Source organism: Phymastichus coffea, unplaced genomic scaffold, assembly GCF_024137745.1.
Source record: "Phymastichus coffea isolate CEN01 unplaced genomic scaffold, Cenicafe_Pcof_1.1 PCOF00090, whole genome shotgun sequence".
Lineage (NCBI taxonomy): Eukaryota > Metazoa > Arthropoda > Insecta > Hymenoptera > Eulophidae > Phymastichus > Phymastichus coffea.
Window position 1 is genome coordinate 903,045 of NW_026706901.1, and position 135,280 is coordinate 1,038,324.

Below are 135,280 nucleotides of genomic sequence, written 5' to 3' on the forward strand. Positions count from 1 at the left end.
CGGAATGTAATCGAAACTCGAGCCTGGGCTCTTTGCTGGTTTCCAGCCGTACCGTTGTAAAGTTTGACTTGTTCGAGAAGCCGCCTTTCCGCGCCTACGCAGACGCGGTCTGTCGTGCAAGTGCATTCTTGCCACGGGCAGACGTTGCTCGGCAGCAGGCACGAGCGAGTTTGGCGCGATGTGGCCGGCGATCGGCGCTTCGGCGTCCGGTGGGTTTACGTAGCGAGAGCGCCGTTGTTGTTCACGAGAATATCGCCGAGCCGCGGATTCTCGCTCGAAGCGGCCAAACGGCGGTCGGCGCGGACGAACTGCTGACGAATGCCTTCTACGCAGCGCTGCAACGCCGATCCGAGCAATGGCCGCTCTGCGTTATCTAATGTTGTTCGCGCGGCGCGCCGACCACACGAGCGACGATAATTATCTCGTTTCTCGCATCGTTCGTGCGCCTTCCTCCGAACGAGGATAACAGCCGAGTCTGCTCGCCGTTAATTTCTTATTATTCGCGCGGCTGCCAAACTTGGCTAGAGAGGCGGCGTATTTATCGAGCAGCGGGCCGCCAAAGAAAAACGATCAATGAGATGCGCGCGGAGCCCAACGAGGAGCACGTAGCTCGGGAGGCATTTGCGGAGCCGCGAGATGCTGGCGGCGGCGGCGCGGCGGCGTTGCAGGCGGCGCAGACGGAGCGAATAACAAAATCGTTAGCACACGCTTGGGGACTGGTTAAGAGGCAGCTGCTGAATTTCGTAAGGAGCCGACGAGCGATTATCGCGCTCGGAGCAAAGCACGCGCGCATCCTGTCCGCGCGGGCACGCGCCGAGCGAGCCTAACGCCTTATCTACATAAGCTGGCCACGTACGAAAATAGCTGTCGCTTCCACTGTCTAAAAATAAAGTCCGCATCCGGTGTTGCCTATGCGTCGCGCCGGCGGCGGCGGCGGCGGCGGCGGCGGCGGCGGCAGCCTCTCGCCGCCGATCAATTAGCATTCGAACGCTTTCTCTCTTGACTGGCACGACAGTTCGCTCGCTTCAGCGCAATCGGGCCGGCCTTTATCGATACGCCTGTGTGCACCGTCGAGGCGTTTCCGCAGCAACTGACTGACGCGCGTACGCGTCTGGTTAGTCCTCCGTGTGCGTACACTCGTGCCTCTGTCGACCGCCACGGTGCTATCGCCTCGGGTAAAACCCCGAGACAGTGTCCTACGCGTACACGCCTACGAGTCACCTCTCCACTTTTCAATCGTTCAAAGGCCCAGCCTCTTCCCCCCCTCTCTCTCTCTCTCTTTTCCTAATCGATCGATCGGACAGCAAATGCGCTCCTCTTTTGCGCGGCTTTTTTTCGTCATCTTGCCTCCGCAGCTCAAAAATAGGCTGCCTTACGCAAGCGCGGGCTTCTTTCCCGAGCGATAATGCGCGCGCAATCTTGCGACATCAATCGATAAAAAGAGGAGATACGCGGCTATCAATCAGTATCATTCGCACTTTAAAAATAAACCTCGCGTACAGTCATTGCCACTTTTCTTACGATTACAGACAGCTGCCGGCGCCGTAAACAATGGCTCCATGGCAGTTTTCGTTCTTGAATGCATGCACCCACGACACTATGGAAAACTAAAATGCGTAGTTAGCCCACGGGAGCGAAGGGGGCTTTCGCGGCCGATGGGGCTAACGGGTTTCAGCCAAGTGCGCTTTATGTACGTTCAAGCTGCTCTCAACACCAATCCCGATGCTGGTTTACTCCAAGATCAACGTATAATTACTTATTGACGAATATTGGACGGAAATTGAGATATTGCCATTTGAGTTGAATGGTCCTGTCGATCGCCTGCCTTAAAAAGTGTTGGAATTGGCTGCGAGTCGACGGATAAACTTTTGGTGGAATTATCGATAACCAATTATCCGTTGACTTTGGCGTTGAGCAGCTGGAAATGCATAAAATAGACTTAGCCAAAGGTAGGTTACGTGGCAAAGCAAATTTCATTAGCGGATAGAGCATAGAAGAAGCGAGGCGAGCAGGGTGGAGAACGGACTCGAAGCGCGGGGCGATCGCATGAATGAAGCGGCAGCGTGTCGAGCCTTTTATCGCTGTGTACGCGACGAGAGAGCGCGCAAACAGAACGAGGCGAACGAGAGAAATGTTCGATATCTATTTTCCGGAAAGAGCACCGCGCTATCTCGGCAGGCAGGTATGCAGTCATCTGTTGACCCAAGGACTAAATACGCGCTTTATCGGTTTTTCGGAATGTCGCTTTGCGCCGACGACTCCGGACTTTTTTTACCACGCTGCATGGCAAACATTACGCGGTCAACTTGCTTCTTCTCTCTCTCTCTCTCTCTCTGATACGCGAGCTCCGCGCTTTTTTGTTATCTTCCGTGTTTCCTCTCCCGTCGCTGCATTCCCATTCATTCCCATTCGCTTATTTTGGGAGATCCGCAGCTCGCCCGGTCAACTTGCGTATTGCCATTTGTTTCACGCCATCATTGTTGCTTCTTATTATTTGCGCGAACAATTTGGACTTGCCTTTTCCTGAATTGTCTGCTCTGAAATAGCGTCATAACTAATGTTCGTAAAAATCAACCGGAATAGGTTTAAAAAATAATGCGATTAGACAGCTGGTACTCGCAACTTTCTCCAAATTCAGGATCGGCGGGTGGTCGTCGTCGCAGCGGAGCCGATGGCGTTTGGCCCGTCTTTGGGGATATGTCTAAACGACAATAATAAACAAGGAGAGACGGCGCGCCGCGGCGCCCGTCAAAGCTTTTCGGAGTGGGCCGTTAATGCGCCGCTCGACTTTCCCTTCTAAATATAGAGGCTGGCGCTAATTGCGAGATAGCGTCGACGCGTGAGAGCGAGAGCGAGAGCGCTCGGCGAATATGAGGCGAATTCCATTGGCCAATGAGAGCGTTCGCATTCCTCGGCGCGCCGCCGCCGCCGCCGCCGCGCTCCCGTTTGCCGCAGCCTCGTGTCGGCCCGGCGCACGACTCTCGCAGCCGCGTCGCCTTAATTGCCCGATGCAGCCAACGCGGCCTTCTTCTTCGATTCGCGTTTCATCGCCGAGCTCCGCAGCCGCGTCAGTCGCGGACGGCCGAGCGACCGGATCGACGGACGCTGGGGGAAAGTACCGCGGCGGCGGCGGCAGCAGCAGCCTCACGCACGCGCGCGCTCGTGCGCGCGGCCCTCGTTCGCCTCGGTCCAATTAATTGGCGCGCCCTGCCGCCAGTTGTCACGCTCGGAGCGCAACGTTTCTGCCGTCCGGAGTGCTCGCGCGGCCGCGTTAATTGGCGAGCGCTCTGCGTTCTTTTCGGCAAAGCGCGGCGCGACCACTGGATGTTATCCGGCTACAGGCACGAAAAGAACGCAGGAGCGATCTCAGTCGAGCGCGGGAAAAGCCGCTTATCGGCCGGCGAGATTTCTGCAATTCCAGAAACGGCCGCTGGCGCGAGTCCATTCGTCATGCAACCGCATTCTCGGCGAGCAATTTACGCGCTAGCCGGCCCGGCTCGAGACCGCGAGGACTCGGAGCGAGCTTTTTCGCGTTTGCGAGCGTTCGTTGCCCGGCAGGCTTCTGTTTCCAAAGCGCGGCGCGCTGCTCTCGCGGCAGCGTTGAAAAACTTGAGAAGGCGCACGCAAATAGAACGGGCTGAACTCGAAATAAGCCGAGTGGCAACCGAAGCGTTGATAAGTCGACAACTGGAGGCGGAAAACAACGGCGCCAAGATAGCGCAAGTCGAACGCTGTCGGGGCGCCGTGGGATGACGTCAGCTGGCTATTATTATTAGTGGTGCAATTGCGCACGCGAGCGCGGAATGTCGGTCGCCGAGTTATGAAACTGCAGGAATCCGTTCGCCGCGCCGCTCGGCTTCTTTGCGCCGCCTGTCGACGGCGGCGCCAACGACGTGCCCATCTCCGCGCCTCGGGCCCGAGCGCGCGGTGCACACTTTCTCCCGTGCGCAGCTCCGAGCCAATTATGCATCGCTGCTCCCGGCCGAATCGCCGGTTCCATTGTAATCCGTCGTAATCGTCGTGCTCCGGAATCCCGAGGCCGCGCGCATCGACGGCATGACTCGCCGACGAGCCCTCCAACGATCCTGGCGCGGAGACTCGATCGACGAGTCATCGGAAAAACTCTTCCGCGCCAATCTTCGTTAGCCGTTAACCCAAATTGGATCCAAGCGTTTGCCGGCCGGCTGCATTGATATTTGTACGCAACATACGTGTGCCCGCTATATTCATAACGAGCGAGAGTGCAAACGGAGCAGCGTACATAGAGCTTGGGAAAAGCATTGCCGAGCAAATATTTGTCGCAAGGCAGAAGTGAGTAATCGACGAGGAATTTGGACGGTTGTGTGCGCGCGCGCGTGTGTTTAGCGAGCTATAAAATTGCTTTATTTACGTAGAATAGCAGCATAGACGAGGCAGTAGTCGTTGGGAGAGTAGTGGGGCTATAATAGGAACGAGGTGCAGCATAAAAAAGCGTCTAGCGAAGTAGGTTAAGTTACGTTAGAAAATTCGTCCTTGCCAACGTTCTTACGTGCAGCGTAGAAGGTGTGCGCGCTCGGCAGAGAGAGAGAGAGAGAGAGAGAGAGAGAGAGAGAGAGAGAGCGTATGGCGTTGCACCAGTGGAAAGGACGCAATTGCACGGCATAGCAAAGAGTGGCAGTGAGCGCGCTCTCTCGCCTCGCGGCACTATTCGCAGCAACGTCAACAACAATCGGAGCGCGAGCTTATCGATAAACAGACATGTCGGCTGGGTAAGAAACCAACAGTCACGTGAGCCAGGCACGCGCACTCGAGCACCGCGCTGTGCGCTTTCTCGAGCTCGAGTGACGCAATCGGGGCCATTCTTGTTTTCTCGTCTCCGCTCGGCGAAATAAAGAAAGGAAAGCGCTCGGCAGAGAAAGGACTTTGGCAAGAAACTGGGGAAAATCCCCGAGCTGTCGGTGCTACGTGCGCGTGCTCTCGCGCGGCCCCTCTCTTCCGAGCACCCACCACCCGTAGTCGTGCACGACGTATCGCACGTACCGGCGAACAACGGGCCGACCTTCGTCGGGACCAACCGCCAACACGAGCCAGCTTTGGCGCGGGGCGAGCGGGGCGCATCGCGTGCGGCCTCCGAGGGACCAGGGAGAGGGGGCGGTAAACGGGCAGCCTAGCGAAGGCCGGAAGCCGCAAAGCTGAATGAACAAGAACGAACGAGGCTGCAACCGAGCAAAGAGGAAAGAGGACGACGAGAGAGTTTATCCGCGTCCCGCGAACTGCCGCCGATCGGCGCAAACACGAAGCGAGTAGCCTACTACGGGGGGCATATCCGTTAGGCCGCGGCGGCGCAGGCGAGGCTGCAGGAATGCAGCTCCGGCCTCGAGCATCGCACTTTTGCCGCCACTCGAATGCCGCTCCGCGAGAGAGCTTGCATTCCGGCGCCACGCTACCGAGCAGCGCATCGTCGTCCTGCAATTATCGTAGCGGCGTTCTCCCCCCGCCCTCTGCCTCTCTCTCTCTCCCTCTAATCGGCTCGGCTTCGCTGCATCCAGGAGAGCGGCAAACGTTACCGTTTGGGCACTGCGCCAGGGCTCCTTTGTGCGCGCGCGCCGGCTCGCGTCTTTCTCGACGAGGCGGCGGCCTTGCGCCCTGCCGTACTCTTACTATGGGCGCTAGTCGCCGACTCTTCCCGCGAGTGTTTTCCAAGCACGGCTCTCGGGGTGAGCCGGGAATCCCGTTGCAAAGTGGCGTGCCATCGTCGGCTGCGAGGGCGGACCAGCGACCGAGAGAGAGAGATCGGGCCGGCTGGTCGGCAGTGCTGGAGCGTTTCTCGAGCGCACGGCCGACCAATTTGGAACAGCCTTTTACCGAGGCAGCGCCGGCGCGTTCGCACGCGAGCGCAAACGGCAGCTTCCACTGGCTGCTGTTGCCCTGCCTGCCCATCGAGTGTGCGAGCCATTATCGCCCGCGCGAACGTGCATTCGCTACGCTACGCCCGATCGGTCGGCCATGCCGCGGCGAACCCCGAGGGGAGGAACATCGAGTGCTCGTCGACTCGGTTGCGTTGCCTTTCGGCGCGCAACAATGCGGCTCGTTACGTAACGCCTCGAGACAGCGTAGGCAGGCTGCGCGAGAAACGTCGCACCGGAAAAAAAGCAAAGGCTGTTGCAAGCGCGCGAGCGTCTCGCGTGGAGGTGCGCGGCCTTTTCGAGTCAATCGATGAATAACCGGCAATCAGTCGGCCGTTTCGTTCGTAGGTGATCACGCGACAAGATCAATTACACTGTACTTCTCTTCACTTCGAGCTCGATAAAGGTGGCAACCATCGTTGATCACGAGGCGTTACAACAGAGCTGCTAATACGTACGGCTGGCTTTCAAATTTTCCTGCAACAACAAAGTCGTTTGGGCGATAGCCGACGATAGATGACGACGACGACGACGACGACGACGACGACGACGACGACGACGAGGGCGCTGCGCTCTTCTCCGAATCACCGCTTTATTTTTTTGGCATGGCACACTACTCGCTGATTGGCTGCGCAAATCTTCTCTCGTCTTTTGCATTTTTGAACGCCAGCGTTATGCCCACTGTACTTCTCGTTTGCGTTTCATTTCAAAGTTTGCTGCCCGTGCACACTTGCACGGATATTTAAAAATCTGGGAATTCGCTGCTTCTATACTTAGCGAGGAGGCATTCCCAGGTAAACGGCAAGTTTTTCCAATCGTAAAATTGAACATTTGGACAAGCCGGGGCATTTCTCTCAGTGGGAAACGTCAATTTTCCGGGAAAGTTGCAGCTGCAAATGGAGTTAGCGGAGAAATAACACAAGGCACGTGCGACGCACATTTCATCTTGCGATTCTCGGTACAGGTGCGTATCCTTGGCGGGAGAACGTATTTTTCCGAAATGTCGAAATGCCGTCGAAAGCAGTTTCGGAGAGAGCGCCTGCGCTCTTGGACTCCTCGTTTGTTCCAAGTGGAGCAGTGTCTCGAAATGGAAGGTGATTTTCCACCCCGTCGCGGACAAGCGACGTTCGGCTGGTCGTCGAGCGAGAGCCGGCCTTGAGCGAGGCCGGAGAAAAGCGGAAGCGGCGGACGCAAGCGTGGGGGGGGGGGGGGGCAAAAGAGCTAGGCGCGGACCGTTAGGCGCGGCGGGAGAATTTCGGCGGAGGATGCTTAGCGGGCCAGGAGGAAGAGTGCAGCTCGGCTTGTCGGGAGGACGGCGAGAAGGAAGGACGAGGAAAGAGGTGGAGTGGGACGAGAGGAGCCGCGGCGAGGTCGCCGACCGGGCCGATTTCCGCTCTCCTTTCGTTTGGCGCACCTGCGACCCGGTGGCCCGGCGGCCCGGGTGCCTCGCGCTCCGCTCGTCGTGCCTGCGTCGCCGCTCTCGCTCGTACATCCGGCCCGTCGACTCAAGGCTGCTGCCCCCAGTCCTTCGGTCGAGCGAACTTGGACCGAATCGCAGGCGGATGCAGCCGATGCAGTCGGTGCAGTCGATGCAGTCGGACCTTCCTGCTTGTTCCTTGGCCTATCCGAGTGCATCGCGAACGTCGTAAATTAACGGCTTCCGACCGACGAACAATAAACCATCGGAAACTTACTTGCCAGTCATTCGCGAAAGGCAGTTGCCTTTTCACGGTCGATCGTCCATCCTTCTTCTTGCAGCGTTTCATAATTTTTGTTTGGTATTGGTGCTGCCTAGTGTCCGAAATGTCAGGAATGACTAAGCTATTGAATGGCCTGCGCAATCTAGTGCACCTCGACGCGTTGCCTTGGTGGTGTGAAATAACGCAGACGTGCGAGCAAGTTTCACGTGGAAAGCCGTACTCTCGACCAACCAACTTATATTCCGAGTATGTTCGCGGCAAGCTAACACTTCCATGCTGAAACGAGTGTCGTACGCGACGTTGAGTTTCTACTAAAGTTTCCGAGAGACAGACAATATTAAAGTACCGTGCATGGCGCAAAAGTGTGCCACGCGTTTCACGAGTAAATTGTTTTTCGAATGATCAACGAGGCTATAGAACTGACTTGACGTCACCGAGTGGAGAAACGTCCGAGGAATTGTTTTGTTCTTCGGCAATAACAACATTAAGCTGCAATAGGGAGTGAAGCTTGACGCAGGCAAGAATTCAGTTGTACGATGGAATGCCAATACAAAATCAACGCACGAATGCCATTTACAAATATAATAGGTACGCAATCATTTCAAAGTGTAATTCAATGAAGTTGAACGAAAAGAGGCGAAATCGAACGATTGATATTGAGCAACGCCGGTAGACACTGCGCATTATTTGGTTCATTGAAGCCAGTGACGTCAAGCCGACGCCGTGCAGAACGCGCGCGACTGTTACGAAATCGGTGGCGTGGAGCTGGTCGCCAAGCGAAGCTCGCGGCTGCTGCGATTCTCAACCGGCGGATTAGAGACGCCAGTGCTCGGCGATCAGTCGTCCGGCTCAACGGATGCGATCAGCTGACGACGGCGCTCGCGGAGACAGTCCGCAAGAGAAGCCGGCGATCGGCAGCGCTCGGAAGGGCCGCGGAGTACGAGGAACGAGAGCGGTCGCGGGGCGTCGAGCGCCGGTGGACGAGCGCTCGGCAGGGCGCGCCGACGCCGCGGCGGGTGGGGGGGGGGGGGGCGCCGGGGCCCGCGCGCCAAGCGCCAACTGCGAAACGCGACGCGCCGCGCGGAGACAATGGAGCAGGCGGCGCGTCGCGCATGCGTGCCCCCGGGAATGCGGCCCCCTAACGGCACGTCCGTTAGTCGCGACGTCTGCTAGGCGCGCGGGAGACCGGCCCGGATTCCATTGTGCACTTGCCGCCGCTGCTCGCGGCTCTGGCGACCGCGCCGAGCGCCGCTCGCTGCTCGCCTGCGCGCCGCAGTATCCGTGTCAGTGGCCTCTGTTTTCGCTCGGCGCAGCAACATTCCCGGCATCGCGCCGCGGCCAGCACCGCGCTCCACCGCGTTTTCCTTTCTCACTTGCATTTGGCAAGCGCCGCCTGTCGCGATCGCTCTCGCACTTGCAAAACGTTCGTAACCTCGATCGTGCAATGCAAATCCGGTGATGCCCGGACACTCGGAATCGACGCGCATCGCTCGCGCGTCTTCTTCGTTCTCGGCTCGGGCATCGCGTTGGAACTTCATTCGTGTTTTTGCCTACCATGACAAAGTAACGCAGAGCGGCGACTTGGTTGCGATCGCGAGCTCGTCACGGGTCAGCTAGGCGTGCAAGAAGTGCAATTTATCGTCAGCGTACGATGAGTCAATTAGCGCGCGCGACGTCGACGATTTGGCGGACTCGGGACTTTGCTCGGTCCGGCGACCGACTGGGAGGACCGCGGAAACCGAAGGGCGAGGCCGAGGCGTACTTTGCGCGATCGGTCGCACGCAAGCACGATACGTACAAGGAAAGTAAAGGTGTCTGTAGGCGAGAGAGAGAGAGAGAGAGAGAGAGAGAGAGAGAGAGAGAGAGAGAGAAAGAGCGCGGGGCAGGCAAGGCCCAGAAGGAGAATAAGCGGGAGAGTGCAAAAGAAGGATAGTGCGGAGGACATCGAACTGAAATGGCCTCTGAGAGCGCATTCCAGTATTCCACTCTCGCTAGCCTGCGCTCGGCGAATCGCCTCATCTTTCTCGCGAGCTGCAGCATCCTCTCTCTCTCTTTCTCTCTCTCTCTCTCTCTCGCTCGCTCGTCCTTTTATTTCGCTCGCGCGCATTCCTGCGAGTGCACGGCTCGAGGCTGGCTCGAGGCTGCGTTTCGCGCGCTTTGCTTCAGATGACGCTCGCACGCGGCCAAAACTCAGCTGACGTCCGCAGCCTTTACTCGTTGGCCGGCGGGCAAGTGCGCGAAAGCTCGCAGCTTGCCGATCTCGAGCGAACGCATCCGAAAGTCCGAAAGGAGCTGGGACGGCGCGGTCGATATCGCTCGCTCGCTCGCTTGCAGAGGGGCTTCCGAGCACGCCGCGTCAATAAATAAAACGGCAGCTGGCTTGCCTAATTGCCCGGCGTTGAGTATTAGTTTTCTTGTTACGCGCAAGCAAGGCGACTAGAGGCGCTCCCGCCTGACAAATCGTTGCTCGCTCGTCGCCGGGATGATCGATCGAGGCCCCGCTCTACGCGTGTCGCCCCGGTGCCCACACCGTGCGCGTACGTCGCTGCTGCCGCCACGGCAGTTTGACCTACAAACCAATATCCGACGTGTCGCGCTTACGCAACGAGTCGGCGAAGCTTCGTTGCGTCCTCGGGCCGGGCTGGTTCGGCAGTCACTGGCGTCTCGGGAGCCGAGCTTGCGCGCGCTCGCGCCTGAAAAACGGCGCCAATAGCCGGTCGGCCGGTCGGTCGGTCGCTCGCGGGCTCGCGGCGGCGGCAGCTCTCGGTCCACGGCGGCCGGCTATGCACCGACGCATTCCTCTCTCACGCTGGGACGCCGAGAGCGGCCCACACGCAGAGGCTCCCCTTGCTCCCCTCCGCGCTCGCTCTTCACTTCCGATTCCCGCTCGCCGTCCCCCCGCCCCGGTGCCTGGGCGCTCGCGCTCCGGCCAGCAGGCGTCTTATCGCGCGCGGTTTCGCCGCCGCGACACCCTGCGCCCAACCGTTTCCGGCGGCGATCCGGCGCTCGCGAGAGTGCCCCCGGCAGTCGCCGGCTGCCAAGGGCTCGCCTCGAGTTCAAAGAACTTGGGTCCCCTGTGCTCTCTGCTCTCTGGGCGAGGCTCGCAGCCCCTGCGCGCACTTGCTCGCTCCGATCCAGTTTTCGAGCTACATACCCATCCGCAGCGAGGCGAGTGCGCAGCAACGAAGCCTCGCCTCCTTCCACTAATTCGATCTGCTGCGTCAGCCAATTTCCTTTGCAAATCCTGACAGCCCGTTCGGCCGTCGTGTTTGCGTTGAGCAGCGTTCTCGGTTGTACTCTGCTACGGCTGCTATTATCTCTTTCGCATCAGCCGCGCCATGTATTTATATGGATCGTTTGACTTTCGCATTTATTTTCGTAGCGTCTCGCGTAACGAGTCGATTTGTAGTAAATAAAGAAACCGGAAAATGAATTTTGGATTTTCGTGCAGGCAAATCTGGCGCGAGCTCAAATCGGAGTGGAGTGTACGCGGAACGAAGCGGCCTTTTATGGACACGGGAAAAGAGGGGAGATCGCTCGTCGGTTTGGTCGCGCGATGGACGATCCTGCGCCTATATCGATCGAAAGCCAATACGGCAGCAATGCAGTTGTTTTGGCGAGAAGACTGGAGGCGACCGGGAGACAGAGCACCGCGGCGGGCTCTCACTCTCGCTCGGCGCCGCGCGGACCGACGGACGCACGAGCGCGCGGCAGCAGGATGCTAAACAAGGCTGGCGCGAGCTAGCGACCTTCTAAGGCCGCGGCGGCGGCGGCGGCGGCGGCGGCGGCGGCGGCGGCGGCGGCGGCGCACTGCTAGGTGAAAGAGCGGACCTCGCGGCCACGTGGGGGAAAGGCGCGCGAGCCGAGGCTCCGCGCGGAGTCGCTCTCGTGGACGCGCCCATTGCCGGCGCAGCAGTGACTCTCCTGCCGAAAGCGACGCGCGCCCGGCATGCCGATACCAGTTGCATAACTCGTGTTCGCGCACTTGCGCCAGAGCCTATTTAAAGCCTCCTCGCTGCGTGGATAGCTGCCAAGATCGTCGCGCACACGTGCCACCGCGGCCAATAACAATCGACTCCGACTCATCGGCTCGCTCGGCACTCGCCTCCGCGCGAGGTGCGTTGTTTTGCCAAGCCCGAGGCCCGCCGCGATCTCATGTTTTGCCGGCTGACGCGGCCGACCGGGAGAAAACACATTTTTTTCTTGTATTTCTCGCTCGGAAACAAAAGAGAAAACGAAACAAGCCGAAAAAAAGGCCAACGCGCGCGCCGATTATGCCGGTGTTTACGTCGCTGCGGCGCGCTTTCAAAGGGACCTTGCAAAATTCGTTCCGCGTGGCCCGCACGAGGCCAGGCTATTTTTAACGGGAACGAAGAAAAAACGACTCTCGGCGCGATTGTCGCGTTCGACTGCTCGCGCATGTCGTAACGGTTTCAAAGGTTCGCAGGTAGACAAATCTGCGCCGTTGCGCAACGCGCGCGATGCATCATCGCTCGTCGATGCCGTTTCGTTGATGATCGTTCGCTGGCCGCGCGCGGGTGGCTTCGAACTAGCCTCGAGCGGCGCTCGATTTGAAAACAATTGGCCGCGGGCGTTGCTTCTCGTCCTAGCGTGCATTAGCCGAGGCGCACGTGCGACATTGGCAGTTCAGCGAATTGCCAAAGGCTCGACGACGCCTCGCTCCGTTGCCGCGCGATTTCGACAGACGTCCAGCAAAGTCTCGTTGACCGTTGACCCGCGCGCATTCGACACCGGCCCGCCCCCTCCCCCCGATCTTCCTGCCGTTCTCGCCGTTCTCGCCGTTCTTGCCGTTCTTGCGCGAATCAAACCAGTCACGCGTGTCTTTTTTTTCGATTGCACATCTTAATCTGCAAAATTACTTGACTAACAAACGGAGCCGAGTACGCGTGCGCAAACAGCTGAAATTGCTCGAGACGCAGTACGTAGTTATACATCGTACGTTGTGTTTCTCGATAAAAAACAAAGAATCATTGTGCTAAACGACGATGCGGATGCCAAACGATCGCGGCAAGTGCGCGCGTGTTGTACGGGCAAAGGAAACGAGGAAAAAAAGCGAACACGTGGCGAGAACGAGGCTCGAATCTGACGAATTGGTGGAGGCAAATATGAGCGAACAATAAAACGCTAAAATACGTCAACGGCCGGTGCGAACCAGAGAGAAAAGAGAGCTCGTCCCGATTTCGAGGGTCCGCGCCTACCTTTAATTATTGCACCGCCTCAAATTATACACGACAAGAGAGAGCGAGAGAGAGAGCCGAACGTCGCTCGCTGCAAATTCTTATTTATCAAGCGTAATAACGGCCCCGAAAGCCTCGAGCCAAGCGCAACCCTGCAATAATAAACGATTGAGTAATTGAATGAGGGAAAAAAGAAAGATGAGAGAAGAAAATGCCCGCGACGTTATACCTCCAGTCTCTTGCTCGTATAAACTTTGCTTTTTATGTCTGCTAATTACTCGGCAATTCGATTGTCACCCTCTTATATATAGCAACGTAAATAACGTTCAAGCGCGCGAATAATCGTCTTATCTGCCGGCTTGCTCGCGTCATACGCGGCTTTTCGACGCAGTGGCATACTTCGGGAAACCGATGAGCAATCGTTAGTTCGGCGAATCGTGACTGCTGTTAATTGTACGCTTGGAGGTGCTCGCGAGTTGACGCAGAGCAGATGTATCGCGGCGCGAAGTCGGCGCGTACGAGCCACAACTCGTTATGGCGAGGCACGTCGCGACGACACCGTTCCGCATAAGGAGGAGGAAAGAGCCGATCCGCCAGCTCCTTTTACGAGCGATAACCGCGAGCAGCGCACGCGAGCCGGCCCGAAAGTTGGCACTGCCCGCGCGCCCACGGGCACTTCGCTCGCGAGGCCAGTTTTCGCCCGCGCGAGTCGCGGCTTTGGAGCGATCGGCAATTGTGCGTCAACCAACAATAGGCTGACGTCGAGCCGAGATAAGCTATGAAAAGTAGGTAGCGTCACGAGCGAGCGGGTGGATGCATCGGTAATAATGGATGCACCAGTCGTCACGGCTGCCGATGGCTGCGTCACGTTTTCGACAATGAAATCGCGAAGGCGTCGTCGCCGTGCGGCTTGGCCTAGACTTTAGCGGCGCACGCGATGCTTATAGGCCGAGCTTAAAGCTGCGCGCACGGTTTCGCGGCCGTGCAGTTCGCTTTGCGCAAAGTCACGGTCGCGAACGCCGCGCTCTTCCCGCCACCTTCGTACGGTCGGTCTTTCTCCTTCTGCGCGCCAATCGGATCGCCACGATTGACCAACATTCCGTTCGAGCATGAATGACGCCTGCCGGAACGCGCAGCAGCGCCACTGATTCAACGCACGCTTGCGCCTCCTCCAGGTACCGTCGACTGCGCCTCTTTTTAGCGGCTGCCGAAACTAGAATACTTACGGTGAGTCGTTCACTTTTAGCCATACGATTCTTTCGTCGACCTTTATGCGATCGCCTTCTTTTCCGATGACGCTCGGGCACACTTCCGATCAGCCTATATCGAGACTATCTCGAATCCGTGACCGGCACTTTCGCGAAAACCAGCCACGTTGTCTGCGGCAAACGTTAATTATGTCTCGCGTACTCTGGTCTACGTGTAGAATCGTTGCTTGAAACTGCTTCGGTGCTCTGTGAATGGACGAGAGCGAAGTAACGTCAGCGGTTTGGATTGGTACTCAAAAATAAAGCGATAGGTATATCAGTTGCGTTGTGCACTGATCGATGTGCGGACGCGATAGTGGCTTTATTTTCGTGGATCAGCGTCGGGACGATGCGGCAAGAGAAGATTCCGCGCAAAACAAGGCGATAACAAGGCGCAAATAAAAATTTTCTTCGGCTCATTTGCGAATACGAACGCAATCGTTGTGCTGTGAAAATGCAACTTAACTGCACGCCTGCAGCATTCGTGCTAATTGCAAATGCATCCGAGAAGACGAGGCCGCGATCGGGTCTGCTCCCGTTCTCGGTGTGTAAGCACCAACTGCTGCCGCCACATCGTTGCATCGGGCTGCGTGACGGGGAGGCAGGCTATCCCGAGAGATATCCGTCTTCGTTTTTCTATTGTACTACGTGGATGGAAATTCACCGGACAGCTGTGCCCCTTTATCAGCCGACGCACTCGCGCCTATATGCACAGTTGAGCCTTCTCTCGCCTTCCCTCGCGTAAGCTTCTCCTCCTCACCGTTTCTTATCAACGCTCTTCTCTTCTACTATACACACCCCGCCGACGTGCCGTTGCTCTTTCATTTGTACGGAGCTGCAATACGCCCTAACTGCTTTAACTTTTAATCAACGATGGCTTATTTTAATGCTCGCGCAAGTACCTTTCAAATATGAGTTGCATCCAATATGGGGGTCTACATTATAATTATCGATATCGCTTAGAAACTTTGTTACTAATTACTGCAATTACTATGGCAATGCGACGCTAACGTATAAACATTGATGTTGAAAAATCTAAGAAAACTCGACGTTTTAACTTTGGCAATAAATGACTGATCTGATTTTGTGAAAAGTAATGGCGTTGTTTATTCATAGAAGATGAATCGAATGGTGTACTGTATACGTTAAATTGGCTTTAACGATAAATATTAGGCAAAGGGACATTCGAAGAGCTGTAAAATTCGGTCGACCGAGCATAAAACCACTGCCGCAAATGATTTTGAATTATGGGCTCGTCCGTTGCAGCATAGTCCCATATCGGTTCTACTTGCAGCTTATTTGACCAAGTATCACGGTGTCTAGATGTACGCCCAAAGTCTAAGCGAATTGTTGAATTTTCGCAAAGCTGTATTGAATGAAGTATTTATGAACTTGAACGCAAACATGGCCTATGCAAAGAGCAGTAGAAGGTGACTTGTTCGTTGAATGTTTCTACTTGGACAAGTTTTGGTATCCTCTTGTTTGACATCTGCAGTGGAACAAACGAAAATGTCGAAACGAGGAAAGTCAATTGAGCAATAAGTTTGTTTGACGAATATGTTTTTTCGCAGGTCCCTAATTTTTTCCTCGTGTTTGCCCAATAATTTATGCTTTCAATGAATGTATTTATAGCCTATACGTAGTGCAACGAGGGACTTTGGATAACGGGTGGCGCGTAGTATCGTATAGACACGAGCTATAGCAACGCGTATACAAGAGTGTTGTGAATAATAAAATGGTGTTTTACGAAGCTCTGCGCGTTCTAGTTAGCGTCCGTTCAAGCTGAAGAGGCAGAGAAGATCCGAGCGACGATCCGGAGTGCGATGACGAGCGGTCTTGTTGGCGGTGCGCGTACAGGTACGTTCGGGCGTTCGGGAGGAGCGAGAAGGGAATCGGAACGACACGCGCCAACTTAGATAAGAATAAAGGTGAACCGGGACCGAATCGCATTGTGAAATTGGCGCGAGTGCGACTCCGCGGTGCCATCGCCGGCTTCTCTGCCTGTCGCGCCTCTTTATCTTAGTGCTCGCGTTTGTTGCGTTTAACAAGGTCAATCAATTCTCCGCGCTTCGTCAATCCGCTCGGCGAAGTACTTACGTGGCGTGTTTCTTCTCCTTCGCGAACTTTCGATGTTCGCGAAGTGAGGCAGCCAGCCACTTCGGCCAAACAAACACTCGGGCAGAATATTTGTGTATAGGCGTGTAACGTACGAACCGCAGTCTCCTTTTCTCCTGCGAAGATATATGCGTACATATATCTGCTGCGAAACATGCTTATCACACGTGTGCTTTCATAAGTCGGATTGTTCAGCTGTATATACAGCAGTCAAATAATAAAGTTGCTTTGATTGATTCGCATAATTTGTACCACGCGCGCCAGCCTCTCTCGAACAGAATGTTTTTTTTTAATGACGCCAAGTGCTTATTTTCAAACGCGCAGTCGCGTTCGCAAATCATGCTTCTATAGCGTATTCATTATTTTAATTAGCCGCTCAATCCTGAACGGCCGCGATAACTTGCATGAAACTCAACAGAGAGTACGCGAACAAAGCAACGGTAAGCGTCAGCGATAACTAATTGACCTAAATAGAAAGCGCTAGTCGGCCAAGATAATTCGTTTGCCGATCAAACAAAACGCTAGGATTCCTGCGAAAAATTCGATTGCCTTTTGGACGCAATCAAGTTCGAGCGTAATGAGACAGACCTCTGATCCTCGCGAATCACTCGGTCAATATTTGTTTGTTTGTTTGTTTGTCGTGTTTTTCGTGTTTTTCGTGTTTTTCGTTCGTCGCCGGTGCAAAGCCCAAATTACCCGGATAACGAGTCGCCTCTAAAATTGAGCATCGCCAGTGAATCGGGCGAACGAAAAGAAAGAAAAATAGAAGCCCGTCAATTGTCGTCGAAGCGCGGCCACGCAAAAGTCAAGTCATGAGCGCGTCGAAAGTAAAGCGTGTCATAAGGTCAATTGTTTTGACAAAACAAACCAGGTGCACTTATCTTTCGCTCGGCGAGCTATTTGGAGAGATAGCAATAAGCAAAAGCGCGGCTCGAAAAAATACCAACTGGCGCTGCAATGAGTCTGTACGAGGAAAGTGCCCAATTTTTTCTCTCTCTCTCTCTCTCTCTCTCCCATTATCGCAGCTGGGATTGCGAAAGAGGTGTGAAAAGCGCACGTGGATTTTTCGTTGCGCAGTCACGTAACAAACAATTGAGCTACGTCAGAGCACGCTCTCGCGATAGACGCCCGATAAAGTTGTGTACCTACGACGAGTCTATAACACGTCGAGTGATTGAAATCCGGCACGCGCGAGCCTGCGCTTTAATAACACCTTTCCAAGCAATAATCATACCATTTCACACCAAATCTATTGCTGCGCTAAATCTCTACCTTTACATTTTCACGACTAACTGAGCTCTTTGATTTATCGATACACATATTGCGGCATTAATGTGCTCTTCAAGGTTTTTCCTATTTTAATCAGTTACCGTCGAATGTTTCGCAATCGCACATCATTACAAAGCAATAACGTCTCGAACCCAATTTCAATAACTCCAAGAGGTAGTAGTAGGAGCAAGCGCGTCACACGCCAAATTAACTTGGAAAACGCGTGGATAGCCTAATTAATGTTTACGTCACAGCCGTTGTGCATAAATCATAGAACGGTGTCGAGCACTTTTTCTTTATTTAGAAAAGCCTTTTCCATGCATGCCCAGTCTTTTCAATATTCTAGGTACCTTACAAGTTACGATAACGGCCAAATCGATATCCGGTTTGCGATATATTCATTGCGTTTTCTTTGCTTTCCTTTTCAACCATTCTTACGCATATGAGAGTGCAGGTCGCGATGCTGACAGCAGTCAGGATTTTCATGGCTTACGAAATATTTGCTTGTCGCAATAACAAGCTGTTTGACAATCAGTTTCAAATGCCTTTACAAATACTATTTCTTCAAATTTCTTCAAATACCCGCGTCGCCTATTTTATTCCCTCTAATAACAGTATTAATTACAAATTAACGATATTACGGCAAACAATTATGCGACGAAATTATACAACTCGTCAAACTACAAATACATTTGATTGAATCTTATCGAATTCGATAACGCATCACTTATCAAAAAGCCAATATTTTTTAAATGGCTCGAAATATGAAATGTTGGCAATAATTGGACTTGAAAGACAGAAGGCATGAAAATAAATGCAAATATGTCTGCTACTTGACAGACAATGAATCATAGCCACGTAGAATGCAGGAAAACAGAGCTATTAATCGAGACAGAGAGAGAGAGAGAGAGAAAGTTGTTTGCCTTTGAGGGGGTGGATACACAAGAGAAATGAGACGGCCTCGAGCAGCTTATTTATCAATTAGAGGACCCTTAATAGGCCCTGGGCTGAAATGCGCCGCGACAGGCAAGCAGCGGCGACTGGCGGGACACAATTCTCCCAGGATTATTGCATTATTGGCACTGTTAATGACGTCAAGGCGTATTTGTCACGCGCGCCGCTTGCCTGGTAGAGGCTGTGCCTTCGAGAACGTGGAACTTGTTGCTCTAGGTCGGCCAGTCGGCTCTTGCTCCCAAAAACACGGCGAGCCGCGGCACTGCCCTGCCCGGGCATTAGAATTTATGGAGGGTCGTTTGTCTCCGCGACGGCGCTACCTGATCGAGCTCAACCATTCCTTGACGTCAATGCGCACTGCACTCACAGCCCTCGGCAGCTTTACTCGTATTCGCTCGCGATCGCGATGAGACAGAAATCACATCGATTCGCTCGCTTCAGTCGACACTTTATTGCAGCTAAATGTGCTCGACCGTCACGGCGGATCGTCTTTCGCTGAAAAGCATAAGCGAATAGCGCCGAGGGTCCAACGACTTTGTTTTCATTACGATGAATTGAGGTTTACGACTGCTTTTTTCTTCTCCTTTGACACGGGATGTCCTCGGCGCTCGCACCGCCTCTCTCTCTCGTCGCCGCGCACGCCAACTATTTTTGTTCGAATGAACGATTATTGTTTTCCTCATCTCGTTACGAAACTCCAGTTCGCGACTTGTCTGGTGCAATCGAAACGTTTCCTGCCTTTACTTCGATTTAAGCATTGCCTCTAGCTAGTCGAAAATGTGCTCTAATGATTTTTTAACGATTCAGCGAGTCATTGTCAAATTTCACTTTCTCTTGGAAAGAACGCTCCGATAGTGTTCGTTACTGTAATTTACAAGTGAATACTTGACATTGAGCCTTTTCAGCTGGTCACATGTACAAACGAAAATGAAGCAATCAGAAATTCCGATAATATTCGATTACACAATTAGCGCTTATCAACGCTCGTTTCAAACTTTCTTTTTTTAACCTGCAAATAAATGTCAGGTGGTCTAACAACCTGTTGGTTATTCATTATCGAAATGAGCGTCGCGTCGATCATTTCTGGAAATGTCACAAGAAGTGGACGTGTAAACGGCAGACGCAGCCGATGGTAAAACAATCAAGTGCCATAATACGCGGCATCTTTATGCGACTGCGGCGTAAAAACATTCTTCGTGCGGTGAAGAGAAGCGGAAGAGCTTATGCGATTTTCCACGGAAAACAGAAACATCGTTATCGTTAACCTGAAAAATAACAGCGCGCCTTAAAAACAACTCGCATGGAGATGGAAATTACCCAAAGCCTTTTACGAGGAAGGAGTAAAATAAATAAGTCGAGCGAGCACCTCTTTGAAAACAATGTGGCACCAGGGGTGGGCCAACCGCTTGGCGCGTCAACAACATTCCAGCATCTTACAACTTGCATACTTTTCAAAGAAAACATATACAAATGTAGGATTTTCATAGGACTTGTTTTCGTATCTCTAACGCTTTCATCGGTAACGCAGATGAAATTCCTTTCTCAAAGTGCACGAATTTCTTCTTCCTGAAGTTGGTGCACTGAATAAGCGAGTGTGTCAGCAATTGACTTTACAATATTTAGTGGATTCGTAGTAGCAATGGGTCAGCGAGCGAGGCGTCAAGTATATGGGAAAACTTGGTTAACGTGAAAAGGCGACTAATTGGCAGTCGGAAATCAAGGCGCAGCGATAATGGAGCTTTTGAAAGTCGCCTCGACACAACCTTTTTTTGCGAGCCCTTTAATTAGCCTAATTGTCGGCGAGGCCGGCGTGTGTGCAAACAGGTGCGCGCGCGCGCGCGCGCGAGGCGACGAAAACATAAGCAGAGTTAACGAACGAGGACGACACGTGAAACTCATATTGTCGGCACAGCAGCAGTGTATGGAACATGGGAGAGATAGCGCGCAACACGTAATGAGAGGATCTGCACGTACGTGCGCGACGACTATACGGACTGGTAGGGAGAGCCGAGGAGAGTGAGGAAGGGGAGACGCGCGTGTCGGTCTTTGCCCCCCTTGCCAGATGGAAGGGACCAAGGGCATTGACGGCGGTGTGCAAATGGAGGGCGCGAATTCGCGCGATGTCTCATCGATCGGGACGCGCGCACTAAGCATCTCTCTCTCTCTCTCTCTCTCTCTCTCTCTCTCTCTCTCTCTCTCTCTCTGCCTCTCTTTTTCTGGCGCAAGAACTGCAAGGTTGTTGGCAACGGCAATGATTGTGTGATGCATCACTCGGGCAATCCGATGAGTGAATCAGTGACGCTCGGCAGCCTACAGGCGATACTATCGACGTCGACGCTAACGTCGGCTTTTCCCGGCATTGCCTTTTATATTTAGACTCGATAATGCGCTTGGAAGCTTATCGGGCCTGTTCCGAGTAAACAAATAAAGCAGAGCGAATTGCCTGCTCGTCAGCAAAAAAGAAAGCACTGATCGACAAACAACTGGAACTTGGACGTGTTTCGTTTCACTCGAGACGAACCTGCATAACGCGTATAGTGATGCAAATGCATTAAATATTTGAAGCATATATCGCTACAACTGAACAATTGGGCGGTATTGTCGAGCATGTCGCATAGAAAAAGAAACATGAAAAAGATGCGTGGCTCATTGACGCGCGGTAAATTCACCGAAGAAAGCCGGGCTTTCGTCATTATACGTGCATTTTATGCATTATAACAGCCGCAGCCGAAACTCGCCTGAATATATGTAAAACAATTGACACCGCACAACGAGCCATTGCATTATATAACGTGGGATCGTTTACAACTACAAAACTTGGTCGTCATTTTTGTTCGCCCGACTAGACGCATATATAGAGATCTATGTGAAAGACGCTGTAGTCCCCCGCTCCAGGCACCATTATTCCCTGCAACTATTTCAATACAGTTTGCATTATGCATCACCTACTCAAAACTTTCCCTTATTCAACGAAATGCAAATTAGCTCGAATTTTAAACTATCCTAAGAGACTGAGGTACACGGATCTTTATCGCGAGCATTGACGTATGCCCAGTTAATTGGCACTTGTTCCCAAACGGGCTCAAAGACAGCAATCGTGTATCTAAAAATGGCAGAGCTTCGAGCTGATTTTTTCAAAAAAAAGACAGGCAATAAAAACAAACAGCAAAAACCAAAACAAAAAAGGGGTGAAGATAAACAAATGATTACGGAGGCACTTGGACGGACTTTGAACCGTGCGCGCCGGAGGCGGCGGCGGCGGTACGCAGCAGTCGGCTAGGAAGAAGAGCAACGCCGGATGGAGCAAGACGGAGAAAAGGAGAAAAAGGGGGAGAAAGAGAGAGAGAGAGAGAGAGAGAGAGAGAGAGAGTGAGTGCGCGCGCGCGCGCGAATGTTTGGCGGGCGGAGGGGAAATGCGTCGACGGTATGGGCGAGGAGTGGGGACGAGACAAATCCCCACTCTGGCGGCGCTTAGGGCTGGGGCGCCTAGCGTGCCGCGTGGTGGGGCTCCGAGGGCGAAAGCGCGGGCTCGTCGAGAATGCGAGCAACGTTCAGTAAGCGAACGGCTCTCCGAGGCCTTAGACACGGTGTGGACTTTTCTCCCGAGACCGATACATCGAACTCGCTTCACTTGTTTTCAATCAACTTGTCAACCACACATAACGTCAAGACATCGCACACCTTCAGTTCTCCAAGTTTCTTTCGCGCGCGCTGACTCGGTGTACGCGAGGTGTTCAGATCTAGAGTTTGTTATTGTACCCTTTGGACTTTGAGGAAAAGTCTGCAAGTCGTGCAGACAGCATCATTGCGCGACTCACAACACACACCGCCAATTGTCGGGCTCCAAGTTCTTCAGCGAGCTACATCGCGACATCGCGAACAGTTAACATCGACGAGTGACGAGTAGCAGCCAGCACGACGAAGTCGAGCAACAGAGTCGAAGAAGAGAAACAGCAGCAGCAGCAGCAGCAGCAGCAGCAGTGCACGGTCATCCCGACGCATCGGAAAACTGCTGGATGCTGCTGCAGCGAGGCGTGCCGAGGTGTCGCCGCGGCCGTCGAGGGGCAACAATCGCCTCGACTCCTTTCCTTCGGCTCAGTGTGGCTAGCAGTCGTCAAGCTGGATTCCAACAAGCAGTACGTGTCGCGATTGCATCGTGGCTACCGGAGGCTTAAGAAATTGTTCAAGGTAAGAGTCTGCGACGACACTCATCGTGGCCCTACCCACTCACGTGTCTATGTTTTTCTCGCTTCTGCTTTTTCCGCGCGCATACCTAGTTCGAAGCCTCTTTGACACAAGTTTCGTGCAGCGAGCGTCTGTCCATCTTTGGCACTTGCGAAACGCTTGTTATTGTGGCTATAGCTATGAGCGCGCTGGCTCGACGACGCTTCCGACATACACTCGTGAGAGTAGGCGGTATAGAGCCTCGTTGCGCCAGAGCAAACTGCACGATCGTGCGGTGCGCCAAAGACAACTTACATAATATTTGCAACTCGAAAAACATTGCCACTGTTGCTCGAGATTTGCTCGCTTGAAAGCAATAGAGAGAAGCACAAAGATGTAGTACGGCTCTGCTGTGTGCGCCGCCAAGGCTGTTAGGCGAGTGTGCAAAAGAGGAAGTGAAGCGAGAGAGGAAGAAAAGGGACGTAAGACGAGATGGAAAAGAAAATGCGGGCGAGGCTTGGTTGGTTCTGTTTGGTTACAAGAGCAGGATGGGGTATGCGCGTCCGCGCGGCATTTGTCGTTCTTTACCAACAGCGGGTCTTTCAATGATCCCCGTGGCAGCTAGTTGCGAAAAATTGCGCGGACCCGCAGACAAGTGCAGAGCAGCCGCGCGCGGGCGTGGGGGCGACTGCTCTGCGCTTGTTGTCTCGACAGTTGCTTCGCGTTGCCATTACATTGCTCAGTTCTCTGGATGGTGTGCTGTAAGTGCGCTGAAGTTGAGCCGCCATATCGATTGGTGGCAGGTAGGCGCCAATGTTCTGGCCTATAGCGCGGTAATTGGTACTGCTGTCGACGCCAATCATCGCGCTACGCCTCTCGGCTTTTTTGCATACGGCTTTGGAAGGCGCGCTGTCGCCTTGACAGCTGGCGGCGCTCTAGTTGCACTCGTCGCATATTTGTAAACAAGAACTAGTTAGACGCGAAACTAGCTCGTCGCCGAGTTCGGCAAAAACACGAGCGAGCGAGAGAGCGGCGTCAATTGGACAATCTCTCTCGTGGCGATTATTATTGAACGCGAGCCAGCAGCGTGATCGTCAACAACATGTTTTGCGCTGGTGCGGGGCAAATATTTTGATGCGCATTGAAGAGTGCGAGCCGATAAGGCGCGAGACGCAGCCGGGGCAAAAATGAAGAAACAAACGAATAGCGATAGCAGGAACCGCGAATCACGCTTCCGATCGGCTGATCGGAAAACCTCCGAGTCAGTTTTCCATGGATGGCGCACAGCGCGACCTCCTTCCAACTTTCTCACGAGGTTCTTTCCCTCTCTGTTCGGGTTGCATTCCCGAGCGACTGCGTCCCTCTTCCTCTATCGCGCTTCCTGTTCTCGATTATTGATGACGGGGCGCAGTCTTTGATTTCCTCGGGGCGTCTCGCCTGTGCGCGCGTATGCGCCTGTGCGTGTGACCGCCAATAACTCGTCCCAAGCTTATCGCTGGAAATGTCAAGTGTACGCTTATCGGGAGCGCGGCCGTGTTTTGCTTGTCGAAGATGCAGTTTTCTTAATGACGCCGATACTGGAAAAGCTGCTTTTGTCAGTCGCTCGCTAGACTTTCACAGCTCGCACGCGCGAGTGCGCGCAAACACTGCCGTACACCGCGCCTTGTTCGCGTGTGCCAAGGCATAGCAGCGCAGAAAATCGATCGGTGAAACCTCAGCTGTACTTGGAGATTTTCACGCATGTATGTAGATTGAAATGAGGATTATCACAACGTCGCTTAATTGTATAAAGCGGCGGCGACGACGACGACGACGACGACGACGACGACGACGACGACTATCTGCCGGAGTACCAACTGCACAGCTTTCACGTGGCCTGATATTTTAATTCTGTAATTCACGCTCGTCGCTCTCGGCATTTCGAAATCCCCGAGATCTCCAACCTGTCCAGCTTGATTTTTCAACTTGTCCGAATTTGCGACATGGCAGCTCTGGAGCGACAGCGAGGGACAGAGGAAGCAAAGAAAAAACGCTTATCGCGTCATGGTGTTTTCATATATCGCACTCGCTGCTGCCCGAGGTGCTTTAAAGATTTAAATGTTAACGACCTTTGCGAGGGGCGTCGCACTCGAGACAACAAATATTTCGCGTCTTTCTCGCGTGAGCGCGCTCCCGCTTCCGCCGAATTTCCTGGGCGCAGAGAAGGGGACGCAGAAAAGTTGCGCACGGAGAGCCCGCTGCGCGACGCGATGCCGCACGCGCAAGTGCGCAGCGGATTTTCGCGCGCAAACTCCGCGAAGGGCAGCAGCTCGTTCCAAGCAAATTGTAATTCGACGTCGCTGGATGCAAGTCAGCCGTTACACTACACACGCGCCACCGACGCCGCCGCCGTAATCGTAGCGAAAGCTTGGCATTCCAACGGGTATTTCTAATTTTAGACTGGCTCTCTCGAGCAAGCGTGCGCGCCGCCGCTTCCTATCCCCACTCTATCAGCCTTCGTGCGCGTCTTCTATACCCCCACTCTTTTCCCTTTTCCCTCGCGAGTCGGTGCGTCCCTTTTTCACGTGCCGCCGCGTCGTCGTTACGTCGCGGCAAATATTCACGTGTCATACGTATGTGCAGCACGCGTCCACCGTGTGATGCATTTGTTTTGGTGGCGCGGCAATGGCAAGGCTTTTCGAGAATAGGCTGGCTCTGATACGCACGTTGATGGTGGGCACCCATAGCTCAACCGAAGCTCGAACGGCCATGAGTCATGCACGTGATTCATAGTTATTTTTCATTGGGCCGTCGATCTTGATTCATCTCTGCGCCACGTCGCTTGCAGGGATTTCGTGATCCAATGTTTAATGCAATCGTTGCGTGTGCGGCCTTCGCTTTTTCTCTGTATGTCGCTCGGGAAACTTTCAAAACAAACAGCCGCTTCGGGCGTTTGCCGCAAGGGGGCGCCAGCGTTCAAGTGCACAGCATGCTCTGCTCTCTCTCTCTCTCTCTCTGCATGGATGTACGCCGCCAGCGCGCGCGCTCAAGTTTTCCGAGAACGGCCAGGAAAAGGAAAAATTCGTTGGTCAAAGCGAAGATATACCGAGAAATTGTTGTCTTCCGAGAGCTCTACTGATAAACAAGGGTCCACGGCCACGCGGTCCAAGCATACTCGACTATTTTCCTGCTTCCACCATATAGCTAATTCGAAATTGGCTAGACTTGCGAAAAATCGGCGGAGCAGCGAGCCCGACTCAGTCAGCCGAGCAGTTTATTTGCATCGAAACCAATTTAGATCAGAGCGCGCGCTTCAGCGTCTGCGTATGCAAACCATTTCATTGACGGGCAGTCGTCGGGGCTGGTCCTTGCAATGGAAGCGATTCGGCCCTCCGTAAATAGATGGAGCTAATTTTTCCGGCGCGCGGCGAATAAAAACGGCCAATACCTCCCAGCTCGAAATGTTAGCAGGCGGGAGAGGGGATTCTTGGAAGTAAGACTTCAGCCAGCGGGATCAGCTGAGCGGCGGCTTCTCTTTCAAGGCGCAGGCAGCTTTCAAAAAGTCGTGAGAAGTGGCCGCGGGGAGGGGGGAAGAGCCAGCGTTTTCTCTCATAAGGAATTTCGAAAGGACCCCGCACTCAAGTTCTAAGATCGCGAAGCGCGATCCCACGTGAAGTTGAGTAAAAAACGGGGAAAAGAAGAGAAGGATGGTTGCCGGCAGAATGGTAAAAGGAGCGGCGTGCGGGCGTAGCAGAGCGACGATAAAGAAATATCAAAGTAAAAGCTCGATCGATCGTTCGGTCTGTCTCGGCTTGGCTGAGCCGCATGGCGCGTGTGTCTTTCGATGACGAGGCCAAACTGGAGATGAATGGGATTCCGGGGAAACGGAGATGTGGAGAAGGAACGTGAGAACAATATGCACCTGTAAATAGAAGCGCGCGAGTCGCGACTGGCTTAGTAGACCGAATGTCAAAGTCGACTGGCATTCCCATGGCTTTCTTATCCTCGTGGATCATAGGTGGAGAGTGAAAGGACGGCCGCGATCTTGCGTACGAATGAATGAAAAGCCAGGAGGAAAGTGTCGGCTCTCTCTCTCTCGGCCGCGAGCCTTGGAGTGTTAGGCAGTTATAATGGTGCTGGCAATGGTAGACGGCAGTAGTAGGAGAGCGGAATGCTCTGCTGTAGTGATGTTCGATTATATTCGATTATTTAACAAATTATTCGATTTTTTTCGATTATTTTTTGGCCAATAATCGAATCGATCTGCACTTTTTGCAATTTGTGTTTTGCGCATGCGTGGATATTATTCTCTCTATTTACATACGTTCGTATAGAAAAGAAATTTGTGACGGTTGAATGTGAGACACAGACAAAATCAAGGTGCATAAAAAAATTTTATTTACATATTTACTACATTTAAGTTTAAAAATTTTATTGTAGTAGCAATTCAAAGTTTATTTAAATCATTGGACGATGTTGAATATTTGCCTGTTAAATTGTAAATGATTGAAATAAGCAATGACCTTTTAATAAATACCATCAGAACGTAATTTGCATTGTTTAATTTATCAGTGGTTCTTATTTCCTACTTATTTTTCTTATTATAATATTGTTGCCACATATTTATAAGCACTTTATTCTTTTTTCTAATTAAAACAACCATCGATTATTTTCAAATAAAATTGATTATCAAGAGTCGATTATTTTGGTAATTCGATTATTAGGAATCGAATACTTTTTCGAATAATCGAACATCACTACTCTGCTGTATGCTCGGAGACGGTGCGTCAGGCAGCGCGGGGGCCATCGACCCCTGGCGGCTGGAGAGCGAAGGAGCGCTCGCGCGACTCTTCTCATTTATTTTCCTCTTTGCCTTGGTTCACTGATCTCTCCTTCTGCTCGGTCCCCTTCTTCGCTTCCTCCTCCTGCCGCTGTTAGCGCGATCCGCGCGCGGCACACAGCCGAAATCGTTCCCAGTTCATTGAGAGCCGTCGAGCGCGACGACCCTCTCCTTTCGCTTTCCGCGCCCGGCCGCGACGGTGGACTCGGAGCAGGCGCCGTCAGGCCAAAGACTCGCGCGCGGTGCACAGGTGTGAAAGCAGCGCGGAGAAAGGGAGAGAGAGAGAGCGCGCGCGCGAGAGCACACTGCCAGCTGCCGGCCGATGCTGCTCGCGCGAACGTGATCGTTAACTTGAATTTGCTGCATCAGGTAGGTAGATTGGTAATGAGGCGCGGAGGCGCGACAAGGGGGCAACGGCAGCGCCGATTGCGTGCGACTGGCCTTGAGACGGCGAGCGAAGGCCGAGGTCGCCGACTCCCGCGCGCTGGGCACACCCTCTTAATAACACTTTACGGCTCTTGCTCTGTCCCTTCGTCGCTCGAGCCCTACAGCTTCTTCTCTGCCTGCGCGCCAATCCACCCCGCTCGACTTGCAGTCTGCGCCCGAGCATTGTTTGCTCCGACGAGTAAACAAAGTCGTTTGCTCGCGGCGAGAAGCGAGCAGCGAAGCGAGCTGGTCGCACGTGTGACGGCAGCGCCGCAAAAAATCGCGAGGAATACCGGGAAAGGCTCCTCCGGCGCACGCACACGCGCGAGCGAGCGAGCGAGTGCCGAGTCCGCACGGACCGAGCGAGAGAGAGAGAGAGAGAGGCAGGCCGAACGAGCAAGCTCTCGCTCTCTCTCTCTCTCTCTCTCTCTCTCTCTCTCTGGCGCTCGTGCGCGCGCGTGTCTTGTTTACGCGCTATTGGCCTAGCAACAGCTGTTTGGCATTGAGACTCTCGGCGGTTACGCGTGCGGCCCTCGCTATCTCTCTCGCTCGTGAAAAAATATCAAGCAGTATATTTCTGGCTAGCGAACGCCGCCGACACTTGATAAATTATTCCGATAGATAGACTGGCGCTCCGACCAAATAATCCAAATAAGTAGCGCGCCTGCTCTGGCTGGCGACGTGGCCATTTCCGTCCTAAAACTGTCATGAGCCATTGCGAACGCGTGGCACGTGATAGCGAGCTTTTACGTAACGCGCATTGGCACTGGACGCAGCACGAGGCGCCTGGCGAGATACCGTTCTCCGGTTCCTTCCGCGGCTTCGTCGGAACTCGTTGCCGCGAGAGCTCCTCGCCCAATCGAAACGCAATAAGACCGCTGGAAATCCCCGAAACTCGGCTGTCGCGTGCGTACGAGCTGCTTATCGTCGTCGTCGCACGCTCGCGTTCCGCCTCCCTCGCCCTCGTCGACGTGCCATCTACTCGTGTATCGTTCGCGCGTAAACTCTCCCACTGCTCGGCGCTGCTATGGCCAAACGGCTCTCCTACTCTAGGCCGGGGCGCGCGTAGAGCGTGGCGAGTGCTCTTTTGATCGTCTCGGCGCGGAGCGCGCGACCAGTGTCGCTGGCGCGCTCGAGGCTGCTGCCTCTTCCGTGGACGAGACTCGCCGCTAGCGTAGAGACCGACTGCCTCTTCCGTAGGTGCGCGCTCGTCGTCGCGACAGGCCCACCGACTCGCGACTGGGACTTGGGCAGAGGGCAGGAGCAACCCGTCTGACCGTTGCGCGTCGCTTTGTGTTTCAGCGTGTGGCGAACCAGACGCTTACCGCTTCGCCACAGCCGGCAGTAACGGTGGAGGGGCCGGTGTTCAAAATGTCTCCACCGACGAACGAGGTGACGAACGGCCTGGGCCTCGCGGCTCCCGAGGCCCCGGCGAGGCTGCCCGCGCAGCCGGCCGGCGCCAACACCACCGCGCATCGGCCGAGCCTCGCCGCCAACCTCGACACCAGCACTGCCGCCAGCAGCCCCAACAGCGCCACGCTCGCCACGCTCGCCAACACCCGCAAGCGCAGTCCCGAGGATTTCATCTTCGGCAAGGTCATCGGCGAGGGCAGCTTCTCCACGGTAAGTGTGCGCTGTGCACGCGTCGCTCGCCGCTCCCCGCTCCCCGCTCCCCGGGCCGGACTCACCCTCCTGGCCTCTTTACTCGCAGGTCTATCTCGCCAAGGACATTCACACGAGCAAGGAGTACGCGATCAAGGTATGCGAGAAGCGGCATATCATCAAGGAGAAAAAGACCGAGAACGTGAAACGCGAGAAGGAGGTGCTCAACATGCTCGCCGCCGCCAAGCACTCCTTCGTGCGCCTCTTCTGCACCTTCCAAGACGTCGAGCGGCTGTACTTCGTGCTCTCGTACGCCAAGAACGGCGAGCTGTTGCCGCACATCAACAAGGTGGGCAGCTTCGACGTCGAGTGCACCAGGTTCTACGCGGCCGAGATGCTGCGTGGCCTCGAGTACCTGCACGGCCTTGGCATCATCCACCGCGACCTCAAGCCCGAGAACATCCTGCTCGACGACAATATGCACGTGCTCATCACCGACTTTGGCAGCGCCAAGATTCTGCGGGCCGAGCCCGAGGCGTCGCTGCTGCCGCCACAGCAGCAGCAGCAGCAGCAGCAGCAGCAGCAGCAGCAGCAGCAGCAGCAGCAGCGACCGCCGCCGCCGTCGTCGAACGCCGAGCAGCAGGCCGCACCCCGCAGTCGCGAGCCGGAGCCTTGCCGGCGTGAGCGGCGCAACTCGTTCGTCGGCACCGCTCAGTACGTGTCGCCGGAGCTACTCACCAACAAGACCACCAGTCGCGCCTCCGACCTGTGGGCTCTCGGCTGCATCGTTTACCAGATGGTCGCCGGCCTGCCGCCTTTCCGCTCGCGCAGCGAGTACCTCATCTTCCAGAAGATCCTTGGCCTCGACTACGAGATCCCCGACGGCTTCGACGAGCTGGCGCGCGACCTCGTCAGCAAGCTGCTGGTGCTCGAACCGGGCCAGCGACTGGGCGCGAGCGACGAGCACGGCGCTGGGTATCCGAGCATCCGGGCCCACTCCTTCTTCGCCGGCGTCGACTTCGAGACGCTCCACGAGCAGACGCCGCCGCCGATCTATCCCTACCTACCCGGCACCTCCGAGCACGAGGAGCTGCGCTCGCACTACCGCGTGCCGGACAACCTCAAGCCCGGTCTCGATGACAAGCAGCTTACCAGACTCCTCGGCTTGGGCATCGCCGAGCCCAGCGACGACGACGAGGACGACGAGACCGCCAGCCTCGAGCAGCAGAAGCAGCAGCAACAGCAGCAACAGCAGAAGCAACAGCAGCTCGAGCAGGAGCAGCAGCAGCAGCGGCTCAGGGCCGAGAAGCGCGAGAAACAGCGCCGGCTGCGCCTCGAGAGGCCAAAGAAGAAGCCCGGCATTGCTGATCTCAGCCAGGAAGAGATAAGCCGCCGGCTCGAGGAGCAGAAGGCCAGTAACCCGTGGCATGGCTTCGTCGACGGCAATCTCATCGTCAAGCAGGGCTTTGTCAACAAGCGCAAGGGCCTCTTTGCCCGCAGAAGGATGCTCTTGCTCACCACCGGTCCCCATCTTTACTACGTCGATCCCGTCAACATGGTGCTCAAGGGCCAAATTCTCTGGAGCAAGGAACTCAGGGTCGAGCCAAAGAACTTCAAAATCTTCTTCGTGCATACTGTCAGTATAATCTCTTTGCTTAGCGATTGTCAGCCTTTCCATTCGACTATTATCACTCTATCCTCCGTTTCTCCTTACAGCCCAATCGCACGTACTACCTTGAGGATCCGGAGGGCTTCGCGCTCGATTGGTGCCAAGCCATCGAGGACATGCGAGTTCATTGTTACGGCACTGTCACGGATGCCACTTCCGGCTAAGGCTGCCCTCGCGTACTACCAGGAGAGATAAGACCGAAGAAAATCACGTCAGAACAAACTGCCCCATATTCAAAATCTCTGATCGTCGATTTCACTGAGGAGCCTTTGAAAGAAATAACTGTTCAGCAAGTAAAGTGATTTGTCACTTACCACAGACTTAAATCGTGATTTTCACTTTTTCGTTTAGATGACAATTTTTAGTGAGTTTCCTGAGACAGAAATTAATTTGGATAGTTGTAGGCTCAATAAGGGACCGAAACCGGCGAATCAGTTCAAAGATATGTTGAAAAATCATTTTAGGCTTTTTTTTTGTTCTTTGGGACTTTGATTTGGTTCGTCGAGAAGTGATAAAAATCCATATTGTTTCCGATGTATGTGCTGTAAATAGTTGTAATTATCGTAGGTTGACATTGCCGCTTCAAGCTTTTGGTCCCTCGATATATCGCAGTTCGAAACGAAGCGCGCGCTAATGATATTCGTCCAAAGCTATTCCTTCCACATGAACGAATACGTTTGTGATTCGAAGAAAACTCTTTATAGATAATTATATTTGATGCGGAAAAAAATTCAAATTAATGAAGGAGTAGCTCAGCGCCACTTTGACGTTCGACGCGACAATCTAGTAAATTTACTTATTTATTTGCATAATTACTGCATTGTTATACTAGCTAAAACTTGAATGTATTTACATGATTCTATAGTCGTTAGCGATGAATTATCTATAAATACTAGGTACATTGTCGCCGAAAGCGGAAGTGGGTATATGGTTGTATAGAAGATTGCATTCGTTAAAGTTTTTATCGCGATAGAGCTCTCAATTCCGTTTACCGATGTAATATACCGTTAAAGCGTAAATGTCCTGTAAATATTTGTGTAAATTGACGCGATTCTCATAAGTAACTATGTAAAATTGTTAGCATGAAGTAAATCATTTTAGCTATAGTAAAATTATAACGTATTGAGCTAATAATTTATTAATTTTTTGTGAATATTTTTTAGAGTCAAGTGTATAAAGTCGAAGCAAGAAAAATGCAATTTATTAAGTTATAATTTTTTTGTTAGTAATTATTTATAGTCGTATATTTCTTGGATTGAGAGCTTCATCGCGAAAATATTGGCGTATCGATAAAAATGAAATCGAAGAGAAAGTCGAAGCTGCCATGTGATTTACTTTTAGGTAGCCAGCGATATTTTCTTCGCTTTTCGCCAATTCAAATTCTGTAAAAATACGAATCCTAGCCCACAAAAAAACCTTCGACTCACAAAGTCTGCATACAAAAAAATAGAAAAATGGGCAAATAATATGTGAAATCGGCAAAAGCTGCTTCGTGCCCTTGGAGAGACTTGAAACAGGGTATTTATTCATTAAACAACTTACTGGCGTACTTAAGCAAGTTGAAAGTCTTTAAATTATCGTGCCGTGCTTAATAAGAAATTAAGGATACCTTTTTTTACGTAACAGCTACGTACGTCTCAAGTTGTCTCCGCAAAAATGTTTGTTTGCAGCATTTTGTCCTCAGACCCAGCAATTTATTCAAAATGACCGCTTTTGACGAGTTGCGTACGGTTTGGGCGGAAGATGACATTCATCGACTTAAATCACATTCTATTTAGTTCAATGAAATAAGTTTAAATTGACTTTATTAGTAAATGAAATCTAAATATAAAAGCACGATGTTATAGTTTAAGGGTGGTCGACGTTACTCGTTAGTTAAAACGCCTCATTTCATTCAACTGATCGTTGGAGAATAGCTAGATTTATTAAGTTACATATGTATACTATAGAGAAAGAAAGGTTTTTAATGTGGCACGAGGCGAACTTTCACGATTTCATAACGGCAACTGAGAGGTAGTGACGAGTCAATCAAAATTGAAGAATGTTCTTAACGTGAAGTACTTTCTACAGTCAGTTTTTCAATCAATTAGTTCAATAGATTCTCGTAGGAAAACATCGTTAGTTTTTGAGTTCCTAAGTGAGAAAATATTTATTAAAAGTTTTAACGTTTTTTTCTTTGAGAATCTCATGTTAAGTAGAAATCTTCACAGAACATCCGAAGTCTGTAAACTGGCAAGCGTATTTTTACGTGTAAATAAAGACTGACAAGAATTGCAACATTTTTTTCATGTTTCTAAATAGAAAATGCTAGAATGTTGTTTGACGATTTTTGTATGCTGTTCACTTTTTTTTATATGAGTCAGTGTTATTATTATTACTAAAGTTATGTTTATTTTCTGAATTGAGAGGCGACAGTGTCTTCATTATCATATAAGTTTAAAAGTACATTTATTCTTTACATTTAAAATTGTTTAGTAATTTTCGTTTTCAAATTTTATATTATAATTTTTCTTTGCGCATTTTCGTCGGGAGTGGAATACTTAAAAAAAACTTAAATCATTTTGAATGCGAAAAATCGCCTAAACTAGCAATTGCAGTATTATTAAATATATATAGACTTGCAGCGACAAATGTGCGAAGGTACGAAATTAATGTTAAGTGTAACATTTAATAAAGACTTGTACATAGCTACTTATATAATTGAAATTAGATTTAAGTCCTATGAATATATAACACGTCACATTATTTATAGTAAAATTTCTGAAATATCAACCTTTATGACTTATTTTTTGAAATTCAGCCTTTTCCCTATTCAGTTGTTCACAAATGTCACCAAATTATAGGTAATAATCAAGTAATAGTTGGCATATTTTTTTGAAAAAAATAAACCATATTTATATTATAATGTTAAACAATCTGTTCAATAAAGTTTAATTTAGAATTAAAAATTGAGTTTTGATCATTCTTTGGATCATAATCAACAATTTAATTGTTTTGGCATTGGTTGTGTATTTATATTAGTTATTTATTATTAGTTTCAATGATTTACATAACAATAGTAAGCTGTTGATTGCAATAACTTAGATAATAAAACAAGTGGTAAACTAGAAACAACACACATAATGGAAAATAAAGAATCAAATAATGACACTAGATATGAATTATGAATTATATATTATTGAATTGAATACAGTTATCAAATGCAAATATTTACATTTTTTATACAGAATAAGTTAAATCTAGTATAGTTAATTTTATTTTACAGGGAAATGTTCTATTATGTGTTTCTTAAGATCTACCATATTTTTTGGAGTATAAGAACATTTATGACATTTTAATTTACAGCTTAAATACTTTTCATATTTTTTTATGTCGATAAATACATGACCTTTGTCTTCCAACTCCTTGCAAATATCTTGAATAAATATAATCATAATTGGATTTATTTTAATAAAAACCAAAAATAACTTAAAATGAGATTTAATTACTGTATATACCTTTGGATGGGAGAAAGTATGGTGTATTAAATATATTCCAATGTCTGACAGTTTTTAAAGAATTGCTTATAAAGTCTGTACTAATAACGTGTAAGTGAAGTCTGTACATATTAGGCACTGCATGGTAGCCCATTCTAAAATAATGAAATCACATTTATAAGAAAACAATCTATAGTTAAAAAATTAGAATTCATTAAATATTGTTGACCATACTGAAAATCATAATCCTTGTGACTATCAATATATTTATTTCCAGTATGCTCCATGTGATGAAGAAGTTCTAAGTCATCCTTTGTAACTTTACTAATCGATGGTATATCCTTCTTTGGTATAATTAAATAATGATAAGTAGATTTAGGATATTTATCTTTAATGATGTACACAAATTCATCTTCCTCCAAAATAGATTTTGGATTTTTTATCTCCCGAATTAAATTGAATGACCAATGATTTTCATTCATTTTAAAGTTTGTGATCGAACAGTTTTTCATGTCTGTTTAAAAATTTGTTAGTATTTCATTGATGTCACAGTAACAATTTTTCTAGACCGTAATCTATACGCAAAAATTAAGAATTACTAAATAGTCCAAACGTAATTGTTTGATTAATATAATTACTCACAATCAAATAATTATACAATTGTCTTAGTGCCTTTTACAGTTATTCTATGTAATTTTATTTTGTAGTAAACAGCGTTCTTTTTATAAAACATGCATGAACTTATACTTGTTAAGGTTAAGCGAGCGATTCAATTGGTATCACAGAAGTTTCCTATTAATCGGACGTTCCCTTGCATATTAACGGTTCACTGTAAAAATTACTTTTGTAAAATCACTAGTCTGAAGGTTGGACACGAAACGGATTTATTCTGAGAGCAGTGAAATCGCTAGCAGATAGTAAATTTACTAGTCTAGCGTAGTAGTACTTTTACAACGAAAGTCAAAATTTCGGATATCGTAAAATTACTAGTCTTAGAGACGTCATTTTATGAGACGAATTGTCAATTTACTAGAATTTGTAATTGCACCAGTATGAGACTGGTAAAAGTACTAGACTTTAAGTTAGACATCAGTTGTAATTTTATTATTGGATGGTTATCATACAAAAGTATTTTTTATAATGTTAACAGGGAGTTCCGCACAGCAAAATAAAAGCATTTTATTAGTTCAACCCTCTCGAATTTGGAAAATATAGATATAGATTAAAACGAAAAAATTAGTAAAGTTTATTTTATCGTAAAGATTCAAAGTCTTTTTCAGAAATCGATAAGTATTTGTATTTGCTTATAAAACATTATAATCTCGAAAGTAATGAAATGAACAATTTGAATCGTCAAAAGTTTTATAAAAATTTTTGCAAATTAAATTTTTTCTATCATGTATTTTATATGCATGTATTAGATTTAATTTTCTAATTTTAATTTTAATTTTAATTTCAATTTTAATTTTAATTTTAATTTTAATTTTAATTTTAATTTTAATTTTAATTTTAATTTTAATTTTAATTTTAATTTTAGGTTTCAGTGTTAATATTGACTAGAAAAAATTATAGAAGCGATTTAGTGGAAAGGCTTCTCACCGATCGTTTAACCATATTTTTTTAATAACTTTTGTAAAAGCATAGTTACCTATTTGTTAATGTATCAATTGCTTCAGAATTAAATAAACTTTACCATAGGGTACATAGGGTACATAGGGTACATAGGGTACATATACCATAGGGTACGCTAAACCTATATAGATAGGTTTAGCGATTTCCAAAGAAGCGTTTTACGTTATTTTACTAATTAAAATCAAACAATTGCCTTATGGAGAAGTACATGAAGGACGATATTTTGTCATTTTCTAATTGACATTTACATAGAACGTTTCTTTAGAAAACTGTAAAAGTTTGATAAGATAAAGTTCATTCAGTTCTAAAGCGATTAATACATTAAAAATAATAGGTAATAGTACTTTTACAATAGTACATTTCTAAACTAGTAAACTAATAAGAAAATAATTTCAACTTAGTACGGATGTATGCACCTGAACGAAGATGGAAAATATAATTATATAATGAGAAACATTATTGAAATTCGAACAATTGGAACAATCTATTTTATTTAAATTTAACACCAATTTGCGCAGTAGGTTTGTGTATGCATAATAGCATACACATATACAAGCTTAAAATAATTTTAGAAATGTATTCACTTTGTGCCTTCTAATCTGTAAATGTTTTAGGATCACAATACATTAAAACATTGTATAGATGTACATCTACAAACTTTAAACTTAATAAAATTTAGTTCTTTTTTCATGAATTGCGACAATATATTATAATTTTTAATGCTGATATGAGAATCAATAATCTAATAACCCCGTAAAATAAAAAACATTGAAATTCGAATAATTGGAACAATTTATTTTATTTAAATGTAACGTCAATCTGCGCATTAGATTTGTGTATGCACAATACATACACATATGGAAGCTTAAATAATTAAAGAAATGTATTCATTTATGTATTTATTGTTTTTTTGTACCTTCCGATTTATAGATGTTTTAGAATTACAATATCAAAACATTGTATAGATGTACATCTATAAGCTTTAAATTTAATAAAATTGTGTCATTTTTTCATGAATTGCGATAATATAACATTATAATTTATTATTCTGATATAAGTATCAAATTTTGCAAATATCTGCACAATGTGTTTTTATTTATTTACATCAAGTCAGTTTCGCATTTAGATAAAAATATTCTATATATCTATACTGATTCCCGAGAACTTTCTAATTAAAAGTTTTAACTTATAATTTAGAATATTAGCTGTATATATTTTTATGTGATCTTTTTGACTAAGGCATGTTTTAGAAAATTCCTTAAGAAATGTTATGATAAAAACAAATTCATGATATAATTCTTGATAAAATAATTAAAATAAAATGACAAATTATTTCATAGTCAAAACATTATGAAAATGAATTTTAAGTGTGATTTCCACTCTGTCTCATGTATTTTCCCTAAACTTGTAGGGTTTTAGTGGTGTTGATATTTTTAAGCGTCGCATTCATAGTAGGTTACCCTAAAATAAAGAGATTTTAAAAATTATTCAGAAATATTAATATCTAATACCAATTAAATAGACAGACATTTTTTGTATAGAAATTACATTTTCAAAATAATAGTACATTACGATACAAGTGCGGGAAAGTAGATTTTAGTCTCGTGTAGCGTTTACGCCCGAGCAAAGCGAGGGTGGAATGGTACACAAGACGAGAAATTCTTTCCCGAACATGTGCCGTACCGTATTTTTTGATACGAGGTGTGGAAAGTGTGATTTTCAACGCACGTTTTTTGCCGAGCGTGCGGGAAAAACGTACTTTCCGCACGGAGTGTCGAAAATTATATAACTGAATCTCTGATTAAAGTGCTTTAAATTATAAAAATAATACGCCATAAAAAAGAAATATTTTATCAATGCTTGTGTTGATACATACTTGATTTTCTTTTATTTGATGATCTAATTTATTATTATAATTATTATAAAGTATCAGTTAATCTAGTACAGTTTATTACCTTTGCTTTGCAGCATTACGTCGAGATTGTCTTTTATCAGAGTGCATAGTTAATGTGTAACGTTTTGTATGCGACGGATTGATTCTTAACTCTCGAGCATCACTTTCTTTTTGTTTTTTTAATTTTTCCATAAATTTATTAATAAGTTCGGGGCAATTCAAATGCTCTTCTGGTTCCCAAGTATCTTCTTTTGCTGAAAATCCTTTCCATCTAATAAGAAACTCACGTGATTTATCTTTTTTGAAATAAACTTCGATAATTCTTGCAACTTCATATTCTATAGAACCGGTCGAATTTTCGGCATCTTGGTCATTATCATTATTTTTATCCTCTTTTGATTCAGCTACAAAATAAAATAGTTATCTTTTTAACCAAATAAACTCCTTCATGACGTTTATCCTTAATAAAACCAATTAAAATATCAATAGAATTCTTGATTATTAACTAAAATAATATATCATTACATTTCTTATTTTTCTTTTGGTTCTTGAAGTTTTTGTTTTGCTTTTTAATTTTTGTTGTTTTCTCATTCTTGTCTTTCTTTTCTTCATTAATAGGTTCATTCTCCTCTTGTTCAGTTAAAAATTCTTCTATTAACCTGTCACAGTTTAAGTCTTTCTCATTTTCCCATGTATCAGATTCTTCAGAATACCCTTTCCATCTTACTAAAAATTGACGACGACCTTTGATAGTGCGTTGATCAACTATTTTCTCAACCTAAAAAAATTTTAAATAATAAAGACAATAATTTGTAAGCCACTATCTATTTTTAAATAAAATTACATGTCTATTTTATATATATAATTAATATAAAAAATGTCTTACTTCATATTCTTCTTCTTCTGCTTCTTCATCGTGTTTTTCTTCTTTTTTATGAGAAGTTTTACCTTTTTTCTTTCCTTTACTTGAAGATTTTCCATTTTGTTCCATCTCTTGTAAGATCTCCTCACCATTTTCACTATTTTTGTTTTGTTTAGCTTTCTTTTTTTTACTTATAGATTTCTCAGTTTCTTCATCTGTTTCCCCTTTACCATTTTCTGGGATTTCACTTGATGTTTTTTTACTACGTTTACTTGCAAAAGGTTCATTATCTGGTGCCTCCTCTTCATGGTCACTTTGATTTTCATAGTTTATTTTTGCTTGACTACGAATGCTACGCTTTTTCCCTGAGAAGCTTGAAGTATCAACTTCATTCGTAGTTTCATTTCCGTTATTTTCAATGTGGGCAGAGTTATTAACTTCTCCTTCACTGTCACTGTTGCCACCTGGCCTTTTACATTTAGTTTTGTAAGCTCGAGGCATATTAAATTTCTAGAATAATATATACATTAATAAAATAAATAAATAAATAAAATATATTAATACTTATACAATTTTTCATTATCTAAACAAATTCAGGACTAAAACAATAAAAAAACAAATAATATAGTAACAAAAGCATTACAAAATCTACAGACTAGACTACTCAAATTAATTAAAAAAAAATTTAATTTAATGGAGATAAAAATCCATTGAATATTGACCCATTGTTTACGCGTGAATTTATAATATACCCATTATGAAGAACTATCTCAAAAATACATTAGTAAAACTAAAAGAACAAGATATAATTGTCTACAATTATTAATAAGAGAATTACAAATTAACATTAAAATTAGTTACATAGCAGCAACAATGTACTTTAACAAATTACCAAATGAGCTTAAAACAATAATAAAATAAAAAACGGAAATACAACGATCAAAAAATAGATAAGAGAAAATACTTATTAATTGAAGTTGTTGTTAAGCAAAATGAAGTATAATAGGAATACAGATCCTACATAGGAAATCCATGAAGAGGCTATGTTTCCAGATAGTTTAACACTAGATGTAAAAACCTACTTATGTGTACATGGAATGTGGAACTTTACTATAAAAGATCACATAGAAGAGTAAAAGTATACAATTTTACAAAAATGAAAAAAAGATTAACTGAAGAATTCAATATGATATTTAAAATAGCAAATGAATTTACTAAATTAAATAATCAAACAGAAAGAATAAAATAAAATATAGACAGAGATAACTTTAAAAGACCCGTTAATTAGTGTTTTAAAGATAAATTTCATTAAAGCATCAACACAAGAACTTAATAAACCTAGTACCAGAAACAATGTAAAATACAAACCAATTGAAACAATAATCGAAAAGCTTGTTGAAATAAACAGCAATAAAGCAAAAGCTACAAAAGCAAGAATTGTCTCAGGGAAACCAATACAGCAACCTAACTATTACAGGATAACATATGATGACATCACCTACCTAGGTAATAATAAAGCAATAATCTACTTTGAAAGAGGTAGAAAAGGAATATAAAGGTTTATGAACTCAATGTATTCATTAAAATTACAATCAAGTAACAAATATCTAGTATAATTAATGACATAGTTTTTACAGCATCTTGTAATTGTGATACAACTATATAATATAGATCAATGTTTCCTCATTATACAGTTACTTGTGCTATTCAACTTACATGCCTGATATAGGATATTTTACAACGAGAGAGATGCTAATCAGATACTGGTGAAGAAGAATATAAAACAACATTAAAGGACAACACATATCTGCTTGCTTGGTCTAGTATATACTATACTACTGGAGTATAAGTAGGTAGAACAATATTTTAGATTTAAGTATAGTTTCAGTATAACCAGACCAGTAAAGAGGAATTTAGTTCTGCTGGATTGTTTTATAAATCTAATGTATATTTACATATATTTATTACAACACTGTAATTTGTATATGCTCTGGTAAATAAATGAATAAATAAACAAATAAATAAATAAAATGTAATTTCTAAATAGATATGGTAAATAACTAAATATTTAATTTTTCTTAAATACCATTTAGTAACTACTTTTTTTTGCAACCGTAATTAATAATTTTATAATTACAATAACAAAACTAAACTCATATATTCTTATTTATTTTTTATTTTAAGAACCTTTAAGAAATTTTAAGAATATTTTAAAATATAAAATATTCACAAAATCAATATTATTTAAGTACTGGACAAAAATTTCTTTGAAAAGCAAAGCAAACGTGTTAATATATTATTTACAGATAACTTAAGGACCTCAAGGTCAGAACACAGCATTTAAGATTGATGAAATGAAAATATATAGTTTACACAAAGTTATAAGTAAAATCCTGCATTACAAAGTTGATAATAATTCTTAATGTTATTCTAAAGATATTTTATTCTCTGGCAATATTACTCGATATATAATTTATTTCCCCATTCTTTTATCTACATCTTATTAGACCGCATATTTACTACATTACCGTGTATAACCGCACTCAAGTCAAAACTGTTTTCAATAAACCAATTTTAAGTTATCAACTATAAGCGCACTGCCATTTTGGATTTTTCGTTTTTTTCTTTGCTAATTATAAATTATGCATTAAGTTTACAAAATATTTATTACGTCTAATATTCATTCTAGCATACAATTAATTTATCCATGAAAATCATGCATCAAGATTTTTTATCAAACACATATATGTTTGTAAAAATGTTAATCGTGCACCATAATAAAAGAAATCAAGAAAAATATTTACCTTTGAAAATAACGTTTATAATTCACTCAAGGACAATGGAGATTGCTACTCGGCTAAAGATGACTAAAAATGTCTATTATGTTGCCGTTATTTTCTACACGTATACTGCCGGAATGTGCTTGAAAATAGTTTGAGTTTTCTATGTAATTAGATAATCTCTGTGACCACGCAGCTTTTGTTTCGGTTATTTAGTAGGAGATTCACCGGCAAGACAAATTCGAAGAAAATTTTATTAAGCCGCAAGGTCTCAAGATGAATTGTATAGTAACGCTGTGCCGGCCGGGTGGTGGCTTCTTGAATTATCATCATATTCGGCACTCATGGCCGCGATTTTCAAATTCAATTTATGTTTTTTTATTGGAATTTTTAAGCCAAATAAGATATTCACCTTAATATTTATTAATATGATGTTTCAAAAAATATGTTTTTCTAAAATTAGTATTTTAATAAGATTTTTTTCTAAATCAAGGGACATCATGATTTATAGAAAATCAAATGAATAATAGTAAAAATGGTTATCTATTTTCATAAATATAAATAAAAATGATATTACAATTCACATTACAAGTACATTAATATGATATTTCTACATAAATTACATAGATCTTAAATTTACTTAGACCTTTAAGGGATTTCTACAACATAAGACATCAGATGCATACCGAATAGATCAAGGTTTATTTGTTTAATATCTAGGTGCTCAGTGATTGCGCAGGATAACAAAAATTATAACCATAAATTTTATTTGATATATTATCGTTATTAGTACGATTATAAATAATTTAATTTTCTTTTCTCATCGCTGTACACCTGAGCACTGATACTTCCAACTTATGTAGAAAGCCCCTTCATTAGCATACGAAGTCTTAACAATATAACAAATTCAATACACATCTAACATAATAGCTTATAAGCAGTGGTAACGGAATGCAGTATCATACAGTTTATCAAATATTTATATAATAAAAATTAGTAAAAATATGCTAAGAATATTTTCATAGCCGAAATAATTTTTGAAATAAAAAGTAGTTGAATATTTATTAAATGTTAGGAATTAAAACAGATTATGACACCTTTCTAATACCTTTTATGTTCTTCTTTTTGTCACGCGACGTGGCGATGAATCATCTGGACTAACTTGTCTTTTTCTCGAATTTTTCAGGGAAACCTTACTTTGCCTACCAGCGTATTCAGTTCTATCACCATCATCATCATCATCATCTTCATCATCATCAGATTCTAGTTCAAATTTTCCATCGGTTATATTTTGTGAGCCATTTTTGCTAAAGTCTGAGACATCTCGTAATTTGACTAAACTATAGCCCCTAAAATGAAAAATAAAGTTTTAAAAGATATCCATATAAAAGTAACACAACAATTAACAATTTTTCGTATTGAAAAATATACATACTCAATATTTCTATAGAGTTCCTGACACCATTGCTTGCCATTAAGATTTGATAATTGTGAAATAAATCTTTCATCGTGACTAATAACAATCAGCTGAAAACTCTTGTTGTGTTGAGCTCGGAGTTGTATTACTCTGAAAGATTTTTTATTACATGCTAAACCTTGCTTTTTCATTTATAAATACTTGAAATTTATTTTTACTCACTTTGACAACATACATGCTAAATTTTGAGCATTTTCTTCATCGAGATTTGTGGTTGGTTCATCCAACGCTAGTACAGAACAATCACTGCAAAAAGTATCAGCTAAAGCCATGCGAATAATTATAGATGCTAAAACCTGTGTAAAAAGATGACTTTTAATATAAAAATAATCATGAGTTATAAAAGAAGGTACATTCTATTACTTTTTGCCCCGCACTGCATTTTCCCTTCATGTCCATTTCAGTAGAACGTTTAACTTGAACCAATTTATAATTATAAGACCTTTTTTTATCGCCAATGCCCTCTGTCGTTTGTACACGAATTTGAATAGAAGATGTATCATTTCCACTGTATACTAAAGTCCACAACTGATGCAATAAGTGATTAACAGTATTCATTCGTTCTTCATGAAATTGAATCATAGCTTTATCCAAAACGGTAACATACGTCTTCAAATTTGCAATAGCTTGCTCTTGAACCTTTCAAAAGAAAACATTTGATGAACAACGTTCTATTGACAGTTTGAAAATTTGATTACTTTTATAATAATTACCATTAATTCACACTGTTTTTCTTTAAAGTTATGTCGAGCCATCCTGTATTTTTCTTGATTCAAGTCTTTTCTCAGTTTTGAAATTGAATTTCGCATTTCTCCAAGGGCTCCTTTGATAGAATTTTTCTGAAAATAAAACAAAAATTTGTACGAAACAAAATTTACTCGGCATTTATGTTTATAAATCTATACTTCTTCTTCATATTGTTCTCTCTCTTTTTGCAGTTTTATGTACTCTTCTTTGAGCTCACTATAGTTTAAATTCTGTAATATTGTTTTATCTTTAGACATTTTCTCTTCTAGTTTTTCTACTTCTTCCTCCAACTTCATAAGCTCTAAATTATCTTCCATCTCTTGTTTTTGTCTTTCCTGCGACTTACATTGTTCTTCAAGTGAACGAATTTTCTCTTCAAGATCTAACCTTTCCATTTTTTTGATATCACAATCTTTTTTTATTTGGTCCGATTCAGATTGGATTTTTCCCAAATTTTTATCAATTTTCATATTTATATACTTATTTACTTCGTGTTGTATTGTTTTCAACTCATGCATTTCAGTGGAACGTTTTGATTTGAATTCACTATCCTTATCACACTCTTCACGATTATTTCGCTGAAACAATAAAAAAAAAATCAATATAATTTTTTGAAAAGCTTTATTCAATCCTAAAATACCTTGAGTTCATTTAATTCCGTGACTTTTTCTGAAAGGGCATTATCGGCAATCACTAGTTTTTGACGCAGTGACTTTATTGATTCTTCAAGATTATTGTCTTTTTCAATTAAACTTCTTCGTTTATCTTGCAACTGTTTCAATTCTTGCATACTTTGACGTATTTTTAGTACTTCTTCATTTAGTTTATTTTTATGTTCTCTTGCTTTCTGTACTTTTTCTTGACATTCTTGAAGAGAAAGTTGAATACTATCAATGTTAGCTTCAATTGAAGTCACCTTTTTTTTAATATTGTCGCGTTCATTCTGAGCTTCTTGCATGGAGCGATCACCAATTTTACCTGGGCAACCAAAATAGGTTGATTTTTTGAATTAACTTGATTAAAATAAACTGCAAAACGTACCTGCTTTTGACATTTCAGATTTTTTTGATTCAATGAGTCTGTTGATACTTTGTTTTTCATTGACATAATTATCCAATAAGATTATTTCCTCAAAAATGTTTTTATAAGTACTCAACTTTTCGTCTGGCTCAATTAATAACATTTTCAAATCTTCCAGTTTTTCTTGCGACGTCTCTAGGTCTAATTTCTTCTGTTCTTCTATTTTTCTAAAAACGTAATAGAAATAGTACATTACGATACAAGTGCGGGAAAGTAAATTCTTGTCTTGTGTGGCGTTTACACCTGAGCGAAGCGAGGGTGGAAAGGTACACAAGACGAGAAACTTTTTCCCGAACATGTGCCGTACCGTATTTTTTGATAGGAAGTGTGGAAAGTGTGATTTTCAACGCACGTTTTCTACCGAGTGTGCGGGAAAGACATACTTTGCGCACGGAGTATCGAAAAATAAATTTTCATTTACAAATTGAACAACTTAATTATACCTAATATAAAAATTATTGTTCCAAATGTAATTTTAGTTTTTCTAAATTATCGAAAATATTAAAAATAACATATAAAACAATTACCTCAATTTAGGTAATTTAACTTCTTCAATTTCCTTTATTTGCTCAATAGTTGGCTTCAATTGCAGCAGTTCATCATATCGAACTTGTTCCATTTTCAACTCTTTCTCGCATTTTTCTAAATTCTGAGGGCTTTTTTCGATTTCTAAAATCAATTTTTTTTCTAACTGTTTCTCATCAGAAGAATTTTGAAAACCCCGCTCACATAGAGGACAACAAGACTTTGATTTTAATTGATTTATGTACTTCTTATACATAACCGATTGATTGGCATAGATTCCTCTTTCATCCTGTAGACATTTAACTTTTTTCTCCTGAAGTTTTAATACTTCATTGTAATCACTTCCTTCACATTTAAGATCTACTTTTTTTCTATAATCTAATAGACAGATGAAATATGTTATTCTGTACAATTCCTTGCCTGAACTATTGTGCAAAATTCTTATTTATACATACCTTCAAGTTCAAAGGTCAGTTTTTTCATTTCTATTTGATTATATTTAAGAGTAGTTTCGACTTCTGTCACTTTTTTTTGTTCGCATTCAATATTTTTTAGTATTTGAGTTCTTTCGATCGTCTGAAAGTCAGAAATATTAATTAAAAAAAAATACGTTTGTAATTTGGTTATAGTAATTTAACATACATACTAAATCACGATGTAATTTTTCTAAATTATTTTTCAATCCTGTTTCTGGGATACTCTTTCCAAACAATGATTCTAGATCATTTTTATTCTTGTTTTTTAAATATTGTATTTGTTCTTCTTTCTTTTTTGTGTCAGCTTGATGCAACTCCAATTCTGCTTGTTGAGAACTTTGTTGATGTAGTGATTTTATTTCACAATCAATGTTACTTACTTTCAAATTCAACTCTTTTCTGATTGATATTTCTATCTGTAACTTTCTTTTTATGGAATCCTCATTAAAATTTTGTAGAAGATCATTATAGGTTTTTGTTGCTTTCTGCAAATCACTTTCAATGAAATTCAATTTTTTCTCTGCTTCTCCTGTCTATACATAAATAATAGGCGCATTTAAACTTAATAACAGGTTTTAAGAATATAGAACTATATAACAGATCATATAGCAGAATATAAGGAATGAATGAATAAACTCTGCACCTTATTTATTTTATTTTTCAACTCAGTTATTTCCAAGCTAATATCTTGTCTTTCTTTTTCTTTTAGAGACATTTCTGACTCAATTTCAGTTTTTTCAATTCTAAGTTTATCAACTTCTCTTTGAACATATTTTTCCTCTTGTTCGTTTTCTTCAAATTTTCTTTTCATAGAGACAGTTAATTCTTTCAATTTGACATCAATCTCATCAATGAAATTTGTAGCCTCTATCATTATTAACATTCATATTTCAAAATTATATAATTTCAACTTTAATACACTAATAAGTGAATGAAAGTGAATATTTACCTTCCTCAGAGGAAATTTGACTGACATCTGATAAGTTCCATATTTTTAAACTTTTTATTAACAATTCATTTCGGCTCATCATTTTTTCATCAAATGCATACTTCTTCTGCATTAAAGCACCTATTTGAATTTTAGCTTCTTCCAATTTTAACGCTAAATTATTTTCTACTCTTAGTATTTCTTCCAAATCAAGTTCAATCTGAAAAATTAATTTAATTTGTTGTTTAGAACACTTTTATAGAAAAATTATACGTTTTTTAGAAAATGCAGTTACCTGTTTTTTACTTTGAGACTTTTGGGAGTAAGTTGTTTCATGAGTTTCTATTTTTCTAATTAATTCTGATTTTGATCCATTAAATATATGCTTAATATGTTGTTTCAGAGTATGTATCTTAGAACGTGTCATTTTATATTCGTTTTCAGTCAATTCTAGAATATTCATATAAATTAAAGCAATTAAATTTCAAATTATGTGTATCAAATATTATAATTACTTATTAGTTCCATAAGTTTATCATGGTTTTCTTTAACTTTTATAATTTCATCTGACCTTTCATCAATAGGTTTCACAGATATATTTATTTTCTGCATTCTTATGTTTGCTTTTCCTTCTCTTGTTACACAGTCATTAAGCTTGTCTTCTAAATTGTTTACTTCTTCAACCATGTTTTTCAGACCTTCTTCATAGGCTTTTATTGTATTCAATTCTGCTTGTAAATCTTTGATTAATTTGGTGGTAGAATCCATTGCTTTGTTATACTTTGAAGTGTCAAATATTTCATCAAAACGATCTTTCAACTTTTTTCCATCTTCTAGAGGCCAATTTGATTCCTCTTGATGGCAAAATATTACATAATTGAGAATAGGTTTTGATACTCCCATAGCAATCAGCATTTCTCTATCGACATCAGCACATCGACTGCTAATTTGTATAGGCTATAGAAAAACAAAAAAGAATAATAAACGAAAATGTATGAGAAAATCTGAATTAAAAGTATATAATAAAATGCAGACAAACATTTATTATTTTTTTATACCTTTTTGTTTTCATCATAACGAGTTATTGTGTTGTCTAGAGCTTGAAACTTTAATGAATTATTTTTTTGTCGACTAACTTGCATAGTTCGAGTTATTATAAGTCCCTGACCTTTTGTATCAATTATTCTTGCTTTTACCTGACCTCGAACCTGAAATTAATAAATCAAAATTATAAGTTTTGGTAAACTTAAAAATATTGATTGAATGATTAAATACTAAATATATTTATAAACTATTATGTTGCCGTGAATAAAATTAATAAATTATCGTACTGTATGGTTTAAAGTGAGCTTTGGTTCATGAACAAAAGATTTTCCTCTTTCAGAATCAGGTGGATACTCTCCAGAAGTAACATATTTAAGAGATTCAATAATTGTTGTTTTCCCAGTGCCGTTCGGACCAAGAATTAGGGTTAATGGCTTTGAAAAACGGATTCTAGCTTTTGCTTTTTCATCTCCAAAATTTCTGACGCCCCGAATTTCTAGGTCCTTAATTCTTGACATTTTTTTGAATTTCACTTTCAATTATCTAAAATAATGAACACGAAATTTTGTATTCGTGAATTTTCCAACAATACGAAATTAAAAAAAAAAATTCTGGACACATTCAACGAATACACAGTGTGTCAGAGGTGTGTACACATATGCAGGTACATATGTATAGATATATTAATAGACACTACCACGCGACCGCGGACCGGCAACCGGCGTTCAAGTTCAAATTTGTTCACTTCATTATACAGTCACGTTATACAACGCTCTTAATAGATTAGAGATGCAGATTGCAGACAGATATTGTATATGGTACAAATCAAGATGTAGCGCACTCTCACGGTTCAATGTAACAAACTAATATTTAAATACCATTACAATTTGAATAACTATTTTTTTCACATAAATTTTATAACAAATTTTAAATTATTTTCTAACTTTATAATAAATCATGATATATGTGTTGAAGTATTTCTGTTCCATAACTCTTTATATAAGTTTTGTTTTGAATCGCAATAATTTGTTGAAAAAATAAGTCTCGTAATCTGATAACAATTTTCGTAATATTCTAATACTTTTATAATTTTGTATATTTTATTGCAGTGTTGCAGTTTCTTAAAGTAAAACAATTTTTATTGGATAACTTATGAACGGATTGGAATTGTTAGATAATTTTTTTTAATAAAATGATTTGCTCAAAGCCTTTTATTAGTAACCCTCAAATTACAGTATTTCAACAGTTATTCTGGTTTAAAGTAAAATTTTATTTTTTAATATTATAGATATACCAGAAGTTCTTAGAACTCCTGAACAAAAATCCATAGAACACACTGAGGTATTTTTATTTCTATGCAAAAGAAGGCAATTCTCGAATGAACCCAAACTGACTTCCTATATCTTTTCAATAAAATAAATTTATATTGATATGAAGATATCATACAAAAATTTTTGAACCATAGACAAATATGATAAAAAAAAAAGAAAATGTAATTGTCAGGCGCAACTGGTAGTTCGATTTAGTTAGAAAACGAAAAATGAGAAACAAACTTAGTACACTTTCCATTACCTATAACTAAAGACCTAGAAATTTGTTACGTTATTAAATTTGAAATTACATTTAAATCTACAAATATAATTTTAATTAAGTTTTTTTATCAATTAATATTGATGGAATTTCAAAGCATAGAATTATTTGATGTATGTGGTGTATTTAACATTTTTTAATTTCGTCTATAAATAGTTGCGATTTGATTCAAGCACATGAAACTAAATATTAGTACAAATGAAAGATACGAGCGCACGAAGCGACATTAGTATCTATTATTTTATCAAAATAGGCATTAAATAATAAAATCATCTTAAATATTACTGAATTTCATATCATACATATCGATAATCAATAGTTTTATAAAAAATTGCAAAAGCAAAACAGATTACTTTTCGTGTAAGGTTTTCGTTTTAAATCTTACTTAATTAACGGAGACTTGGAAATACTTAGATATATTGATATATACGGGTAATAATGAATCTAGCATAATAACTTAGTACGTGACAAGTAGTTTTTTTTAAATATTTTCGTGCTGCAAAACCACGTATAAGTTTGTGGAACGTGGGTTTGTAGGAAAATATTTTGTTGTAATTTCTTTAAAAAGGATCTTCCGTACAGGGAGAAAGTGAAAAGATGTAGATATACTCACAGGTATTTAACCCTCAACTTGCACACCTCATTTTGGCCACGTAACTGCTCGGTGGGGTAAATCTACCCCAGTCCGAAAAACATCGAATAAATCAGAGAATTTTAGATTTTTTGCTATGAAAATTTTTTTTAGGTTAACAATTTTTAATGTTACACACACTGAAAAAAATTGTTGAAAAAAAATAAATAAATTTTATTTATTGTTAAAAATTGTCTGGGGTAAATCTACCCCACATAGCAGTTAAGGGTTAAGCAATTAAGATTGAGATGTAGGCTGCAAAAGTAGATTTTTTTAATAATCCAAAATATGAGGCAATTATAGAGGAAATTTTTTTAATAGGGAGTCTGTGAACTTATCATCTTTGAAAAATAGTAAATTTCGATTCTGATGCAAGAAGTAATTTGCATCCGTGTGAAGGGAGGGTGAAATTACTCAGTGTACACTCCAATAATCGAGCATGCTTGAAATCTCGTCCCACACAGGTCGTATAGAAAACAAAGTTAGATACATGTAAGAGAAAGTGATTTCAGCCTTGCTTCGCTCGGGCGCAAACGTCTATACGAGGCTCAAATCACGTTCCCGCACTAGTATCCAAATGTACTAGTTACATTAATAGATTTAGACATGTATAATTCAAGAATATTTCTTTCATAGACCCAAAATAATGGTTTATAAGTCAAATAACATTAATTGAAGATCATCATAAAAATCGATTATTAAAAAGGACTTTGCAAATATTATATTTTCTTTACTTTTTTTCGTTAATTTATTTAAATCAACGACTGCATTGTTAAAAATCATTATTTTTATAAACCAAAACATTAAAATCAAAGCTATTGAAGGCTACGATTTATATAGATTTTCAATCATTTGTAAATAGACGCCATCTCAAGCTTTGAGCTAAAGAAGTTGGATTTGATTTGATTCACTTGGTATCCAATAACGTAAAACTGCAGCAAAAAATATTTCCTGTGAGTTGTTTTAATATTTACAGGGATTTTTCCGTCATTACGTACGTATACTTTGAATTAAAAAAGGAAAACGTCATGGAGACTCGAATGAAAACGACTTTTTTTGTAGATTCCGTTATATGTGTGATACACCTCACACTCCACCGATCGTCTCGTGAAATTCGTCTTAATTTTATAATTAAAGTTGACGTTTTAACAATATTAATTGTTATCAGTTGGATGAGTTAGTAGTTAACAATATTTCTTGCAAGTTGAAAAGTTTCATACGAATGAAAAGTTATATTGATAATTTTTAGAGACCCGCATTAAAAATATCTAATACAAAACTTTGATTTACTTCAACATTACTCCAAATACGTAAAAATCTGTTCTAAAGTATTGCTAATCACTAATTACATTTGACTTGTGCGAAAAACAAACATTTGTCGAATTCATCCATGCATACGCGAATGTGCGTACAATATTGGATAATCACCTGTGTGACGAGTGCTCGCATCGCGAAAAGACACGGCGACTCGGTGTATAAGTATAATAATATATAATAGCATATATAAGAATGACAAGGCCACGAGGGGCAAGATTGCAACCAACAAGGAGCTCCGAAAGCTCCGATTAGTATTAGCGCGCGCCACGCGGTGGCATTCAATCAAGGCATTAGACTTGTAAGTCCGGCTACCCTGAGCCCTCCCTAGCCGTGAGTTCAAGACTTATACTTGAGTCCCGGTTCCATCAGTTTTGAATTCGGTTTCTAATGATTTATTCACAAGTCATTCAGCTGTGATAATTTTCAAACTTACCCGAGAGTCAATAACATCTATAATGGTTTCGATGCTTCCAAATGATTTAAAACTTAATAGAACAAATCTTAGATATTTATTTTTCTGATATATATCAATTATAAAAAGACCACATTTTTTGCCATTTTTTTCCTCCTACTTTCTTGCTTATTCATTCAATTTTCTAACTTTATAACGTTGTGTTTTAACGTTAATCAATTCAAAACTTAATATATTATAAATATACATTTCGAAAAAGCAATTATATTAGAATCACATCTGACGTATTTGCTGCAAAATAATAATCGAAAAAATGTTATGTGCTGATTTGCATTATATATCCTTATCTTGTCTGGAAGTGTGTTATGCGTATCAAAGGCAAGTTCACGACACACATGTTGTTGAATGACAATAAAAGGTAATAGAGACAAATTTTTATGCCCGATAAAACTTGCGTTTAAATTAGGAACGAACGCAAGTACATCAGTTGGGATGGTAAATTACAAGAGCTAGTATGCTTGATTACTTTGTATTTGAGAACGTTCAACAAAATAATTTCATTTTGTTAACTAAATTGATATATTCACTAACTTGTCTATAATTTGATGTTTTAATATCTGTAATGAATCTGTGTTTAAGAAAAATCTAATCCGAATTAAAATTTTATATTTATATATTATTTGAATTTCAGATTAAATATTATTCTAAATTTTCAGAATATAGCTTGATCTCTATAAAAATGTACACACGGAAGGCAAATATTAGTTTAGTGAACGTACTATTCTTATTTATGATATTATTAAGTAACTATTTTATTATTCGTGCGCAACATTCAGGTAAGTATATATTTCATAATTTTTAATAAAGAAGTGATTTGCAGATGCATATGTTTAAAGTTTTAAGCATATATTGCTATTTTTTAAAGTTGCGATTCAGTTTAGCTCAATGAGAGGTATTTTATTATTTCGTTAAATAATAATTCAATATAATCATTATATTATTTTAGAATGTATTGTTTTCATTATAAAATATCGATGCATTGATAGCAGTTGAGATTGCCATATGGAAGATTAGCAGACAAAATAAAAAAAACAATATTTTTGTAACTTTCTTTCTCTAATAATAAGTTACGTATAGCAATGTTATGCATATTATAGCAACTTATAAAATGTAGTTAGATTTTTAAAAAATTACAATAAATTGAGAAGCGATTGGTAATATTAGTAATAGGCATCACAATTTTTTCTTAGAATATATAGAACTGACAACGTGATAAATGTGAAGTTGTATCATTGCAGCAACTCAACTTCACATTAAGGTTTATTAAAAATAAAATAATTAATTATTACGATGTACTCTGGCTAAAATATGAGGATAACGCGTATCAAAGTTATAGCAAAATAGAATAATATATTCTGAGATTATGTCCATGAAAATTTCACTGGAAAATGGTATAAAATTTTAATCTGCAAATTTAAAATGAAAATCTTTAGACAGTATCATTACAGAAAGCAGACCTTGTACTACGAGTGATCAACGTGCAGGCGTTTGCGTTATGGCTAACAATTGCGAATGGTGGGTCAAAAAAATGAGAAACCAACAATTTCCCACTGGCTCCGATCGTTGTGGTTTCGCTGATCGTGACGTAATTGTATGTTGCCCAGTGCAACAATCTATAGGAGGAACAGTCATCTTGCCTAACAACGGTATTTTTACTTAATTGCACACGTTCAATTTATAATGATTGATTATTAGCTACGTAATCTTTGCTCTATGATTAGTTCACTTTTAAGTACTGCCCATTCATGTTTAATAGAAATATGTGACTAGAATCAATGTAATAAAGAGAAAACAATATCGAATAAGCTTTTCATGATTTACAATTTTTCTCACTGAATAAAAGAACGTGGAACTAATTCATTAAAAAGTCAAAATAATTTTATTTGATGTTAAAAAGTTGAAAAATGTGGTCCTCTTCTAAAAAACAACCTTTTCGTTTCGTTTCGTTTCGTTTTAATGGCAGTGGGTACCTGAGGACTCCGATGCGCCACAATTCAAATTTGAGAGATAAAATTTGAAATTTAAAAGAATTTTAAAGTTTTTATTGGTAAAAAGGGTAGGATAAAAAACAACCGGATAAAAGTGATGCGGTTTTTATTCGAGCTATGATTGGCTGAAAGATAGTCACGTGATCGGCTGTTATGGGATAGTATGTATATGTGTTGTGTCACTCATAAAAGATTACTGCATACTCGTGTGGATGATTAAAAGTTCGACAAGTGTATCAGTACAGTTGACGTAAATTTAATATGATTAATTTAATAATTAACAATTAAAAATATGATTTTAGATTGTTTTTATGTAAGATTACAGAGAGAAAAATGTACATATACATTTGACTGCTTAACCTCGAAATAAAAGCCAACTGATACCTGTATAGATAGATCTATTATTTGAACTTTGCTCTATGCGAAAATTTAGTTTGGAATAAACCAAATAGGCAATAAAATTACTTTATAAATTATCTCGATAAAATATTGTACAGTGTTTGGGCTTATTCATTTGCGTAAAATATTAGAATAATTTAAAAAAAAATTCACTCTGATTACAATCATGAATATCTACCTGTTATTAACATCGTGAAAGATACGCAATATAATTATGTAAAACTATAACGTTTTTAGAACTTGTATTACATTTTTTATCGTATTTTTGAAACTTTTTAGTGATTTCTCAATACAGAACATTAAATGATAAAAAATTAAAACTTGATTCATAGCATTTTAAAATCATGAGTATTAATTGTCAACGTAATTGCTTATATATTTACTAATAAATAATATTGTCGGCTATATCTCATTTCAAATTATGGGAATATTTAATGTATATTGAATATTTGAATTGTCAATTTCGCCAATAAAAGTTTCGATCTATTCATGCATTAAAATGAATGAGAAATAAATAGACAACACTAGTCTTTTAAGAAAACGAAGCTTACGAATTATATAGGAGCAAGAATGTCAATATATTTGTTTCGTTGAGCAAGTCAATTTTCACCCTAGCGTTTGAACTGAAAAGTTGTATTTCATCCATATGATTATCAAAAAAAAAAAAAAAATTAATCCTATTAACAATAAAACAATAAGCTTATAGCAAGCACTATATTAATCATTCTCATCTACAGTGATCCTCCCCCTCCTATTTTTTATATTTTAATTTTTTTAATATATTTAACTATGTTAAAAAAATAACGAGTCGCCGACATCCGCGAAATTTTGAATTTTCGTATACTTTGAAATGTTCTTATTATATATCTAAGAGTTTGAGATTTATATTTCAGTAGTAAATTAAATTTATGAATAATTTACATGGATAATAATCTGCAAGAAATATGCTGTTAATAAATCGTTTCGAAAACATAAGACGTTATGTTTTCAAATCATCATTACAAATCGTTAATTTTATAACCACCTGTGATATTGAAATTAATATTGTCCTATGAAAATTTGGTAGGAAGAGAAAGAAAATGAATGGAATAAATTATAGGAAAATACATTTTTATCTTTTCCACATTGTAAATGAAGAAGTATGCGAACAACGGAAACTAATTATTAGAATATTAACCCCGTTAAATTTGAAGAATATTCATGGGTGTTATCATAGAAATAACGAAAAGCACGACTTTAAACGTATTACTCGCATACTAATATACGACTGGAGCGATAATCACTACTATTGAGTATGTAAAGTTTAGCGGTTTATAATAGTATAATAGCTTTATCGATTGTAGGTTGAATTAATCTTTTGGATAATTTATCTTGAAACGAGTAAAAGTTCAAGGATTTTTGTGAAAAAATGAGCGAAGGTTGTATTTTTATTCATTAATGAATATTGATGTATGTAGTCTATTTTTTAAACAGCATGACTTATTCGTATCCATTAGAATATCCAAGTTGCCATGTAAAAAGTTCAAATGATGTAATATGTAACAGAAAAACGTAAAAGAAAGAACGAGGGAAGCTCGCTAAATAATACTAGCCTATTAACAAAATATAATATCGAACTTGTTTGATGCACATGCTCTAAGAGACGTAGCATGATTCCTTTATTGAATAAGTTGATATTGATACGTTGCATTTAACTATTGGTTGGTAGTGAACTATTCATAAATATGAGTATATTGCCCGCGTAGAGGTTACTTTTACAAGAAAACACCATAATGATTATTCAAAAGATAGAAAATCGAAAGACATCAGTTTGTAAATGGTAAGACGCAAATTATATCTAAAATATGTTTGTCGCACGTAGGTGATTATTCAGAAGGTGCAACATGCAGAATGGAAACTGATAGTGGACCCGGAGTGTGCATGGCAATATACAAATGTGAGTTTCGAATAGATCATGTTAGACAAGGCAAACGTTTTGATACAGCGAAAGGACGATGCTCATTCGAGGGTAATATAGAAATTGTTTGTTGCCCTTTGAATAAGCAGTTAGAACCGAGCGTACCACAAGCTACCTGGAGACCTGCTGAGCGAGGTCAGTAGTCCATACTAAAATAATATATGTGCAGATATTCTTTACAAGCTTGATTATTCGTTGCTACGCTGTGACGAGAAATTTTTAAATTACACAAAAATGAATAGTTTAATTTCATAAAAATGCGTGCCTGATGAGATTAAACTTGAAATTTTCTGAGCTTTTTCCTACTGCTTACTCTCCTTATTAAACTCGTAGTGCAAATAATACTTTTCAAAGGTTTTTATCGGGAATAATTGAAGACACAGCTTTTATGCGCATATTCTTTTTCAAATAGAGCGTGACTCACGTCCATTGTAAAATAAATACCCTTATACTAACTTTCCTCAATTTTATCTGTAAAGCTTCACGCGCGACGCGAGGCGACTTTCAATTTAAACGCATGATAAAATAGTAAAAGATTAATAATTTGAGTTATAGTTTCGTTGAAAAATTCGAGAGTACCAACTACCTTTTCATTGTCATTGATTTTTGTAAGATCAATTGATTTGAATAATGATTAAACATTAATATTCATATTGGTTATTGATAATTAGTATTTTTATGATAGCTTGTCAGCAGTATCAAGCAATGGTCGCAGGTTATAGCGGCTATGAAATTAACAAACATATCATCGGTGGCGAGAACGCTAAGTCGGGAGAGTTTCCTTTCATGGTGTCACTAGGATACCAAAATGATGAAAACGATCGTTCAATCATTAGCTACATGTGTGGAGGTTCTTTAATTACTGATCGGCACGTTTTAACAGCAGCTCATTGTATTTTGAACACTAATAATTACCGACTCATAGAGGTAAGCTGCAGAAATTAACCAGCTGGTTAAGATCTGTCGTAGCACATGTCAAACGCAAGTGGCTTGTAGATTTTTATTGTACAGATTTTCGAGCTACAATATAATGCTGTTGACATTTTATAAGACATCTCTTTTGTACACTGCAAAAATATATTGACAATTCAAAATATAATCATAATAATTAATATTTTTGCACTTTTTTCGATAGATTCGTCTTGGTTCTATAAGTCTACAAGACAATAGTCGCGATGTACAAAGGATTTCGATTGATGACATAATAACTCATCCTAGATACAGAATAAGTAGGAATTATTTTGATATTGCAATTATAACGATGAGGCGACCCATCATTTTATCGAATCTAACGATGCCGATTTGTCTTCAAACGTATAGCATTCCAGCTTTTAAGTCGTATTTAAATTCGGAAATGATTGCAACTGGATGGGGTGTAACTAATTATAACGATGATTCGCCATCTTTGAATCTCAAGAAAACTCGAAAACTGTCGTAAGTAATGCTCATAAGTTTTTTAGTCCTACAGGTACATCAACTCATTAATCCAGTTTTTTAAATCTAATTTTAAACTATGTATGTACCAGATAAAATGCATTTTTGCAAACTTTACGAAGGGATTTTCAAATGTATCAGTATTTTACAATACGAGACAAGATGAATGAAATTTATATATTTAACTCTAAATAAACAAAACAAAATTAGCATATTGTTCCCGAAGTTCAAATAATTACTGATACATACAATTGAATTATTCTCAGGAAAATAATGAGTCTAAAATTCTATCGACTATTCTCAGATTGATTGATTCGCAAACTTGTGGAGAGCAATACCGAGCGTCAAACAGAATACCAAACGGGGTGGATGACAGTTTGCTTTGCATATTGGACGAGAATCCCGTGGACCGATCTGATGTTTGCCAGGGAGACAGTGGTGGGCCACTGTTTTTAAAGTCAACCGTGGTTAGCTCACTCCTCGGTATCGTTTCTTTTGGCCAAGGTTGCGCCAGCTCTGTGCCTGGCATTTATACATCTGTTTACTACTACTTAGATTGGATAGAACGAATTGTGTGGCCAGCTCAATAAACAACAATCCTACCTGGCAAAACCGGTTCACTCAATTCAAAGTCTGCCGACGGTAAAGTGAATGTTTTGTAATATCATTACATACTTTGAAAATAGAAATGCTTGAAAAAAAACCAAGAATTTATAAAATCGCGATGTATTATAGGATTCATTTTTTTTTTGACGTAATCAAATAAATCGAGTACAAGTTTAAATTTGTTCTTTATATTATGACCCAATGCTTACTATTTGCCCTTGTTTATATTTTAGACGAGCAGGCCAAAAAAACTCTCATGCAGGCGTCAAACCGAGAAGAGTTCGTAAATACAGATAAATCGGCTTAAAGGTTCTTCAAAATGATAATTTTAGCCCAACATTAATATTCAATGATAGGTGATTTGTCAATCTTACGTATTTATTTGAACTTTTAAAACCACGAAAATCCGACTGAAGCAGGTCACCGCTGCAACTAAATATTGCGCGAATATTCTTAAATTTCAATGTAAGCTCTCAGATTGACAGACATTTTATGATATCGTAACAAACATTTTTTTACTAGAATTCAAGTACACGTGCACAACCACTAAATTCCTCATGTTTTTCCATTTCAACCTACGTGTAGGACACGCGTAACGTTATCCTCAAGCATTCACATTTTTTGTGTGGTAGATATATATGAAGATTGTCTTTTATGAGGGAATAACCAATTTCATTATTTATAACACCTATATTTCCAAACTTTTGACGATTTCCATGCACTGAAACCAAAATTTTCCATAACTTTTTTCTCTGTGGAATATTTAAAGAAATGCATAAAACTGTAATATTCATATAGAAAAGCTTTCTCTTTCAGAAAATGTAATGAGCTTTGAATTGAGATTTGAAACCGTAATACAAATTTATAGTTTTCTATTTATATTATTCATTAAAGTACTCATGAGTATACGTGAAGAATTACTTCATCCGATTAATAAAATTTCGATATGTTTCCTTTCTTCAGTTTACATTACTGAAAGTACTGACTAATGCGTGTTGGTACCTGTGATGCACTTCCGTATGCGGTGTTCAACAGCTATTTCACTACTCTTTTTTTGCCTCATCGAAAATTAAAATTCTTCGCCTAGTTAGCGATTTCACATACATGTTTGATGTATTTTACATTAATCAATACTACGTATTAAATACTTTTGCCTCGCATTATTGCGATCAGGTGTAAAACTACATCAAAATAATAATGTTTGATAGAGTTCTAGAGCATATCGCTGTGGATATCGAAATAAATAGGAATTTAATGAAAGCACTGCTTTCGATAGACGTTCATAGAAAAGAATTGTTTAATTGTCGTTTTTATAATTTTCAGTAGATATTGGTTTATCTTAACGACGATTGTCATTGCCCAACTGCAATTAGAGAGCGATCTTCCGATGCTGCTCCATCAAAATAAGAGGACAATCAGATTCTTCTCAGAGATCGCCTCTGATCGGACCATATAACTTCTTCTATCCAGTCAATATGAAAGTAAACGCTAGTGTAGACGGCAGGTACGAGGGAACCGCAGCTTTGACCAGCAGATACTACTCCTATTATGCTGCCAGTTCCATCACTACCAATTATAAGGGGACCTCCGCTGTCACCTTGGCAGGAATCAGAGCGTCTTGTTTTGTCTTCATCGGTCAAACAGATTAGACTGTCGTCGATACCTCGAGGCAATTTCGAAGAGTTTTCGTAAAATTTGGTGCATTCAAGTCGCTCGATCAACCTGAAGATAAAAACAGAAGAAAAAAAGAACAAATTAACGAATTAGATATCGCGCTGCATATGTACAAATCTTCAATATTTCTGTACGCTGTGCGCCAAGTTATTCTTTGTCGGAATCGCGTATGCTTTCTTTTTCAATGACTCACTGCATACTGGGAGTTTTCTGCAGAATATTGGAGCTTCCAATTTCAAAACTCGTGGCACCCCAGCCTGTGACTATCAACGAAGTTGCGTTCACGAGGGTACTTAGATTTGGAATAGGTTTCGTTTGAAGACAAATCGGCTTCACGTATTTCGTCATCACGGCTGGTCTTTCCAATTTCAAAATGGCAATGTCATGATACATCAGAGATTGTTTATATTTGGGATGATGTATTAATTTACTGATTTTTATATTCTGGACACTGTCCGAGGTGTCAGTTAGGTCGGTGGCACCCAGTTTTGCCTACAAACAAACGCAGTTTCCAAAATACATTTTCCTCAATTATGAAATAATATAAATTCATCTCTGGCTTCTCTGAGCTTTGCTCTTTGAATTGCGCTTGCAAATGAACTTACAGAAAAATCATTTTTCTGGCAATTAAGAATGCGAACTATATATTTTAACGCTTACCTCGCTCGGTTTCTTATTATGATTATTGATAACACAATGAGCTGCCGTGAGAATATATTGAAGAGTAATGAGAGTTCCGCCACAACTGTATTCTAACGCTGAGGGATTGGATTTTACTTGAAATCCCAGTGCTACCATGTGAGGGAATTCACCATGCGTCGCATTCACTCCATCGAAGATCCAAGGATTCACTTTTTCCTGATTACTTTCAGAAGTATTGGTGATTCCTCTCGTAATCATAAAGCAAGCTGATCGAAACATTTACTTCCATTGTTCATTTCGTTTTAAAAATTATTATTGTTTATTATGAGCAATAGGATTGTGTCTAGCACTCAAAAACACATTTACGCGTTTATTGGCCTCTTGATAAAGAGGAACAGAAAAAATAGAAAGAGTTTCTCGTCTCGTGTACCTTTCCAGCCTCGCTTCGCTCGGGAGTAAACGCCACACGAGAGAAGAATCTACTTTCCCGCACTTGTATCGTAATGTACTATATCATTCGATCATCATTTGTAATTAGAAAATCTCTTAAAGCAGTGATTGTTATCAGTAGTTGGAACTCGAGCAGATATACGGAGAATACACGTAAGTGCTAAAAAGATGAAATGCACGTGGAAAGTGCAGAGTCAACTAAGACAGAAGGTGGTAGCAGGTTGGGGTAATATGTACCTGCGTCAGCTGGTCGACGGCTAAGTTTACTGACGATGTCTTGGGTGTTGATAAAGGGGTCGTCGAATGGACCGTCGGGAGGATCGGTCCGAGGATCAGGCAGAGTCCAGAGAGGCGTCGGGGCGACCGTGGGCGCGGCGAGGGTGGTCGTGATCCGCGGCAAGGTCGCTGGACTGGTCGGGCTCGGGGGCACCGGTTTGCCCTCCACCTCCGACAAGGGGCAGCACACGATCTCGATGAAGCCGACGAAGCCGCAGCGGCCCGGCGAGTTGGAGAAGCGCAGACCTGCCTTGACCTCGCGAACTCTCAACGGACAGTCGGGCAGTTTGATGCACTTTCCGTCGCTGCCGTCCTCCATTTGGCACCTGTTGCCCTCTAAAAGTGTGCCTCCTTCGCTCAAGCAGGATTTTTCGGCATTGTATAGTAGATTAGTATCGCTGGCGGCAGAATATCGACTTCTTTCGCCATTTTCACGAGACTTTATTGTTCGACCTCGCCTAGTTAGTCAAACCCACTGAGTATCTCATCAAAATTACGTCAAATGCTATGCCGATTGCCGTGAAATCTACTATCGTCTATTTACTACCGTTATGGTATCAACGAAAAACATGCTAATCAACTAATATCGGACTGGAACAATAAAATCGTAGAAAATAGTGCTTCAATATCTAAGAGCTAGAACATACACGATTATGTTATTAGGATGAAAAGGCTCAGCCGCGTAAATGTATGTACAAGAGGCGCCAAGTGTAAGTTTGTTTTTTAAGACAAAACATCCGGCAAAGCATTTTTTATATTTTACATCGCTCACGAATGAATAATTACGGATTTTTATACCGTCGCAACGTTAGTCAATGAAACGGCTGGCGTCCAACTGTGCCTGGATAGCTTTCTCGTCGCCTGAATCACGGACGAACGATTGCATGGAAATTGTTGTGTTCGCCAACGTATCGAGTCCGTCAGGCGTGAGCTCGTGAGCTTCTTTACAATTTTGAGCAAGCGACGCGCGTACGTGCAATATTGTCCAATTGAGCCATTGAGTGCAGAATAATTGAGCGATAAAAATTACTGCATGCGCTGCGAAGAACTCCGAGCGTACGGATCGTTCAGCAACGATCCATCAAGGTTATATCGAAAAGCGTATCTGCGCTGCTCTGTTCTTTCCGTTCTCGATGATTCAATTGGACGAACGGAATAAAATATGATCGTCGAAAATAAGGTCGGCGATAAAGCTCAGCCTGCTCGCGCGAGAGCCGATCGCGCCGTGCAGAATAATAAAATATTTACTGGATGGTTTTCCAGCGGTGTGCGAGCCGCGGACAGACGATGGACCGCGCGTTGCTCCGTGCAAGAGCCAAGTATTCCAGCGGCCCGAGTAAAGGAGCGCTCTGAGCGTGCAAGCGATCTCAAGTCAGAGCGGCAGGGCAAAGGTAAGAAGCAACGAATGATGCAACGGCCAAGGTAAGAGAAGGACCCGCGCTGCTATACTTACCGTAGAGGTCCATTCTGGCGCCGACGGAGGCGAACAGCGCCAGAAGGACGAGCGCCCAGCCGTGCATGGTCTCGTCGCTGCGCAGAAGGACAAGGGAAAGCCAGCAGCCGGGAGAGCGCCAACTGAGCCGGAGAAGGAGGATAGCAACGCGTGCGCTCGGGGACTACGCGACGCTCTCACTGGGAAGTTCCGCCATCCACGCGCGGGCGCCGCGTCTCTCTGCGTCTTCGTTGCTCGCGGTTGTGTGTGTTTGCGCGTCATTATTTGGCATCGCACGCTCTCTCATCGGCGTTAGTATGAGTGAACACATATATAGCGCGCGCCCACTCGTTTCTTTTTTCCCCGCGGACAATCCGCAAATGTGAAAGCCGTCAATGTCTGTCCGAACAAGATGTAAGTGTGTGTGTGTGTGTGTGTGTGTGTTTTTTTTTTAACGAACTCGTGATGCGGATTTTCCCCGAATCTTCGCGTTGGCATTGACGACCTGATTTTTTCTTCGCAGCTCTCCTACGCGCAGTATAGCATGTTTGTAAAGCCCGAAATCACGGCCGCGATTACAAAGACGATTAATGGATAAAGCGAAGCGTCTTGGAAATTTCAGCTCTTGGCTCGTTCGGTGTATCGCTCACATATATCTTGCCAATTAACGTAGTTTGTGTGTGGCTGCAGTGTATATGTAAAGTACACGGAACAATTTCCTTTGTAAAGGCGCCTCTATCTGCTTTTTTAAAAACGTGACGGTCATCGACAGACGAGGCTTTTCTCCCGCTTTTTTCATAATCACGTCTGCTTTTTTGAATATCAATGGTAATCCGCCAAGATTGAACGTCGTAATATATTTGGACGTATTATATTTACGAAATTTGGCTACGTGTAGCACGAAACAATACCCCTTGAGAAACATTGTCACATCATTATTAAAATAATACATATTTTAACTCTTATAAAAGTTGATTGCAATAACGATAAAAGACGCGCAGGTGTGAAGACTGCTGTATAGATATATAGCGAAAGGAAGTTAGTGTGAATTGTCGGTGGCCATGAATCGCTCCTGAGACTTGAATTTGGCGAAGGAATGCATTTGCAAAGTATAACTTCGAAGATTCATATTGCTTTTACGCGCAGCTCTTTGTCCGATATGCAAATAAAGCGATGATCTCTTCTAACTCGATTGTCCGACGACTAAAAATGTTCAAAGTTGAATGTCAATACTACGATGCGATGCAACAATTAGGTATATAGTATTGCCTGCCAAACGACTGCTTAGCAACCGAGACGCACGGCCTTCACAGCTTTTACTCAGGTCGATATACAATAGGTGCATTTTTTCCTTACGAAACATGTCGCAGGTGAATGTTGAAGCTTACGATAAACCGCTGCAACATATCAGTAAGTTATCCATTTGCATGAAATGTTCCAAGTGTCGTTATTGTGTTTATTAACAGGTCTGGCAGACTGGCACGCTGAGCAATGGGAGCTTCATCAGAGTGCAAATAAAAAGGAATGCGAGTCGTTCGATTTACGATACAGCGCCAAGTCTCTAATCTTGGAGACGAATATCAAAACCGAATGGAACAACCACATGAACAATCATCGTCTAGCTGACAGGTTCGGTTAACTCAACTACACTACAAATATGCCTGTAGTTGTTTCCACGAATAAATAATGTTATAGATGTTAGCAATTGGAACGATGCAATTATTCGTCACCGCATATCGCTTACGATTATTTGGTACGCAAACATTTTCAACTTACACATATACTTTTTCAGAATAGGGGAAATTTCTCGCTGGCATCGTATCTTTGAAATATTACAAGAGCGTCTTCAGCAGGAAATCCATTTATTGATCGAAGAAAGAGCAGACACAGAAAAAGAGCTGGAACTTTTAGATCATCCCGAGCAAATTACAATCAGATGTATAGCCAAAAGAAATAATCGTAACTGTTCCGAGATCACATACGACGAGGGGGACATCGAACTGAAAAAAGAACTTGATCTTATTGAACAAATGAAAAATATTATGATCAATGAGTAAATTCTTTTTGTGGTTTACAACATTTTTTATTAATTAAATTGTAACGTTAATTTCTTGTACATTTTAGCATAAAAACAGCATCTGACAAGATTAACCGTTTAGAAGAAATAAAGTCTAAAGTAATGAATGAAATAAAAAACAAATCCGAAGCAATAAAAATCGATACTGAAAATTACGATCTAAATCGAGATTTTCCCAATTTTACGTACAAACCGTATGCTCTAAATATCTCTGAAAAGTTAGTAATTATAGTTATCCTTCAAACTGTATAAGATTATGTATACATTAAGTAATATCAAATTTACTGTTTTATGTAGCTCAGTGTCATATGCAAATTGGCTAGAGCACACGCAAAATCTAAAGAGAGAAACTGAAAACGAGCTGAGCGATACTTATACTTTGAGAGAAACTATGCATATTACCAAAGAAAAGTCAAAACATGACGTTAGATTTCAACAAGATGCAACGGATTATGCTTTGAGACGAAGATCTTTTGCCTCTCGGAAAGCAAGAAATGAACTTGAATGGCAAAATTTAAAGGTGATTTTTTTTATTTCCATGAATACTTTAATGTATTAGTTTTACGTTATTTGTTTGCAGCTTATAAAAGAAATGGAATATTTACGTAAGCAATTGGAAGAATTGGAAAGTGCTTTGCGAGCAAAGACAGATGACGTAAAATGCGTTCAAACCAGATTAGAAAATCGAACCTATCGTCCTGGCTTTGAGCTTTGCCAAGACGATCCGGAACTCGGTTTGAAAGATGAATTATTGACATTACAGAATACAAAAGAAGAACTTGCCAAAAAGATTGATAATACTCAGTAAGAAATTTTATAGCTAATTATATACATATATTTTTATTAGTTTTTTACTTCAATTGTTCCATTTTTTAGATCAAATTATTTCGACTTGGAAAAACTTCTGGATCGCGTTAATAACGATTTGAACAATAAAAAACACTCTTTGACCACTGATGTGATGTGTTTAGATATGCGTACCACTTTAATCAACAGAGACGGAAGTAGAGTATGGAACGAAACTGATAGAAATATTATTCTAAGAGGTCTAATTAAGGAACTTCCTTTAGAAGCAAAAAAGGCTTTCCATGCATAGTAGTCTTATCGAATGTTGTTTATTTATCGTAATATTTCTATTGATATTTTATTTGTCATATAAAATGACGTGGATATACATTTTTGTACTTAAGAGTAAAAATTAAAATATATTTAAAATACATTTTACAATAATGCTATTAATATTTACAAAGGTCTTTCGACCAATTTAGGATGAGCTTTGATCATACTATATTCATTTATGAAATCATCTGTAAGCTTGGGTTTTAACATTTTTTTAGCTCTATCGTATATGTTTGATACTTTTGTGGCTTCTCCGTGTTTCATCTCAAAAATTATATATTTAATCCAAACATCAGTATTATCTCTACCAAATAGTGAAGTTGCCATTTCATGAGGTTTGCGAGCATTGTACAGTGTTATTTCAGGTTGCAAAATCTCAAGAACAGCCATTTTTCTGTGCAGCTCCAAACATAACGGAGGAGTAAGACAAAGTTTGTCGTAAACTTTTCGTGCAACTTCAATATCTACGATATTTTAATATTATTATAGCTTTTCACGACTACTTATTAATATTTAATAAAAGAAATTATTTGTACCTTTTGTTAAAGCAATCCATTCTATATAAAGTGGTTTAAAATAATTGCTAATGGCTGATTTATTGTCTAATGCTTCTTGATAAAATTTTTCTAAAAGCTTGGGATTTTTTGTTTGAATGTGGAGAAGTTTCAACTTCCACAAAGAAATAGAGTTTTCTCCTAAAATTTCAATAGCCTGTAAATACAGTTATTTTTTTAATGTTATTGTAGAATGTTAATATATATATCAAAGCACTCAACATTACTTTTTTAAAGGTTTCTTCTCCTAATTCTTCTTGATCAGAGTGTAAAAGGTATTGTAATTTAGCTTGCCAAAGACTTTCACTTTCGGGAAAAGCTTCATTAGCCCAACAAAGAACTTCACACAGTTTGTTGTTTTTTTTAGTATCTTGATTAATTTCATTTACATTCAACATGTCAATCTAAAGTAAAAGAATATAATATTCAATATGTGTTACATTTGACTCATTGAAAGATATTAATTGAGTGTTATAATTACCCAGGCTAAATAATACTTTTCCTTTAACTTTTTTGCTTGATGAGCTTGCAACAGGGCATTTCTCAAGAGTTTACGTTTGAAATTTGGAAGAGTATCTACATCTTGATTTATTTCAAGCATGCAATCAATGAACAAAGACCACATTTCTTCTGTTTTTATTTTTTTTACTGCAATCTGATAAACTTCGTAACAATTGCTTATTTTGTCCCGTACAGAAACAGGCTCAGAACCATCAACTACCATTGAATTTTCATTATTGCATGTCGGTTGTATTAAACCCTTGAGTTCTCTCTGAGCCATGGTATCCCACATCAAAGGTTCATGAGGATATTCTACAATAATGTCACTAATAACAATAAGAATTATTAAAACTATTAACAAAATTATACGTGCATTATGGTATAAATTTGATAAAGATCTTATTTACTTGACAATCTTATGCTGTAACTTTTCTGTGTTTTTGTATTCTTGTAAAATATTTAAAAGTTCAACAATAAACTTCACATCTTTAACTTTTTGAAAAGCTTGTTCGTATATCAAATAAGCTTTTCTCAATATAGATTGCATATCTAAATCATTGTTACTTTCAGCATTTGTGTTTTCAGTTTTCGATTCAGCATTTTTGGTTTTTGACTGTACATAATCCAATTCCAACCTAAATACAATAAAATAGGGTGAATACAATAGAATAGCTTCTATGTTTATCATGATTGAAAGTCAATATACTTGAAAATAGTAGTATAAAGTAATTGAGAATTATTATGGACATGTAAGCCTTTAAGGAGAAAATCTCTGGCATTCTCAAAATTTTTATTTTCTTCTAGTTCCCAGCGTGCTGCAATGTGCCAACATTTTGGTTTATCTGAATGAACCAATAGCATTCTACTTATCATTCGACTTGCACAGCTATTGAATTTCTATAAATTCGTTGTCTATTTAGATAGTTTTAAATTTAAAGAAAGGAACTAGTATAAATTTACTTACAAAGTGTTTACAAAATGTGATATATGCTATCCAAAACCGAAGATCGTCTTGAAATCTATATATTGCTTCTTTATACAAATGATTAATTTTGTTAGCAATTGTGAAGTCAAGGTCAGATTTATTTTTTGTGATGCCAAATTTCTAAAAGAAAATAATTTTTACAGTACATAAACAATTATTGAAGTACTATTTGTTTTGAAGCCAACCTTTCTGCGCAGCTTTATTAGTTTAAGCAAATCCATTTGATATTGAATGTAACGTAAATAATCTTCTTTACATTTTTTATGTCTTTGCAGTTTGTACTCGTGTTCTTTCCATTTTTTTGTCAACTTTCTGTAAAGAAATGTATTAAAAGAAATAAATAAACCGGTATAATTTCATTGTTTCAATCTGGATAAATTAATTTTTTCAATTTAACCAAAGGAGAGATAGAAATGTCAATATTAATGTGCTAATTATAACCTATAACACACCGTATTTCTCCATCGCTCAGCATTTTCAATATTTTCATTTTTTCAAGAACTGGACGCATGTCCTCTATCTTTTTTTGAACAAACTCCGCCATGGTTGATGTTTTAATATTACAACAATAAAAAACTACAAACTTTTAAATATTTTGAAGTATATACTTCAAACACATGTTTGTTACGCGAACACGCGTCGGAACGCCATACTTATTTATATGGAATCAGCCTTACCGACCAAATTTTAGATTGGCTGCTCTATAGGTATGTGTGTGTTGCTTGTGCGAGCTAATGAATCGCCATCTTGGGTTTCGAGTAGATTGCTGGTTGAGGTTACTTTTACCTCTTGTTGAGGAGATCGTCGTGGAGTTTTCACTTGTTCCTGCCGCTAAACGTTTTTTATGGGAAATCAGTTTAAATAGTGTTCTTTTGCGATCAAATCGTAATAGTTTCATTGCAGGTTCCAGTTTCTCAGGTAACGAACACTCGGAAAGCCTACAATGTCGCTGTTCAACAAACCAAAACGAAACATCCGTCGTCGACCCTTCAACGACGAAGAAGAGGACAATGAAAACAAATCAATCGAAACTGAAGATTTACAAAACTCAAAAAATAAAGTAAAAAAAAAGGATAAACCTAAGCAGACTCTTCTTAGTTTCGGAGAGGAGTTGGAAGAAGGTAAGCAAATGGTTTTTCTTTTATTATAACGCTTTTTTCTATATACTGTCTGAAACCCTTTTAACAGTCTGTTAGTACAAGATTTGGTAAATAAAAATTGAATAGGATGTTAATTTTTAAAAGTGATGAATTTTGAATTTAATTTTTAAACATTTGTATTTATATTTTACAGCTGATGATGGAGAAGTTTTTAAAGTGAAAAAGTCATCAAGAAGTAGAAGACTGATGAAACAACTTGATCAGGAGAGGAAAAGAAAGAAAGGTGAAGAGAAATTGCAAGTGGACTCTGACCCATCGAACATGTCTATTATGCAGGAAAAAGATTTAGAAATAAAAACCGATGATCTAGTAGTAAGCTATCTCTAGATGTTCTTATAATACTCTTAGTCAGACCTATTTCATTCTCAGTATTGAGAAGAAAAAAAGCCAAAATCCACCTGCTGCTATTATTTATTTGATTATTATTTGGTCTTTTTTCTCAGCTAGTGTGTATGAATGTGAAAGCTCATATACGCTGAATATCTGCTAAATTTTGAAACTATTCATTTATTAATATTTTCTCTTTTCTTAATAGGTTAAGGTGAAAAATTCTGGTCCAATAATTTTAAATGGTCGAGATGCAGCTACTGCAGGCAAGAATGACTATAATTCTGAGGATGAAGTAGATACTAATCACGGACATAGATTTCAGACCAAGACAGATAGATCGGAAAATATGAAATTTTTTCTTGAAAGTAAAATTGTTTTCAATGAAATCTTTAGTTATTTTGAAAAAGATGTAAAAGGTGAAATGGAAATAATAATAAACTTTTTTAAATAGGTGGTTGTATACCAGATGCAGCTATGATCCATGCAGCTAGGAAACGGAGGCAAAAAGCTCGAGAATTAGGACATGATTACATTCCCGTAGAAGAACAAAAGTAAATTTTTATTGCAAAAATATTTTTCATTATTTCAAACATTTCAGAAAAGTTACTTTTGTAAAGTATCAGTTGAGCATCTTTTTAATAAAATTATATTTTCAGTGATGATAAAGGAACGTCAAGATTGATTCGCGAGGATGACGACGATCACAGTGATGATGAGAATTCTCAAGAGAGAATTAATTTAAATGTAAATACGGATGCTTTAGATAAAGAAAAACGAAGACAAGCTTTCCTTGATTCACAAGCACCAACAATGAAGCGTAAGTTTAAAAATAAAATAAATATCTAGTAGGATGATATTTTTCAGTTTATAATAATATAAATGTAACTAATAATAAATTCTTTTATTCTAGTATCTGATGACGAAAATGAACCTGAAATAGAAGAGTGGGAAGTACAACAAATTAGAAAAGGAGTCACTGGAGCTCAGGTAAGAATAGATAAAAAATAAAGTTATTAATAATTATTAATGATAATTATAGGCATTATTTATTGCTAATGTAGATTGCAGCAGCACAGCAGGATTCTATAATGCATCAGGTTGCGTTCGGAATGGGTTCGACGCATATGTCAGAATCGGGAATTTCAATTATGATGACAAATATGATACCTGCACCTCCACCACCTCCTTGTATACAGCCACCAGATCCAACAGAAGATGTACCTGCAAAAATTGAAGATATTGTGAATAAATTACGTGAGAGGTATTGAAAACTTAAATTATTCTGTGAAAATTATGAAACATGCAAAAATTATTTATTTGTTGTGTTTAAAAGCTTCGATATATTTGTTGTGATAAGATTTGCTAATGTTTAAATACTGTTTTAGCTTAAGTGAGTTGCAAGAGATACATGAACGGCATAATTCAAATTTTGAAGCAGTTGTTGAAGATTTGGAAAATAGTGAAAAAGAATATGATAAAGGAGATATAATTGCACCAAAGATGGCTCAGCGCTACAGATATTACCAAGAGATGCGTGGGTATGTCACTGACTTGGTAGAGTGTCTTGATGAGAAGGTGGGTTCAAAAATTAGAAAATCAAAGCAACTCTTTACACAACAATATTAAAATCAAATTATATTTGATATATTTAATAAAATTATAAAGTTTTAAATGATTTCATCACAAAAAATTACAATTTTTGCAAATTTTAATTTTTTAGCATGAAAATTACTGAAAAACAATTGATGTTGCTGCTGTTGAACGAAAAACTTATTTTTAAATTTTATTTGAATTCGTGCCTTTGTAAGTTAGATAGATTTATATTAAATAGATCTATCTATTTCATTCTTGTAAGTTTAAAGACTAAAAAATATTGATCAGGATTTTAAAAGGGTTTTATTAAATATCATCCGTTTTGACTTTTGTTAATATACAAATTGTTTCTTAACAGCTGCCTATGATTGAGTCCTTGGAAGTTCGTTGGACATCTTTATATGGAGATAGATCAACGGAACTTGTAGAAAGACGGCGACAAGATACAAGAGATCAAGCAGAAGAAGTTACAACTGCTGCAAGTCAGTTATTTTATTTCCTTAATTAAATAAATAGCGTAATAAAAATTTTAATTGTAGAATAGAAATACTCAAATAATTAAAAAGCTGTTTTTAATTATTGTAAATATTGTAAATAATTGATAATAATAGTCAGTATAAAGATACATTTAATAGTAAATATTGCAATTCTTGAATAATTATTGACACGCTTGTTTCCTTTACTTATATAAAGGGGGGCCTGTTCAAAGAAGAGGACCTGAGGACGACGCACGTATGCGGCGCGCTACAGAACGTGAAGGGAGAAGAGCACGACGGAGAAGAGCAAGAGAACTAGCTTCAATATTACCCAGGCATATCGACGGTATGTCAAGTGACGATGAAGTTACAGAACAGCAGAATCTTTCCTTTAGGCAAATAAAAGGTCCGTACCGTTCAATTTTTTGATTAAATTTTAATTATATTGTATAAAAGTTGCGTTACGCTATAAATACGATCGCTGAGTATATCATAAAAATAATCGACGTCATTGCTTTTGCTTTGTATATAAATCTCATGTAAGTTTTTATGTTTAAAAGTATTAGACTAAAGAATCTCTATTAAATATGTCTATATAAATTTAGGAAGATATATTTCACAAAAATAAGTAACAAACCAACCGCCTTATTTGTCGAGCTATTGCATTAAATTTTTCTCCATTGTTAAATAGATAAAAATTTACATTTTATTCATGGGTTTAGATTTTTCATTACTCGTATATTAGGTGATTTTACATTTGTACTTTCAGAGGACATCGAGAATGATTCACGGGAGCTCTTTTTAGATGTAGAAGATGACTTTTGTACACTAAAAGGAATTTTATCAAAACTTGAAGACTGGAAATCTATTGACCTAGAGTATTATACAGATACTTTTGCATCACTTAGCATTCCAAAAATGATATCGCCAATTATTCGATTACAACTTCTAACTTGGAATCCAATAATGGTGAGTTTATGAAAATATCTAACATACTTTGTTTTTACCGTTTTCAAATACAACTAATTTTTTTTTAATTTTAGGAAAGTTCTGATTTAGAAAGGACAAAGTGGTATAGTGCATTACTTTTGTATGCGTTAGATACAAAAGAAACTGAAGAATCTCTTCGTAGCGATCCAGACGTACGATTGATTCCGTCAGTAATTGAAAAAGTTGTCATTCCAAAGTTAACAAGTACGTTTATAATATATTTTTTTTATTAATAAAACGTTTTGTAACATTTTTAAATAATGTTTCAGCGATCGTTGAAAAAATTTGGGATCCTATGTCTACATCACAAACGTTACGATTAGTTGGGATAACCGGTCGTCTTGTGAGAGATTATCCAAATTTAAATGACTGTAGTAAACAAATGGAAACATTTTTCAATGCAATCATGGATAAAATGCAAACCGCTGTTGAAAACGACGTTTTCATTCCAATTTTTCCTAAAACGTGAGCTGCGTAAATTCACAATTTCAAATTTGAAATTAATTAATTGGTCGAATGAACTTTATGAATATTGCAGTATTATGGATCCAAAACACCAATTCTTTCAACGACAGTTCTCCATGGCCGTAAAATTACTTCGAAATCTATTGAGTTGGCAAGGCTTGATTGGCGATAATAAACTTAAAAATATCGCTTTAGGATCTTTGCTGAATCGCTATCTTTTAGCGGGTTTAAGAGTTTCTGCTCCTCCCGATGCTCTTCTTAAGGCTAACATGGTACGTTAATATAAATTTCGCGGTATAAATTTAGATTTATAATCGAAAAAAGTTAAATATCGTTTATTTCTTTTAAATTAGATTATGAGCACTTTACCAAGAGCATGGCTGCAAGGAGAAACAATCGATCACTTGAAAATGTTTTCAAGTTTAATACAACAACTCAGTGAACAACTTGATCAAGCTAATCCAGCTCACAAGTAAGAATTTTACGTATACCTGATTATTGATAAAAAAAATCAATGGTGACTGTTATTTTCTGTATTCGACACTATGGCAAATAGTGGCATTATCTACGCTTTTTACTATTCTTTTGGGTTCTACTTTCCATTGTCTCTTCAATTTGAAGAACATTCAAAATGAAAATATTTTTGTTATTTGAAACAAACACCTTGAAACGAAATTAAATGTTAACACTAAAGTTAAAACATCTTGGTGAAAAATTGAAAAATGTAATTATTTAATTACAGTGAAGCATGGGAATTCTCCAAGTCTATTCTAAAGATAATCAAACCACTGTAAATAAATATGAAGATCTATATTGCCGAAGCTCGGATCAAGTGAGTCAATGATGTAAATCAATGGATTTATTTGAATGTTCGAAACGAGCATCAAGTGGAACTGATCGATTTTTAAGTGAGCTCGGCGTTTAACTTAAGTAATATGATTGTTTAACAATTTTATATATTGTAGATATTTCGATTTTAAATCTTGTACATAATAAAAGTGACGAAAATGCCTATTAAGGAAGAGGAACATGTCTGTGTTTTTGCCCTTAGCTAGATAATATTTTACTCTCGAACTGATAGATGCATGTACGTGTGTGTAAAAGAGAAGTCGGAGAGAAAGAGGTCAGAGGTCATCTTATCTTAATCCTACTCTGTTCTCCTATTAGAACAGTCACCAGTCTATAAATAGTCTACGAACTTTTCTCACGTGCGAGTTTCAATTTTTGAGAGCTTTATTTTCGCGAATACCAAAAATTTGGTTTTGTGCTTTATCTCTTAATTCAAGCATCTTTGCTGTTGCTGATGAGCGCTATTTATTTTCTTATTGGCTCTTGGGTTTTAAGATTGATGCCTCTGCTCTGATCGTACACATTCAAAGTATCAGTGAAAACAACGTATAGGAAGAAACAAGACGGCCTCATTGCGGTCATCACTGGACTTCTATAGAGCAGTTCATTCGCAGCTGTCTGCCTTCTTTCACACGACGCAAGACGTCCAAGTACGTTTTCTCTTCTTTTTCTGTTATCTCATTTTCTCATTACTTTTCTCTCTCTCTCTCTTTCTCTTTTCTCTGTCTGTCTCTCTCTCCCTCTTTACGATAATTTTTTTATCTCTTTTCAAATATACTAAAACAACACTTCTATCACTAATCTTACTTTCTCTATTGATAATGAACATTTTGAAATGCGTTTGATAGTGTTTTCTAGTTTTTTTTGAGCAGTTTCTTCAAAGCTACCAATCGTTGATGGCATGCTTGAAAGTCCGGTTAGCACTTATAACTTGTCTTTTCTAAATCGTTGGAAAGCTGATGCCGAATCGGTACTTATTTCATTGTAGATATGTTGAGGGGACTTTTTTCAAATTATATCATCACAGTGGTAGTGGCAGTATTCGCTTATATATCCTTAACAGTCGAGATCAGCCAAGCAATTTTTACGCCGGGCAAAGAATATATTTATGAATATGAAGCGGTGTCAAGTTCTGGTGTGTTGGTGCCATCAAAAGCGCAGTCGTCTTGGGGCTTTGCCGGATTTTTGATTGTTAAAGCTTACTACGATGAAGTTTTAATACAGGTAATACATGATTGATCTAGGAATGTCGTTGCTTCGAGCCCTATCGTTTAAAAAAAATATCAATAGCCTTACATATTAAATTGTCAAGTTTCAAGATCTAAAAACAAAAGTTTCGAACGGCGCAGATGAGCTTGATATGAAAAAAAGTGGTATAAATGTTGATGGTCCTGCTGTTGATCTCTTAAAGCCATTTAAAATTCAATATAAAAATGGACGAGTAGATAATTTTAGCGTTGAAGCTAATGAAGCAGTGTGGGCAACAAACATTAAACGTAGTCTTGCTGGAATTTTGCAATTAAATTTAAATGCTTTAGAAACACACGCAGCATTCCACTCAACTGAGGTAAGATTTTTAAGTTTTTGATATCCTCTTGGCAGTACTTTGCAAACGTTTAGGCGAAAAAGTGTCGCCTTTATCGATCAACTTCAATATGACTCGCAAGACTCATTTTCATTATATTTTTGACTTTAATAAACTTATCATATTTAGACCTATTTATAAATACATTTACCACGATGATATTTGTAGGTGAATCATTATGGAGAGTGTATTATCGAATATATTATTGTGGTCGAATCAGACAATAAACGTATGATACGGAAATCAGTCGATCCTAGAAAATGTAAAGGTCATTCACATCGAGTTTGGAGTAATGTACCTCATATGCCATGTTCAAACGTCGATCAAGTGATACCATTTAATTCATTAATATATGATACTTATATTATACTTTATTCAATTTTATCAGCTGATATTTTCTTTGCAGAATCCAATATTAAAGTCTAGTGAAAGATTTTATGAAGCCAAAGTCGTAGGTAATAAAACACAATTCTTAAGCATTAATGCTACAGGTGAAATTTACGTTCAACCTTTTCAAAGTTTTGGTGAAGCTCATTTTATGACTTCAAAGTGAGTTGTGCATCAAAGACAGTATTGTTACTATAGTTAAACAATAAACAATTAATACTCACGAAGCTTTTATAATGGCTTGGCTCAGCTTCAAGTTTCGAGCTGTCTCGAGCTTTTCGAGCACAGAGTCAGCTTGAGCTTTCGTTCTTGTACTGACACTTTAAAAACCTTCTTAATTTTTATTCAAATACTCTTAGTCGTGGATTCCGTTCTTTAAATGCTATGTAATTTTCTTTATTAAAAAGCTCGAGTTCGACTTTGTGGAGCTTTAGCTCGAACGCTTGAGCTTTCTTGGCTGAAACAGATTTACTTATACTTGTTTTTTATCATTTAGAAAACAAAATTATCTGTTTGGTTTCAGCCAAAAAATGAGATTGTTATCAGAAAGAGATCACGAAGAAAAAGTACAGACGAATAACTTTCAAATAAAAACTCTTCAACACGATTTGCCAGGGGACGATTTAACTCAAGGAAGAGGGGTGTTGGACAAAGCTTCCATTCTGAAAACTGTAAGAGACGTTTACAAACTTCATACATTGAATTGTTGAATAAAATAAGCACGTTTTGCAGATCAGTGTACTGCTAGATCGTTTGAGTCAACGACTTGAAAATCCTGGACTCGATACAGAAGTTAATAATCTTCACAATACAACTATTTCTGTGTTATTGTACTATCTTGGTATGCTAAATAGAGTAGATTTACAAGCAGCCTACAATAACATATCTGGAACTAGTTACAAAGAAGAAACTGTTAGGTATTTACAATTAGGATGTGACGAAATCGTATACCTTTGTAATAATATAGTTAACTATGAATAAATTTGTAGGAATATGTTTTTAGAAGCACTGCCACAAGTAGGAACAACAGAATCAGCATTGTTTGTTCTAGAGCTTATTCAATCAAGAAGTGTGTCAGATATGACTGCAATTCAACTCTTGACTCATCTTCCTTTTCATGTTCGTCAACCTGATGTTCAACTGCTGTTGGGTTTACAACCATTACTTAATCTTCATAATAAAATTGCTCCTGAAGTTCAACACACTGGGATACTTACATTTGGAACTTTAATCTACAAAACATGTCTTGCTTATTGTCCGTATGAAATGCTTGATGATTATGTCAAATTTTACTTAGATAAATTGACAGGTACATAAATAAACTGGATACCGTTTGTTTAAAATCAATTCTATATGCTAACAGTCATAATTTTTTATCGAAGAAAGCAGAGATTATGAAAAGAAAATGGTATGGCTAGAGGGTTTGTCAAATATTCAGCTTGGTAGAGTTGTGGAATTTCTTGAACCTATTGCAAGTGGAAACAATGGAGAATCCAGGCATTTGAGAGTTCTTGCTGCATGGGCGTCTTTACCAACTGCTCCTCTTCGCCCTGATGTGGTATATTGTTAGATTTTATTGATTTTGTTATTACCTCAAAAACTGCGCTTATTTAGAACGCTGCAGAGGTACACTAGGTACCTGTTTGCATTACTCTTGGTTCTGTATAGTCATTATCATATAGATTTATTTTCCTTACCATTTTTAGCATAAATAAAAATATATCATTATAGATCATTTATTTTACGTGTATTAAATCATTAAAATACATTTTTCTGTTAGATATATCCAGTATATTGGCCTATTCTTACCAACCGAACAGAACATTTAGAGATGCGCATAGCTGCGTTAACGCTACTGATTGTTTCTAATCCATCAGCAAATCGTTTATTATCTTTATATTGGTATCTAAAGTGTGAACCAAACCCACATCTTTACAACTATTTTTATACTACATTGAAATCAGTGGAAAGAACCAAATTTCCGTGTTATGCTAAGATGTTTGTAAAGTTTTTTTTGTAATATCTATCATTTTCCATTTTTAAATATATATAATTTTTTTTATATAGGAGTGGAATTGTAGCGCAATTTGCTAGAATAATGAAAAAGCCGCCTTTCAATCAACACATTCTCACTGGAAACTATATGTTTGATTATCAAGATTCAAAAAGACATTTTGGAGCATTTGTTCAAGGTATACTCATTGCCAATTCCGTAACCAACATTCCAGAAGTAGCTTACATTACTCTAAATAATCATGGTACTGGATTTGATTTGAATCACGTTTCAGTATGTAATTTTGTTGTAATAAATTGATAAAAAGTAATCCATCCATTTGATACTAATATAATTTACAGATATACATCAAAGGTGAAGGAATATTAACTGCCATTTCAACAAATTTGAATGACTTAAGTTTGTCAACTCGTATTGAAGACATTCTCAAGAAATTTAAATTAAAAAGTTTGAATGGCAACCCAGTGCACTTTGAACTTATTGTTAAAATTCAGCAGAAAGCTGTTTTGTGTTTACATCTTAATCAAACAAATCTTGTAGAAGTATTCAAATGTGAGTTTTTAACTTATGGAGTATTGCAACAAAACGAAAAAATGGATCCATCTAAAGATATTTGAGTTTTTTAATTTCTTGCTTTTCAATATAAGCAGTTTAAATAATTCTATTTATTTTAGATATATCAACGTTGAAGGAGAGTACATACCATGTGTACGAAACAATGGAATTCCATGTAAATCAACAAAGAATTCATGTACCATTGACCATGGAGGCAATTCAAGTTACGGATTTGGGCACAAATGTAAGAGTAGCAGTGATTGCTACATCTTTATTTTCAATGAGAGGAAATTTCACTCACATTTTACGTGGTCGAAATAATCATTTTATCTTGAGGTATTTAATTTTGATAACGACATTTTTGTTACCACTAACAATATGAAATTATTATTTTTTTTTTTAGAACATCAATCCATGGAACTGAAATGGTTGAAAATTATAATCCCTTGAGCGATTTTTGGCATGCAGCAGTTAGATCTCAATCTGTTCATGGCTACTTGCCTGTGAATGTAACTTTTGGATTTCACGATACATTATTCCTTTCTTACAATACACCTGAAGAAAAATTCAAAGCTGGTCTCATTGCACACGTTCGAACAATTACAACTATCGTAGGTTTTAAAGTAAAAAATAGATTAAAATATATTTGTCCTAATTGTTCAGTTGTCCATACTGTTAAACGTTTACCGAAACGAGATACTAAGGTAAAATTTTATAAAAAAATTCTTATGACAATTTTTGCAATTAAAATTAATGTTTGTATTCAACGATTTTTTCAGTCCAAAACTATATACGATTTTGAAATTTCTGAGTTAGGAGGAGTATTTGGTCTGAAAACATTCGATTGTGAAGACAGAAGTCCATATGAAGAATCAATTTTAACAGATATTCTATCAACACATCAAAGCAATTGCCAAATATCGCCTATTCTGGAAGTCGTTCTTTTAGGGTTGCATATTTTTGATTACTTGTCTTATGTTCCACCATCAGGAAGTTGTGGTTTAGAAGCATATCTCAAACCAATTAGTGCGCTCTCTTCTGAGGTAAATGCAGTAATTTAATTTTTTTTAATATATGACAAACTGAAATTGTCACTTAATTATTTCATAGGTCAAATTCGAATATACGCAGCGTAATAAAAATTATATATATGCCTTAACACGAAAAAATATCAACACGGCGGAAATACTAAGTCAGTGGAATGTTGCTGTTGCATATGACATCACAAGTTGGCTTTCAGATACATTAAAAATTAAAGCAACTAGAAGCATCACTTCAGAAGACAAAATATTAAAAGTAATAAAAAATCGAATCTTTAAATCAATTTTTGTATAATAGATTTAGAATTAAATTTTTTTAGTTCTGCATTGAAGTAGATAGAGAAACTCCTTGGGATTGGGACTTTTTGAGCACAAAACCAAGTGATCCCACTGAAATGAAACTTCATGCTGTTTGGGGCTTGGCAAATGCAGCAAAAGGAAATTGTCATGGATCCTTACTCGATATAAGTTTGATTGGAGAAATATCTAACGATCAAATCAGAGAAGCCAAAGAAAATATATGGCCTTACAATGAGTGTCAAGAACAAGTACAAGGAAAATATTTTACCCCATTTACTGAAGCTTGCTATGAAGTTTCAAAAGAAATGTCAACTTTGAGGAAGTATAAAGTCACAATTACACATGAAAATGTAATGATAATTTTTTGTTATAATTTTGATATTACTATTAAGATATAATTTGATAATTTTATTACTTTATAGCTTCCTTTAAACTTATTAAAGTTAGGATGGAAATTAAGAGGGTTATATGACTTAGCTGGAGGGAATAGTTATAGGTTCGTTAATGCAAATAAAGTTACAGTCACAACAACTTTTCCAAAAGACTCCAATGTTGCTGAAGTATCAGTCAATGGTGAAAAAATATACACAGAATTTAATGCTAATTTAGTTGATAACATTTTAATTCGAAGTAGATTGCATAAATACATCAATAGTGCATTCTTGAAATCATTTTTCAGTGGGTATTTTACAACTGAACTAGACGTTTAACAATTGAACTAGTTGTTTGTGAAATCTAAATTTGCTTTAATTTTTAATAGGTACATGTACTCTGACACCTCAAGTTATCATTTCTTCCAAGAACATTTCTAATACTTATGTAATAGATTCAGAAATGTTAATGTTTGCTCGATGTGACTACAAAAATCCAAAATTTGCATTGACTGCAATAAATAGAGGAAGTTTTATTGAACTGACTTTTGATGATGAGACTGATAGAATAACTCTAAGTCTTGATGGCCAAAAGAGTGTAGTACACAACCATACAATTCCTGTACCAATGTCAAGAAATTTTGAGTTTTCTTACATTGGATCAAAATGGTAATGTATAAATTCTTTAGCACATGCAGCTGTAGTAACAAAAATGCATGTATTAAATAGAATTCTTTTAGAGCATTTTATGATATAATCACAAAATAAGCAGATCTTTGAGTTTATTTATTCATTAATTCATATAAAAAATTAATTACACAAGTTTTCAATTTACTAAAGATGCATTTTTTGTTAATTATTTGTAAATGTACTTAGAAAATTTACATTGTTAGAGCTTCTAAAATCTTAATTATATTTTCTATGAATTGATAGAATATTTCAATTACCTAACAAGTAACAATATTTTTAATACTAGGATCAGGATGGATAAACAAAGGGTTGACTTAATTTATGCAGAAATTCTACTTTATGTTCATTGGTCTCCTGATCAAATTCTCTTATTTTACCCTAATTATATCGAAGAATTTGTATGTGGATATTGTACATTGCAAGATAATAATGCAGGAAACTTCTACGAAAAACTATAGTATTGAGCATTTAATTTGTCATTGTGACTATAATAGATTATTATGTCAATGTATTACGAAGTGGTTAATGTGCATTTAAGAGTATCTTATTATAAATACTTGCTTACAATAAACAGTAATATTGACAAATATGCATTAATTACATTTAATAATTTTTTGGATTGATTCTGTTTCTTGTATAATTAAGTAGCCTTACTCGCGATCACCAAACTAACCTACAACACTTTCAATCACAGTCTGTATACATACATGTAAAAATTGATTCAAAGCATTTTTAAAATAATGGTATTTATTTTTGATTACTAATTTCTATAAGATTGTATTTTTTATAAGTAAAGTATTGGGGAGCAATTGAAATGAGGCAAACTGCTCTTACTACTTCTATGACTACAGCAATATCAGGATTTTTCAAATTAACTTTGTTTCCTGGATTTTTCTTTGAAATTATTTGTGCTAAATCTTCAATAACATCTAGGCGATTTAAATTGCTATTACTGTGTCTGCTTTAATAAAAGAAATAATAAATATTAGAAATAACAAATAAACATATTTTTAACAATCATCTTTCAACTTACTTAAATACTATACTAAAAGTTTTTGGTTCTTGAGCAAAATATTTTTCAAAGAGAACCTCAGCTTTAGACTTTATATCATCTAAGTAAGCTTTACAAACCACTTGAACTGGTAGCATTCTTAAAAGATATCTAGACTTTTGTTTTTTATTTTTATGAATGTCTTCAATAATAGCAGTTGAAAGTTTTAAGGTATCAGAAACTGTGGTTTTAATAAAAACAACATTGCTTACACCAGTATCAACAACCTAAAATACAGTTTTAATTTTTAATCTATGAACAAAAAAAAGAAATAAAACTTTAAGTATACTTGCTTGGAATTTTTTCTGTAATGGTGATTGTAAAGCTTCTGCTTTTAATTCATCCAGTTCTTTGTTCAAAGTAGCAGAGATATCTTCATCTTCGCTTTCTACATTTTCATCTTCATTGACTTTATTTTCCTCTTTATTTTCTTCATATTTATCTTTACTCCTTTCATTTTCATTTTGTTTAGCTTCTTCCTTTTTTATTGGTATTTCATTTGGTTCTACCTTATTGTCTTCGTTATTTTGAACACTAGTGACTTCCATAGAATTATTTATATCTGCTATCTATTGATCATTAACAATTTCATTTTAATACAACTATATCTCACATAAATGATTATATCTTACTTGTTTTGTGTCTATTCCATAAACTTTGTCAGCATATTCATTCAATATATTGTAAGCTTCACGGACGCAGTCTTTCTCACGGAAATTACAAGTACACAGGAAACCTTTCATGCCAGATTCTAAAGTTAAATGTTTTCGTTTTTTAAAGTCACTTCCTTGATTAGAAAAATAATTTTTTCTTTTCTTTTTTATATCCATTTGAAAAATATCACTGATTATATTAAGAGGATTTGTGACTGTTATGTATATCGGATTCCAGGTTAGGAATGCATGAATTAATAACAATAAGAATATTTATCTAATTCAACGAAGCTGTAACTATAAAAAACTCATAAATGATTCTCCTAATAGTTCTGACATCTATTTAACTATATTTATAATAACTTATTGTTTAAATACAGTATAAAAAGTTAAATAAATTTAATGCTGATTTATGCTGACAACACGATTGCAGTATTGTACCAGATTTTAATTTGACTCCCGTTCTCAGATCGCATTACGCATGCGTACAGAAAGGTATAATTCTAATTAACAAATATGAAATCGTAATATTATTATAATTTATAATTCTAAAGTAATGATCAAATTTTTTATAGCACCTCGTTTGTACAAAGAACTATATAAACCTTACAATATTAGAGTTATATATAATTCACATTTAATTTTGTTCTGAAAATAATTTAAGCAGATCATTTGAAAAAGAAAATGGTCTGAGCAGTTGCTACAATCTTAGTCTCTATATCTATGACAATTGATTAATTATAATTTTATTTAAAAATGTATAGAATGAAAACCTTAACGTTCAGTTTTTGAGCAATATACTCGTGTGTGAGTAATTATTAGGCTTGATATTTTTGAATTTTGCACTCAAAAAATTATATTTGATTGTTGATAGTGCAATAACTTTGGCTTGTGAAAGCATTCTTCACTGATGCTGTGTCTACAATAGCATGTAAAAAGCATACGCATAAATCAAATTGACGGTCACGTAACCTTATTTTTCATTTTTCTTGAGATGTGCTCCTGAAGTAAACAAATTTTTTAGAAGGATAAATTTAAAATTAATGATTTTTTTCATTTAAGCTGTGTTTACGAAAAAAAAAATTAGACAAACGGTTATATGACCGTCATCTCGATGTTTACACATATGCTTTACATGCTATTGTGGAGTGTGGATGCAGGGTAATAAGAAATGGCGTTTCAGTCAGACTTTAGACTTTCAAGGTTGTCAAGTGTCAAGAGAAAGTGTCATGCAAAGTTTATTATAACGTAATTTGATTGAACGTAATTTCTTTTCTACATTTCGACAGAATTAAGGTATTATATGTTTGTCAAACGGTATTTTTTTGATATTAAAAAGCAATCGATCATCAAGTAATGTCATTCTGTGCATGCGCAAAAACATTTTTTGCATTCGATGCGTACATTTTCAATGACATACGAAAATCTACATGTTGATTTCTTTGTTTGCTTGGAATTTAATCTGTCGTTTTGGCTTTGGAGCACTAGTAGGAGTCAGCTGATACTCTTGCTTTGTAAATATTTTGAACAATGGGAATCGACTAAATTCTAAAATTATCCGACTAACGTATACTTTTGAAAAGGTAAAATTATTGCTTGTTTTTTACATGCTTCTTTTGATAACAGTTTACATTAACGACAATTTCTAAAACGCAAAAAAGTTTTTTTTCTTTTTACAGTAAATAGCAAAATTTGTTATAAATTATATACAATAAATATACAAAAATGCTTGTGTTTATGTTGATGTTAGTTATACTGCTTTTCTATTAATACTTATTTACGTCTCGTTTATGACACAAGTTCTCTCTTTGTTTATTCAATGAAGCGTACTTTTACACATATGCTTAAAAATTTATTATTAATTCAGATATAAAAACTGATGGTATTGCTTGTGAAAATAATTTTATCTTGTGGTATTGTTAAAATTTATTTTAACTTATAACATTGATATATTTTGAAGTTTGCGTAATAGTAGTTATTTATACAATATGGTAAATTCTAAAAAAGTTAGTAAGTTTTTAGAATTTAAGTATTTATATGTAGGTGCTTTGTATATATTTGTTTTAGAAATAGGTTGAGCATAAGATACATTATATATATGGAAAATTTTTATTATATATACATACATATAAATAAAAAGTGAAACATTATATGTTGATCAATTTTGGCTGTTTATTACATTTGTTTGTTCAAATGCATAATTAGGACAAGCAAAATAGTCATGTAATTTTGCCAAGGTAAATTGAAATTTGAAATATTAAATTAAGAATCAGTTAAATATTTTTAAAATGATTTTTTTATATAAAATAATTTGAATAATGTTTTAATAAATGATAATACAAATCTTTCATTATTTTAAATTTGTTGGTGCAATACATAAACACAATAAATATTTATTCTGCATTTATAATATAATCCTTGTGTAAATCATTATCGATATAGGTATTCCCTTGATAAAAATGAGTAACAAAAAATTTAAATGTATTTTTTATATAAATTTGTACTTGTAATAAATGTACATAAATAAATAATAAATAACGGAATTATTTTCATTTTGCAGAAATGGAGTCCTTTTTAGATTTATTTGACACAGGAGAAAACAAACCAAGAAGAAAAAAATCTTGGAATGAATCTGATAATGAAGACACATTTGATTTTAGTAATAGTACTAATAACGACAATGAAGACAGGCTACCTCCAGAACCTGAACAAGGAAATATAGAGTACAAATTAAAGTTGATTAATCCATCAAGTCAAAGGTTTGAACATTTGGTAACTCAAATGAAATGGCGTCTACAAGAAGGTCATGGAGAAGCTATTTATCAAATTGGTAAGTCAAAGAATTGACAGGTATTAATCCAATATCATTGATTTTGTTGTTTTTATTCATAGGTGTAGAAGATAATGGAAAACTAGCTGGCTTATCAAAAGAAGATATGAAAGCTTCTTTAAAAACCTTACGAGATATGGCTACTAGATTAGGTGCAACAATAACTGTTCTTAGAGAGCGAACAGCTCATAGAAATTACACAAATAAGGATTCAAAAACTAATAATAATAAAAATAAAGAGAAAAAAGTAGCTGAAGTTTTAATTCGTAAGGTGAGAAAAGATGATAGAGATGAAGAAAGTGTGATTGATTTACGATTAGCAGTGATGGGTGGTCAAGATGCGGGAAAATCAACATTACTAGGTAAACATTAAGTGGAAAAAGTTGTGACTTTTTACAAATATTTGTTTATACTTATAGGGGTTTTAACACAAGGAGAACTGGACAATGGTAGAGGGAGATCAAGATTAAATATGCTCCGCCATTTACATGAAATAAAGTCAGGGAGAACATCATCCATTTCTCATGAAATTATTGGTTTTGATAATGAAGGTCATGTATTAAATTACGCAGAAATGACTACTGCAGAAGAAATTTGTGAACATGCTTCAAAAGTTGTGACTTTTATAGATTTAGCAGGACATCGAAAATATTTGAGAACGACATTGCTAGGACTAACGGGTAATATTGACGGCATAAAAAAATTTTCATGATTTCGTTCTCTCTCTAATAAGAATAAATTATTCAATATTACAGGTTATTCCCCACACTATGTCATGTTGGTTGTTGCACCACCTGTTAATGAAGTAGTGCAAGAGCATGTAGCATTGTGTTTAGTTTTGCGTCTGCCATTGTTTGTTGTAGTTACAAAAATTGATTTAGGATACTCTGACCCTCGTGATACTCTAGCTCATTTAGAAAACATTGCAAGGTTACAAGGGTGTGATAAAAAATTTGTTCTTCATAACGACAATGGAGATATTCAAAACAACGATCCCGACGTGATATCAGTGTTTCCAGTTAGTTGTGTAACAGGCGAAGGTTTAGATAAGCTAACAAAATTCATTCGAGATTTATCCCCTATAGAATCTGCATCACCAGGTTCAGATTCCAATTCTTGTTTGTTTCAAATAGATGAAACTTTTCGGTACGCCTTATTCATTTTTTCAAAACGATTCAGTGTTAATTTTTAAAATTGCATTTTCACTTTTCTTTATAGGGTAGCTGGCTCTACAGAACCTGTGTTAGGTGGATTACTAGTGAAAGGAGTGATTGCTTTAGGGACACGACTACTTGTTGGTCCATCTCAAAATGGAGAATTCAGTCCTGTAAAAGTCGTCAGTTTACATCGTAATAAGGCGCCTTGCTGCCTTGTAAGATCTTCGCAAAGTGCTAGTTTAACACTTGCTCCTCCAACAAAAAGAGATCCTCCTTTACCTCATTTACGACCTGGAATGGTTCTAGTCTCTATTGGAGATCATCCTCGTGCAACCCTTTTCTTTCAAGTACGTATGCACTACATTATTTTTTAAATAATTAAATAAGAATGGTCGTAGTCCGGGACTGCCATAACGAAAGATACTTAAATTTTATTGTATTTTAATTATTTTGAATCATAATATTTTCCGACAAATTTACATAAAAGCTATTTTGGTTTTATTTTAAATGTATGTACCTATAATTTTTAGTATACATTTTTTTAAATAAAAATAAGATATATTTGTCATTCAAAACTAATTTTATATCGTCATGTTACAATCATTCGGTGGTAGTATGTACATTTTGCATAAACTTATTTCTTTTATACATATATGTTGTTGATAAAATTTGGATGTATGTATGGACAAATGAAACCAAAAATAATATAACTAACAATAATTGTCTTTGTCGTAGTATATTATAATAATTTTCTTGTACGTTTTATACAATAATGAAACTAAATTTCTGTAAATAATATTTTATAATTGTAATTTTTCAATTGGTAAATTCGGTAATAGTGAGATTGTCCGATTCCAAAAGTGAAACAACATGTTTGTAATAACTGGAATAAGAAATATACGTTATAGACTGTAATATGTTTAAATATTTGGAAAAAACTACAATTATTGTATCCTAATTAGTAGTACATTTAAATGGATCATTATTCATTTTTAATTAAAAACTGTATCAATTGTTGGGCTTGCTCAGATGCCAAATTTATATTAAAAGTTTCTAATAAAATAGTAGAAATTTCGTGCAAATTGCTTTCTCTTATAAAAAAGTTGTTTACAAATTATTAATTGTATATGAAGGAATCTGATGACATTTTCAAGGACGTTAAGCAGCGCAAATATCATGAACACTTGTTTTACTAATTCCAATTTCTACAATACGTCTTAAAACTATTTCACACTCGAAGTTACTATATTAGTTATACTTGTATTTTTATAAATCGCGACTCCACTTGACCTACTATTTCCTCGTTTGTATTGTTGATATTTTCGAGTCGAAATTGCCTTTATGTCAATATAATGTTTTTTTTAATTGCTTGCTTCTCATAAACTCATTATATTATTTAGAAATATTATTTTTCAGGCGACTGTGATAGTTGTGTATCATGCTACTGCAATCTATCCAGGATTTCAGGCTACTATTCACATTGACAATGTGAGACAAACTTGTATAATTGAAGGAATAATGGATATTAAAGAAGGTGGATTGCAAACAAACGATACTGCATCAGTATTGTTTCGTTTTCTCAATCATCCTGAATACTTACACGTTGATATGCGACTTTTGTTGCGGGAAGGACGTACGAAAGCCATAGGAAAAATAACACAAATTTTTCCTTTAGTTAATTCACAGAACGGCGAAGAATAAACTGTTGAGCATGAGCTAAATTTATAACGAGTATAAATTTACAATCTTATTGACGGTATTATCATATTATTCTTATATTATTATTATTATTAATAATAATAATAAATGCTTAATTAATTAATTAATTAATAATTATTATTAATAATAATTATTAATTATTATTAATTATTAATTATTATTAATAATTAATAATAACTTCTTCTACTTATATTATTTTGTTAACAAGTAACAATAGTGCTGTGGAATTTTAAATATCTTTTCTTTAAATTACAAAAAAAAACTATTTTTCAACCAACTCATGAGTCTTGATGTGTCTTGATACTTACAAACATATTTATTCAATCATGAAAAACTTATGCAAATGTATAAATACAATAGTATAATTTATAATTATTATTATTATTTAGAAAAACTAGTATCATATGTAAGCAATCATAATTGAATGATCCCGCTTGGAGAAACGCAAATGAGATCTTTAAAAAATAGAAATTTCATAAGATTTCTTATATGGGATCTCTAAAAAAATTACATATATTTTTGAAAATGGAACATTTTCATTGAAAACTTAACATTAGATATATATTTTTAAATATATAATAAAAAATAAAAACGAATGTAAAAATTTAATTTATTTTTACTATTATTGATATAATTGATTTCTCATATGAAATCTCATGTAGGGAATCTTTTAAAATTAAATGTTTTTTTTATCCCATGTGAATGGGTTTTTTTCAAGCGGTATAATTGTAACTTAATTCGAGTTGTACATAAGACCAAGTATTAAAATTATTTCTAGAAACCCGTTATATATATAAAATAAAAATATGACCACATTATGTGAGTGAATTGATAATCGTAAAAAATATCTTTATTTCATAAATATATGATATTTATTTTGAAAATGGATAATTTTTGTAAAATATTTTACATTAAAATAAACAGTGTACAATAGTATTACAAATGTTTATGTCTACACTTATTTTCTATTTAGCATAGACATATAAGCTGAACGTAATTCCAACAATCATTAGCAAAAATTTGAATACGTTTAGTAATAAACAATTATAAAGCATATATATTACAAAATAATTGGGGTAAATCTGAGAATAATAAGCTTTAACTACAATTATATAACCACTTTCCTCAAATAAATCCCTTAAATAGTCGTAATTAAAAGAATGTCGTATAATATACATTCTAATTTGTTCATTGTATTATTTATTCTAATTTATTCATTTCGTGATGCTAAAGATATCTGAAACTATAAATTGCATTATCACCAGAGCTAATCGTGACACCCTTTACTTTTCCATGTATTGGTTATTCTTTTTTAAGGAATTTCGAGCTTTACAGAGTTTTGAAAACTATAATACTGCATAAATCTCATTGCTAACCAAATAGAAACATTACACATTTCAGTAAAAATTATGTTTTAAAATTTCTGCATAATAAGTCAAGATATATTTGAAGCCGTAAAATTCCAATTTGAATCCAGATTGACGCTAGCTTTTGTCATTCTTCATTACATTTCAGTATGCCATGAAAATTAACGTTTTCATTTCTATTGATGTCACTACTGTGTGCAAAAGATCTTATTATTTTTAGAGGAGCCACTCTTTATCCTGAATATTCGGTGCGATCGTTATTTGAACATTGGAAAAAACGGTGCCGAATTATGGTACCTTTTTGGCGGTATATCTCTCATGTATTTAATGATCAATAAGAAATGCCGTAGGAATTACAAAATATATCAAATGTGATTCTTAATGCCATAAATATTGACAAGGAAATCAATATTACAATTAAGGAGACTTTCAAAACCAATGGTCACATAAGTTTTACCTGGTCCACCTGAAAGAATAGTAGGATGAGCTCCCATCCCATTAGTATGTTGATCAAGGATTTCGATTTTTGTAATCATAGTTTGGCCATTGCTAGCGTAAGTTAATTTTTCCGTGACCCATCGAAGGAAGTGCCAATCCACTTGAACGTGCTTTGTCGCGAGAAGAGTGTCGCCTTCCTTTCGATCACCCACTATCAGATCATTGCTTGCTGCACTTGCATATTGAAAGAGACTCAGCATCAGTGCACAGCACAATATTTTGACAGCAAAGTGCATCTTTAGTATGATTTTCTGCAACAATTCAATCGTTTTCATATAAAAGAAAAAATCTCGCAATAGAAATACAGCGTAAAATATTTATTGTGTAAAACGCTACGAACGATTATTTGAAAAACGTTTGTCGGCTTATATCGAAGTCGAATTCTACAACACTGACATTTTTTAAGTCGTCATAATGGGAATTAACTCTGCAGGAAATTACGCACAAGCGATATCAAAATTCATGTCGCACACTAGCAAAAACACAACCGCTTCACTACAATCGCAATACGTAGATTGATCAAAGCGTCTTATTATCGCAAACCGTAGGCTAAAGTTTTTTCGATGATAATATTTGAATAGTTGCTCTAATTTCAGTTTACAAACGAAGTCAGTGTACGAGTGCGCGTGCACTTTTTTAATCCAAACATTTGATACCTCGGTTAAAATGTTTGTCCATTTCAATTTTTTATAATTTTTTTCATTAGTGATTAAGAATAGTTGCATGAGAAAAAGCTACCTATTTTGAAGTATAGAATTGCAATACCTGCTATAAACGTAAAGCATCTTTTGTCTATATATTGCGGTGGACTATACTATGCATTGATTTAAATTTGGCGGAGTTATCACACCGCTGTCGGTAAAACGAGGATAATTTGAAATAATATTATATATGTATGCCTATTGCCTGCGCGGGTTATGTTAGGGTCTGTCTCCATAGGGCCTGTCCGAGCCGGCCGAGATTTTTTATGGGCACGCCATCTCTATAATTTCGTGTTCAATGGCGAGTTTCATAGTGAATGCGAGAAACGCATCTATGGAGTGGCAGTACCCGTGGTTTGAAGTTTCCTGTCTGGCTGTCTCTATGCTCTGGCTATCCTCCATGTTCCTGCTCCAATTTTCATTCGGTAAGTTCGTAATTAATAATAATTCGTAAATAATTCCTACTTTTATTTTCATAAAATTGCAAGTTTCATAATCCCTTTTTAGAGTCATATGCACGAAGAGTTAGGCTTTCGAAATCCGTCAACTGTCAAATGATAAGTAGTAGCAGCAGCAGCAGTAGTAGTTGTAGTAGCAGTAGTAGCTGAGGGCAGGTGGTAGGTGAGAGAATCACAATGGCAGCCGAAATCAAGCCCGCGCCCGGGATGAACCAGGACAAGTTCAGCTCCAAGAAGCCTATACTTCTGTCGAAGCTCGAAGGTTGCAATGACGACGTCAATGCCGCCGTTATCATTCCCAGGGTTGACGGCGTCATCAGCGTCTGCGACGACAGGTCAGACTCACTTTTCTATTGTGTTTGCAATGCTTCTGATACTCGATGCATATCTATATGATGTATATACGATTAATTTATTTACATCGCATGCTTCTAGCTCGACTCTTATTGGACTCATTGTTTATAATGCAAATAGCAATCGTACAGTCACTTGCATCTTTTGTTAGACTTTTTTCAGACTATTTTTTGCATTGTACATATTTTTTACTCCTATTTTTTCATGTAATATATAATTTAATTAAATTATAGGTAAAACAGCAAGCTTTTTGTTATAAGTAAATAATAATTGTATGACACCTGAACAATCTTTCTTTATCTGCAAGTTCTTAGATAGGATGATTCAGACTGATTGCTTTATCTATCTGGCCTTTAAGCAATGTTTTGCTGTATTTTAGTTATGAATAAATTTTCTAATTACTATTGCAGAACTGTCAGAGTTTGGTTGAAACGTGACTCAGGACAATACTGGCCAAGCGTATGCATGTACATGGTTGCAGCACCAATCTCTCTTGATTTTTGTCCTGAAACCAGACAGCTGTTTGTTGGATTAGATAATGGTAGTATAAATGTATTTATCAAGATCAAATTCATTTATAATTTTTTCAAAAATTGTGAATCAAACGAATTTTTGGTTTTGTAGGAGTTTTTATTGGAAAGCGATTACAATCGTATGACAGCCATTCGAGAATACATGGCTCATCAAGCAAGAGTTGCTGCAGTAGTTTTTTCTTTGAGCTGTGAATGGGTACTTAGTATAGGTAGAGACAAATTGTTCCAGTTCCACAGTACTGAAAATGGAAAGGATCACATCAAATAATATGTTCAATAATCCAAAAGGTAACGTCTACAAAAAGTTGCTGTACCACATGCATGGAACATACACCTACAACATGGTGAGCATTATTAAAAATTTATAATAAAAAAACCTTTTGTTTTTCATAGTATATATATATATATATATTTATATGTAAACAATGAAATAACAAAACTATAAGAATTAAAGGTTATAAATGCACGTTTTTTTATTCAATATTTTTCTTAAATTCTACAATGTACAAAATTATTTCCTTCGTACATTGGTATTTTCTTGATTCTGGTATTTTACTGTAACCAGATGTAATTAATTTTAAAAATGGTTCAATTTCTGGCATTCGATCAGTCGTGGTAGTTGCTACATTATTTTGTATTATTTTCATCAATTTTACGCTTTCATCAATGGTTTTTTGTAAGTCATCGCCATCATCTACTTTTCGTTTCCGACAAAATTTATTGGTGATTTCAGATTTTGTTATAAACTCCACGTCGTCTGAAGAAATTTGTAGTTCATGACTCAGATATGGATCAAGCCAACTCATCTCATTATACAATTCCCAGGTCACTTCGGGTTTTCTTTCTGATCCAGATGGCTGGTATTTGCGTTTTTTTGCTTTTTCTCCTTTGAATTTTTTTACTAAATAGAACCATCTCGCTTCAATCTCTTTTTCTATTATTGATTAATGAATATTATATATACATATATATATTTTTTTATTTAAAATAAAGATTTATAGTGTATGAATTTCACCTGTAATGTGCACTTCGTATAGTTGATAAATCGCTTGGGAAATAGTTTCGAAAACTTGTGTTCGTTGCGATCTAAATTCAGTATAATATTTGTCATTCGACTTATCGTAAATAAAATTGTTTGGTTTCACCATTTGTATGATAACTTCATCAAGTAGTATATCTTTTTCAGTGTTTCCACTCATTTTTTATTTATGGCAAATTCAATCGAAGAACTATTGTCAATTTGAGGTTATCGGAACTGCTTTGCTACGCATTTAATTTTGAATAAGGATATACATCCATTTTCACCTCGTACAACGTACATTGAGTGTTGTGCTACACCTGAATTTGAGGTTATCCGACCTGCTTTGCTGCACATTCATTTTCATAAATATCTAAAATTAAAACTAATGTATTTGTTACTAAATACTTAAAACTAATATACCATTTGTTTTTTTGTTTTTTTCAAGTTTCTACACAATATGGAGGAGTCTTTTGGAAGAAATATAAATCTCGATAAAAAAATTTGTGTTTATTTGAAAAATTATTCATGTTTGTATGATAAAACACATGAAAACTATTATTTAATAAAAGTCAAAGATAAGGCTTTCAATGAAATAGCTGCTAAAATTAATTCTGACAAAGAGTTAAATGTCCTATTGACTGGTAAGTTATCATTTATATTATTATAGTATTTTTTTATATACAGAGAGTGAAAATACATTAACTGCATTTACTTTTGTTTTAGGTGCTATTGTAAGAAAGGAATGGGAAAATATAAGAAGGACTTTTGTTAGAAAATTTAACAAACCTCATTTAAGCAAGTACTACTTATACAATGAACTTCAATTTCTCATCCCTCACGTCATGAAAAAATACCAGTGTTTGGGATCAACAGAAAGTGATGAGCCGTCAACATCAAAAACTCAAGATATTGAAGTATGTAGTGAAAAGAATGATAAAATCATTCCACCAGTAAGCCAATGTTACTTTAATAAGAAAACTCATCTCGAAGAATTAGAAATGAAAGTTTTAAAAAATACAAGTACAGCTATGGAAAATATAAACATTTTAATGAAGGATAGTGATAATGAAGAGATTAAAGATAATTTTGTACTATGTATACAGCAAAGTTTGCAGTATGTCCCATCAACCCATGTGTTGGAATGTGTTAATGGGATATTAACTATTATGGATAAGTTTATGATATCTAATGAAGAATAAATATTAAAAATAAAGACTAACTGCTCTTATTTCTTTAATATATTTATTTTCTCAACTCATTTATATTGATTATTAGTAGTTTCATGTTTGAAAGATCCTGACATAAACCGTATTACAATATAAAAAAATATTTAAATATTATAAAGAACGTATATAATAAAAACGATTAATTTTTCTTTAAAAAACCATTCAATTCAGAATAAGTTATATTTATTAGTTACTATTTGGAAAACCTTTAACTATACACCTTTACAAAAAAGATAAATCTGAATGGCATTTACACGCATATGAACTTCTCCACCTCCTTGAGGATAATATCCTTTTCTTATAAACATCAAGCTCAAAGTTTCCACCAAATCTGTTCAACAGAGGTCTAAAAACATACTTAAATACTCTATATGAGGGCCAAAAGGTACATTAGTTCCTCCTTTGAGAATATAAGTTGCTGCCCTAGATGAAAATAGAGCACAAGGTAAAGTAACTTGAATGAGCAAACCAATACATCCAGCTGTTCTGGTGTCTACTATAAATTCTTGTTTTTTATTAAGAAAGGTCTCTTGGTATGAAAGTTAAGCAGGTTGAGCCTATTGCAGCTCCATGCACTTCAGCGTTACACATTTCTTTTAAAAATTTGACTCCTTCAAGATGCTGAGCTGACAAACCTGGTTTTGGACGACCTGCTCTTATGTTGCTAATCTCAATAGGAATTTTATAGAGTGCACTCAAACATAATGAAATTCGTAGCACTTGACCTCCTCCTTCACCGAGACTACCGTCGAGTTTTATTATTTTAATGATTGATTACATTCAGGTGAGTTGGCCACAGACTGCGGTATCAATTGCTTTGATGCAAAGACCATCTATTTATTGTAGCATTATTTGATATGCGATTATCGTCCTCAATCGTGCCCAGGACTACATGTGCTTCCTCTAATTGTATTAATTTCTTGCATTATCTTTTTTAATACTAATCTATGGCTCATCATATTGATGTCAATGTCAATTATACCTTCATTCTCGTTGGAAAACCACAGAATGAAATTATGACTTCTCATATTTTCCAAATTGAGATTGACAACACGAAAAGCTACTGGTACGTAGCGACGAAAATCATTTTGCATGATGTACTGAATGGTGAATTTCATTTTCACGTTAAGTTTTTCTTCTTCAAATGGCTTTGAATGTAAAACATTTTTCACAGATAGGTTATTCATTATTAAAGAATACTTTCTGGCATTCGATCAGTCTTCGTAGTTGCTACATTATTTTGTATTATTTTCATCAATTTTACGCTTTCATCAATGGCTTTTTGTAAGTCATCGCCATCATCTACTTTTCGTTTCCGACAAAATTTATCGGTGATTTCTGATTTTGTTATAAACTCCACATCGTCTGAAGAAATTTGCGGTTCATGACTCAGATATGGATCAAGCCAACACATCTCATTATACAATTCCCAGGTCACTTCGGGTTTTCTTTCTGATCCAGATGGCTGGTATTTGCGTTTTTTTGCTTTTTCTCCTTTGAATTTTTTTACTAAATACAGCCATGTCGCTTCAATCTCTTTTTCTATTATTGATTAATGAATATTATATATACATATATATATTTTTTTATTTAAAATAAAGATTTATAGTGTATGAATTTCACCTGTAATGTGCACTTCGTATAGTTGATAAATCGCTTGGGAAATAGTTTCGAAAACTTGTGTTCGTTGCGATCTAAATTCAGTATAGTATTTATCATTCGACTTATCGTAAATAAAATTATTTGGTTTCACGATTTGTATGATAACTTCATCAAGTAGTATATCTTTTTCAGTGTTTCCACTCATTTTTTATTTATGGCAAATTGAATCGAAGAACTATTGTCAATTTGAGGTTATCGGAACTGCTTTGCTACGCATTCATTTTCATAAATATCTAAAATTAAGACTAATGTATTTGTTACTAAATACTTAAAACTAATATACCATTTGTTTTTTTGTTTTTTTCAAGTTTCTACACAATATGGAGGAGTCAATCGATCAGAATCAATCGGAATTTATTTCTTTATAAAAACTGCCTTCTTATTTCTATTTTGTTAATATAGATTATTTATCTTTAAATATAATTATTTTGCCAGGGAACAGCTCCCTCATTGCTGAAATATTCTGCCAAGTTTTGCCGAATAAAAATAGGGTTTCGCATAACATTCTGATTAATTTGCCTATCTAAGTGTCTAAAATCGTCATCAACGTTGATTACATTTTTCGTAATTAAAAAATTATGTAACACTAAACAAGCGCTTATAATTAATTTATTCTTATCTAAATTATGAGCTAAAGCACTATTCAATAACTGAAATTTTGCACAAAGTATTCCAAATGCACGTTCTATAGTGAATCTGGCTCGGCTCAATCTATAATTAAAAATTCTTTCTTGATTTGACTGCAGCAATCTTCTATTGTACGGTTTCATCAAGTTAAATCCCAAACCAAAAATCTCGTCAGCGACTATTACGAAAGGTGATGATCTGTCACTGTTAGGCAACTTTGTTGGAGCAGGTAAGTTCAATTCATTGTTCAAAATTTTGTTATAAAAATTAGTATTTTGAAAGACACTGGAGTCGCTGAACGAACCTACAACATAAAGAAATTATTACATATAAATTAATTAAATTACTCTGTCTTTATTGTTTTAAAAAATTTATTCTTACCACCATCACCAAGGGTGAACCAAACAAATCTACTTTGTGCATCGCTGATTGCTATCAAAACTAAACTATGAAATTTTTTGTAGTTATAAAAAACACTTCCAGCATGAGCTGGTCTTTTTATTCGCATGTGCTTCCCGTCTAGAGCTCCAACACAATTCGGAAAATTCCATCTGTCTTCAAATTCCTGGGCAATACGTAACCAATCCCGTTCGTTGGGAAATTTCACGTAAATTGGCAGCAGAACTGAAGTAATAACGTAGCACGTTTCGTGTATGATTTTAAAAAATGTAGCTTTTCCAATTCGGTAGTGCGCGCAATAAGTTAAAGCATTTCCTCCTTGAACGAAATAACTGAAATTTTAATAAAAATTAATATTTATTTTTATTATGAGATGAAAATACTTGACATAATTGTATATAAATAGTTACTGTATTGTTATAGCCAGTCGAATATATGCAGAAATTGGCTCTCTAATATGATACTGCTTCTGCAACTGATCAGCAATTAACGTATACAACTCTTGAAAATTGCCTGGTGTCATCTTAAATTGATTTGTAAACTCTTCGTGATCATTGATTTGTAAATATTGGCATACTGTAGCAAATGCTCCTATAATATTCCTTATTCTCGGTACGATATGTGGCTTCACCCACCATCTCCGCAAGGCCTTCTTCTTTTTTTTTATAACTTTTAATGTTTTAAGCGAAACAAGTATAACCTGCATTAATGTCCAAATTCTCATAACTTTTCGTTCATCTAGTCTCATAATTAAAATCTGTAAAAATAAAAATATTTATTATAAATTCAGCGAATAAACACAAAGTTTAGAATAAAAAATAATTGTATATAACTTTTTTATGAAAAATAATGAGTAAAAATATATAGCGTATGCAATGCTCAGTTGTACCGCCTATGTTGCACGTTAATGGGTTATGATCCAATGAAAAGCCGAGATTGGTGATTTTATTTTCTTTGTTTCAGGACGCGTGCATGCCCACTACAGTGTGCATTGAACCTTCATTGTGTCAAGGCAGTTTTTATAAAGAAATAAATTCCGATTGATTCTGACCGAAAGTATTCTTTAATAATGAATAACCTATCTGTGAAAAATGTTTTACATTCAAAGCCATTTGAAGAAGAAAAACTTAACGTGAAAATGAAATTCACCATTCAGTACATCATGCAAAATGATTTTCGTCGCTACGTACCAGTAGCTTTTCGTGTTGTCAATCTCAATTTGGAAAATATGAGAAGTCATAATTTCATTCTGTGGTTTTCCAACGAGAATGAAGGTATAATTGACATTGACATCAATATGATGAGCCATAGATTAGTATTAAAAAAGATAATGCAAGAAATTAATACAATTGGAGGAAGCACATGTAGAGTCCTGGGCACGATTGAGGACGATAATCGCATATCAAATAATGCTACAACAAATAGATGGTCTTTGCATCAAAGCAATTTATACCGCAGTCTGTGGCCAACTCACCTGAATGTAATTAATGTTCCCTTGAGAAAATTGAGGGCATTCTTGAGGGAACTTAAATCGTCTTCAACTCCTATTGCGACAAAGGAGCTCGTTGAAAAATGGCATGCTGCATGTTTCACCAGTAGACACCTGTGGGATGATGCCAAAAATATTATTCGAGATGTTAGGTTGTTTTCTCACGTTTAAACATCTGATAATGATTTAACATATGATTATTAATAAATTTAAAATAATAAAATAAAACCTCTTGTAGTTGATTATTTCTAACCTATCTAACCTTTTCATGTTATGCATCTTATTGCTTGGTCTTGACACTATAAATTTTGTCGGAAACGAAAAGTAGATGATGGCGATGGCTTACAAAAAGCCATTGATGAAAGCGTGAAATTGATGAAAATAATACAAAATAATGTAGCAACTACCAAGATTGATCGAATGCCAGAAATTGAACCATTTTTAAAATTAATAATGCTCACCATGTTGTAGGTGTATGTTCCATGCATGTGGTACAGCAACTTTTTGTAGACGTTACCTTTTGGATTATTGAACATATTATTTGATGTGATCCTTTCCATTTTCAGTACTGTGGAACTGGAACAATTTGTCTCTACCTATACTAAGTACCCATTCACAGCTCAAAGAAAAAACTACTGCAGCAACTCTTGCTTGATGAGCCATGTATTCTCGAATGGCTGTCATACGATTGTAATCGCTTTCCAATAAAAACTCCTACAAAACCAAAAATTCGTTTGATTCACAATTTTTGAAAAAATTATAAATGAATTTGATCTTGATAAATACATTTATACTACCATTATCTAATCCAACAAACAGCTGTCTGGTTTCAGGACAAAAATCAAGAGAGATTGGTGCTGCAACCATGTACATGCATACGCTTGGCCAGTATTGTCCTGAGTCACGTTTCAACCAAACTCTGACAGTTCTGCAATAGTAATTAGAAAATTTATTCATAACTAAAATACAGCAAAACATTGCTTAAAGGCCAGATAGATAAAGCAATCAGTCTGAATCATCCTATCTAAGAACTTGCAGATAAAGAAAGATTGTTCAGGTGTCATACAATTATTATTTACTTATAACAAAAAGCTTGCTGTTTTACCTATAATTTAATTAAATTATATATTACATGAAAAAATAGGAGTAAAAAATATGTACAATGCAAAAAATAGTCTGAAAAAAGTCTAACAAAAGATGCAAGTGACTGTACGATTGCTATTTGCATTATAAACAATGAGTCCAATAAGAGTCGAGCTAGAAGCATGCGATGTAAATAAATTAATCGTATATACATCATATAGATATGCATCGAGTATCAGAAGCATTGCAAACACAATAGAAAAGTGAGTCTGACCTGTCGTCGCAGACGCTGATGACGCCGTCAACCCTGGGAATGATAACGGCGGCATTGACGTCGTCATTGCAACCTTCGAGCTTCGACAGAAGTATAGGCTTCTTGGAGCTGAACTTGTCCTGGTTCATCCCGGGCGCGGGCTTGATTTCGGCTGCCATTGTGATTCTCTCACCTACCACCTGCCCTCAGCTACTACTGCTACTACAACTACTACTGCTGCTGCTGCTACTACTTATCATTTGACAGTTGACGGATTTCGAAAGCCTAACTCTTCGTGCATATGACTCTAAAAAGGGATTATGAAACTTGCAATTTTATGAAAATAAAAGTAGGAATTATTTACGAATTATTATTAATTACGAACTTACCGAATGAAAATTGGAGCAGGAACATGGAGGATAGCCAGAGCATAGAGACAGCCAGACAGGAAACTTCAAACCACGGGTACTGCCACTCCATAGATGCGTTTCTCGCATTCACTATGAAACTCGCCATTGAACACGAAATTATAGAGATGGCGTGCCCATAAAAAATCTCGGCCGGCTCGGACAGGCCCTATGGAGACAGACCCTTAGATCGCTGCACTGTATCGCCAGTCGCCACGTCCCTTGGTCGTCGCGGGTCGGTCGAGTCTCAGGTTTCATCTCGTCTGCTGTTGTTTGTAAATTTCGTTAGTGTTGCATGATCACTGTCAGATTAAAATCTTTATAAAAAAATGTCTATTAATCGTATTGAACAACATTCATTCATCTTGTCTTTGTTCGCATCCCGTTACCAATTTACTTTGGATTGTCAACTCTCGCTTCTCAACTGCAAACCATTATATACGTAACCTGAAGCATCCGAGTAGCATCTCAATTTGCGTTGCTGGTCCAGTGATTAAGTGAAGCAAGATTAATCTAGTCTTCCAGGTAACACTTATTTTATATTGAAGAAATGTCTTTCGGATTATCTCAAGCGTTAATTCACACTTGGCATGAATCATTTTATAGAACAATGAAATGTAGTTACTGTGGCAGAAATTCAATTATGTCGTCATTAACAATAATAATGCTATTTATCTTCAATTGTATTCTTTTATTTGAATGAATTTGTAATGTTTTGGTTGGTATTTTAAAAATACTTGACATTTTTTACAAAAATATGTTGAAACTGATTATGTAAAAGAATTCAATATAAATATGTAACTGCCAAATCAACTATTTAACTTGAAGTGAAAAATTATCAATTAATTATATATTCTAATTGTGTTTGTTTAATTTGCATAATTTTTCTAAAATGATGGAAGTAAAACTTTTTAAGGTTATAAATTGTATACTTTATCTGTTACAAATAAATTTTTTATTTTTTAATTTAGATAATGCATTTTTATTAGAATTTCAAAATACTGTCATTTAATGAAAAGCAACTTATTTTAATATTTGTTATCAGATATATTTTTTTCAATTTCCAGAACACTATATGTATCAATAAGAACATATTCGATAGAACTAACTTTTATTGTTCACTAATGCTTGAAGGTGTTACTAGGCAGTCTTTTGGCTGAATAGGAAACAAGATAAATTTCTGTATTTAATTAAAATTTTGCAATTAAAGTAAAGTTTGAAATGTTGTATTTTTATGTTGCAACCATACGTAAAAATACATTAGAAATACATGAATTAAAGAAATAATGATATAATAAGTTCTCAACCGAACAAACACATTGATGAATTTTAATAGAAGAAATTAATTAAATATTATTACATTTAGATATTATCTGTTTATATAAATAACTCAAAAGTTTATTTACAGTTTCATAACAAAAATGTTTCTAATATGCAATAGAACTTTCTCGAGGATAGAGAAACTGAAGCTTTATAAAATCATTTTTTGATTGTACAAATATACCATAATTGCGATTACTGTAGAAAATATATTTGAAAAACAAATATGCATTGAAACATATAGCAACTTTGTATTAGAAAATAGTAAAATGTGAAAGGTTTAAGTAAATCGAGATGGAAACAATTAAAAGCAGAATATTTAATAAATAACAAAAATTAATTACACTAACGTAGCGATGAATTTTCCGCTATCATCATTTTTGAAAATTCGCGCTCTATCAGTTATTGGAAGGAACACATATTGGACCGTCAAAATGGCGTGTGTCATTAAAAGTTTAAGACATATCTACATTGTTGCTTCATTCGCATATTTCGTATAAATTCACGAATTCTCGATTGAATAGTATCTGATGGAATGAAAGTGTAGAACATTTTAGTAATGATTATTGATTACTGCAACCATTTTATTGTTATTTAAATATACAGTTCGAAGTCATATTTACCTTTTTTTATCAGAGATAGCGATCTAACAAGTTAGAGTTGTAGATGATCCCTAATAGGGCATACTGTTATTTGGCTTGCATGAGTAATATAATATAGACATATATGTGAAATAGATATAGCGATACACCCGTGTGTACAGTACAGTCAAGGAAGATACACTCCTATCTACTTTGATATAGGTGTACTGCAAGTTTCTACATATTTTCGTTCTTGCTCACTTCTAATTTATTAGTGGTTTCACGAATAATTATTCGCTCAACCATGTTGTTCATTGATTTCACTACTGTTTAATTAGGATAATGAAAAAAAAACGGCATAAGGTACACTTGGAATCTTTTTAACCTCACTTGTATTTCTATATGCGTGTTTTAATAATCGATTATTGTTTAGCTGCACATATAAGGCACACTAAAGTGAAACCACGGCTGTACATGCAAAATCTAGTCTGAAGCTAGGTAAGCATGTCACTACAAAATGGTTACGTACGACTTATCGTGGCTTTACAACGGCAAATAAAAAAATAAAATAGAATCGAGTAAACGTATCTCGGCAAGCCCTGAAACGTCATCATTAAGGTTTCGCTTACGCATAATGCTTTGTTAGCTAACAATTTTTATGGTGATACCACTGCGACGGACGAATTTTTTTTTATTTCTATTATTTCATTCACACAGTGATTCCTTGAAATAAATTACTTGTTCTATCTTTAAATAATTAAAATTGAATCTTTAATAGCTCATAAACTATCAGACCAATTTGAAACTTTAGTTTCTCACACTTAGTCTGGCGTGTTTTAATTTAATTTAATTTTAATTATTAATGTATTATTGAGATATCATTTTTTTCATACTCTATATGTGCATCCATTTATCAGGGTTCCTGACTCATGCAGTGTACACATATAGCTTTATAAGTATAAAAGCATAGATTTAAAATCAACAATGATATCAACCAACTGTCAGAAGTTAATGCTAAAAGAAGCTTAGGTCACTTAATACTTTGAAAATTCTAATATGTTTAATATTTAAAAAAAACTGTAATTTACAGGAAATCAATTAAGATGGCTCACAACTTGACACCAAGCGTCAACTGCTCATTAGATGACATAGACTTGAATGCCCTCAAAGATCCTGCTGGCATTTTTGAATTGATTGAAGTAGTTGGAAATGGAACGTATGGGCAAGTCTACAAGGGCAGACATACAAAAACTGGTCAGTTGGCTGCGATCAAAGTTATGGATGTGACTGAAGATGAAGAGGAAGAAATAAAGTTAGAAATCAATGTATTGAAAAGATACTCTAATCATAGAAACATAGCAACATATTATGGAGCATTTATAAAGAAGTCACCACCTGGGAAAGACGACCAATTGTGGTTGGTAATGGAGTATTGTGGTGCTGGATCTGTAACTGATCTTGTAAAATCTACGAAAGGCCAAAGTTTGAAAGAAGAGTGGATAGCTTACATATCAAGGGAAATTCTTAGAGGTCTTAGCTATCTTCATAGTAATAAGGTGATTCATCGTGATATAAAAGGGCAAAATGTTTTGTTAACTGATAATGCAGAGGTGAAATTAGTTGATTTCGGAGTTAGTGCTCAACTCGACAGAACAATTGGTCGTAGAAATACATTCATAGGAACACCGTACTGGATGGCTCCAGAAGTTATTGCTTGTGACGAAAATCCTGAAGCAACCTACGACAATAGAAGCGACTTATGGTCTCTCGGAATAACCGCATTGGAGATGGCAGAGTCGCAACCGCCTCTTTGCGATTTGCACCCAATGAGAGCACTGTTTTTGATTCCTCGCAACCCTCCTCCGCGGCTCAAGTCAAAAAAGTATGCTAAAAAGTTTCACGGATTTATCGAGACCGTACTAGTTAAAGATTATCACCAGAGGCCATACACTGAACAACTGCTCAAGCACCCATTTATTCGTGACCAGCCCACAGAGAGGCAAGTGAGGATCCAACTGAAGGACCATATCGACAGATGCAAGAAACGGAAACAAGAGAAAGAACGGGATGACTATCGGTACAGTGGTAGCGAGAATGAGGACGACGAACCGGCCGTCGCGGGAGAGCCATCGTCTATCATACAAGCGCCCGGTGGCGACACGCTCCGACGTAACTTTCAGCAGATTCAGGAGGGCAGGACACTGTCTCAGGAGGTGTCGCCGCACAATGCCGCTGCCGCCAAGGAGAACAAGCAGCCGATACCCAGCCGCGCGACCAAGGAGAGCGAGAGTCAGCAGCACAATCGACCCTCGGTGCCGCACAGACTGATCGTGGTGCCGGATCCGCACCCACCTTCCCGACCACTACCTCCCACGCCCAAGGATGACCCACGACAGTCGCACAAAGTCCCAACTCCACCATCTAATCACCAGGCGAGCAGTGGGGGAGGCGGAGGTGGCGGCGGCGGCGGCGGCTCCGTGAGCGTGGCTGTCTCGCAGAGGAACAGCCACGTGTTCAAGCCTATGGCGCTGATGATCGAAAGCGACAGCGACGACGACATGGAGGACGTGAGCGGCACGAGCAATCGGAACGACGGTACGCTGCTGGCGAGTGATCCGCCCAAGCCGTTGCCTCAGCTGGATGAGTCGTCTTCTTCGTCATCGCGCGGCCACGGCAACTCGCAGCACGAAGCCGGCGCGCCAAACCGGCCGCTGCCGCCGACGCCCGACGAGGAGGAGAGCAGCGAACACACCCTGGTGATGAAACGCAACCGGGAGGAACGGTCCGGTCGGGTGGCCGGTGGCACAGCCAGCAGCGACTTCCAGCGGCTGGACAGCCCGGGCTCCAGGACGAGTTCGGTGCTCCCCGACCTACTGACCTCGTCGCCGGGTCAGCGCCAGGATAAATCTATTAGCGACGAGTACCGGCAGGCGGTGAAGTCGCCACCACTAGCGCTGCAGCAGAAACAGCGCTCGTTCCTGACTTTCGGCTTCGGCGCCGGGCCGGCCAGGCGGGAATCGCACGTGAACGTGAACGTGACGCCTACCAGTCACGACTTGAGCAGCGACACCCCAGAGATCCGCAAGTACAAGAAGCGCTTCAACAGTGAGATTCTATGTGCAGCCCTATGGGGCGTTAACCTATTGATCGGTACGGAGAACGGCTTGATGCTGCTCGATCGCAGCGGCCAGGGCAAAGTATACCAGCTGATCAGTCGGCGACGCTTCCAGCAGATGGAGGTGCTGGAGGGCCAGAATATCTTGGTGACGATCAGCGGCAAGAAGAACCGGGTGCGTGTTTACTACCTGTCCTGGCTCAAGAGCAAGATCCTGCGCACCGACGGCCATAGCGAACAGGTAGAACGGCGCAATGGTTGGATCAACGTGGGCGATCTGCAGGGCGCTGTTCACTTCAAGATCGTCAAGTACGAGCGCATCAAGTTTCTAGTGATCGCTCTTAAGGAGTCCATCGAGATATACGCCTGGGCGCCCAAGCCCTACCACAAGTTCATGGCATTCAAGTCGTTTGGCGAGTTAGCCCACCGGCCGCTTCTGGTTGATCTCACGGTCGAAGAAGGCTCCCGTCTCAAGGTCATCTACGGAAGCACCGACGGATTCCACGCCGTCGATCTTGACTCCGCCACTGTCTATGACATCTATCTGCCCAAGCACACCCAGGGTCCCATCTGCCCGCACTGCATCGTCACGCTGCCCAACAGCAACGGCATGCAGTTGCTGCTCTGCTACGACAACGAGGGCGTCTACGTTAATACGTACGGACGCGTCTCCAAGACTATGGTGCTCCAATGGGGAGAGATGCCTACGAGCGTTGCCTACATCGGCATTGGACAGATCATGGGCTGGGGCAACAAGGCCATCGAGATACGCAGTGTTGAGAGCGGCCACCTCGATGGAGTCTTCATGCACAAAAAAGCACAACGTCTCAAATTCCTTTGCGAGCGCAACGATAAGGTCTTCTTCTCCTCGGCCAAGGGCGGCAGCTCCTGTCAGATCTATTTTATGACCCTAAATAAACCCGGAATGGCAAACTGGTGATCAAATCTAATCAGCCAAATTTTTATCATAATTATATGTAGATTCGTTAGCCTTTGCCAACAACGATTTGTAACAAAGGTTTCGACTTACTTCAGCAGATACGTCGTGCATCCGTCACAATGTTTCGTGCTGTGGGACAGATCAGTCAAATATTATATGCCCACTTTTATCGCCCCCAAATGCTCTTTACCTAACTTTTTATTCTGATACATTTATTGCCATGTTTTACTGCAATCCCAGTCAAATAATTGTCTACCTAAAAGCACGGTTCCACGTTGACAAAAAGTATTTTCGACATAAACTCTAATAGCACAATTTCTCTACCGAACAAGACCAATATAATGACTTTTTATCCAACGTAGACACAGTTAAGGAAATTTAAATCATTGTCATCACATTGAATCGACAAAATTACTCGTCCCCTAAACATTAAGAAAAGAAGCAAAATGGAGTATATTGTCTTGCTAAAAATACTTTAAGATATACGATATTTTTTTCATTAAACTCTTTTTTTTTACAATGCGTCGCAGCGTTTAAGCTTTTTCTATTCTGTTTTATGTTACGTTTAGTTATACAACAATTATAATTATTTGCGTCATTTGTGAATGTTGATGCTATTTTCTAGTTTTATATATTGCAATTTAATGGAAGATAAATGTCGTGCAAAAGCAATAGCTCAGAGATTCAATCGAGAATGTTTTTCCAACACTCAGTGTCAATGACAATACAATTATTTATTAGTCTAATTTATGTATTATGTAAAAAAAGTAGTGTAAAAAACTTTAATTTAAAGAAAATCTAGAATGACATTTTTGTAAACAGAATAGAATGTGATTAAAAATTGTGCGATTCTTGAAAAATAAAGAAATTAAGATTCATAACTTTCACTAGGAAAATCTTATGCAAATAGTGTTCACGGTTTACGTGATATTTGTTATTTATAATCCGACTGCCAGCAGTAAGATCGTAGTTTTTCATCAAGTATTGTCGAAAATTAGTGTCAAGCAAGCACGAATGTATAAAAATTCAATATTAACGTTTAGTTAATCATATGATCAAAAAAGATCTATTCTAAAAACAACAAAGACAAAAGATTAGGAATGTAAGCACTTTAAGTTAATGAAACCACGTATGGTCGTAAGTTTAAGTATATTAAATTACATGAATATTATTTCTATTTACAATATATGTTGCAATTCTAATGATAAATATTGCAATCTAGTTTTTATTTTGCGAAATTAATTGTAATTTTAGTATTATTTGATGGATCTAAAATTTTATAACTTTTTTTAATATTGAATATGAAACAGTTTTTATAAATCTTTGTATAAATCAAACTTTTGTAAACTTGTAATTTTAAGCATATCCTAAGCGATATTTTGTTGTAATAATTTTAAGAACTTTATAAAATAACCTTTATACACTATACTATAAAAACCTTATTAAACATTTTTCATATTATTTTATAAAAGCAAAATTTTCACAAAAAGTATGTAATTTTAGATACACGATTTTCTAAACAGAACATTTTATATCTTCGAAAAGCAAGTGCGTATAATCTCCATTGTAGACCTTCATCACGGTACATAACATTAAGAATAAGCTCATATAACTCAATATAAACTGATTTCTATAAACTTTTATAATGACAGCTTTAAATACAGTACATTTTTAATGTAAAATACTTGTTAAAAGTTAAAAATGTAAATGTTAGTGACAGACGATAGAGCATTAGGCAGGCATTTTGCGTCAGATTCTTTTCTAGATTTATAATTGATAATCAATCCATGGTAAGGGATGTGACAAACACTAAAACACCTGGCCGTAAAAGTATAATCAAATTCATCAACTGTTATTGTATCGTTAACTTGAGTTGAAAAGTCAAATATTCGAGCCAGTTCGTAATAATTAATCGTGCTCTTAGATCAGTTCATGATGCTTAGCTTTAGAAACGTGCTTGATAGAATTATTATTGTAGGAAGCAATTCAAATTTAGCAGGGACTTTTACATAAAATCAAATTGTTTTCAAATCAATCGTCAGTTTATTTCTGCAATGGATACGGTATATTTTGTACAAGTTATTAAGATTCGTATCAAATTATTAATGCTCTCTATCGGTTCGATTATTGATTTCTTCACAGACTGACAACTAAAAAGTTAGTCAGTACATGGGGTATATTATATATTTCAGTCTAAGCGAAATGCATTTCTTACAACACGACGCGACACGTTCACCATTATATTATATACTTTCAATAGCATCTATGTAATCGTCTGTGCATTTTTATTTTGTTTCGTAATATTTGTTTTGTCTAGATTCGCAAGAAAAAAACAAAAACAATTATACGAATTTTTGTTCTAATAAATCATATGTACGTGTTAAATTCATTGAGATTTTGTATTTTTCCGTTTATATTTCCTTTTCCTCTTAGATAATAACAATACAAAGGTATGTTAATTTCAAATGATAAAATATTGAATTTTTCAATTAATTTTCGCATTATTTTAAAAGTCAAATTAATTTAACCAATTTGAAAAGATCACGCACAATATGTTCTATTTGGTTTTGGTATCTAAAATAGTAAAATGTAAAACTCCATTGACTTATAATGTATATCTTTAATTAAATTTCAATATGAATTACCAACAATTATATTTCAATTAATTCTATCAATTATTTTATCACAAACTTTATCTTGTTATTCAATTTCTAAGCTTTTTTAACAGTAAATCACCTAACTAGTGCGGGAAAGTAAAGTAGATTCTCCTCTTGCCTATATCTTACTGTTCTCGTTTCATTCAGGCGTAAATGCCATACTAGATGAGAATCTACTTTCCTGCACATGTATCGTAACGTACCATTAAAAACGTACGTCATGGTAAGTTATACAGCATTTTTATATTTCACGCTAGCGAATAACATTTCTAAAATATTTCAAAAAACATAAATACTCATAGAAAGACTAAAATTTACATAAACACAAACTTTTAGTCTCATGTAAAGTAACTCACAAGCTTAAAAGTTTGAATTATTGGAAAAAATCAGGTGAGCTCAGAGTTCACTCGAATCGAACTCCTGTAGACTTATAGTAAGTATAAGAATACAGATCGCAAATAATGCATAAATAATGAATTTCTTAAATATTCAGTTGTATTTTACAAATCAATTTTTATTCTAGAAAGACTGTTTTCATTTTATTTATCTTTTCAGCTTAACTCCCGTAATTTAACATATAAATTGACATAGAGTGCTCGTATCATGAAATTGTACATTATATTACATTCATAGTAATTATTAGTACATAATTTTATATATTTATATATTTGGAAGTACAAAATTAGCCTCTTGCAATAGACCCGCAACGATTATTGCAGATAATCTTCACAAAGACTTTACAAAATGCAAGCAAACATATCAATATTACAATCGATAAATCAATGAATATGAAAACCTTTTTCCTATCATAAAAATTATATACATACACAAAAACGCGCGCGCACACACACACACATTTTTAATATATTTTTCTCGAGCTAATAATTTTAGTGAGCGAATATATTTCTTGGATAAATGCTGAATGAACATAAAAGAAATAGTGAAACAATGGATTTCGCGTTTACTCATTGTGCCTAAAATACGCAGCATTAGCGAAAATAATAACACAAAAAAATAAGATCATGGGCATATATTTTGTTTCATATATAAATCTTTTTTGGCAAGGATCTATTTATAGTGAATAATATATTAAAATTTTATCAAAAATTTTAACCATGGCAAAGCTATCTGTTGGTATGCTATTTGATATATAAATTAAATAAACAAGACTTAGTTGGTCTTCTTAAGATTTTCGTTCAAGATGCACTTATATTGTTGCGTCGCCAATCCTAGTCTCGCGTTCTACTAAGAATTGTAGCTAATTTGCATATCGTTGATCATTCGTTATCAGTTTCATATTTTTTACACTAATAAGTTGCCATGAATTATAAAATTTTTATTTTAGTAAAATAGAGTTTGTACTATTTTTTTAAGTAGTTTATTTTTATGCATGTAAGAAAACGATGTACCTTACTTTTTTATTTGGCTTAAACAACATTTTTAAACAGTGAAAAACATCAAATAGATTTGCTGGAGAGGCCACAAGTTAAATATTGGACAAAACATTTTCGATTTTCTAAATCAAACTTCAAGAATTTATTATTTTAATGATTCATAAACAAGGTCTTCGGATTGTTTAAGTCCTACTGATTATTCTAGAGCACAGAAGTTTTATTAGTCAAGAATAATAAATTATATGTACTTACACTTTTTGTGATCAAAATACCTGAGCAAAGTGTTCTTTTTTTTATTTCTTATTTATATTTAAATTTCGAAAAAGAAGTTTTACGTTGATTTATTTAAGAAACTTGTAAAAATAATTTGTTAAAACAAGACATAATACATTACTTTATTTTTTTTGCTTGTTTGGTATTTAAAATATTTTATACTAGTACAGTTTAATTTTAATTTTAAAATCTTCTGGAATATGTTCACGCATTCTCATTATAATTATTAACTTTTTCAAAATTTTTATTAATAAATAAACTTTTTCTTATGCATAAGTTTAACTTTTCTCTGCGTTCATTTTAACTTAAACATTTTTTTAATTAATTTGAATGGATTGTGTTTATACAATAAATATTTATATTTTTTTCTGATGACTCATTATTGCTTGATCTTGTTAGTCCTAATTTGGAAATATTAGAATCAGTTTTTTCCTTGATAATAGTTTTTGACCGCTGCAATTCTATAAATATATACAAACTCAATAAAAATAGAATATGTAGGATGTATAGTATATATTATTTAAAACATTGATAAAATATACCTTGGTTAAGTGTTGATGAAATAGTTTTACTATCTGAATTTACATGGTTTTCTTCTTTAGGGAACTCTGCATCTTTAGGCTTAGAATCTGTTTCAATAATAGTATTATTTGTTGTATCTTCCTGGGTTGTCAATTTAGATTTTTTATATTTAACAGCTACAATAATACATTGATATCAAAACCATACTCAGTCTACTATCACATCAACAATTAAAGAAGCATTACCGTCACGTTCATTTGCATGAAAACTATTTTTTGATAATCTCACTATATCAAGAGGTGTAAAAGATCCCTGCAGTAGAGTTTTTCGTATAGATTTCTTTTTAAAAAATCTGTACTTCTTAGTTACTGAAAGTAAAAGTAAACGTCAAAAACAAAACTTCAATTTATAGTAACAAAATACAAATCTTTTTCGTTTTTTTTAAATAAAACTCACACTTTCTAAAATAAACCATGTTGATTAAAATTTGTGGATTTAGTATGTATGTAAAATTTCATACGCTGATGTGATTGAGGTGGCTTATAGGTTATTTGTACCTAAAAGCTCTACTAATTAAAATATAATTTATTTTAATGTTTAATTCGTTAACTATTTATATAAATAAATTTTTTTATACAAAAATATTATTACATATATAAAACTAAAATAAGTAAAACATTAAAGAATCCAAATCTAATAAGACTTTCTCATAACATCGAAATCTCTGATCGAATTACTGTCAGTGTGACACTTCTTCAACAATAACGATTCAATAAAACAAAAGAATAACGGTTACAGATCATGAGTAATTGTTGGATGACCTGTAATATTCGCTTTAATAGGTCTATTATATATGTCTGAATTATCTAGATTATGATTATTTAATTCGCATTACTTATAATTCAATTATTTAAAAAATAATTAATTAGCAATTTTACATGCTTAAAAAACTTATATGTTTACTGTGCAGGACAACAGAATTTTTATAAGCGATTGAAAGAAACATTTTATAATAGATGAATTTTTGAACAATTAGGATCTCAGAATCTAGTCAATCTGATACTGGTCTAGTAATCTCATATAAAATGTAAATATCTAGATTAATTTTTTTTCATTCAAACTGTTCATATAAAAAACTATATCGATTTTCAGACATCGACTATCAAACGTGTAGCATATAATGGTGAAAAAAGATAATTATATGATAAATTATTTTGCTAATAATGTTGATATAGAGTAGATTAATTTTTTTTATTGCACGTATTCTGCGCAATCCCAGATATATTCAGATGACTCAGATTTTGAATAAACAATTAGTTTTTTATCTTGATAATCTCGGTACACGTCTGATGTCCATTTTTCGACGTTCGATGTTTTGTTAGGGACTTCTCTACATAGACATCCAATGTCGGACAGCAGCATCGGATAACAATGAAAACATTATTATAATGACATATTTGATGTTTCTTTATGTAAAAATCTTTAACGAATAAGTATTAATAAAATTGATGTCAAAATATGTGTCTACATTTTTATAAAATGTTTAAGTAAATGTATTTATCAAAAATTTAAATTAATCTTATGGATATATTATTATTCTAGTATATAGTGTATATGGTTGAACTGAAATAAATTTTAAAGTAAATATTAATTATATAAAAATTATTAATTGTTGATTTTCATATTATATTAAAATATAGTAAATATAAAACATAAATAACTTTTTGTAATAAATTAAGTTACCAATAAGAATAGTACATTACGATACAAGTGTGGGAAAGTAGATTCTTGTCTCGTGTGGCGTTTACGCCCGAGCGAAGCGAGAACATGTGCCGTACCGTATTTTTTGATACGACGTGTGGAAAGTGCGATTTTCAACGCATGTTTTCTGCCGAGCGTGCGGGGAAGGCGCACTTTGCGCACGAAGTATCGAAAAATATTTTTTGTTATTGAAAGCACATTTGTAAAATATCAAAGATTTATTAAAATTAAAATATACAAATGTTTTTAAGTTTTATGTTTAAAAAGCAATTGTCAACATTCCTTACACACTTTTGTTCACTTCTTACAAATACTGAATCATAATAAATCACACTAAACTCACTTTATAAAAATATAACTAACTGTAGCCATTATGATACAAAGTAAATTCAAGTGGATTGCGTTAGAGATTCTCCAAGTAATAACTAAATCATAAAATTAATTTAAGTAATAAACGAAAATTGAATAGTTCAAAAAAACATTTTTATAATAGAATTTCTTAAATAATAAACATTAATGTAGAATATTTTCAAAATTACATGCCTATTATCCTTTACAATTAAAGCATTCATTTATCGAACAAATAGTTATAATGTATCTAGTTATTGTTTCTTAATATGTCTGCATTTCTTGACTCATAGTCATTATAATTGCATCATCATCCAGTGCATAACTAGCCAGATCTGAAATTATCATTTTTTATTGTAATATGTAATTAATGGCTAACATATTGTAGAACATGCGTGCAGAAGGGTAATAAGCAATCAAATAAAAATGTCAATAACATAAATATATAAAAACTTTATAAAGCGCAAACAAATAAAACCACATAACAAATGCTAGTGCATAATCAGTGCACATAATAAGTATAAAGCGAAACCATATAAAACTACATAAAAAATATTAGTGCATAATAAGTGCAATACTTCATTTATTTAATCCTTTGTGAAGTTTATCTTTACTCACGAGTATGGCCTTGTTGCAGTGGATATGCTTTAGTCTTTCGTAACAATAGTTGCAATATCCAAAAGCTACTTAACCATATAAGAGCTCCAACTGAGAAAACTCTGAATGTTATTATACCTTTATATTTATCCATAAGGTAGCCACAAAGTAGGCTTCCTGCTGATACACCTGTGTTATATAAGAAATAAACAGTAAACATCTTATATTTAAAGCTATATATGTTTGCTAGCAAATTAAATATATTACCAATTCCTTCGAAAATTGCCCCCACAAGTCCTTGGATAGTTGCCTTTGTACCCGAAGGAGACACTTTATCTCCATATGAAACCATTGTTGGCCAGCATAAGCCGAAAGAAGGGCCATGAAGAAGTTCAAGAACTAAGAACACCCACACATTAGCAAATATACTGTAAGCCATAAACCTGTAAAAATTTTTAATTTATCATTTTTCATTGTTTAAACTGACAATATTTTATATGAACAATGTGTTTAAAATAGAAATACAATTAAATTACCTAATTGAATATATCAAAAGCACAAGGCTCATGACATTTATATGTCCTATTTTTCTCAGAATATTGCCTGATATAAAGTTGAAAGGCATTTCACCAAAGAAACATTGAACTCCTGTAAGTAATCCTTGTAAGGTTTTCAACCATTCTTTACCTGTAGAAATATCTTCAGTATACCAGAACAAAAAATTCCATACTACTCCAGTACACATGCCTGCACCTACACACCACCAAGCAAACACAAGTACTCTGCCTTCTTTAAATATAGACCATAACTCCCAAAATACTGATGGCTCATTTGTACCATCCATTGGCTTCTGAAGATTAAAGATAAATCATATATCGTTTTGAATGTTATAAAAATTTGCATAATTATACATTTGAGTATGAAACTTATTTGGTTTCAAAAATTAAAAATATCAAAAGATATATTAGGTAATTTGCACTACTTTAAAAGAACTTTGGTCACATTCTAATGATTTTAAAAGATCTATAGAAAAACAGTTATTTATTTCGCAATATCTCAAAACCAAATTATCAATATTATGATATGTAAATTAGGCCGTTCTATGGCATTAAAATAATAAGTCATATTTTCTTTGATAAATTTCTTTCCTTAAATATAATGCTGATAACAGATATATAATAAGAAAAATACAATAGTGGTAATAAAAATGAATCTACGTAAGATGTTGTACTACTAAGCCTTCTTATAAAAATGTTGAGACATGCATATAAATTTACTTCACCTTTTTTAACATGGATGACACTGCAACATCAAATGCCATGATAATTAGCATGATATAAAAAGCAGAACTATAATCTTTTATTTCTTGTCCTTTACTGAAAAGATCTATAAGATATCCTATACCAATTCCAAATATTCCAACTCCAACACTTCCCCACATTTTTTGTTTTCCATAATCATGATTCTTTGAATCTCCTAAAATGAAGTATTCAGGTGGGTTTAAATTATTACTTAATAACTATATATAGTTATATATAAATAGTTATATATATATAGTTATATATATATAGTTATATATAGCTATAGCAAAGAAAATTGTCAGTTTATACCTAATAAATTAATACAAATTGCATCCCCTATACTAACTACCACAGCCATACCAATCCAACTGATAATGCATGCCCACAAAAACCATTGAAAATTCCAACTAGATGGCTTTTGAGGATCAGTTTGGCTTATATTTTTTATCAAACTATCAAGATAAGGAACTTTTGGACACCTTATTCTACATGGAACATCAAATGGAGACATGGCACACCAAGTTTTTGAAATATTCCCAGAAGCAAATGTGGCACTCTGTACCTTCATATATAAACATTTTGTTGCTTCCTAGAAAAAAGTAAGATTTTTATAAATTTAATAAAAGATCATTTATATAATAAAATTTATTTTTAATTTAATTTAAATTATATGCATTATTTTTTTATAAATATAACAAAGCATTAATTTAAATAATTTGAAACAAGGAATAAAAATAGGCAACTGATTTTAAGATTTTGCAACTCGATGTGGTTTCTTTCAATATAAATAATTCTAATTGACCTATATAGGATTCATTTTAAATAAATAAATGGAAAATTAGGAAAAAAAAGTAGAAACATGACTTACTAATTGATCGTCATAAGACATATTAAATGATATTTTGAAGTTTATCAATTTTAAGTTTTGCATTTGTTGTTCATACTCCATTTTGTCTTTGTTAGAAACACAAACATCATCTATATGCCAAGAGTTACAAATGGAAATTGTATCATTTGGTGTAACTGAACAAACTAATTGACAGCTAACTATATCTTGCAAATATATTGGTTCTTTTGGTAATTCATCTTTGGAGCATATTCTTAAAAAAGTGTCTCCACGACATGTCAGTCTTGAACTAGCACTAGGTTCTTCTTCAGGTATGAAGTTAATTGTTAAAAAAGCTATAGCTAAAATAACTTGAAAGGCAATGAAAATTCCTTTATGTAGTCTAAATTTGTCTGCAAAACTTCCAAAAAGTGGCTTTGCTATCAAGCCTGATATTGGGAGTATTGTATATATAAAGCCTACTTCCTTTCCTGAAAATCCCAGTTGTTTAGCAACTGTTGGCAGAAATTGCATAAGTGGACTAGTACCTAAAATAAAAAATTTACTTAGATTTTCCATTAGACCAGAAAATACATGAATGAGACCAAATCATAAATTTGATAAGTGCTGATAAAATTCATAAAAAATGTACATTTATCAACAGAAATGAGTGTTTGTATTCTTTTTTATCTGGCAAAGCAGTTTTTTAAATTAATTGTCCTTTATTACAAAGCATAATATTTTGACTCTATTACATTGGAAAATTATTTTTAAGAACACATAAAATAAATATAAAAAAACATGTAATAAATAAAAAAATAAGTCATTGAAAATTATTTACATACACTTATAAAATATTCTTAGAAAAAGTTTTCAAATTCTGTGAAAATTAGAATCAATTTTACAAATGCATAAATAATTGTTCATAAATAGTTTTGATCAATTATGTTCTTATTAATTAATGCATGCGATAACCTATAAAAGAAAGTTACTAGCAATAGTGATAATAAAAATTTGAATATTACTGACCTGCGTAAAAAAGGAAATAATGTGCCTTTATAGGTACTAAGTCTCTATTTATTCTATTAAACATGTTAAGTATATTTTTGAAGAACGTCCAAATATTGTGTACGGTCTACAACTAGCCACTCGATCCAAATATCTAATTCATCCATCAAAGTATTTCATTAACTTTGATAAAATGAATAAGTTTCGATTGAAGTGGTCCTCTCTTGGTGAGGACTTAAGATAAGCTTCTCAATCACATGATACTCACTAATTGTAAATTAATTGGTTCACTATTTCAGAATCCGAAAATTCAATTTATCGGAGTGACTATACAATATATATATATAAAAGTAGTGTTGTCTGCTACACTTCACATGCGTATATATACTGATATGTGCTTGCCTAATCGGCTCCCCGGGGGCCACGGGGCCCGACATATATATATATATAGATATATATAGCTTGTCGGCTGACTGCGAGCATGTCCTATAGTGACGCAGCACACAACGAAATTGACCCCGTATCCCCTTCGCCCACATTTCAACCAGACGTAATATATATTATATGATGTGTGATAGCGTTGATACGCGCGAACACTTTTTTCAAATATCATATTTCTTTTATAGCTCCCTTATATGACTAAATTATGACAATTACATATGATCTATCCGTTAAAAAAATTATATTAGATTATTTTTCAATTCAGAAATGGTTTTATATTTACATGAAAAATATTAATGTCAATTAAATTCTTATTGAATTAATTTAAGAGTTATGATAATATTACTCCACTGCTTTGAATATTTTGTAATCAGCGAGTTTTTTATCTAAAATACTAGTTCAATTACAAAAAAATATGCTTCTACAATTATCAGTCATTGACAAAACACTATCTACTATAATACAAAACTGCAGCATTGCTCTGTAAAATGAATTTTTTCTTGTCATTCTACACATTCAGTGTTTGACGCTGTATGGCTGCTAAAACAAGGAAATTCAACCGGATTGAAAACGATATTACAAGAACAATTTGTTTTACAGATAAATACGTTTATTTTATATAAAGTAGATATAAGTAGATATAGCTGCTATACATTTTGTCACTGACTGATAAATGTAGATGTATATTTTTGTAATTTTAACTTCCTTGGATAAAAAATTCGCTGATTACAAAATTGTCAAAGGAGTGGAGCATTATTATTATAATTCTTTAATTAATGAAATAAGAAATTATTAATATTAATATTTTTTAAGTAGATATAAAATTATTTTCTGAATTGAAAAATAATATAACCATACTACTTGTTTATGCCAATAAATTTTATGTAATTGTCATAATTTAATTCTGCCAGATAGTTTTAGAAGAAATATTTGATTTGAAAAAAGCTTTCGCGGGTGCCAACGCCACCGCATTGGGTATGTTTGTTGAGGTTCAAGTGACTAGGAGTGGAGACGCTATGCGCTCCAGGGTTGTAGGCGAGGATTTGGATGACGACACAACTTGCAGGAGGGAATTAGAGCCTGAGATGCACGTTGTTCAGTAAATGACAAAAACGAGTTTTATTTACTCTAATTTGCAAACTTATACAGGCATGCTCGATCCCCCAGAGCTGAGGGGATGCGAGCATGGGGAGCTAATGCGCCGAGAAGTCGCTGCGAGGGGCCAGCGTCTGCTTTCGCGCTCGCCGCGCGGGTTGCTGAGACGTGGCGCCTCCTGATGCTTGCAACGGCAAGCTGGGCGAGGCCGCCACAGCCACTCCCTCCCTAGAGGTTGCCTGGTGAGGAGGCAACCCCGATGAAGGTCCTGGCTGGGCGTTTAGTAGGCTGGGTCGGCTGTGCTGCGGTCGGCGCAGGTGTGGTTGCTCCCAGAGGGCTTGCTCGTTGCGCATGCGGCACCTGAAAAGAAACTGTGCGAGGCTGGGCGCCGAAGTTTGCGGATGCATTGATGTTGGCTCATCTGTGGAGATGTAGGCAGGTTTCAACATTGATGTCGATACTGTCTGCGGATTCCCGCTGATGTCGATGACATATCTTTGGTCGTCCAGCCTCCGGATAACTCGGTATGGTCCTGAGTAAGGCGGTATGAGCGGAGGCTTCACTGGCGCACCCAGCTTGAAGACTTGCGTGCATGTACGGAGGTCGCCGTGCATAAATTGCCTTGTTTTGACATGATGCGAAGTAGGTGTGGGTCGTATGACCTGGAAATACTTGCGCAGGCGGTCGAGAAAAGTAACTGGCGACGTAGGTAGATCCTGGCCTACGAAAAATTCTCCTGGAACTCGGAGGGTTGTGCCGAACGTGAGTTCAGCAGGAGAAGTTTTGATGTCTTCTTTAAACGCTGTCCTTAGCCGTGCGGATGCGCGTCGCTCCGATGAGCCTAGCCAGCGAGCTGAAAAGTGCCGATTCGAACTGCGCTCCCTGGTCTGTCGTAATGGTTAGTGGTGTGCCAAATGTTGATATCCAGCCGGAGTAGAACGCAGCAGCAACCTCTGTACTCACTAACGAGCGGCATGGTAATGAGATCCATGTGCACGTGGTTGAATCGTGCTTCGGGCACGTCAATGCTGCTCGGTTGGTTGCGCGTGTGGCGATGGATTTTGACACGCTGGCATGGAATACACTCACGCGACCAGGTGAGCGCGTCTCTCCGAATGCCAGGCCAGAAGTACTTCTAGCGGAGCTTCCGTGCCGTTTCTCTGCCACTCGGATGAGCGGGGCCGTGGATGACGTCGAAAGCTGTTCTTCTAAGGGCGGGTAGTAGGTACGGGCGTACTGTTCCGGTTGAGACTTCGCAGAGCAGACGATGTCCTTCAATCTCAAGCCTCTGTAGACCGCGTGTTGACTCATTCTCGTGGGCCGGTGGATCTTGGTAGGCTGCCTGCGCTTCGCTGATACTCTGCGCGCTGAGCCTGGTGGGCATGTTGATTGCGCAGATTCTTGACAGCGCATCAGCGACGACGTTTTCATCACCAGGGATATGGACGATCGTCGCGCAGAATTGGCCTATGTAGTCTAACTGATGTAGCTGTCTCGGCGATGCCTTTTCAGGACGCTGTAAGAAGGCCTTTGTGAGCGGCTTGTGGTCGGTCCTGATAGTAAACTCCTTGCCTTCCACCATGTGAGCGAAGTTTTTCAGCGTTGCAAAAACTGCCAGCAGCTCGCGGTCGTATGGGCTGTAATTGCGCTCGGCGGCTGAGAGCTTGCGGGAAAAGAAACCTAGAGGCATGTGCTTGCCATCGACAAGCTGTTCGAGCGATCCGCCTATAGCCGTGGCCGAGGCGTCGGTGGTGAGGAAAATGGGCGCGCTGGGGTGCAGAAAAGCAGATGAGGTGACATCAGCGAGAGATTGTTTTGTGTCAGCGAATGCCTGTTCCAGCTGCGGCGTCCATGCGATGAGTGTTTTATCCTTTTTCTTTGTGCTTTTCGCACTTTCATTCAGCAGCGCTTGCGATTCGGCTGCATGAGGAATGAGTGACCTAAAGTAATTGATTGCTCCCAAGAAGCTTTTAATTTTGTGTACTGTCGAAGGCTTTGGGATGTTGAGGATGGCTTCTATTCTTCCTGATGGTGGCCGGAAACCTTCGGCGCTGAGTTTAAATCCAAGGAAGTTTACCTCTGGTTGGCCGAATTGGCACTTTTCCCAGTGGATTTTGAGACCGTTTTCAAGCAGGACGTCAAGAACGGTACGCAGGTGCTCGATGTGCTCCGGCATGCTGCTCGATGAGATGAGAATATCGTCTATAAAGACGGAGACACAGCTGAGATGTCCAAGAATGCCATGCATGTATCTCTGGAACGTCTGAGTGGCATTTCTCAGCCCAAGTGGCATTCCAACAAAGTCGAAAAGACCGAACGGGGTCGTGGTTGCCGTCTTATGAATGTCCTCTGGAGCTACGGGTATCTGAAAGTAAGCCTTTTTAAGATCTATCGTGGAGAAAATCTTTTTACCGTGAAGCAACAGGAGCAAGTCGTTGATTCTCGGAATCGGGTAACGATCTGGAACTGTTTGGGCATTGAGATTCCTGTAATCGCCCGTTGGGCGCAGCTTTCCCGATGACGATCGCACCATGTGAATAGGGCTGGCGTATGGGCTGCTCGATGGCCTGATGATGCCAGCGCGAATGCATTTTGATTGTAAAATTCGTCGAAGATTGCTGAAATCTCGCTACCCTAATCAATCAACGCGTTAACCGAAATGCCTTCTATAATAATTTTAATTTCAGGGCATTTTCTGATATGAATGTTATCTTCATTGTTTTCGAGCTCATTCTTAATTTCATCCCGGGGATCATCAAATATAGTGCATAGTTATCCTTCCTTCGAATTTTTGCTCGAATCGTAAATTTTTACCGTTGCTACTCGCTGAGATTTTTTTTTCTTATCCGAGTTACGAGGAGCAACGCTTACTCGTTTCCCGAGGATGTAGTGTTTTCAAGTAGTTTTACTGAGTCTTCACTGATCTCCTCAAGGGAAGCTTTGGGCTTGCGCTCTCGCCGTTTACTTTGAGATTTTTGAACCGAGGAATTGATTGAAATGCTATTGACTTGGTGTTCATTTGCATTCTCTTTGGATGAGTTACGGTTACTCACATAATCGTCATTATCAAATGAAGAGAGTATTCTAATAAATTCAGATACTTTGCGTACACTTTTAGCTTGCACTAGCAAGCGTACATCCTTATCAAAATGACGTGAGAGTTTATCAATGAGTTCTTCCTTCTCTAAGCTCTCGTTAATATCATAAGCTAAATTTATTATGCGAATTGCATAGTTATACCTAGATATTTTACCACTAGGGTAATACTTTCCAAATTCAATTTCCCGCATAATGTTTCTACGGATTTCTGCATTCCAAAATTTTTCTCTAAACAAGCGTTCAAAATCATTAAAGTTATTGATTTCCAGTTGTACTAGATCATACCAAGCAGAATTCACACCGGCTATTGTTTGGGAAATTAAACAGAGCAACTGAGCCGTATTACAATTACTTGCTTGTAAATATCTTTTAAAATCATTCAGATATTTAATGGGACGATATTTGTAGCTGTCATCAAACTTTGGACATGTCAACGTGGGCTGTTTGAAAGTCTCTACTATCGTCTCGTTAACCGTATGTTTACTGTTTTCATTTACTATTGATTTCTCTACTTCTACTCTAAGCTCTAAAATATTCTCTTTCATTTCGTTAATAATATTATCCTTAGCGCGGATAATATCATTTAAGTTTTCATCGCAACGTTCTTTCAATTGTTCGATAACTACATTTGAGTCATTCAAATTTGATCTTAATGTGGAGATCAATGTCTCCTGTTCACTTATTTTGCATGTTAGTCTTTCGACTTTATTGCAAAGTTTGTTGATTGTTTCAGACATGGTAGCGAAATCATGAAATAGTTTCGTTTGTTCACAATCTAGTTGTTTTAACTCCCCTACTACCGCTTTTTCCCATTCTCGAGTTTTCTTATCATGATCGTTCAAATCATCATCCAGAACATCATTATTTAACTCGTTTAGGATCGCTTCTGAAGTGATTTCAGTTGACGTGAAAATAGAGCGTCGTTTATTTCCCGACATTTTGGAAATTAGCTTAAAAGGTCGCCTTGATCAAAGAAATATTGAGAGAGTCAAAACATAAGAGATCGTGCCTTAATTACTCAAATTTAATTAACAATAAACCGATGAAAGACTATACTATATTTTCTAACTTCATGAATATATTTGAATAATAGAGTAAGAAGTAAAGCTTGTTTATATCAAACGCTAGTCATTAGGCTGCTGGAACGAGCAATGAATCTACCATGAATGTACACATATTGTGTACAAATAACAGGTCCTCGTGTAAGGTGCGAATGTTTGTCGCCGTTACATGACATACCGTTTCGAATCGCGATTCCAATAAACTAATTCTTTCTCTCAATTCCTGCACTTCTTTTCTCAACGCAGCATTTTTGCGTTTCGCTAGCTTTAATTTTCGGCTATTTGTCATTATGAAGATTCGAATACGCACGCGACAAATCAAGGATCTTTCGCTCGAAACTGTTTACAAACTTCTAAAGAGTCCCTGTTCGGGCGCCAAATGTAACATTTGAATGTATCTCGCGTTATGAAAATAATAGTTCGGACTCTTTACATTAAATTCGCAATTACGTCTCCGAGAAAAGCAAGAAGTTGACACGCGCGCAATCTAAATAACAAAAGAAAATCTTTCAAGTGGCAAACCACAAGGCTTACCAACTCGATGAGCTGCTTCGAAGTGCAATTGATAGCAATCGCATCTATCGGGGAGAGGCCCGACAGCGCCGCGATCACTGCTCAATTTGACTTCTTAACAATAAATATGTTTCAGGAGGGAAGATCTCTAAGGCTGCTTTTTTCTCATGAGAGAGATAGTCTCATGAGTTGAGCGCTTAGATATCTGTAGGATGGGAGTTTAACAGGCTAACCACTGAACAAGAAATTCGTCTCAGGAAATAGCTGAGGCTTTATTTCTATTACAGTGCTCGCGCTGCTAAGCAAGGTAGGAAAGTGAGTCCTCTTGCCGCAGCGACGAGCGAATTTATACATGCGAAGTGGGCTCCTTTCTACGCTTGGTAGCCCCTACAACGCTATTTTTGTCATTGACGCAAATTTTGTACATGTTTTATCGCAAAATGGCTCGATCGAATTTGCAATTCTACGATTTAAAAAATTAAACTTGAAATGATGAATTTTTTAACATAAATTCCATCTCGAGGAAAAATCGCCTTTCAAAGTTATAAGTTATACAATTTAATAATCAAATTACGCCACTTTTACAATAAAATTATGGAAAATTTTTACATGAAAAAATCGCTTGTGGTTAGAAGAATGTTATTCAAATAAAAAATGATTAATGTTGCTCTTTAATTTTGAATAATAATTAAAAAACAGATTTGCAAATTTCTTTTTTAGCGGTTTAAAAATCAGCAAATTAGTAACAATCATAATCATCAATTTTACAGATACGTATGATCGATTTGCTATCTAACAGTGTTATTTTAATTGTTTAAAAAAATTATAAATTGTTTATTTATTGATAACTTAGTGAATAATTAGTTATCAAAGTGTCAAATTCTTGCTTTTCTGTTTCAATACGTCGAGGTTGTAATCGCATGCTCGAAATAACAATATTGTTGTTTATTGCAAAATAACTAACAATGTTAACTTGTAGATTAGATTTGATTAACAAATATCGTTTTTAGAGCTATAACAACATGACATTCAGGATCAACGCATCAAATTTAACTAAGAAATACTTTTGTTCGTTTAAAAAACTTCATAATTGACGATTTTCTGTTGTAAACAATAAATTTTCCCACGGTCGTGACGTCACGCTCCTTATATGGTAATGTTTTCGCAGAGTTGCCCTAACACATTTGCATATACGTGTGAAAAGCGCCTACGCTCAATTACCGCTTTTCTCTAATAGTCTCGTGTGTGACGGGTTGCCGTTTTGCAGAGGAAAATAGGAGACAAATTAGACTGGACCGTTACACCAGATTCAGTTTCTGTGTCACTGATGACCATTCTAGACAATTTTTTTTTCAGATGAGTTAATCGTCCTTTTAGAGTTTTGCTTTCGATATAATTATAAACTTCTTCGATAGTAGTAATTAGCCCTTCAATATCAAGCATTAAGGATGAAGCTGTAACATGTACATCTCTTTGCCCGTAAGATTTCTCTAAAAACGTTGCAAACTTGTCGATGTCGATAGATGTTGTTAGTTTGTTATGTTCAATTGCATCTTGAACAGGTTGCAGGTCAGACTGTATTTCCAGTTCATCTTTTGATTCAAAAGTGCTAGATCTGACTTTTTTGGGAGGAGAGTATTTAAGTGTATCTTTCGGAGTTTTGAAACTTGAGTCAGCTGTGTACTTATCCTTGGAAGCATGATTGTGCTCGTCATTTTTACCAGTTGAAGAATTATCTGACAAGGAAGACAGTGATGGAGGCGGTGGTCTCTTTTGAGCAGCAGGGCGAGAGTCGTTATCTTGAAGAAGGGCTGGAGGAGCTGTAGACATTGGAGTGGTCGTTTGTATATCGGTTTGAGCAGACGTTGCAGTTGTAGTAGGAATGACGTGAGATGGAGATTGGGAAGCAGGTGTTTCAATATTCGAATCTAGTCTAACGTTTTGGGTAGCTATAGTTGGAGATTGGTTTGGGCAGAGCTTGGCAGAATGCCCAATTTGATGACAAAGAAAGCAATTCATAGAATCGGTGCTGAAGTAGATCCAATAAGTAGTGTTTTCGAAGTTAAACTAGAATAGATTCGGGAAGTAGTTTTTCGTCATCTTCTATTATGTATACTTGTCATCTGAAGGAGAGGATGTGTGATCTACTCTACTTTAATCCTGCTCTTATGTAGCTAATGTTAGATACTGGATTAATATCTTTGCTTGTCAAGTGGTGCAAAATAGCATCATTTGGGATAGTAGGATTAACATTAGAAATAACAACTCTTTTAGTTTTACCGATAAGCGGTCTGATCTTTAAATTGACATCTTTTACTGTTATATCTTTGCTCGATAATTTATCGACTAAGCTGTTATCACCGAGAAAAACACATACTCGATTGCCTGATATTTTGGAAATAAATTTAACGTTGCTGGGATCGATAAGAATTTCAAGGCCATCGATGTAATCGTCGATGGTCGCACCTTCGATAGAGTCAATAACAATAGCGTGTTCTTTTTTCGGGAGTGTTGAGAGAGCGATAATTTTGGCGTAACTATTTTTGGTCTGAGAGTTAGGTGAAACATTGTTGGGATCTGTCATTTGTCCATTGTTAGCAGTCATGGTAGAAGACGAGTGATGAAGCGTGTCAAACTGCAGCCGCAGCTTGAAAGCTCAAACACTCGCGGAGCTGATAAAAGATCTTTACCAGCAAGCGTGAAAAATTGCACTATGAACAGCAAAATATCACTAGAAATAAATTTCAACACAATCAGCATAGAAGCACTCCGAATACCGCGCACAGTAAGTTCACTGTTTACAGTGCGTGTAAACACGTCTGCTCGCGACGGCGTCTCAAGCGCGACCCTAACCATAGGTTTTACAAATACATTTTGCAATTTTGTAGATTTTCCAGTCGCAGTAGGATTTCTTTTCATGAAAACTATATCTCCTATCTTATATGTTACATTAGTACGACGATTTTTATCGCAACGATTTTTGTATTTATTCTAAGCTTTGACAATATTGCTTCGAACCTTATCATGATGGCTTAATGGAACAACATAAGTTTCACAATTTTCAGTTAATTGACGAATTTGATCATCATTAAATCTAGGTAAATATCCTAACAAGGCTTTAAATGGTTCTAAACCAGTTGATGCACTAATAGTACAATTAATACTTTGCTCTATGGACTTTACATTTTTATCCCAGCTATTACATTAATCATTTCGTTCACTTATTCTTAAAGCCGGTATTAATGTTTCATTCATTCTTTCAATTAATCCGTTAGCTTGAGGATGTCTACTCGAATTAAGAGTATGTTTTATTCCATGTTTCAAACAAAATTCTTGAAACAAATGAGAAGTGAAACTAGTGCCACGATCTGATATAATACGAATGGGTGCACCAAATTTGTTTACAAAATCTTCCATTTGTTTTACTGTAATTAGCGCAGATACACTTTTCACAGGATAGAAATTTATATACTTAGTTAAGTTGTCAATTATGCCAAGAATATATTTGTTTCCTCTTGGAGTCGTAGGAAAAGGACCTACATGGTCAACATGTACTATTTCGAAAGGCCTTTTACTCAGAGGAATTGGATGTAATTCACCTTTAAGTGAATCCGATTTTCTTTTCGCTAAAATACATTCTAAACAATTATTTATATGGTACCTAACATAACGTCTTAATCTAGGAAAATAATAATACTCTTCAATACGTTTAGCTGTCTTTTCGATTCCAAAATAATTATTAAAGTCATGGTACTTTATAACTAATGATTTTCGCATTGCTTTGGGAACGACTAATAATTCAACTAACTTATTATTTTTAAAAACTCTTTTTCGCAATAGTCCCTCTCTTAAAATAAAATCCTTTACTTTATCAACTTCAATTTTGTCACGTTCTTTCTCATTTTTCAATAAAATTGAAATTAAATCTAAAATTGAATCATCTGAGCGTTGAAACAATAGAATTTTATCTTCGTTATTAACTTGAATATTCATAATACATCGAGTTAAACTATTATTAGAGTCATTAATAATTGGAGCTCTAGATAAGGCATCTACATGTTGCATTAACTCACCGCGTCTATGCTCAATGTTTAAATCAAATTCAGATAATTGACTCATCCATCTAGAAATTTAAGTATTCTTAGTTTTCCAAGCATTTAAATGTACAAGACTTTGACAATCGGTAACTACAGTAAACGAGAGTGCAATGAGAAAGTTTCGTAAACGTTCCAAAGTCCATGCAGTAGCCATAAGTTCAAGTCGACTAGAATGATATTTAGATTCTACTTCGGTTGTACATCTACTAACAGCGTAAACTAACTTTAGAGGTTCTCCCTCATTACACAGCCCCACGGGAAAAAAAAATGGCCTGTGCGAAAGACAAGACCATGATACCTTTACGTTTTCGAGGTCGCTGAATCTGATTCCGGGGTCCGCTTGACCAGGTTGGCTCTCGTTCAAGGTCAAATGAAGGTCAAATTCAGAGAATGCATTGCAAATAAAATATACCAGTATATTTACATGTTTTTGAGGTCGCTGAATTCGAATCCGAGGTCAGTTTAACCCGGTCAGGTCAGGGTCAAGGTCAGGTCAAGGTCAAAATGATAAAATGCATCACATTCAAAGTGAACAAGGTATCTTTACATGTTTTCGAGGTCCCTGAATCTGATTCCGGGGTCCGTTTGATCCCATTGGCCCTCGTTGAAAGTCGAATCAATGTGAAATTTAGAGAATGCATTCCAAACAAAGTAAAAGATATATTTACATGTTTCTCGATCCATACTCTCATAAAACATCTTTCTAATTTATTTTCCTTTGCTATACCGCACTCGTTTATTAAGAAACGATCTCAAGAGTGGTTTTCTTTTGCATTTGGCGCCCCTTTTCTCTTTTTAAGTTCCAACAGAAATCTGCCATCATATTGACATTCCATCGTCCTTGATACCGTCTTTCCATCTCTTTGATGTCTTGATGGAATCTCTCTCCTTGTTCTTCACTGTAAGCACCTAAGTTGATCGGGAAGTAGTCAATGTGAGAGTCAAGAAAATGTAATTTCAAATTCATATTGCAACCTAATGCCCCAAAATTTGTAACCATTTCGGCTACTATTTCTTTATAGTTTTCACTTTTTTTATTACCCAGGAAATTTGTTACAGTTTCTTTGAAACTATTCCATGCAGCTTTTTCTTTATCATTCATGTGTTCAATAAAGCTATCATCTCTGAGCATTTTTCTAATTTGTGGTCCATCGAAAACACCTTCTTTCAGTTTTGCATCAGATATTTTTGGGAATTGTTGTTTTAAGTACTTGTAACAATTTCCTTCCTCTTCCTTATTCAGAGCTTTAACAAACTGCTTCATCAGACCTAATTTAATATGTAGGGGTGGAAGGAGTACTTTTGTAGAGTCCACCAGAGCTTTACGGATTACATTCTTCGAATTAACCTGAAGCGAAGTCCTTTGAGTCCATACTTTCTTGGAATAATGATTCTTACGATCACGACTATCCCACTCACATAAGAAACAAGGATACTTAGTAAATCCAGATTGTTGCTCTAAAATGACTGTCAAAATTTTGAGATCTCCGCAAACTAACCACTTATGTTCTGCATATTTTATTTTATTTAAAACTAACTGTATTTCTTCATAGCTCTCTTTCAGTTCTGTCGAATGTGCTACAGGTATTGGTGCGTAGACGTTCGTATTATGAAGTAGCACTGTCTTCAGACTTCGCGTTGAAGAATCCAAAAAAAGTCTCCACTCATCATCTTTGTAAACACCAGGTGCTAACTCATCCATAAGCCCATTTACATCGTTACAATATACTAATGAGGGATCTTCTAACATAGTAAAGAATGGCCTGAAAGCCTCTTCTCTATTACGAAAACTGTCTATTTTCACGTTTTTCTCCACCTAATTTTTTTCTTTCATATATGATGTTAAATATTCTGCTTTATCTTTTGGCAGACCTAGATTTCTCACGAGATCATTCAATTGCCCCTTTGTAATTTGTTTTGGAACTTTATCTTTCACACTATAAGGAGTGTAATCTTTGTCATCATCAGATGATAATGCATTATCGCTATAAAATGCTATAACAAGTGCTTTAAAATGCAAGTTATTGATCAAAGTAATCGATGGGTACCTCATTGCATGTGCAGTGCGTGTTACCAAATGCTTAATCGCTGGAATGATCGTCAACTAAGCAAAGAAGTGAAATTCATAACACCAACAGTATGGAATGAACCAATAGATGAGGAAAATTGTTATTTTTGTCAGAATACTTGTAAAGGGGTTAATAGGAAAAAAAAGGATAGTTTAACCTACGTTGAAGTATTGTCAGTTACAAGACTAGTAGTTCGATCAGTAGGAGAAGAAGAAGAAGAAGAAGGAGAAGAAGAAGAAGAAGGAGAAGAAGAAGAAGAAGAAGGAGAAGAAGAAGAAGAAGTAGGAAAAGACAAAGAAAATAATGATGATATCATGAGTACAATATCATCTATAGAGAGTTTGGAAATTTCTGGAAGAAAGTGACATTGTATACACCGAGGAAGAAGAATTTGAAGATAGCGATAATGCATTATCCTCTGATGATGACAAAGATTACACTCTTTATAGTGTGAAAGATAAAGTTCCAAAACAAATTACAAAGGGGCAATTGAATGATCTCGTGAGAAATCTAGGTCTGCCAAAAGATAAAGCAGTAACTATGACTATGGCGGGATTGTTATGCGAAGCAGGGCCGGCAATCCGAGACCCCAGTGGGGCTACCGGCGGTGAATCACGTGACTCACGAGAATTGTTATTTTCACTCGTGCCTGCTTCCTGTGAAGTATAGGGAAGGCAACCCTATATTCCAAATTATACCACCTTCCTAAGGGGGATACCGCCACTAACTAGTGGGAAGGCTGGTCATGTGAGAGGGCTGCTCTCTCACGGTATCCCTCCGCCTTGAAGACTTTAGCTACATTTGAGCCACGTCAAATGTATTACTAGCGGTACCACGAAGAGGTAGCTCCAAGACTTGACTAAGTTAGAGGGGACACCTCTCCGCCTAGTCCATTGAGCAACTAAAAACTCTATCACCACGCGCATTGCTTCCAGCCATACGCATTGCTTTCGGCCATACGCATGACGCCCAACCATACGCATGATATTAAGAGAGTCATAGTTACTCCCGCCATAGTTATATAAGAATATTTAACATATTCATAGTTATATAAGAATATTTAACATATTCTTATAACTTATAGTTATAAGAATATTTAACATCATATATGAAAGAAAAAAATTAGGTGGAGAAAAACGTGAAAATAGACAGTTTTCGTAATAGAGAAGAGGCTTTCCGGCCATTCTTTACTATGTTAGAAGATCCCTCATTAGTATATTGTAACGATGTAAATGGGCTTATGGATGAGTTAGCACCTGGTGTTTACAAAGATGATGAGTGGAGACTTTTTTTGGATTCTTCAACGCGAAGTCTGAAGGCAGTGCTACTTCATAATACGAACGTCTACGCACCAATACCTGTAGCACATTCGACAGAACTGAAAGAGAGCTATGAAGAAATACAGTTAGTTTTAAATAAAATAAAATATGCAGAACATAAGTGGTTAGTTTGCGGAGATCTCAAAATTTTGACAGTCATTTTAGGGCAACAATCTGGATTTACTCAGTATCCTTGTTTCTTATGTGAGTGGGATAGTCGTGATCGTAAGAATCATTATTCCAAGAAAGTATGGACTCAAAGGACTTCGCTTCAGGTTAATTCGAAGAATGTAATCCGTAAAGCTCTGGTGGACTCTACAAAAGTACTCCTTCCACCCCTACATATTAAATTAGGTCTGATGATGCAGTTTGTTAAAGCTTTGAATAAGGAAGAGGAAGGAAATTGTTACAAGTACTTAAAACAACAATTCCCAAAAATAGCTGATGCAAAACTGAAAGAAGGTGTTTTCGATGGACCACAAATTAGAAAAATGCTCAGAGATGATAGCTTTATTGAACACATGAATGATAAAGAAAAAGCTGCATGGAATAGTTTCAAAGAAATTGTAACAAATTTCCTGGGTAATAAAAAAACTGAAAACTATAAAGAAATAGTAGCCGAAATGGTTACAAATTTTGGGGCATTAGGTTGCAATATGAATTTGAAATTACATTTTCTTGACTCTCACATTGACTACTTCCCGATCAACTTAGGTGCTTACAGTGAAGAACAAGGAGAGAGATTCCATCAAGACATCAAAGAGATGGAGAATGTTGAAGAAGTGAAGAAAATAGTGTTGGGAAATCGTCGAATTACCATTAGAGAAATTGCTGATGATATTGGCATCTCATTTGGTTCGTGCCAATCAATTTTGACGAGTGTTTTAGACATGAGACGTGTTTCAGCGAAGTTTGTTCCGAAATTGCTCAATTTCGACCAAAAGAAACGTCGCATGAGCATCGCCCAAGAGCTACTGAATGACGTTAACGATGATCCAGATTTACTCAACAGGGTTATAACAGGTGACGAAACATGGGTATACGGTTATGACGTCGAGACTAAGACTCAATCGTCCCAGTGGAGGCATTCTGGATCACCAAGACCAAAAAAAGCACGCCAAGTTCGATCAAATGTAAAGGTTTTACTTACAGTTTTCTTTGACTGCAGGGGCGTGGTGCATCATGAGTTCTTGCCACAGGGTAGAACAGTAAATAAGGAATATTACCTGCAAGTTATGCGCAATTTGCGCGAAGCAATCCGCCAGAAACATCCGAATTTGTGGAAAAATAAAAATTGGCTTTTGCACCATGATAACGCCCCTGCTAACACATCGTTGCTTGTGCGCGAATTTTTGGCTAAAACCAACACAGTAACGATGCCACAGGCACCGTATTCCCCAGATCTGGCCCCCTGTGACTTCTTCTTGTTCCCAAAACTGAAGAGGCCCATGAAAGGACGGCGTTTTGCCACGATTGAGGAGATAAAGACGGCATCGATGGATGAACTAAACAAGATCACAAAAAATGATTTTTTGAAATGCTTTAAGGATTGGATAAAGCGTTGGCACAAGTGCATTATATCCGAGGGGGATTACTTTGAAGGAGATAAAATAAAAATTGATGAATAAATAAATATTTTTTGAGAAAAAAAAAATTCACCTTACTTTTTGATCATACCTCGTAAGTTATATTATTAGATTCAGTGAATGATTGTCCAATAATAACGTCTTCATGCTGAGCAGTATCAGGTACAATTCTTAAAGTAATTTCACAAGGTTTTAAATTATCAAGTTAAATTGTTTCGATTATTACACCGGGAGACTCTACTTGCTGGCCTCCAAAGCCTATCAAAACAGAATAAGCGTAATTAATTTTAAATCCCAAACATAACACAGTAGTCGACTTTATAGTACACACTGTCGCACCCATATCAATAAGAGCAGTAACGTATTTATAACCTATCTTTACATCACGTACAAATTTATTTCCGTAACTACATTTTTCCATCTCGTTACATATAACATTTATAGACTTTCTTTCATTATCAATTAATTTGTCTGGACAGCGAGTATCAATGTGTCCTACCTTTTTACATAAGAAACATGTGATTTCGCGTTTAGGATTATTACAACTTCGTGAAATGTGTCTAATTTGATTGCAATTATAACATTTTAAATCGCTCTTAGTGCTTCGAACATTGAATGATGAACTCGGGTACAAATTCTTCTGTTCAGCTGCGCCATCTCTAGTTGCCGATAAAGTACTTTTGGCTATTCGAGATATTTGAATATGTATGGGTGTGTACGTACGAGAAGTCTCGAGTAAAAGGTTGGTTGCAGTGTGAGATAGCCAGGCTCACACTCGGGCGGTTGGTAAGGAAGGAAGCGTTTCGTTCCGATGCTACCGACTGGACTCGTCAGTGAGGCTCGACGGCCGGTAACATCTGCCTCATACGCTCGAAGTGCTCGTGTCGCTATGCGGACTTATATATTCAGTGAGCGTATTTCTTTCAGAATTTTAGTATTTTTATTGGCATAAACTTTTACAGTATAGAGCCACAACACCAAGACAGTGGCTCCGGTGAGGGCGCGCTGAATTACAAATTTGAATTACAAAATATGTCTTAAAACTAGATTTTATGGTTGCAATGTTTTTAATACAGAGTATACAATGTTTCTTAGGGCTAGTTTCTATGATAAGAGTGGTGATACATCATAACATAAAAAAAATTTAACAGTAGGTTTTCTAATCTTATGCTAAAACGTATGTACATACAAACAAGTTAAAAATAGAAGTTAATTATAAAAATATCAAATATTAATGTTTATTTCTAGTATGAAGTCCGAAATGATATTTATTATAAGGTGATTTGGTTGGGTGAATATAAGCTTTAATAATGATTTATTCAAAGTAACTAAAACTAATACAGAAGGTCACTAGTGTCAATTGTGTGACTCGGCAGAACGCGGACAAGCAGATCAGGCAGAGAGGCCGAGATCAGCGCGGGTCGCCGGTTCGAGCGAGAGTGTCGATACACCCCCAGCGAGGTATACTCATTAACGCCGAAAGCGAGGTGGAAGGGAAAAGTCCCTCTCGCGGGGCGCGGGAAAACAGTCGCTGGGACTGAGGGTAATTAGCGAGGGATGGGCGTGCGTTTTCTCAAAACAGCGAAGCAGCCGAAAGAACGGTTTATTGCGAGCTTATAAAAAAAGGGTCAGGCGCGTCGGCGGCCAGACGTTTTCTATTTTATTGCGCGGGACCGTCGCGGCAATGGCTGCGAGATTTACAATGTTTGTTGAGAGAAAGTATGAACATCTGCCAAACATTTGATGAGAGAGCGCACGCCACATCACCCCCTTACCAGTGATAACGCAACGTAAAAAAAAACAATATAATGAATTACATTAATATCAGATTACGCTGCTAAAAATAATGTAAAATTACAATGCTAGAGAATAACATACAAGAAAATGATTATAATAGTAAAAAAAAAAATAATATTAAATCTACTTAAAACCAGCTTGGAATCGATCTGGCATTCTTCTATGTCGCGTAGGACGAGAAGCGTTATTATTATTCTCGACGTTTACATTTGAATTCGGAGGCCTTGCCTGCTGTACATTAGTCGGTGCAGGAGCGGCCTGATCGTGAAACGTAACATTTCCGCGATTATATTTTATTTCAATATCATCATCGTCGTCATCGTCGTACATTTGTTTTTCTTCGGCGAGTTTTTCAACATTGTCTGCTAAAATAAAACCGGGCTTAAGTCTATCAATTGAGACGCGAACCTTTTTATTGTTAATTTCAATTACAAAAGATTTATCGTTGCGCTCGATGACTTTATATGGTCCATCATACGGTGGATCGGACGAGCCGCGTACAGCATCATGACGTATAAAAACAAAAGGTGTATGGGCTAAGTCTTTGAATACAAAGATTGGCTTCTCACCGTGCCGAAGCACGAGCGACGGCTTGACATTGTTAACGCATTGTTTTAAATTATCAACAAAGGTCGAAGTGGGATTTTGGTCGGTGGTGATGAAAAATTCCGCAGGCAGACGTTGACCTGAGCCATAAACGAGCTCGGCGGCGGTTGCTCCGAGGTCTTCTTTTATAGCAGTTCGAATGTCGAGAAGGACAATAGGTAAAACAGAAACCCAATCGTCGCCATCGTGACACTTAATTGCTGCTTTAAGTTGTCTATGCATTCGCTCTACCAGACCATTTCCAGGGGGATGGTAGCTTGTCGTACGAATTCTTTTAGTACCTAACAACCTATACAATTCCGCAAAAAGTTCCGATTCGAATTGGCGTCCTTGGTCGGTTGTAATTCGTGAAGGAACGCCAAAGCGAGAAATCCACGTAGAAAGCAATGCATTCGCGACAGTACTGGCTTCCATGTCTGCCATTGGTGTGACTTCGGGCCAGCGAGAAAAGCGATCGATCATTGTTAAGCAATATTTAAAACCTTGGCTATAACTCATGGTAATAATGTCAATGTGAATATGCTCGAATCGATTAGCTAATTTCTCGAATTGCTGAACGGGAGGGGAAACATGTCGGGTAACTTTGCA

The 135,280-nt window shown here is 37.5% G+C and overlaps 20 protein-coding genes and 1 pseudogene across 41 annotated transcripts; 8 read left to right on the forward strand and 13 right to left on the reverse strand.

Moving 5' to 3' along the window:
* Positions 1–21,927: 21,927 nt before the first annotated feature.
* On the forward strand, positions 21,928–33,992 carry LOC131669228 (3-phosphoinositide-dependent protein kinase 1). 4 transcript variants are annotated; one of them, XM_058943961.1, is made up of 5 exons: positions 21,928–22,556; positions 29,080–29,400; positions 29,489–29,916; positions 30,037–31,015; positions 31,096–33,991. In XM_058943961.1, exons 2-5 carry the CDS (start codon positions 29,149–29,151, stop codon positions 31,210–31,212), a joined length of 1,776 nt encoding a protein of 591 aa, XP_058799944.1. In that variant the 5' UTR covers positions 21,928–22,556; positions 29,080–29,148; the 3' UTR covers positions 31,213–33,991. The 4 variants fall into 4 exon arrangements, with proteins under 4 accessions (XP_058799944.1, XP_058799941.1, XP_058799942.1 ...); XM_058943958.1 differs by having other exon boundaries at positions 29,489–31,015; XM_058943959.1 differs by lacking the exon at positions 21,928–22,556 and adding an exon at positions 27,594–27,720 and having other exon boundaries at positions 29,489–31,015; positions 31,096–33,992.
* A 205-nt stretch (positions 33,993–34,197) lies between these two features.
* Positions 34,198–35,661, reverse strand: LOC131669229 (aprataxin). The gene is made up of 4 exons (XM_058943962.1): positions 35,167–35,661; positions 34,759–35,099; positions 34,546–34,679; positions 34,198–34,463 (listed from the first exon to the last, which is right to left on the reverse strand). The coding sequence occupies exons 2-4, from the start codon at positions 35,034–35,036 to the stop codon at positions 34,303–34,305; spliced, it is 573 nt and encodes a 190-aa protein (XP_058799945.1). The 5' UTR covers positions 35,037–35,099; positions 35,167–35,661; the 3' UTR covers positions 34,198–34,302.
* A 934-nt stretch (positions 35,662–36,595) lies between these two features.
* LOC131669233 (myb-like protein X) lies at positions 36,596–41,962 on the reverse strand. Its single transcript, XM_058943969.1, has 5 exons — positions 41,717–41,962; positions 38,937–39,422; positions 38,576–38,828; positions 38,112–38,454; positions 36,596–37,617 (listed from the first exon to the last, which is right to left on the reverse strand). Exons 2-5 carry the CDS (start codon positions 39,411–39,413, stop codon positions 37,590–37,592), a joined length of 1,101 nt encoding a protein of 366 aa, XP_058799952.1. The 5' UTR covers positions 39,414–39,422; positions 41,717–41,962; the 3' UTR covers positions 36,596–37,589.
* A 352-nt stretch (positions 41,963–42,314) lies between these two features.
* LOC131669238 (DNA repair protein RAD50) lies at positions 42,315–48,587 on the reverse strand. Its single transcript, XM_058943975.1, has 17 exons — positions 48,257–48,587; positions 47,984–48,133; positions 47,441–47,882; positions 47,221–47,375; positions 46,947–47,145; positions 46,641–46,864; positions 46,168–46,530; positions 45,977–46,097; positions 45,524–45,899; positions 44,958–45,163; positions 44,557–44,894; positions 44,075–44,494; positions 43,883–44,008; positions 43,533–43,808; positions 43,332–43,465; positions 43,128–43,259; positions 42,315–43,041 (listed from the first exon to the last, which is right to left on the reverse strand). Exons 1-17 carry the CDS (start codon positions 48,485–48,487, stop codon positions 42,804–42,806), a joined length of 4,131 nt encoding a protein of 1,376 aa, XP_058799958.1. The 5' UTR covers positions 48,488–48,587; the 3' UTR covers positions 42,315–42,803.
* A 7,253-nt stretch (positions 48,588–55,840) lies between these two features.
* LOC131669261 (serine protease persephone-like) lies at positions 55,841–58,347 on the forward strand. The gene is made up of 5 exons (XM_058944019.1): positions 55,841–55,904; positions 56,228–56,302; positions 57,009–57,250; positions 57,459–57,757; positions 58,062–58,347. Exons 1-5 carry the CDS (start codon positions 55,841–55,843, stop codon positions 58,345–58,347), a joined length of 966 nt encoding a protein of 321 aa, XP_058800002.1.
* Positions 58,348–59,642: 1,295 nt separating this feature from the next.
* LOC131669227 (serine protease persephone-like) lies at positions 59,643–63,046 on the reverse strand. 2 transcript variants are annotated; one of them, XM_058943957.1, is made up of 5 exons: positions 62,859–63,046; positions 61,367–61,741; positions 60,698–60,945; positions 60,231–60,529; positions 59,643–60,085 (listed from the first exon to the last, which is right to left on the reverse strand). In XM_058943957.1, the coding sequence occupies exons 1-5, from the start codon at positions 62,923–62,925 to the stop codon at positions 59,779–59,781; spliced, it is 1,296 nt and encodes a 431-aa protein (XP_058799940.1). In that variant the 5' UTR covers positions 62,926–63,046; the 3' UTR covers positions 59,643–59,778. The 2 variants fall into 2 exon arrangements, with proteins under 2 accessions (XP_058799940.1, XP_058799939.1); XM_058943956.1 differs by having other exon boundaries at positions 61,367–61,756.
* Positions 61,766–66,139, forward strand: LOC131669226 (tektin-2-like). Of its 2 annotated transcripts, none has more exons than XM_058943954.1 (7): positions 61,766–62,796; positions 64,304–64,466; positions 64,630–64,890; positions 64,962–65,132; positions 65,212–65,434; positions 65,495–65,718; positions 65,791–66,139. In XM_058943954.1, exons 1-7 carry the CDS (start codon positions 62,568–62,570, stop codon positions 66,008–66,010), a joined length of 1,491 nt encoding a protein of 496 aa, XP_058799937.1. In that variant the 5' UTR covers positions 61,766–62,567; the 3' UTR covers positions 66,011–66,139. The 2 variants fall into 2 exon arrangements, with proteins under 2 accessions (XP_058799937.1, XP_058799938.1); XM_058943955.1 differs by lacking the exon at positions 61,766–62,796 and adding an exon at positions 64,196–64,247.
* LOC131669225 (U3 small nucleolar RNA-associated protein 6 homolog) lies at positions 66,024–68,971 on the reverse strand. Of its 2 annotated transcripts, none has more exons than XM_058943952.1 (9): positions 68,751–68,971; positions 68,259–68,385; positions 68,053–68,193; positions 67,795–67,985; positions 67,496–67,723; positions 67,069–67,414; positions 66,815–66,991; positions 66,570–66,744; positions 66,024–66,497 (listed from the first exon to the last, which is right to left on the reverse strand). In XM_058943952.1, the coding sequence occupies exons 1-9, from the start codon at positions 68,969–68,971 to the stop codon at positions 66,157–66,159; spliced, it is 1,947 nt and encodes a 648-aa protein (XP_058799935.1). In that variant the 3' UTR covers positions 66,024–66,156. The 2 variants fall into 2 exon arrangements, with proteins under 2 accessions (XP_058799935.1, XP_058799936.1); XM_058943953.1 differs by lacking the exon at positions 68,751–68,971 and adding an exon at positions 68,526–68,716.
* A 45-nt stretch (positions 68,972–69,016) lies between these two features.
* LOC131669224 (PAX3- and PAX7-binding protein 1) lies at positions 69,017–74,109 on the forward strand. Its single transcript, XM_058943951.1, has 16 exons — positions 69,017–69,194; positions 69,367–69,545; positions 69,769–69,928; positions 70,015–70,114; positions 70,220–70,380; positions 70,474–70,550; positions 70,625–70,824; positions 70,949–71,138; positions 71,515–71,638; positions 71,850–72,038; positions 72,402–72,601; positions 72,676–72,826; positions 72,892–73,087; positions 73,161–73,359; positions 73,441–73,559; positions 73,830–74,109. The coding sequence occupies exons 1-16, from the start codon at positions 69,017–69,019 to the stop codon at positions 73,879–73,881; spliced, it is 2,475 nt and encodes an 824-aa protein (XP_058799934.1). The 3' UTR covers positions 73,882–74,109.
* A 961-nt stretch (positions 74,110–75,070) lies between these two features.
* On the forward strand, positions 75,071–81,343 carry LOC131669231 (uncharacterized). 3 transcript variants are annotated; one of them, XM_058943965.1, is made up of 18 exons: positions 75,071–75,160; positions 75,249–75,503; positions 75,690–75,848; positions 75,928–76,070; positions 76,432–76,579; positions 76,641–76,825; positions 76,898–77,217; positions 77,291–77,466; positions 77,689–77,906; positions 77,976–78,195; positions 78,264–78,474; positions 78,597–78,813; positions 78,881–79,181; positions 79,257–79,520; positions 79,588–79,773; positions 79,838–80,167; positions 80,240–80,495; positions 80,578–81,306. In XM_058943965.1, the coding sequence occupies exons 2-18, from the start codon at positions 75,297–75,299 to the stop codon at positions 80,859–80,861; spliced, it is 3,825 nt and encodes a 1,274-aa protein (XP_058799948.1). In that variant the 5' UTR covers positions 75,071–75,160; positions 75,249–75,296; the 3' UTR covers positions 80,862–81,306. The 3 variants fall into 3 exon arrangements, with proteins under 3 accessions (XP_058799948.1, XP_058799949.1, XP_058799950.1); XM_058943966.1 differs by lacking the exons at positions 75,071–75,160; positions 75,249–75,503; positions 75,690–75,848; positions 75,928–76,070 and having other exon boundaries at positions 76,538–76,579; positions 76,646–76,825; positions 80,578–80,857; positions 81,165–81,343; XM_058943967.1 differs by lacking the exons at positions 75,071–75,160; positions 75,249–75,503; positions 75,690–75,848; positions 75,928–76,070; positions 76,432–76,579 and having other exon boundaries at positions 76,733–76,820; positions 80,578–80,857; positions 81,165–81,343.
* A 282-nt stretch (positions 81,344–81,625) lies between these two features.
* On the reverse strand, positions 81,626–82,996 carry LOC131669232 (THUMP domain-containing protein 1 homolog). The gene is made up of 4 exons (XM_058943968.1): positions 82,562–82,996; positions 82,223–82,498; positions 81,912–82,156; positions 81,626–81,839 (listed from the first exon to the last, which is right to left on the reverse strand). The coding sequence occupies exons 1-4, from the start codon at positions 82,757–82,759 to the stop codon at positions 81,626–81,628; spliced, it is 933 nt and encodes a 310-aa protein (XP_058799951.1). The 5' UTR covers positions 82,760–82,996.
* A 742-nt stretch (positions 82,997–83,738) lies between these two features.
* Positions 83,739–89,216, forward strand: LOC131669244 (GTP-binding protein 2). Of its 2 annotated transcripts, XM_058943994.1 has the most exons (8): positions 83,770–83,878; positions 84,074–84,165; positions 85,143–85,412; positions 85,475–85,774; positions 85,832–86,092; positions 86,168–86,558; positions 86,631–86,916; positions 87,986–89,216. In XM_058943994.1, the coding sequence occupies exons 3-8, from the start codon at positions 85,145–85,147 to the stop codon at positions 88,268–88,270; spliced, it is 1,791 nt and encodes a 596-aa protein (XP_058799977.1). In that variant the 5' UTR covers positions 83,770–83,878; positions 84,074–84,165; positions 85,143–85,144; the 3' UTR covers positions 88,271–89,216. The 2 variants fall into 2 exon arrangements, with proteins under 2 accessions (XP_058799976.1, XP_058799977.1); XM_058943993.1 differs by lacking the exon at positions 84,074–84,165 and having other exon boundaries at positions 83,739–83,878.
* A 2,273-nt stretch (positions 89,217–91,489) lies between these two features.
* LOC131669246 (uncharacterized) lies at positions 91,490–94,439 on the forward strand. Of its 4 annotated transcripts, none has more exons than XR_009302358.1 (5): positions 91,490–91,647; positions 92,077–92,218; positions 92,291–92,543; positions 92,933–93,059; positions 93,386–93,519. XR_009302358.1 is itself a non-coding variant. In XM_058944003.1 (5 exons), the coding sequence occupies exons 3-5, from the start codon at positions 92,445–92,447 to the stop codon at positions 94,417–94,419; spliced, it is 771 nt and encodes a 256-aa protein (XP_058799986.1). In that variant the 5' UTR covers positions 91,507–91,647; positions 92,077–92,218; positions 92,291–92,444; the 3' UTR covers positions 94,420–94,439. The 4 variants fall into 4 exon arrangements, 3 of the variants coding, with proteins under 3 accessions (XP_058799986.1, XP_058799985.1, XP_058799987.1); XM_058944003.1 differs by lacking the exons at positions 92,933–93,059; positions 93,386–93,519 and adding exons at positions 93,666–93,861; positions 93,944–94,439 and having other exon boundaries at positions 91,507–91,647; XM_058944002.1 differs by lacking the exons at positions 92,933–93,059; positions 93,386–93,519 and adding exons at positions 93,666–93,861; positions 93,944–94,439 and having other exon boundaries at positions 91,507–91,647; positions 92,077–92,207.
* On the reverse strand, positions 92,673–93,398 carry LOC131669247 (uncharacterized). The gene is made up of 2 exons (XM_058944005.1): positions 93,215–93,398; positions 92,673–93,133 (listed from the first exon to the last, which is right to left on the reverse strand). The coding sequence occupies exons 1-2, from the start codon at positions 93,396–93,398 to the stop codon at positions 92,673–92,675; spliced, it is 645 nt and encodes a 214-aa protein (XP_058799988.1).
* Positions 94,440–94,658: 219 nt separating the features above from the next.
* Positions 94,659–95,564, reverse strand: LOC131669262 (RNA 3'-terminal phosphate cyclase-like; annotated as a pseudogene).
* On the reverse strand, positions 94,659–96,257 carry LOC131669248 (uncharacterized). The gene is made up of 2 exons (XM_058944006.1): positions 96,070–96,257; positions 94,659–95,988 (listed from the first exon to the last, which is right to left on the reverse strand). Exons 1-2 carry the CDS (start codon positions 96,251–96,253, stop codon positions 95,636–95,638), a joined length of 537 nt encoding a protein of 178 aa, XP_058799989.1. The 5' UTR covers positions 96,254–96,257; the 3' UTR covers positions 94,659–95,635.
* A 256-nt stretch (positions 96,258–96,513) lies between these two features.
* Positions 96,514–100,121, reverse strand: LOC131669245 (uncharacterized). 7 transcript variants are annotated; one of them, XM_058943996.1, is made up of 8 exons: positions 99,981–100,121; positions 99,421–99,551; positions 99,085–99,337; positions 98,609–98,737; positions 98,325–98,546; positions 97,545–97,891; positions 97,117–97,466; positions 96,514–97,039 (listed from the first exon to the last, which is right to left on the reverse strand). In XM_058943996.1, the coding sequence occupies exons 6-8, from the start codon at positions 97,880–97,882 to the stop codon at positions 96,522–96,524; spliced, it is 1,206 nt and encodes a 401-aa protein (XP_058799979.1). In that variant the 5' UTR covers positions 97,883–97,891; positions 98,325–98,546; positions 98,609–98,737; positions 99,085–99,337; positions 99,421–99,551; positions 99,981–100,121; the 3' UTR covers positions 96,514–96,521. The 7 variants fall into 7 exon arrangements, with proteins under 7 accessions (XP_058799979.1, XP_058799981.1, XP_058799982.1 ...); XM_058943998.1 differs by having other exon boundaries at positions 98,325–98,564; XM_058943999.1 differs by lacking the exon at positions 98,325–98,546 and adding an exon at positions 98,886–98,922.
* Positions 99,161–100,138, reverse strand: LOC131669263 (WD repeat and FYVE domain-containing protein 2-like). Its single transcript, XM_058944020.1, has 3 exons — positions 99,981–100,138; positions 99,410–99,551; positions 99,161–99,337 (listed from the first exon to the last, which is right to left on the reverse strand). Exons 1-3 carry the CDS (start codon positions 100,136–100,138, stop codon positions 99,161–99,163), a joined length of 477 nt encoding a protein of 158 aa, XP_058800003.1.
* A 481-nt stretch (positions 100,139–100,619) lies between these two features.
* Positions 100,620–108,715, forward strand: LOC131669243 (mitogen-activated protein kinase kinase kinase kinase 4). Of its 2 annotated transcripts, none has more exons than XM_058943991.1 (3): positions 100,620–100,650; positions 100,820–100,891; positions 103,358–108,715. In XM_058943991.1, exon 3 carries the CDS (start codon positions 103,371–103,373, stop codon positions 106,320–106,322), a length of 2,952 nt encoding a protein of 983 aa, XP_058799974.1. In that variant the 5' UTR covers positions 100,620–100,650; positions 100,820–100,891; positions 103,358–103,370; the 3' UTR covers positions 106,323–108,715. The 2 variants fall into 2 exon arrangements, with proteins under 2 accessions (XP_058799974.1, XP_058799975.1); XM_058943992.1 differs by lacking the exons at positions 100,620–100,650; positions 100,820–100,891 and adding exons at positions 102,353–102,630; positions 102,701–102,765.
* A 1,424-nt stretch (positions 108,716–110,139) lies between these two features.
* Positions 110,140–111,984, reverse strand: LOC131669242 (uncharacterized). The gene is made up of 4 exons (XM_058943989.1): positions 111,625–111,984; positions 111,414–111,536; positions 111,189–111,344; positions 110,140–111,107 (listed from the first exon to the last, which is right to left on the reverse strand). The coding sequence occupies exons 1-4, from the start codon at positions 111,641–111,643 to the stop codon at positions 110,968–110,970; spliced, it is 438 nt and encodes a 145-aa protein (XP_058799972.1). The 5' UTR covers positions 111,644–111,984; the 3' UTR covers positions 110,140–110,967.
* Positions 111,985–112,964: 980 nt separating this feature from the next.
* LOC131669236 (uncharacterized) lies at positions 112,965–117,396 on the reverse strand. Of its 3 annotated transcripts, none has more exons than XM_058943973.1 (8): positions 117,031–117,396; positions 116,044–116,549; positions 115,485–115,764; positions 115,157–115,350; positions 114,411–114,721; positions 114,142–114,317; positions 113,896–114,063; positions 112,965–113,612 (listed from the first exon to the last, which is right to left on the reverse strand). In XM_058943973.1, exons 1-8 carry the CDS (start codon positions 117,092–117,094, stop codon positions 113,542–113,544), a joined length of 1,770 nt encoding a protein of 589 aa, XP_058799956.1. In that variant the 5' UTR covers positions 117,095–117,396; the 3' UTR covers positions 112,965–113,541. The 3 variants fall into 3 exon arrangements, with proteins under 3 accessions (XP_058799956.1, XP_058799957.1, XP_058799955.1); XM_058943974.1 differs by having other exon boundaries at positions 114,013–114,063; positions 114,411–114,724; XM_058943972.1 differs by having other exon boundaries at positions 112,967–113,612; positions 114,411–114,724; positions 117,031–117,395.
* Between the last annotated feature and the right edge of the window lie 17,884 nt (positions 117,397–135,280).

What these genes read in the sequence shown, in the direction of transcription:
- LOC131669261 (XM_058944019.1), top strand. Translation starts at nt 55,841, where the DNA reads ATGACTTATTCGTATCCATTAGAATATCCAAGTTGCCATGTAAAAAGT. An exon ending in AAGTTCAAATGATGTAATAT is followed by an intron (nt 55,905 to 56,227) that starts GTAACAGAAAAA and finishes TGTCGCACGTAG; the next exon opens with GTGATTATTCAGAAGGTGCA. An exon ending in AAGAAAACTCGAAAACTGTC is followed by an intron (nt 57,758 to 58,061) that starts GTAAGTAATGCT and finishes GACTATTCTCAG; the next exon opens with ATTGATTGATTCGCAAACTT.
- LOC131669231 (XM_058943965.1), top strand. Translation starts at nt 75,297, where the DNA reads ATGAAAAAAAGTGGTATAAATGTTGATGGTCCTGCTGTTGATCTCTTA. An exon ending in TTAGTGCGCTCTCTTCTGAG is followed by an intron (nt 79,521 to 79,587) that starts GTAAATGCAGTA and finishes ATTATTTCATAG; the next exon opens with GTCAAATTCGAATATACGCA. An exon ending in TCACAATTACACATGAAAAT is followed by an intron (nt 80,168 to 80,239) that starts GTAATGATAATT and finishes ATTACTTTATAG; the next exon opens with CTTCCTTTAAACTTATTAAA.
- LOC131669225 (XM_058943952.1), bottom strand. Translation starts at nt 68,971, where the DNA reads ATGAAACTATTACGATTTGATCGCAAAAGAACACTATTTAAACTGATT. An exon ending in GCCAATCTAAAATTTGGTCG is followed by an intron (nt 68,386 to 68,750) that starts GTAAGGCTGATT and finishes ATTTCTTTACAG; the next exon opens with AAAGTTGACAAAAAAATGGA. An exon ending in ATGGATTGCTTTAACAAAAG is followed by an intron (nt 66,498 to 66,569) that starts GTACAAATAATT and finishes AAAATATCGTAG; the next exon opens with ATATTGAAGTTGCACGAAAA.
- LOC131669247 (XM_058944005.1), bottom strand. Translation starts at nt 93,398, where the DNA reads ATGAGTGGAAACACTGAAAAAGATATACTACTTGATGAAGTTATCATA. An exon ending in ATACGAAGTGCACATTACAG is followed by an intron (nt 93,134 to 93,214) that starts GTGAAATTCATA and finishes AATCAATAATAG; the next exon opens with AAAAAGAGATTGAAGCGAGA.
- LOC131669242 (XM_058943989.1), bottom strand. An exon ending in TCATGCAAATGAACGTGACG is followed by an intron (nt 111,345 to 111,413) that starts GTAATGCTTCTT and finishes GTATTATTGTAG; the next exon opens with CTGTTAAATATAAAAAATCT. An exon ending in TTCATCAACACTTAACCAAG is followed by an intron (nt 111,108 to 111,188) that starts GTATATTTTATC and finishes ATATATTTATAG; the next exon opens with AATTGCAGCGGTCAAAAACT.
- LOC131669244 (XM_058943993.1), top strand. Translation starts at nt 85,145, where the DNA reads ATGGAGTCCTTTTTAGATTTATTTGACACAGGAGAAAACAAACCAAGA. An exon ending in GACATTGCTAGGACTAACGG is followed by an intron (nt 86,093 to 86,167) that starts GTAATATTGACG and finishes TCAATATTACAG; the next exon opens with GTTATTCCCCACACTATGTC. An exon ending in CAAATAGATGAAACTTTTCG is followed by an intron (nt 86,559 to 86,630) that starts GTACGCCTTATT and finishes TTTTCTTTATAG; the next exon opens with GGTAGCTGGCTCTACAGAAC.
- LOC131669233 (XM_058943969.1), bottom strand. Translation starts at nt 39,413, where the DNA reads ATGCCTCGAGCTTACAAAACTAAATGTAAAAGGCCAGGTGGCAACAGT. An exon ending in CAGAAGAAGAAGAATATGAA is followed by an intron (nt 38,829 to 38,936) that starts GTAAGACATTTT and finishes AAATTTTTTTAG; the next exon opens with GTTGAGAAAATAGTTGATCA. An exon ending in CGTAATGCTGCAAAGCAAAG is followed by an intron (nt 37,618 to 38,111) that starts GTAATAAACTGT and finishes TCTTTATTTTAG; the next exon opens with GGTAACCTACTATGAATGCG.
- LOC131669245 (XM_058943995.1), bottom strand. Translation starts at nt 97,882, where the DNA reads ATGAGACTAGATGAACGAAAAGTTATGAGAATTTGGACATTAATGCAG. An exon ending in CGACTGGCTATAACAATACA is followed by an intron (nt 97,467 to 97,544) that starts GTAACTATTTAT and finishes TTAAAATTTCAG; the next exon opens with TTATTTCGTTCAAGGAGGAA. An exon ending in GTTCACCCTTGGTGATGGTG is followed by an intron (nt 97,040 to 97,116) that starts GTAAGAATAAAT and finishes TTTATGTTGTAG; the next exon opens with GTTCGTTCAGCGACTCCAGT.
- LOC131669246 (XM_058944003.1), top strand. Translation starts at nt 92,445, where the DNA reads ATGGAAAGGATCACATCAAATAATATGTTCAATAATCCAAAAGGTAAC. An exon ending in GAACATACACCTACAACATG is followed by an intron (nt 92,544 to 93,665) that starts GTGAGCATTATT and finishes GTTTTTTTCAAG; the next exon opens with TTTCTACACAATATGGAGGA. An exon ending in GTTAAATGTCCTATTGACTG is followed by an intron (nt 93,862 to 93,943) that starts GTAAGTTATCAT and finishes CTTTTGTTTTAG; the next exon opens with GTGCTATTGTAAGAAAGGAA.
- LOC131669224 (XM_058943951.1), top strand. Translation starts at nt 69,017, where the DNA reads ATGTCGCTGTTCAACAAACCAAAACGAAACATCCGTCGTCGACCCTTC. An exon ending in TATGAAATTTTTTCTTGAAA is followed by an intron (nt 69,929 to 70,014) that starts GTAAAATTGTTT and finishes TTTTTTAAATAG; the next exon opens with GTGGTTGTATACCAGATGCA. An exon ending in ATTCCCGTAGAAGAACAAAA is followed by an intron (nt 70,115 to 70,219) that starts GTAAATTTTTAT and finishes TTATATTTTCAG; the next exon opens with TGATGATAAAGGAACGTCAA.
- LOC131669248 (XM_058944006.1), bottom strand. Translation starts at nt 96,253, where the DNA reads ATGAGTGGAAACACTGAAAAAGATATACTACTTGATGAAGTTATCATA. An exon ending in ATACGAAGTGCACATTACAG is followed by an intron (nt 95,989 to 96,069) that starts GTGAAATTCATA and finishes AATCAATAATAG; the next exon opens with AAAAAGAGATTGAAGCGACA.
- LOC131669227 (XM_058943956.1), bottom strand. Translation starts at nt 62,925, where the DNA reads ATGCACGGCTGGGCGCTCGTCCTTCTGGCGCTGTTCGCCTCCGTCGGC. An exon ending in CCGTCGACCAGCTGACGCAG is followed by an intron (nt 60,946 to 61,366) that starts GTACATATTACC and finishes TGTTTCGATCAG; the next exon opens with CTTGCTTTATGATTACGAGA. An exon ending in ATAATAAGAAACCGAGCGAG is followed by an intron (nt 60,530 to 60,697) that starts GTAAGCGTTAAA and finishes GTTTGTTTGTAG; the next exon opens with GCAAAACTGGGTGCCACCGA.
- LOC131669232 (XM_058943968.1), bottom strand. Translation starts at nt 82,759, where the DNA reads ATGGATATAAAAAAGAAAAGAAAAAATTATTTTTCTAATCAAGGAAGT. An exon ending in CATTACAGAAAAAATTCCAA is followed by an intron (nt 82,157 to 82,222) that starts GCAAGTATACTT and finishes ACTGTATTTTAG; the next exon opens with GTTGTTGATACTGGTGTAAG. An exon ending in ACTTTTAGTATAGTATTTAA is followed by an intron (nt 81,840 to 81,911) that starts GTAAGTTGAAAG and finishes CTTTTATTAAAG; the next exon opens with CAGACACAGTAATAGCAATT.
- LOC131669228 (XM_058943958.1), top strand. Translation starts at nt 29,149, where the DNA reads ATGTCTCCACCGACGAACGAGGTGACGAACGGCCTGGGCCTCGCGGCT. An exon ending in GCGAGGGCAGCTTCTCCACG is followed by an intron (nt 29,401 to 29,488) that starts GTAAGTGTGCGC and finishes CTTTACTCGCAG; the next exon opens with GTCTATCTCGCCAAGGACAT. An exon ending in AAATCTTCTTCGTGCATACT is followed by an intron (nt 31,016 to 31,095) that starts GTCAGTATAATC and finishes TTCTCCTTACAG; the next exon opens with CCCAATCGCACGTACTACCT.
- LOC131669229 (XM_058943962.1), bottom strand. Translation starts at nt 35,036, where the DNA reads ATGAAAAACTGTTCGATCACAAACTTTAAAATGAATGAAAATCATTGG. An exon ending in CACAAGGATTATGATTTTCA is followed by an intron (nt 34,680 to 34,758) that starts GTATGGTCAACA and finishes TCATTATTTTAG; the next exon opens with AATGGGCTACCATGCAGTGC. An exon ending in ATACTTTCTCCCATCCAAAG is followed by an intron (nt 34,464 to 34,545) that starts GTATATACAGTA and finishes TATTTATTCAAG; the next exon opens with ATATTTGCAAGGAGTTGGAA.
- LOC131669243 (XM_058943991.1), top strand. Translation starts at nt 103,371, where the DNA reads ATGGCTCACAACTTGACACCAAGCGTCAACTGCTCATTAGATGACATA.
- LOC131669236 (XM_058943972.1), bottom strand. Translation starts at nt 117,094, where the DNA reads ATGTTTAATAGAATAAATAGAGACTTAGTACCTATAAAGGCACATTAT. An exon ending in AATTTGTATTAATTTATTAG is followed by an intron (nt 115,351 to 115,484) that starts GTATAAACTGAC and finishes ACTTCATTTTAG; the next exon opens with GAGATTCAAAGAATCATGAT. An exon ending in CTTTTGATATATTCAATTAG is followed by an intron (nt 114,318 to 114,410) that starts GTAATTTAATTG and finishes AAATTTTTACAG; the next exon opens with GTTTATGGCTTACAGTATAT.
- LOC131669238 (XM_058943975.1), bottom strand. Translation starts at nt 48,487, where the DNA reads ATGTCAAGAATTAAGGACCTAGAAATTCGGGGCGTCAGAAATTTTGGA. An exon ending in TAAACTTATGGAACTAATAA is followed by an intron (nt 47,376 to 47,440) that starts GTAATTATAATA and finishes TGAATATTCTAG; the next exon opens with AATTGACTGAAAACGAATAT. An exon ending in ATCTGAAATGTCAAAAGCAG is followed by an intron (nt 44,895 to 44,957) that starts GTACGTTTTGCA and finishes TTGGTTGCCCAG; the next exon opens with GTAAAATTGGTGATCGCTCC.
- LOC131669226 (XM_058943954.1), top strand. Translation starts at nt 62,568, where the DNA reads ATGATCGTCGAAAATAAGGTCGGCGATAAAGCTCAGCCTGCTCGCGCG. An exon ending in AAAAATATTATGATCAATGA is followed by an intron (nt 64,891 to 64,961) that starts GTAAATTCTTTT and finishes TGTACATTTTAG; the next exon opens with CATAAAAACAGCATCTGACA. An exon ending in GCTCTAAATATCTCTGAAAA is followed by an intron (nt 65,133 to 65,211) that starts GTTAGTAATTAT and finishes TGTTTTATGTAG; the next exon opens with CTCAGTGTCATATGCAAATT.
- LOC131669263 (XM_058944020.1), bottom strand. Translation starts at nt 100,138, where the DNA reads ATGGCAGCCGAAATCAAGCCCGCGCCCGGGATGAACCAGGACAAGTTC. An exon ending in ATCAGCGTCTGCGACGACAG is followed by an intron (nt 99,552 to 99,980) that starts GTCAGACTCACT and finishes TTACTATTGCAG; the next exon opens with AACTGTCAGAGTTTGGTTGA. An exon ending in TAGATAATGGTAGTATAAAT is followed by an intron (nt 99,338 to 99,409) that starts GTATTTATCAAG and finishes TTGGTTTTGTAG; the next exon opens with GAGTTTTTATTGGAAAGCGA.